This window comes from Somniosus microcephalus, chromosome 11, assembly GCF_052327205.1.
Source record: "Somniosus microcephalus isolate GS21.2 chromosome 11, FLI_Smic_1.0, whole genome shotgun sequence".
Lineage (NCBI taxonomy): Eukaryota > Metazoa > Chordata > Chondrichthyes > Squaliformes > Somniosidae > Somniosus > Somniosus microcephalus.
The window spans coordinates 181,999,645-182,143,823 of NC_140997.1; positions in this window are offsets into that span (position 1 = coordinate 181,999,645).

Below are 144,179 nucleotides of genomic sequence, written 5' to 3' on the forward strand. Positions count from 1 at the left end.
AGTATCCCATATGCCTTTTTTACCACCTTATCCACCTGTTCCGCCGCCTTCAGGGATCTGTGTACTTGCACACCCAGATCCCTCTGACCCTCCGTCTTGCCTAGGGTCTTTCCATTCATTGTGTATTCCCTTGCCTTGTTAGTCCCCCCAAAGTGCATCACCTCGCACTTTTCCGGGTTAAATTCCATTTGCCATTGTTCCGCCCATCTGACCAACCCATCTATATCGTCCTGCAGACTGAGACTACCCTCCTCGCTATTTACCACCCTACCAATTTTTGTATCATCCGCGAACTTACTGATCATACCTTTTACATTCATATCCAAGTCATTAATGTAGACCACAAACAGCAAGGGACCCAGCACCGATCCCTGTGGTACCCCACTGGCCACAGGCTTCCAGTCACAAAAACAACCTTCGACCATCACCCTCTGCCTTCTGCCACTAAGCCAGTTTTGTATCCAATGTGCCAAGGCACCCTGGATTCCATGGGCTCTTACCTTCTTGACCAGTCTCCTGTGCGGGACTTTATCGAAGGCCTTACTGAAATCCATGTATACCACATCCACTGCGTTACCCTCATCCACACACCTAGTCACCCCCTCAAAAAATTCAATCAAATTAGTCAGACATGATCTTCCCTTGACAAAGCCATGTTGACTATCCCTGATTAATCCTTGCCTCTCCAAGTGGAGACAAATTTTGTCCCTCAGAATTTTTTCCAATAATTTTCCTACCACTGATGTTAGGCTCACTGGCCTGTAGTTCCCCGGTTTTTCCCTACTACCCTTCTTGAATAATGGTACTACGTTAGCGGTTCTCCAGTCCTCTGGCACATCCCCTGTGGCCAGAGAGGTCCTGAATATATGTGTTAGAGCCCCCGCAATCTCTTCCTTTGCCTCACACAGCAGCCTGGGATACATTTCATCCGGGCCTGGGGATTTATCCATTTTTAGGCCAGCTAAAACCGCCAATACCTCCTCCCTCTCGATGTTAATATGTTCGAGCATATCACAGTCCCTCCGCCCTATTTCTATGTCTACATCGTCCTTCTCCATAGTGAAAACAGATGCAAAAAATTCATTTAGAACCCCTCCTACATCTTCCGGCTCCACACACAGATTGCCACTTTTGTCCCTAATGGGCCCTATTTTTTCCCTAGTTATCCTCTTACCCTTAATATACTTATAAAACATCTTCGGATTTTCCTTTATTTTGCTTGCCAGTGTTATTTCATGGCCCCTCCTTGATCTCCTAATTTCTTTTTTAAGTATCCCCCTGCACTTTTTGTACTCCTCTAGGGCTTCCTCCGTCTTTAGCCTTTTGTATCTACCAAAAGCCCTCCTTTTTTTCCTAATCCATTCTCATATATCCCCTGACATCCAAGGTTCCCTGTGGTTTTTGGAACCACTCTTGACCTTTACGGGAACATGTTGCCATTGTATGATCTCAATCTCCCTTCTGAAAGCCTCCCATAGCTCCGATGCGGATTTTCCTACAAGTAGCTGATCCCAGTCCATTTTGGCCAGATCCTGCCTTATCCTATTAAAATCGGCCTTCCCCCAATTTAGAACCTTTATTTCCGGCCCATCCCTGTCCTTTTCCATGACCACCTTAAATCTTACCATATTATGGTCACTATCACCAAAGTGCTCACCTACTAGCACTTTTTCCACTTGGCCGGCCACATTCCCTAGAATTAGGTCCAGTACCGCCCCCTCTCTTGTAGGACTTTCTACATGCTGGCTCAAAAAGCTCTCCTGGATGCACTTTAAGAATTCTACACCCTCTGAGCCTTTCACACTCTGACTATCCCAGTTAATATTGGGGAAGTTGAAATCCCCCATTATTATTACCCTATTATTTGCACATTTCTCTGAGATTTGCCTACATATCTGTTCCTCTATCTCCCCCTGACTGTTTGGAGGCCAATAGTACACTCCCAACAAAGTGCTTGCCCCCTTTTTGTTTTTAAGCTCCACCCATATGGCCTCATTAGAGGAACCTGCTAATATATCATCCCTCCTTACTGCAGTAATTGACTCCTTAATTAATATTGCGACACCCCCTCCTCTTATACCTCCCCCTCTGTCTCGCCTGAAGATTCTGTACCCCGGAATATTGAGCTGCCAGTCTTGCCCCTCCCTCAACCATGTCTCCGTGATAGCAACAATATCATACTCCCATGTGTTTATCAACACCTTCAGTTCATCCACCTTATTTGCAAGACTCCTTGCATTAAAATAGATGCCATCCAGCCTTGCCCTTATATATTTGCCCTGTCTACCAAGCTGACTTGTTTTTTTCTCTATAATTGGCAGCACATCACCCCCTATTTCAGCTCCCCTCTGTATCCCATCCCCCTGCCAAGTTAGTTTAAACCCCCCCCAACAGTGCTAGCAAACCTCCCCGCAAGGATATTTGTCCCGCTCTGGTTCAGGTGCAACCCGTCCGACTTGTACAAGTCCCACCTTTCCCAGAAGCAGGCCCAGTGATCCAGGAAAGTAAAACCCTCCCCCCTACACCAACTTTTTAGCCACGCATTCATCTGCTCTATCCTCCCATTCCTATACTTACTAGCACGTGGCACTGGGAGTAATCCAGAGATTACAACCTTCGAGGTCCTGCTCTTTAATCTGTTACCTAGCTCCCTAAATTCTTGATGCAGGACCTCATCCCCCTTCCTTCCTATGTCGTTGGTCCCAATGTGGACCACGACCTCTGCCTGCTCACCCTCCCCCTTAAGAATGCCCTGTAGCCGCTCAGTGACATCCCAGACCCTGGCCCCAGGGAGGCAACAAACCATCCTGGAGTCACGTTTGCGGCCACAGAAACGCCTATCTGTTCCCCTTACGATAGAATCCCCTACCACTATTGCTCTCCCACTCTTTTTCCTCCCTTTCTGAGCAGCAGAAGCGTCCCTGGTGCCAGGAAGCTGGCTGCTGCTGCCTTCCCCTGGTGAGTCATCCCCCTCAACAGTATCCAACTTGGTATACTTGTTTGAAAGGGGGATGTCCGCAGGGGTTCCCTGCACTTCCTGCCTGCCTCTGTTGCTCCGCCTGATGGTCACCCCCTGTGCAGCTCTACCCTGAGGCGTGAACAACTCGCTAAACGTGCTATCCACGACCCTCTCAGCATCGCGCATGCTCCAAAATTCATCCACCGGCAGCTCGAGCGCTGCAATGCGGTCTACAAGTAGCTGCAGCTGGATGCATTTCCCGCACACATGGTGACGTCACACTCTGATTACTTTTTACCTCTCTCCTCTGCTGTTGATTTGGTAAGCCTCGCCTCTCTCCGGTATTTGTACCCGGCTCCTCCTCGCTGCTCCCGCTGCTCCGAGTGATCTCGAGCCTCGCCTCTCTCCGGTATTTGTACCCGGCTCCTCCTCGCTGCTCCCGCTGCTCCGAGTGGTCTCGGGCCTCGCCTCTCTCCGGTATTTGTACCCGGCTCCTCCTCGCTGCTCCCGCTGCTCCAAGTGGTCTCTGGCCTCGCCTCTCTCCAGTATTTGTACCCGGCTCCTCCTCGCTGCTCCCGCTGCTCCGAGTGGTCTCGGGCCTCGCCTCTCTCCGGTATTTGTACCCGGCTCCTCCTCGCTGCTCCCGCTGCTCCGAGTGGTCTCTGGCCTCGCCTCTCTCTGGTATTTGTACCCGGCTCCTCCTCGCTGCTCCCGCTGCTCCGAGTGGTCTCGGGCCTCGCCTCTCTCCGATATTTGTACCCGGCTCCTCCTCGCTGCTCCCGCTGCTCCGAGTGGTCTCGGGCCTCGCCTCTCTCCGGTATTTGTACCCGGCTCCTCCTCGCTGCTCCGAGTGGCCTCGGGCCTCGCCTCTCTCCGGTATTTGTACCCGGCTCCTCCTCGCTGCTCCCTCTGCTCCGAGTGGTCTCGGGCCTCGCCTCTCTCCGGTATTTGTACCCGGCTGCTCCCGCTGCTCCGAGTGGTCTCGGGCCTCGCCTCTCTCCGGTATTTGTACCCGGCTCCTCCTCGCTGCTCCCGCTGCTCCGAGTGGTCTCGGGCCTCGCCTCTCTCCGGTATTTGTACCCGGCTCCTCCTCGCTGCTCCCGCTGCTCCAGAAAACTCTCTGTTTTCTGTCTGTTAACCAATCCTCTATCCTTGTTAGTATATTATCCCCAACCCCATGAGCCCTTATCTTACGTAGCGACCTTTTATGTGGCACCTTATTGAATGCTTTGTGGAAATCCAAATATACTACATCCACACTGGTTCCCCTTTATCTATCCTGCTAGTTACATCTTCAAAAAACTCTAATAAATTTGTTAAACACGATTTCCCTTTCATAAAACCATGTTGACTCCAATTGACTCATTGGGGGTAATTTGAACCTAACCTGACTTCAATGGAGAGTAAAATCTGGCAGGGTGTAAAACTAGCATTGTACCCGATCCTGTTAGTTTCCTGATGGGTGGGTTAGATTAAAATTGCCCCCAAATTAACACTGACACCAATGGAGGAGGCAGCTATCTGCATCATTGGCAGAGAGGGCACGCAGCTTTAGAGATGACAAGCTGGAGGCCATGCATTTGAGCATCTTCACTTCCTTTTCTTTTTCCACTTAACTCTCTCACTCACACATTTAGCACGACACGCTAGTGCTGTATTGCACTTCCACTGTTCTGCTTACTCTTGCCATTATTTACTATCCCTCATCCTTTTTTTCCAGGTCCATCAGATGACTCAAGCCCTGTAGCCACACAAACTGAGGGGGGCGAGCCCTCCAGAAGATGTACCATCACTCAGTCTTACCCTTCCAAGCACTGGCGTAGAAACTGGCACACTGCATGGTATAGATGGTGCACAATAGAGGGCAGCACTGGGTGATTCATTGAAGACAAGTGAAGAGGAGCAGGTGCATTTTCTAGCTGTAAGTGGGCAATAGCAAGATGAAAACTGGCCATTGTGACTTTTCACTGTTCTATGTTGGTCCCCACATTCGGATGCATCACAAGTGCCCAGTGGTACATCAGTCAGCTTGAGTGCTTACAATTGCTGGAAATGTTTTGTTAACACATGCAACTCAATTAAGCTAATCAAAGAAACAAGACTTATTTTATTCTTGGTGACTACTTATTAGGCATGGTACTAAAAAGAAAAATATTTTAAAACTGGCAATTTTACATATAGCGCCAATGATAGGTTTGATTATTTAGTGATGTTTGTGCCATGGTACCCTGTTCATTGATCATTCATTACTTAATACTCCTATCTAAAGTTAGTGTATGCGCAGCTGGAATAGAAACAGAAAGTCCAGCTGCATTTATAATGAGAAAATCAGGTTAATATTTCAGGTGTAGACCGTTTGTCAGAACTGGAAACTGGAAGATAAACAAGGCCCTTAATATGACTAAAGCTGGAGGTAGGGAGAGGTAGAAAATGCTGCAAGATTCAAAGGCCTGCAATAGCTTAAATTGACAGGCATTGTGCATTATAAGATTGTGTTTTGAAACATATTTGCTAACACTACAGGAGGGTACAGAACAGAACATCAATTTCTCCAATGGAACCATCAAAATTCTGAGAGAGGACCTGAGCCACAAGAGAGGGCTGTCATCAGGTTGGAGCACTGCAGGCTCCAACAGAACAAATAGTGTGAATTCCATGAGCAATATACCACATACTTGGAAGCAATGCAAGAAAAAGTGCAATAACCTTACTAGGTCAGCCAACTTAAAATAAGATATTGTGGCGGAGCCACCAAAGGACTCAGAGCGGTTGTACATAATTCCTTTGACAGCAATGTAGTTACTGTCTGTGCCTGTACCTTTAATTACACTGTTTGACTGTACAATGCCTAATTACCTTTACAGCACGGTTTCAACATGATGACGTCATGCCGTTAGTCACGTGATGCCCCAATGGCGGGAAGAACGTGATGACGTCATGACGTCAGTCTCCGGACCAGAGGATCAGTCCTCGTGGAGCCCTCAAGGAGAGTAGACCTGTTATTGATGTGTTCTTGCAGTTTCCAGTTTAAACTCGTTTGGTTTCATTAAAGTTCATTAATTACCTGAGTCGAACTCAGTCTTTTTGATAGGAACCTCCATTCCTACATTGGTGACCCCGACTTCTACGAATGATTTTCGTGGAAGATTCGACATGGACATGAACGCCGTCACGCTGAAACTGCCACAGTTCTGGGAGCAACAACCAGACGCCTGGTTCATCCAGGCTGAAGCCCAGTTCGCCATTCGGAACATCATCGCGGATCAGACCCATTATTATTACGTGGTCTCCGCCCTCGACAGCGCAACTGCATCACGGATCATCAGCCTCATCGGTAGTCCTCCTACTGACAGCAAGTATGATGCAATTAAGGCGCGGTTGCTTCAGGTTTTCGGGCTATCAAAGTCGGAGCGCGCTCGCCAGCTCATCACGCTGCCCGGCCTCGGGGACTCCAAACCATCTGAGCTCATGAGCCAAATGCTCACGCTCTTGGGTGCTGAACCGGAATGTTTCATCTTCCGGGAGCTTTTCCTCTATCAACTGCCTGAACAGGTTCAGGCTGCCCTAGCCAGCTCCAACATTACTGACTGCGCCAAGCTTGCGGCCGAAGCCGATAAGATTTTCACGGTTACCCAGCAGTGCTGCGCAGCCACGAGGTGCCCACCCCCCACAGACGCGGTCCCGGTTTCTCCTACAGCGGGCTGGTGCTCCTACCACACCCGTTTTGGCGTGAAAGCACAATGCTGCCGTTCCCCCTGCAGTTTTTCGCCCCCCAAAAAAACCAAGAAGGCGCAGGCGGCGTCCCTGGCGACGGATGACTAAGTCTAACGGGCGTTCCGCGGTGGAGATGGCCGTCGGTTCTACGGGGAAACTCCTCTATATCACCGATTCCCTCTCGGGCCGCCATTTCCTTTGTGACACCGGGGCGCAGTGTAGTATTCTACCTGCGTCGAAGCTCGACATGCAGACTGGGAACCTCGGTTTTTCCCTCGTAGCGGCTAATGGCGCAGCTATTCGAACGTTCCGAAAGCGGCGGGTCGAAGTCTGTTTCGGTGGTCAGCACTTCTTTTGGGATTTCGTCACGGCTACAGTCTCACAGCCTATCCTAGGGGTAGATTTTCTGTGTGCCAACAACCTACTAGTCGACGTCCGGCACCGCGGCTGATCAACGCGGCCACCTTCCACTCGATTCCATGCTTCCACGGTACCTCCATGGCGCGCTCCATTGCCTGTGCTTTCCCTCCTCTAGATGACTTCACGCGGCTCCTCGGGGAGTTTCCAGAGCTGACAAGGCCCACCTTCTCCTCTTCGGCGACGAAACATGGTGTTGAACATCACATCACCACTACTGGCTCCCCGGTTTATGCGCGGGCTAGAAGGCTAGAACCAGGCAAGCTTGCAGCTGCGAAGGCGGAGTTCGCCACAATGGAGCGGCTCGGCATCATTAGGCGATCGAAGAGTCCCTGGTCTTCGCCTCTCCACATCGTGCCGAAACCAGGCAGCGGCTGGCGGCCATGCGGTGACTACCGATGCCTCAATGACGCCACCACTCCGGATCGGTACCCGATCCCGCATATCCAGGACTTCTCGGCCTACTTGGCGGGAAATTCTATCTTCTCTAAAGTTGACCTCGTCCGTGGATATCACCAGGTTCCAGTGCACCCACAAGACGTCCCGAAAACCGCAGTCATCACCCCTTTTGGCCTCTTTGAGTTCCTGCGGATGCCGTTTGGCTTAAAGAACGCAGCACAGGCGTTCCAGCATTTAATGGACTCCATTCTTCGAGACCTGCATTTCCTTTTCGTCTACCTTGACGACATAATCATCGCCAGTGCCAGCAAGGAGGAGCACATCTCCCATTTGCGTTCCCTCTTTACGCGCCTCGGCCGGGTTGATGATTAAACCGTGTTGGCTAAGTGCCAGTTTGGCCTGCAACAAATCGACTTCCTGGGACATCGCATAACATTGGACGGCGCCGTCCCTTTGGCGACGAAGGTTGAGGCGGTTACTTCTTTCCCGCGGCCGTCGACAGTCAAGGCCTTGCAGGAGTTCCTGGGGCTGGTCAACTTCTACCACCGTTTCGTCCCCAAGGCGGCTCAACTCATGCAACCCTTGTTCAGGGCCCTCAAGGGCAAATCTGGTAAAGACCCAATCAGCTGGACAGCTGAAATGATCCAGGCATTCGGCGACACCAAGAATGTTTTGGCCAACGCAACCATGCTGGCGCACCCCCTTCCAGGTGCTACTATTGCCCTTACCACCGACGCGTCGGACTACGCCATCGGTGCAGTGCAAGAACAGTGGGTCAACAGCACGTGGCAACCGCTGGCGTTTTTCAGCCGTCAATTGCGACAAAATGAAAAAAAGTACAGCACCTTCGATAGGGAACTACTGGCCCTTTTCCTCGTCATTCGCCATTTCCGGTTTTTATTGGAGGGGCGCCCCTTCACGGCTTTTGTCGACCACAAACCCCTTACGTTCGCCATGGCCAAGACCACCGAACCGTGGTCCGCTCGTCAACAATGTCACTTGACGTTCACTTCCGAATTTACCACGGACATTCAACATGTGTCTGGTAAGGACAACCTGGTGGCAGATTGCCTCTCCCATGCGACGGTCCACGCGGTGCACCTGGGAATCGACTACGCCCTCATGGCGGGAGATCAGGTTTCGGATTCGACGCTCCAATCATATAGAACCGTTCCCTCTAGCTTCCAAGTGACCGATGTCATCTTCCAGGCCGCAGGTGCCACGCTCCTTAGCGACGTTTCCATGGGAGTTCCTCGTCCCATCGTGCCAGTCGCATGGCGCCGGAGGGTTTTTGATGCCATACACGGGTTGTCGCACCCAGGGATGAAGGCTTCGCAGCGGCTTATGTCAGCCAAGTTCGTCTGGAAAGGTATGCACATCGATGTCCGTGACTGGGCTAACACCTGCGTCGTATGCCAGAAGGCCAAAGTCCAGCATCATGTCAAGGCTCCAGTAGCTGCGTTCACTGTTCCGGAGCGTCGTTTCGACCACATGCATGTGGACCTCGTGGGGCCGCTTCCGCTTTCTCAGGGTTATACTCATCTCCTCACCATAGTGGACCGCACCACTAGGTGGCCAGAGGCAATTCCTTTGGTTTCCACCACGTCGGCAGATGTCGCTAGAGCTTTCATCTCCTGTTGGGTTGCCCGTTTCGGGGTACCGGCGGACATCTCCTCTGACCGCGGGCCACAATTTTCCTCGGATCTTTGGAACGCTGTGGCTCAGTGGCTCGGTACCAAACTTCATCGCACCACCGCCTATCATCCGCAGGCAAACAGCCTTTGCGAGCGATTCCACAGGTCGCTTAAAGCCTCTCTTCAGGCCAGTCTTCAAGGCGCAGGATGGGTGGACAGACTCCCATGGGTCCTGTTGGGTCTTCGTACGGCGCCCAAAGATGATCTACAATCGTCTTCGGCTGAACTCGTCTATGGCCAGCCGCTCCGTGTACCAGGAGATTTCCTCCCTTCTCCCACAGAGCCATGGTCTGCCTCCCGGCAACTCGTTCGCCACCAAGAAGCGGACAGATTCTTTGCTCCGATACCTACGTCCAATCACGGTTTGCAAACCTCCTACGTGCCACCGGGACTGAAGAATGTGGAGTATGTCTTCATCCACCACGACGTTCACCGGGATCCGCTCAAGCCCCCTTACACTGGTCCTTTCTGCATCATCGAACCGGAAGACAAATCCTTTTTGGTCGACGTCGGAGGGAAACCAGATCACATCTCGGTGGACCGCCTGAAGCCGGCTCACCTGGACCATGTGGCCGACCGCCCGTGGCCGCCGCACCTGATCAACCAAAGCCGCCTGACAACTCGACCGCGCACACCGCGCCTGCTCAGCCGCCACCGACTGCCAACTCGACCACCGGTCGTCAACTTCCTCTACCAGGGTATCGAAGTCGATCGGACAGGCTCATCAGGCCTCCTCCTCGCCTCACCTTTTCTGTTAAAGACAATTCTGGGGGGGCGCATGTGGCGGAGCCACCAAAGGACTCAGAGCGGTTGTACATAATTCCTTTAACAGCAATGTAGTTACTGTCTGTGCCTATACCTTTTAATTACACTGTTTGACTGTACAATGCCTAGTTACCTTTACAGCACGGTTTCGACGTGATGACGTCATGCCATTAGTCACGTGATGCCCCAATGGCGGGAAGAACGTGATGACATCATGACGTCAGTCTCCGGACCAGAGGATCAGTCCTCGTGGAGCCCTCAAGGAGAGTAGATCTGTTATTGATGTGTTCTTGCAGTTTCCAGTTTAAACTCGTTTGGTTTCATTAAAGTTCATTAATTGAATTACCTGAGTCGAATTCAGCCTTTTTGATAGGAACCTCCGTTCCTACAATATAGGGATTGAGTTAGGGCTAGCTTTATCCAAGGTTCTGAATTAAAATAACTCAAAGCTATTAACACTAGTTGGGTGTACTTTCTTAAAACAACCAAACAAGGTTTAATTATAACAACCTTATAGGTATTTTCTTCCCTAACATGCTAAAACCCAGGTACAGACAATAATTACACAGACTCACCATCATCATACTTCATATGGGGGCAGGGACAGAGAGGGCTTCCAGCCCCAGTTAGAGGCTCACTCACTTCTGTGTGTACAGCTGAAGAAAAGGTCACCGAACATTTGTGGAAAGTGTTTTTATGCCCCTCTGTTCCACCTCTATAAGAGACGGATCAGCAAATACTACCCCACCGTCAGCCTGAGTCAATGGAACAATTCCACTGCCATCAACCCAGGAGCTGGTTACACCTGGAAGTAGTTCCTCCCATCCAGTGTAACAGTGTACAGAATACACCATTGTTTCAAAGCAATCTATCACATGAAGAAACATATTTGGGCAGTAATTCCTCCCCAAACGCGTGAGTACGGAAGGGGTACTCACGCGTCTGGCCGGAGGAAATGCCGGTTTTCAGCATGCACAGCGCATGCGCTGAAAACCGGCATTTCCTCTCCTCTAACCCAAGAGGTGAAGAGGCTTTGCGCATGTGTAAAGGCCTCCGGTCTTTACGCTTGTAAAAAGCACACGTAAGTATTTATTTTTACGGGTAAGTGGTGTTTTAGTGCAATTTAGACTTTTTTTCCACAGGTTTATTATTTTAAAGAATCTACAATAAGGTAAGTTTAGCTTTTGGCCCTTTTTATTAAAAATTTATTTTTTTCAACAAAAAAAAATTATTGTTTAAATTATTTTTTTTAACTTATTTATACTTAATTTAATGATTGGGATGTTTTTTTAAATTTTATTTAAAGTTTAAGTAGTGTTTTGGGGTGCAGTACTTCTCATGAGTTTGACAGTTCTTACTCTCAAACTTATGAATGAAGTTTCCCCCTCCCCTGATTGGCTGAACAGTGCTCACCTGATCCCAGCCGGCACATCGCACTAACTACGCCGTTGGGTCAGGTTAGCACAGCACGCCGACATCAGAACCGGGCCACTGACAGGAAATCCACTGCGGGCCAGGTTTCAGATGTCGGCGCGCCGGGTAAGTGCACATCGGGGGCTTGCACGCGTGGCAAGCCCCCGACACCAAGTTCTGGGCCATTGTTCCAGCCTTAACAGCTCTACATTAAAATATGAATACATTGCACTGCTAAACTGCAAACTGAAACATTCTAAACATAGTGAGATAAACTATATAGTAGACATTAATAAAGCAGGGTGTAATTAACTCTAATTTTCATAAGCATTTTTGCAATTATCCCCTCCCCCCACAGTATCTTAAACTACTTTTAGTGTTCGCCATGAATGCTCATTAAGTACAGGGTGCATGAGCCCTGAAGTATTCCATCATCATCATCCTTATATACATTCAGCTCAAAGTAATGATCGCATCTAATGTAGCTGCAAAGTATGTACATGTCATCATACCCACAACTGCATGCTTACACTTGAGTATTTCTGGATATCACCCCGATAATTGGAACCTCTCATTTGTACTCTGTTAGCAGAAGAAGACAGACCGTAGCAAAAACCTGCACAAGAGGGTGAACTCCTAACCTTCATCCACTAACCCTGTACAAAGAGGGGGCTCAAGAAGATAGACTCTAGCTCAGGGTTTGTGCTAACCAGTTTCTCCTGGGCTTTCTGCTCGTCCTATTCATTCATTCACTCTATATACTGAAGCAGTTAGCATGTTACTCTTTCTATTGGAAGTTATATAAGAAGGCTTGTTGTAAGGATACCATTGTAGTATCTCATTAAGGCTGAGCCAAGCCCTAATGACCTTGGGTCCACTAGCACTTTACATCCTGCACCATGACTCACTTTATCCCTTTGAAACACCAGGTCAGATACGTCTACACCGGAAGATTTAGATATGGATTGCACTGGGTGAGACACAAAGCACAAATGAGCAGGAGCAACTGGTATCAGTACAGCATTAACATATTAAAATGAAACTTTTCTTTCAGGCTGCAGCTTTCTAAGCTCATCAAATCCCCCACCAATGTGCACACGATGCACGAAATAGGCAGAAATCTGGCGTTACGGACTTCTGCCCATTTTTTTGATTTGTTATGCCTGCAAATCTAGGCTACTGTTCCTGAAGTTTGCATTGAACTTATTTGGATTAGGGTAGGAGGCCGAAGATGCAGAGGTCAGAGTGGGAATGGAAGAGGTGGTTGAACTGGTAAGCCACAGGGAGGTCAGGATTATGTTTGTAGACAGAATGCAACTGTTTGGCAAAGCAGTCACTCATCTCCATTTGGGCTACCCATTGACAACTTCCTTCCTGCCTTTTTCATTCACCCCCATTTTGAAGATGTTTTGCATATTTCAAAGCCAAGTCCCATGCCTTTTCACTAACTTATTTAGCTATTTTCAGGCTAGTTTGTTCTTTACATATCGTTTTATTGTCTCACTGAAGTGATTCAGGCTTGGCAGTTCCACTTGGAAAAGGTCCAGGACACCAGCTACGCTGGGTTCCGACCGTAATTTGGACACCTTACAAGGTCAGCCATGTCAGAAGGGGCAGGATTGGGAGTGGCAACTCTCTATGCTGGGAGGTCCCATTTATCTGACCCATAAGAGAACTGATCTAAATCTAGAGGCTGGTACACCCAATTAAATTTGGCAGACTGGACTCCAGAAAGGCTGAAGTGAGTCCTATCAGGCGGTCCAGCCAAGAGAAATGGCTTGGACCCCTGAAAATGGGCAAATTTTAAACAAAATATTAGTATCATGCCCTCTTACATGGGGCGCTGAGGGCAGACTGTAAGGGGTATCTCCATTGCCTCCGATAACAGCTAGGTGTCAGAATTTACCAGCAGCATGGATCAAGCTGGTACCCAAGATGTGTCCTAGTGGTGCGGGTGCCTGCTGACCCCATGGAAGTGAGGTGCCCTCCTTCTGACCCTGCACACTCCAGTGAGATCAACCCTGTAGAGCACCTCTGTGCCTGATCCAAGCATATCTCCCAGGATCACTGCCAATGGATTTTCAGGGTCGAGGCTTGTAATAATATCCACCAGTTTTCACCTTTATCCAGCTTTTCACTAATTAGTTTTGCTGGCCATTCAACCTGTAAGAGTCATGAAAGTTTAAGAAAGAAAATACTTTAAAATATTGGTTAAATAGTATAATACAGTTAATTTACCTGACTGACTTATTGTATTGAGAAACCCCCTATTTTCTTGTTCCAGTAGTATAGTCTGAGATACCCCCTTTATTCTTGCTACAATGGTACAGTCCTTAAGCTTGTCACATGGTATCCAGCCATTTTACAGTTCAAGCTCCACGAGGCTAGAGAGAAGGTAAAGGCTTTGAGGGCTGGAGCAATACAGTTTTTGACCGTGTTCATTTAAATGTGTTTTGCTTTGTAATTCTGTTTGTAAGGTGTTACAGTAAACAGTTTAAAGACAAAGTTACGTTTTGGAACGTTTTATTTCGACACGCGTCTACTCGTCGTTAAAAGCCTCAAAGCTCAGTGGCTGCATGTTTGGAAATTACGAAGCGCCACTACATTAGTCAAAAACTAGCTCCCTAATAAGGAAAGGACGGAATTGTCGGCGAACGTATACATGAATGGCCACGGAGCCAGACGACAATATAAGAAAGCGAAGGTACAGTGACTGTTACTTGCCTTGTTCATTCTATTGAGAAGCTAAATAAGAACCAGGGTAAAATGGCCGAGGCCTTACGGAGCCGTGAGGAGCTTCCCCCAGCCAGAAGGATTGTTGGCCAAAAGAGGGAAGTAAAGCTCACCCCAAAGGCAATGGAAGAGAAGTTACATAGAAGAATAGGTGCAAGGAGGGCGAAATTAGCTCAGATAACTGGAAAAATGAAGATAATTGATTGTCTCATGGAAGATAATGCTAATATTAAGAAAGCTGAAGACATAATGCATTATGATTTCTCCAAGTTGCATGAAGAATTTAATGTACTCAATGAAGATGTATTAGCACTTCTGTCTGAAGAAGAGGGAAACGCTGATCAGCACAACTGTTTTGATCTTAAATCATCCAGCATTAAGGACTATGTCAAGGCCACAGAACAGTGGATGTTAAAGATTCGTCAGGATGCTGATACAGCAGAGAAAGATAAAGATGACGATGAAGTCGGACCAGATGATAGCATTTCAGAGACTTCAGCCAGACTGAGCAAAAATCGAAAAGAAGGTAGCTCTGTTTCTGGACACAGGTCAGTCGCTTCTACCACATGCTCGTCACGACGCATGAGAGAGGAGGTTGAACGGGCAGCGTTGATGGCGCGTGCAGCATCTTTAGTGGAGAAGCAAGCTCTTGAATGGAAGAGGCCCAACTGCAGGCCCAACAGGCCCAACTGCAGGCCCAAGTGCAGGCAAAGAAAGAACAGCTGGAGATAAAAACAGCTATTGCGGCCTCAGATGCTATGTTGAGTGTGTATGAAGATTATGAAGGCTCACAGGATGGCATGAACGAATACTGCCAGTCAATGTTGTCACACAGAGTTGGATCCAGGGCACCTTCAAGAGTTAAGAGAATCTGAAGGCCATCTCCTGGCATTACAGCGTGGAAGAGAGGCCTCTCCACTAACAGGAGCACGTGATGCTACCCCAGACGTCAGACGGTCTAGACTAGACCCTGCTGATGACCACCAGAGGCCTGAAGACACAGAGAGAAGCCTATACCGAGTGATGCAACGTCAGAACGAAATTACAGAGATGCTTGTAAAACAACAGAATCTGTTTCGACTCCCTCAAAGAGACATACCAGTGTTCCAAGGCGACCCACTCAAGTATAAGCCCTTCATCAGATCCTTCGAACAAGCCATTGACTCCAAAACAGAGAGCAGCAGTGATAAGTTGTACTACCTGGGACAGTACACCAGTGGTAAACCACAAGACCTGGTCAGAAGCTGTGAACACATGAGACCGGACCGGTGATACATAGAAGCCAGGAAGTTGCTGCAGGAGCACTATGGTAACGAGCTGAAGATAGCCACTGCATATATTGAAAAGGCTATCAAGTGGCCACAGATCAGATCGGAGGACGGGGAGGCATTAAACACATATGTTTTTCTCATAGGATGTCACAACACCATGGAGGATGTTGAATTCATGGAAGAGATGGACAATCCTATGACTATGAGAATCATCATCTCTAAGCTTCCTTACAGGATGAGAGAACAATGGAGAAGAACAGCCTTTGAGATAATGGAGAGACGGAAAAGTAGAGCCAGGTTTGCAGACTTAGTGAATTTCATAGACAAACAGGCTAAAATTGCTAGGGACCCATTGTTTGGAAACATCCAGGATGTCAGCCCGACTACTGATGGAAGAGTGAAAGCCAAGCCTGCTGAATCAAAGACTCTCAGGAAAGGTGGTTCCAGGGGAAGCAGCTTTGCAACTATCGTCACTCAGGCTGGGGAAGAAAAGTCTCAGAACTCATCTCCCAAAAAGAGCAGCACAGTTTCGCCTGCTAATGCCTTTCAGAAGCCATGTTTATTCTGCCAGAAGAATCATACATTGGATTTCTGCAGTGACATCAAAGCACAGCCACATAAAGACAGAATCGAATTTCTGAAGTACAGTGGCCTATGTTTTGGATGTCTCTCTCAGGGGCACCTGAGTAGAAACTGTAAGCAAAGAACAACATGCAGAGAGTGCACTCGGAAACATCCCAGTCTGCTGCATATCCACAAAGAAGAACAAGTCTCTAAGAAGAGTGAAGAAAACAATACCGATGAGAAGGTTGTTTCAAGTGCTCTGGTGTCGCTAGAACCAGAGACTTGTGGATTCACTGGGGCCAGTGACAGTGATTGTATTCTTGCCATCGTACCTGTAAAGATCAAGTCTAAGAGGAGTGAGAAGTTTGTGGAGACTCACGCCTTCATGGATCCAGGTAGTTCAGCAACGTTCTGCACAGAATCACTCATGCGACATCTCTTAGAGGCAGAAGAACAGAAATCCTATTACGCACCATGGGTCATGAGAAGTCAATGCAAAGTTATATCCTGTCAGACTTAGAAGTGTGTGGACTTGAAGAGAAGGACTTCATAGACCTGCCTAATGTTTTCACAGAGGGAGATTCCTGTTAAAATAGGGAACTTAGCCCTGCAGAAGGATGTGGAGAGATGGCCTTACCTGGAAAAGGTGCATCTCCCATATATTGAAGCAGAAATTGCCCTATTAATTGGAACCAATGCCTACAAAACTATGGAGCCATGGCAGGTGATAAACAGCAAGGATGACGGACCCTACACAGTCGGGACAGCCCTTGGATGGGTAGTCAATGGACCGGTAAGGAGAGATGATGGCAACAAGTCGAACAAGGAGCAATGACAAATGTAACAGTTAATCGTATCTCTATCGCAAGCATTGAAGAGCTGTTGATACAGCAGTTCAACGCAGACTTTTCAGAATGCAGCTGTGAGGATAAGACAGAGATGTCATAAGAAGACCATCAGTTCATGGATTTGATGACAAGGTCTACACAGTTCATTGATGGCCACTATCACATTGGTTTGCCACTGAGAAGACAGACCGCGAAGATGCCGAACAATCGCTGCATAGCAGAGCAGCGCGCCATCAGTCGAAAGAGAAAGCTGAACAAGAACCCCGACTTTCACGAAGACTACAAAGGCTTCATGAGAAACATCATAGCAAAAGGCTATGCTGTAAAAGTGCCCGAGGAACAGTTAAACAGAGACGATGGAAGGGTCTGGTACATTCCTCATCACGGTGTGTATCACCCAAAGAAGAAAAAGATCCGTGTAGTGTTTGACTGCGCCACCTCATTCAGAGGAACTTCACTGAATGACCAGCTGCTTCAAGGTCCTGATCTTACTAATACCCTCATTGGCGTCTTGACGAGGTTTAGACAAGAGCTCGTTGCCATGATGGCAGACATAGAATCAATGTTCTACCAAGTCAGAATCCCTGATGAAGATGCTGATTTTCTGCGTTTCCTTTGGTGGCCAGATGGCGACGTTAGTCAAGCTATGGTGGAATGTAGAATGGCTGTACACTTGTTCGGAGCCACATCATCTCCCAGCTGTGCAAGCTACGCTCTCAGAAAAACTGCAGAAGATGGCAAAGGCAAAGCACCATCAGAGGCTGTGGAGACAATCTTCAGAAACTTTTACGTCGATGACTGTCTGAAGTCCGTGTCAACAGAAGACGATGCCATTGCACTGTCGAGAGACCTTAGAACTCTGTGTTCGAATGGAGGATTCCATCTGACTAAGTGGATAAGCAACAGCAGAGCAGTTCTAGCTTCTATCCCAGAAAAGGAAAGAGCCACTGAAGTCAAAGATCTGGACCTGAGCCACGATGTCCTTCCTATCGAGAGAGCTCTTGGTGTACAATGGTGCTTTGAGTCAGACACGTTCAACTTCAGAATAATGGTGAACGAAAGACCATCCACAAGACGAGGGATTCTCTCCGTGGTCAGTTCCATCTACGACCCTCTTGGATTCCTGGCACCACTCATTCTGCCGGTGAAGCTGATCCTACGAGAGCTGTGTAGAGACAAGAGAGGATGGGATGAAGATATCCCAGAAGGTCAAGCTCAGAGATGGCTCAGATGGTTGACAGATTTGCAACAACTTTCTAGCTTCAACGTCAGTAGATGCATCAAGCCTGTGAGTTTTGGAGTTACAAAGACAGCTCAACTACATCATTTCTCGGACGCCAGTGAGGACGGCTATGGCACGGCTACTTACCTCTTGCTGACAAATCAACAGGGCCAGAAACATTGTGCCTTCCTCATGGGGAAATCCAGGGTGGTTCCGCTGAAGCAGGTCACCATCCCGAGACTGGAGTTGACAGCAGCGGTTGTTGCAGTTAAAGTTGACCAGGTGATGCGGAAAGAGTTACAGCTCCCATTAGAAAAATCTGTCTTCTGGACGGATAGCACAACGGTGCTGAAGTATATAGAAAATGAGAAGATACGCTTCAAGACCTTCATAGCAAACAGAATCTCATCCATTAGAGAAGCTACACAACCATCTCAATGGAGGTATGTAAACACCTCATTAAACCCAGCAGATCAAGCCTCACGGGGATTGAAGGCTGAAAACTTCATGGGGAGTGAAACTTGGATACAAGGCCCAAGTTATCTGCTGGAAACAGAGATCATGGCCAGAAAGACCAGATATGCCAAGTCAGATTGCTGAAGACGACGTCGAAGTCAAGAGATCAGTCACAGCAAATCTCATAACTACGAAAGAGAACTTTGACACAGTGAACAAGCTTGTTAACCATTTCTCAGGATGGCACCAGTTGAGGAAAGCAGTTGCATGGTTTCTAAGGTTGAAAGAGTTGCTGCTACACCTGAGCGGTAAGAGAAAAGAGTATTGAGCCACTATCCATCAGTCTGAAAGTAACCCTGATAAGCAGAGAATGCTTCTACAGCAATATATGCACCAGCACAAGACCACATTGGGTAAGAATTCATTGACCGTGGAGGATTTGGCCAAGGCTGAGATGGAGATAGTTTGCTTCAGTCAAAGACAAAGATATCCAGAAGAAATCGAAGCTTTACAGCGAAATACTCCAATCAAGAAAGGTAGTCATATCTACAAGCTGGACCCTACACTGCAAGATGGAGTACTGAGGGTGGGAGGGTGACTAAACAAATCTGCTATGCCAGAGGAGGCCAAGCATCCTGCTATCCTTTCTAAGGACCTCCGGGTTGCTACTCTCATTCTTCAGCATATACACCAGAGTATTGGACACAGTGGGAGGAACCACATGCTTGCGAAGCTAAGACAAAGATACTGGATTCCAGGAGCTAATTCTGTAATAAGAAAAATACTCTCTGAATGCATTGTTTGCAGACGGTTACACGATCCTGGAAAGACTGATCACAAAGCTTTGCCTGCTACAAGAAGCAGCGTGAAAGGTTCCTGAACAAAAAAAGTGGACATTTATATTGTAAATATGTTGAACTCATTAGTTTATGACTTTTAATGTTTGAGTAATTGATATGCTTCATGTGCCTAGTCAATTAGGGGCCGGAATGTAAGAGTCATGAAAGTTTAAGAAAGAAAATACTTTAAAATATTGGTTAAATAGTATAATACAGTTAATTTACCTGACTGACTTATTGTATTGAGAAACCCCCTATTTTCTTGTTCCAGTAGTATAGTCTGAGATACCCCCTTTATTCTTGCTATAATGGTACAGTCCTTAAGCTTGTCACATGGTATCCAGCCATTTTACAGTTCAAGCTCCACGAGGCTAGAGAGAAGGTAAAGGTTTTGAGGGCTGGAGCAATACAGTTTTTGACCGTGTTCATTTAAACGTGTTTTGCTTTGTAATTCTGTTTGTAAGGTGTTACAGTAAACAGTTTAAAGACAAAGTTACGTTTTGGAACATTTTATTTCGACACGCGTCTACTCGTTGTCAAAAGCCTCAAAGCTCAGTGGCTGCATGTTTGGAAATTACGAAGCGCCACTACACAACCCATTAACTCTTCAAGACAGGAGTCAGCATCCTGTATTCTTGACATCTACTTGTTATTTCACTCAAAATGGTGTTGGTTCTAATTTGCATGTATTCTCCCTCATGTGCTTATCTAGCTTCTCCTTGAATGCATCTATGCTATTCACCTCAATTACTCCTTGCGATAGCGTGTTCTACAATTTAACCACACTCTGGGTAAAGAAGTTTCTTCTGAATTACCTATTGGATTTATTAGTGACTATCTTATATTTATTGCCCCTAGTACTGGTCTCGTCCACAAGTGGAAACATCGGCTGGAATTTTAATCTGGAGGCGGGTAGGGACCGGGGGGTGTGGGGGTACGGGTGTGGAGTGGGGGCGAAAAAGCAGTCAGGAAACTCGGAAGAACGGGTTTCTCACAGGCCCTGCGGAATTTAACGGCAGGGCCTAATTAACATTTCAAAGCTCTGTTTCCTGCCCGCAGCCAGCCAGATTGAGAGGCTGGCTGGCTGTCGGGTGTGTAGGCCTGCAGCACTAGGCCACAGAGAGGAGGGAGGGAGGGATGGATCGGGTCAGGGGTGAATCGGAGGCCGGAGGATGATCGGGTGGGGGGTGAATCGGGGGCTGGAGGATCATCAAGGGGAGGGGGCTGAATCAGGACCAGAGGATGATCGGTGTGGGGTGGTCGGTGGAGGCGGGGAAGGCAAATGAAGACCTTGCGGGGAGAGGTCCGGGGGAGATCAGAGGCCTTGTTAAGGGCAGATCGGAAGGGTCGGAGGGGGTGTCTGATCGTGGGGGGTGGGTGAGGCGGGGACGCTGGATCGAGCAGGTAAGTATAAAGGCTCTTGCCTCCTGGATCCAGCAGCACTTGCCTTACTATAGCTGGTGGGCTCCTCAAGGCCTGGGAAAACCGGCTAGCCAGAGTTAAATTTAAAATGGTGGATCACCATGAGGCACGAAACCTCATTATACTATTTAAATGGGCGAGCCACCTCCTGGGAGCGGGTTGACTGCCCACCTCCATCCCACCTCCGTTAAAACCAGAAGTGGGCGGGTTGGAGGCGGGATTCAGTTTATTAACGCTTTAACCTCCCATCCGAACCCAACCCACTCGTTTTTTGGGGTTAAAATTCCTTCCATCTTCTCTACAGCTACCCTATCAAAACCTTTCATAATCTTAAAGACCTCTATCAGGTCACCCTTCAGTCTTCTCTTTTCTAGAAAAAAGAGCCACAGCCTGTTCAATCTTTCCCAAGAAGTATAACCTCTCAGTTCTGGTATCATTCTAGTAAATCTATTTTGCACCGTCTCCATTTCCTCTCTGTCCTATTTATAATTTGGAGACCAGAACTCTACACAACACTCCAAGTATGGTCTAACCAAGGTTCTACACAAGTTTAACATAAATTCTATGCTTTTCAATTCACTTTCACCAGCTGGTGGCGGGTCCTGCGACGTCCGCCATTTTCTGAGGGCCAGTAGCACTGCCGGTAAAAGCAATGGCCGTGGAAATTCATAGAATCATAGAAAGTTACAGCACGGAAGGAGGCTATTTCGGCCCATCGTGTCCGCGCCGGCCAACAAAGAGCTATCCAGCCTAATCCCACTTCCCAGCTCTTGGTCCGTAGCCCTGCAGGTTAGAGCATCCCAAGTGCACATCCAAGTACTTTTTAAATGTGGTTCGGGTTCCTGCCTCTACCACCCTTTCAGGCAATGAGTTCCAGACCCCCACAACCCACTGGGTGAAGACATTTCCCCTCAAATCCCCTCTAAACCTTCCCCCAATTACTTTAAATCTGTGCCCCCTGGTTTTTGACCCCTCTGCTGAGGGAAATAGGTCCTTTCTATCCACTTTATCTATGCCCCTCATAATTTTAAACACCTCAATAAAGTCTCCCCTCAGCCTCCGCTGTTCCAAGGAAAACAGACCCAGCCTATCCAGTCTTTCCTCATAGCTAAGATTCTCTACTCCCGGCAACATCCTTGTAAATCTCCTCTGTACCCTCTCTAGTGCAATCACATCTTTCCTGTAATGTGGTGACCAGAACTGCACGCAGTACTCTAGCTGAGGCCTAACTAGTGTTTTATACAGTTGAAGCATAACCCCCCCTGCTCTTGTATTCTATGCCACGGCTAATAAAGACAAGCATTCAGTATGCCTTCTTAACCACCTTATCTACATAGCCTGCTACCTTCAGGGATTTTGTGGACATGCACTCCAAGGTCCCTTTGTTCCTCTACACTACTCAGTGTCCTACCATTTAATGAGTATTCCCTTTCCTGGTTAGCCCTCCCCAAATGCATTACCTCACACTTCTCCGGATTGAATTCCATTTGCCACTGTTCTGCCCACCTGACCAATTTATTGATACCTTTCTGCAGTCTACAGCTTCCTTCTTCAGTATCAACCACACAGCTGATTTTAGTATCATCTGCAAACTTCTTAATCATACCCCCTATATTCAAGTCAAGATCGCTGATATATACCACAAAAAGCAAGGAACCTAGTACTGAGCCCTGCGGAACCCCACTGGAAAAGCCTTCCAGTCACAAAAACACCCATCAACCATTACCCTCTGCTTCCTGTCCCCGAGCCAGTTCTGAATCCAACTTGACACTTTGCCCTGGATCCCATGTGCTTTTAACTTCGTGACCAGTCTGACATGTGGAACCTTATCAAAAGCCTTGCTAAAGTTCATATACACTACATCAAATGCACTACCCTCATCTACCCTCCTTATTACCTCCTCAAAATTCAATCAAGTTTGTCAGACACGACCTTCCCTTAACAAATCCGTGCTGACTATCCTTGATTAATCTGTGTCTTTCTAAATGAAGATTTATTCTGTCCTTCAGAATGCTTTTCAATAATTTTCCCACCACCAAGGTTAGGCTGACTGGCCTGTAATTACTCGGTCTATCCTTTTCTCCCTTTTTAAACAAGAGTACCACATTAGCAGTCCTCCAGTCCTCTGGCACCACACCTGAAGCCAGAGAGGATTGAAAAATGATGGTCAGGGCCTCTGCTATTTCCTCTTTTGCTTCGCTTAACAGCCTGGGATACATTTCATCCGGGCCTGGGGATTTATCCACTTTTAAAGCTACTAAACCCCTTAATACTTCCTCTCTCACTATGTTTATTTCATCTAATATTTCACACTCCTCCCCCACCCCCCGATAGCAATGTCTGCTTTGCCCCTCTCCTTTGTGAAAACAGACGCAAAGTATTCATTAAGAACCCTACTGACGTCTCCCACCTCCACACACAAATTACCCTCATGATCTCTAATAGGCCCTACCCTTTCTTTAGTTATCCTCTTACTCTTAATATATTTATAAAACATCTTTGGGTTTTCCTTGATTTTACTTGTCAAGAATTTTTCATGCTCTCTCTTTGCTTTCCTAATATCATTTTTAATTGCACCCCTGCACTTTCTGTACTCCTCTAAAGATTCTGGAGTATTTAGCCCTCGGTATCTGTCATACGCCTCCCTTTTTTCTTTATCCTACCCTGTATGTCTCTAGACATCCAGGGGCCTCTAGATTTGTTAGTCCCACCGTTTTTCTTTAAGGGCACATATTTGGTCTGAACCCTCCAGATTGATGTGCCTCAATAAATCCGAGACTCGATGTTAGCGAAACAAAACAAGGCTTTTATTGACTTAGAAGGTAACACACAGGAGAGAGGTATCTTCCATCCAGAGCTCTGCCATACTGGATGTGCTGCAGGCTGGGCCAGCTTACATAGGGGCCAGGTATGGGCGGAGCCCTACACATAGTACAGTACAATGGGCCAGGTATGGGCGGAGCCCTACACATAGTACAATACAATGGTGAGGAAATGGAACAGAGGTAAGGGAAGTGAAACTGAAACCAACCACAGTCACAGGCAGTGATGAATGGAATATTTCATCACATTCACCCCTTCTATAGATTTAGTCTGTTCGGGGGTTTGATAGTCCTCTGCGACCGACGTGGCTGTTCTGGTGCCGCGGGTGTCGGCTGGGTGTCCCCGGTGGCCTCCTGGGTCTCTGCCGGGGGTGCCGCCAGGGTTGTTGAAGGGGTAGTTGGTGGGGGTGCCGTTGGTCGATGTTCTTCCGGGGGTGATGAAAGAGTAGTGGGTGGGTAAGAGTTGCTGTGATCGTTGTTGCTGCTGTTGTCGTGGTTGTTGTCGTTACCGGCTGGGGCGACGTCTTTTATGGACACGGTGTCCTCCCTTCTGTCGGCGTGCCGGACATACGCGTATTGGGGGTTGGCGTGGAGTAGGTGCACTGGCTCCACGAGAGGGTCCGCCTTGTGGCCCCTCACATGCCTTCGCACGAATACCGGACCTGGGGTGGAGAGCCATGACGGCATGGATACGCCTGAGGTGGATTTCCGGGGAAAGACAAACATTCGTTCATGAGGCGTGGCATTAGTGGCAGTACACAATAGCGACCGTATCGAATGGAGCACATCTGGGAGGACTCCCTGCCAGCGGGAGATAGGGAGGCCCTTGGTCCTTAGAGCTAGAGTGACTGCTTTCCATACTGTCCCGTTCTCTCGCTCCACTTGACCGTTACCCCGGGGGTTGTAGCTGGTGGTACGGCTCGTGGCGATCCCCCTGGACAGCATGTACTGGCGTAGCTCTTCACTCATGAAGGACGCCCCCCTATCCGTATGGCTGTAGCTCGGCATACCGAACAGGCAGAACAGGCTGTTGAGGCATTTAATGACCGTGGCGCTGGTCATGTCTGGGCAGGGGAAGGCGAATGGGAACCGGGAGTATTCGTTCACAATGTTCAGGAAGTAAACATTGCGGTCGACGGACGGGAGGGGGCCCTTGAAATCTAAGCTGAGCCGCTCAAAGGGCCGTGTAGCTTTGATTAAGTGGGCTCTATCTGGGCGGTAGAACTGAGGCTTGCACTCAGCGCAAGTGCGGCAGTTCCTGGTCAGAGACCGAACTTCCTCAATCGAGTAGGGTAAGTTGCGGGACTTTATGAAGTGGAACAGCCGCGTGACCCCTGGGTGGCAGAGGTCGTTGTGGAGGGTCTGTAGCCGATCCCCGGTGGCGCTGGCACACATCCCTCGTGAGAGGGCGTCAGGGGATTCGTTAAGGGCCCCTGGCCGGTAAATGATGTCATACTCGAAGGTGGAGAGCTCGATCCGCCACCTAAGAATCTTATCATTTTTGATCTTCCCCCTCTGTTTATTATTGAACATAAACGCTACCGACCGCTGGTTGGTAAGTAGGGTGAAGCGTTTGCCGGCTAGGTAGTGGCGCCAGTGGCGCACTGCCTCCACGATGGCTTGGGCCTCCTTTTCCACGGAGGAGTGTCTGATCTCGGGCCCTTGGAGGGTCCTCGAGAAGAAAGCAACGGGCCGCCCCACCTGGTTGAGGGTGGCCGCCAAGGCAAAGTCAGACGCATCACTTTCCACTTGAAATGGAGTGTTCTCGTCCACTGCCTCTAGCGTGGCCCGCTCAATATCCTGCTTAATGCTTTTGAAGGCGGTGTGGGCCTCAGCAGAGAGCGGAAAAGAGGATGCTTTCAAGAGGGGGCGGGCTTTGTCGGAGTAGTTGGGGACCCATTGGGAATAATAAGAAAATAACCCCAGGCACCTTTTCAGGGCTTTGGGAGTGTTGGGCAGGGGCAGCTCCCGTAGGGGGCGCAATCGGTCGGGGTCTGGTCCGATTTCCCCATTCTCCACCACGCTGCCTAGTATGCAGAGGCGCGTGGTGTTGAAAACGCACTTGTCCTCGTTGTAGGTGAGGTTGAGTTTTTGTGCGGTTTTCAGGAACCTTTCGAGGTTCGAGTCGTGATCCTGCTGGTTGTGACCGCAGATGGTGACGTTGTCGAGGTAGGGGAAGGTTGCCTGCAAGTGGTGGTCATCGACCATGCGGTCCATCTCCCTCTGGAAGACCGAGACCCCGTTCGTCACCCCAAAGGGGACTCTGAGGAATTGGTAGAGGCATCCGTTCGCCTCGAAGGCGGTGTACGGGCGGTCCTCTGGTCTGATAGGGAGCTGGTGGTACGCTGACTTGAGGTCGATGGTGGAGAACACCCGGTATTGGGCGATTTGGTTCACCATTTCTGATATGCGGGGTAGCGGGTAGGCGTCTAGTTGGGTGTACCTGTTGATCGTTTGGCTATAGTCAATCACCATCCGTTTCTTCTCGCTACCCCTTACCACTACCACTTGGGCGCGCCACGGGCTGTTGCTGCGTTCAATAATGCGCTCTTTCAGGAGCCTGTCTACCTCGGTCGCGATAAACCGCCTGTCCTCCCCGCTGTACCTCCTGCTTTTGGTCGCTATTGGCCGGCAGTTAGGGGTAAGGTTCGCGAATAGCGAAGGCGGCTTTACCTTCAGGGTAGCCAGACCGCACACTGTGAGGGCCGGCTGGGACCCACCGTACTTGAGTGTGATGCTTTGGTGGTTGCACTGGAAATCCAGGCCCAAGATCACGCTCGCACGTAGATTCTTCATGATTAATACTTTAAAATTATCGTATACAGTTCCGTTAACGGACAATTGTACCATGCAGTAACCCATAATGGTCGATGTCTGGGTTTCATCAGCCATAGAGATGGTACCCCGAGTAGGGACCACCTTTAGGGAGAGTTGTTGTGCCAGTTCAGGGTGGATAAAACTCTCCGTGCTTCCACTGTCAATTAAACATTTAACCCCGCACCCGTTTACCTCGATGTCCACCATTGATTTGGATAGCGGGTGCGGCCTGGTCTGGTCCTCTGTGACCGATGCCACTGTAGGGCCCTGATCGAGACAAGATGGCGTCCACGCTGTCTGCTCATAAGATGGCGGACCCCACGAGGTCGGGCAAGATGGCGTCCAAGATGGCCACTCCCACGGCGCACACGCGGCGGTGGCGGGTTTTCCGGCGGGGTTCCCTCTGCACACCTTCCCGAAGTGCCCCTTCTTACCGCCCTTAAAGCAGGTGGTGCCTTTCGCCGGGCACAGGTTTCTGGTGTGCTTCGGCTGCCCGCAGAAGTAGCAGTTGGGTCCCCGACGCGTCGCGGCTGTCGTAGGGCTTCTGGGGGGAAAGCGGGGCCCCGACGGTGTCGGGCTGCCGGGCGGGGAAGATGCCTTCCAAGATGGCGGCGCCCTTGGTGCGCACGTGGCGGCGTGGACGGCGCGGGCTGAAGAGTAGGCGTCCGAGTTTCTCTGGGCCACATCCAGGGATCGCGCTGTGTCCGCAGCCTGCTTCAGGTCCAATCCCATTTTTTCCAGCAGTCTCTGCCAGATGTAAGTGGAGCTGAGGCCTGTGATAAAGGCATCGCGAACAAGCTCATCAGTGTATACTGCGGCTTTTACATCTTGGCACTTGCAGCCTTTGCCAAGCGTTTTCAGGGTGCCTAGGAACTCCTCCACCGATTCCCCAGGTCGCTGTGCGCGAGTAGCGAGCAGATGCCTAGCATACACCTCATTCGTAGGCTGCTGGTAATGCGCCTTTAAGATGTCGCAGGCGGCCGGGTACGTGTCGGCGTCTTGGATGAGGGGGTAAACCCGGTGGCTTACCCAATTCCGCAGAATTCCGAGTTTCATACTCGCAGCGTCCGTAGCGCCTTTGACGGCTGCGGAATTGTCCAGGAAGAATTCCATACACATAAACCAGTGTCCGAAGCGTGCCGATGCGTCCGAAGCATGCTGGTCCAAATCCAAACGTTCGGGTTTCAAGAGTTGATCCATTGTGTTGAAAATTAAGTCAATAAAATTGATGTGCCTCAATAAATCCGAGACTCGATGTTAGCGAAACAAAACAAGGCTTTTATTGACTTAGATGGTAACACACAGGAGAGAGGTACCTTCCATCCAGAGCTCTGCCGTACTGGATGTGCTGCAGGCTGGGCCAGCTTACATAGGGGCCAGGTATGGGCGGAGCCCTACACATAGTACAATACAATGGGCCAGGTATGGGCGGAGCCCTACACATAGTACAATACAATGGTGAGGAAACGGAACAGAGGTAAGGGAAGTGAAACTGAAACCAACCACAGTCACAGGCAGTGATGAATGGAATATTTCATCACACAGATCTCCTCCTTGAATGCCTCCCACGGCTCTGACACTGATTTACCTTCAAGTAGCTGTTTCCAGTCCACTATGACTAAATCCCCTCTGAGCGTAGCAAAATTTGCTTTTCCCCAATTTAGAATTTTTATTCCTGGTCTATCCTTGTCCTTTTCCATAACTACCTTAAATCTAACAGAATTATGGTCACTAGCACCAAAATGCTCCCCCACTGATGCGCCTTCTACCTGCCCAGCTTCATTCCCTAAAACTAAGTCCAGAACTGCCCCCTCCCTTGTTGGGCTTGCTACATAATGGCCCAGAAATTCGGGTTTCCACGGGTGAGTATGCACGGGGTACTCACCCGTAGGCCCAATGGAAGTGCCGGTTTCCTGCATGCACTGCGCATGTGTGGGAAACCGGCACTTCCGTTCCCCTGAATGAAGGGGTTCAGAGTTCGAACGCGTGCGCATCGAACTTAGTTTTTTTTTACAGGTTTTCCCGGGAGGGTAAGTCTGCAGAATTTACACATAAAAAGCAGGCGTAAGGCCTGCTTTTTACAAGGTAAGTGGTGAATTAATTAAAATTAAAACATTTTTTCCACAGGTTTATTATTTGTAAATACTTTAAAGCAAGGTAAGTTTACTTTTAGCCCCCTTAGAAAATAAAATTATTTTTTTCAAAAATTTAAATTATTGGCCCAGAAATTCGGGTCCCAACGCGTGAGTACGGACGGAGTACTCACGCATGGACCCGATGGAAGTGCCGGAGTCTTGCATGCACTACGCATGCGCGGGAAACCGGCACTTCCGATCCTCTGAACCAAGGGGTTCAGAGGTCGAACGCATGCGCGCGGGAGTCTGCGCGTGCGCGTTGAACTTTTCTTTTACAGGTTTTAATGTGCAGGTAAGTCTGTACATTTTAGAAATGTAAAAAGCAGCCGTAAGGACTTCATTTTCAAAGGTAAGTGGTCAATTATTTAAAATTAAAACATTTTTTCCACAGTTTTTTTACTTTTAAATACTTTAAAGCAAGGTAAGTTTATTTTTAGCCCCGTCTTTTTTGAAAAAATTTTTTTTGAAAAATTTAAATTTATGTTTAAAATAGTTATTTAATGTCATTTATAGTTCATTTACAAAGTGTGATGTTTTTTAAAATTTATTTGAAGGTAAAGTACAGTTTTACAGCCTCAGCATTTATACGTTTTGACAGGTCTATCTGTCAAGACTTATGAATTCCCTGCTCCGATTGGCTGCCTGTTGCTCACGTGATCCCAGGGGACACATCGCACTAACTACGCCCCTGGGACATGCCAGCATAGCGCGCCGGCCTCTGGGACAGGCCTCGGAGAGGAATTCCACGCAGGCCAAGAGGTCAACTGCCGGCGCGCTAGGTCCCCGACCCGAATTTCTGGGCCAATGGCTAAAAAAGTTCTCCTGGATACATTTTAGGAATTCCGCACCTTCTATACCCTTCACACTAATTTTATCCCAGTTAATATTGGGGTAGTTGAAATCCCCTACAATTACTGCCCTATAGTTTTTGCACTTCTCAGAAATTTGTCTACGTATTTGTTCTTCTATCTCCCTCACACTGTTTGGGAGTCTGTAGTACACTCCCAGCAGTGTGATCGCCCCTTTTTTGTTTTTCAATTCGACCCAGATGGCCTCATTGATGATCTCTCCAACATATCATCCCTCCTCACAGCTGTAATCGTTTCTTAAATCAGTAACCCCCTCCCACCCTTTTTACCTCCCTCTCTATCCCGTCTGAAAATCCTGTAACCAGGAATGTGGAGCTGCCATACCTGCCCCTCTTTCAGCCATGTCTCTGAAATAGCTATAATATCATAGTCCCAAGTACCTACCTGTGCCCTCAGCTCATCTGCCTTGTTCACTATACTCCTTGCATTGAAGTATATACCATTTAGTACAGGCAAACCTCCTTGTTGACTACTATCTAGCCCTTGATTCCTCTGTCCTTCCAATTTACTTTTTACGTTTTTGTTTTTCAATTCCAGTTTTTCTTCCCTCCCTATTGACTCTATACTTAGGTTTCCATCCCCCTGCCAAGCTAGTTTAAACCCTCCCCAACAGCACTAGCAAACCCTCCCGCGAGGATATTGGTCCCATTCCCGTTGAGGAGCAACCCGTCTGGCTTGTAGAGGTCCCACCTCCCCCAGAAACGGTTCCAATTCCTCAGGAATCTAAAGCCCTCCCTCCTACACCATCTCTCCAGCCACGTATTCATCTGCTCTATCTTCCTATTTCTGAACTCACTAGCACGTGGCACTGGTAGTAAGATATTGCTACCTTTTGAGGTCCTGCTTTTTAACCTCTTTCCTAGCTCCCTAAACTCTGCCTGCATGACCTCATTCCTCTTCCTACCTATGTCGTTGGTACCGATATGGACCACGACCTCTGGCTGTTCACCCTCCCCCCTCAGAAAGTCCTGCCGCCGTTCAGTGGCATCCTTGACCCTGGAACCAGGGACGCAACATACCATCCTGGAGTCACGTCTGCGGCCGAATAAATGCCTGTCTGCTCCCCTAACTGTTGAATCCCCTATCACTATTGCTCTCCCTCTCCTCTTTCCCCCCACCCCCCCGCCTGTGCAGCTGAGCCTTCCATGGTGCTGTGGACTTGGCTCTGGCTGCACTCCCCAGAGGAACCATCTCCTTCACAAGTACTCAGTACCGAATACTGGTTGATGAGCAAGATGGCTCAGGGGACTCCTGTGCTACCTGCCTGGTCCTCCTCTTCTGTCTGGCAGTCACCCATTCCCTCTCTGCCTGCACACTCTTAAGCTGCGGGGTGACCACCTCCTGAAACGTGCTATCCACGTAGCTCTCAGCCTCGCGGATGCACAGCAGTGACTGCAGCCACCGCTCAAGCTCCGTAACCCGGTGCTCGAGCTGCTGTAGCTGTTGACACTTCCCGCACATGTGGTCGTTCAGACCACGGGAGGTGTCCAGGACTTCCCACAGGGCACAGGATGTGCATTCCACGGATGTGAGCTGCCCTGCCATACCTCTAATTAACCTCTAATTTACTAAACTAGCTGGAGTAAACTTAAAGGGGGAGAAATTCGGTTGTTAGCACCAGCGATTAGCGCCTAAAGAGGCCGAGAATTGGGGCGTTACCCAATTTTCGGGTGGGCGCAGTGAACCCAGCGCCTCTTGCCATATTGAGTGGGCTTTTAGCGCCGGCGCTAAATCTTAGCGCCTGCTCGCGCAGGCAGATCATGACGTCATTTCAGTGTGCAACGCCTTTTTGGTGCCCCACACCGGAAATTCAGTGGTGTTCCCCTCTGTTCCGACCGGCGCTAATAAGGACAGCTTCCTGGAACGTTCCCCAGTGGCTCTCAGGCTTAGGGGGGCGCTCTTTAAAGGGGACTGCACTGGTATAAAAGCGGCAGCCATTTTGGGAGCACAACTTATTTGAGATTTACAGAGTTGCAAAGTTGAACTCTGAGCCATTTCACTAGTGACCCAGCACTGCCAGAGGATCTTCAGCCTTCATACCATCACCCTGCTGCTGGTGAGCGTTTACACCCTATTTAATTTCTGCTGACCTATTATTATGGGGGCTGCTTTGGAGGGGAACGTCCTGCTGCTCGACCATCTGGAAAGGTCACAGGGATGGAGGGAGAGAGGGCCAGGAATGGCCAGACGGAGGAGGGCCAACAGACGTCGCCACACCAGACCTTACGCTGCCAGGGTATTCAGGCAGCAGTTCTCTTACCTCAACATGTCGGAGAAGCAGTGTGTTCGGAGGCTGCAATTCCGAAAGGAGGTGGTGACTGAGCTGTGCCACCTGCTTCAGGAAGATCTGCAGCTGCAGATAAGGTGCAGGACCTCTCTGTCGGTGGCTGTGAAGATAACAGTGGCATTGAATTTCTATGCGACGGGCTCCTTCCAGTCAGCAACTGGGGACATTGCCAACATATCCCAGTTTGCAGTGCATAGCTGCATCCAGCAGGTTACAGATGCCCTGTTTAAAAGGCGGCGTCAGTACATATCCTTCAATGTGACACCGGAGAAGCAGCGGGAGCGCGCAGAGGGCTTCGCGGCAATAGCGGACTTCCCCATGGTGCAGGGCGCCATTGACTGCACGCACGTGGCTTTGCGGGCGCCTGTACAGAATCCTGAGGAGTTCCGCAACCGCAAGGGGTTCCACTGCTTGAATGTGCAGCTGGTCTGTGACCACCGGCAGCTGATCCTGGCGTCAATGCACAGTTCCCAGGCAGCAGCCACGACGCTTTCATCCTGTGCCAGACTTCAATCGCTGACCTTTTCGAGGCCCCAGCTCACCCAGAAGGCTGGCTTCTCGGCGACGAGGGCTATCCACTGTGCCCATGGCTGGTGACCCCGCTTCGGACGCCCAGCACCCCTGCAGAAGAGCACTATAACGTCAGCCATCAGGCGACGAGGAACATTGTGGAGCACACAATCGGCATGCTGAAGCAGTGGTTCCGCTGTTTGGACCATTCGGGAGGAGCCTTGCAGTACTCACCAGAGCGAGTCTCCCACTTCATCGTTGTCTGCTGCATGCTCCATAACCTCGCCACCCTGCACACCCAGCCAATGCCAGCAGACATTGAAGGACCAGCAGAGGAGGAGGAGGAGGAGGAGGGGGAGGAAGACCAAGACGGGAAGGTCCGAGAAACTGGAAGGGCCGTCCGTCTGAGGCTGATAAGGAGTCGGTTCTAGGCCCCTCTCTCGGACTGCTTGGTGCCATTCGAAGACCAGGAATGGAACCATTCAGATAACCAAAAGCCTATGAAGGCCACAATGATTGTAAATAGCAGACATGGCCAATGACATTAAAAATTTTTGTTTATTTTGAAAACTGTGCTTCCTTCCAACATGACAAAGCAATGGTAACAGAAAGCTTAACTAACAAACTAACACATAAGTGGCTCGCACACCCGGGAGACTATCCAAAACATGACTAACATTCAGAACAACATCCACGGCCTTGATTTCTAGAAATAGGACGTTTCAGCAGCACCTTCTACTCTTTCCCCTTTGATGGTGATCTACTTCTCTTGCGAGAACGGCCCCTTCCCTCCCTGCAGCTCCTCCGTAATGGGACCCCAGTGGCTGCATGAAGGCTGGGGGATGCCTGCTGACTGTCTGAAAGCGCAGATGCCCCTGAGGGACAGCCTGGACAGACTCTGGGCTTGGAGGGGCCGGATGCTGACTGCTCCAAATGGGCATGGGTGGAAGCAGTCTGTCCTGCAGGTGATGGCAGCTGCAGTGGAGACGTGCCAGCGTTGGCATCAGGAATGCTGACATCCTGAGAGCGGACACCTGCTCCGTGGTCGGCCGACACACTGGCACTCGGCTGGTCCACAGATTGCTGGCCTGCTGTGGTGCTGCAAGGGCCCCGGGTAATCTTGCCTGATCCATCGAGGGTGGCAGCAGTCAATGCTTGTGTGGCCTTAATCTGCCTCTGCATGAGGTCAGCGAGGGACTGCGTGGCAGCACTCAGCACTTGCGTGGCAGGTGCCAGTGGTTTGGTGAAGCCCTGGACAGTCCTTTCCAGTGATGTCGCGACGCCCTGGACAGTCCTTTCCAGTGATGTCGCGACGTCCTGGACAGTCCTTTCCAGCGATGTGCCGACGCCCTGGGCAGTCTTTTCCAGGGCTGCCCCGAAGTCTTGCACAATCCTTTCCTGTGCTGCCCCGAAGTCTTGCACACTCCTTGCCAGTGTCTCGATGGATTCAGGCATCCTTGCAACTGCAGCCATCAGCTCAGTGTGCCTGAGTCGAGCCTGGGCGCTCATTTCTGCGAGGGAACGCACCTCTTCTGCGCTCTGTGCAGCAGTCATCGTGGCCTGACACGCCTTCCAGGGAGATGGCTCCCAAACTTCCCTACCCCACTTGCGCTGCTGGAGGCCGCTGGTTCCTGCAACTGGTTCCTCCTCAGAGCCATCCCCCCCGCTCCCTTCCAGGGAAGCACTATCCCCAGTCTGCAGATGGGCTGGCTCGCCTGAGGGTGGGACGGATGGTCCGGCTTCCTCCTGCTCATCGCCTCCGGAGTCCGTGTCCCTGGCAGCTTGATGGCCCGGCTCCCGAGCTGGTGATGCAGCATCTGAAAGCAGGGAGGTTGAAGAGTGGCTTTAGCGAAAGGACAGGGTGGCAGCAAGGGATGCAAGAGTGCTGCAATGCTCTGACATGGGTCCAGACTGAAAAAGCATGCTGGTGGGGGGAACAAGTGGAAGGAGAGAGTTCAAAAAGGTGATGACCTTACCATCGCTGTGCACAATGGGGTCGGCAGCTCCAGTGGTGACAGGACCACTCATCCGGCCTCCAACAATCTGGTGGACTCTTTCCTCCAGGTCCGTGAGTTCCTGCAGCTGAGGAGGGCCCCCTCCAGTATGATTCTGTTCTCTCCGGTTCCTGGCCAGCTTGCCCTGCAGGAGAAAGGACGGGAAGTTCTGAAACATGCTGCCCTGAGTTGTCATCTCATGCCCCCCCATGGTGGATCAGCCCTTACATTATGTCCTGAGTTGTCATCTCATGCCCCCCATGGTGGAACAGCCCTTACATTATGCCCTGAGTTGAATGTGCGTGTGCGTTCCCAGAAAGGGTCATGGGGGCTGGCTGACAGATGGCCATTGGGGCATCGCGCACCCTCTGGCCATAAAGTCAGGTGCAGATGGAGGGATGAAGAAGATTGCCAACAAGCCACTCACCCTAACGACCCGAGTGAGATCGTTGAACTTCTTCCTGCATTGCAAAGGAGTCCTGGGCGCCACGCTGCTGGAGTTGACTCTTTGACAAACTTCCCTCCAAGCTCTGCGGTACTCGTTCTGATGAGGCCTCCTGCCATTGTCAGGATACAGCACTGCTCGCCGGCGCTCCACTGCGTCAACCAAAGCATCCAATGCCCTTTCGGAAAACCGCTCCGCTCTCTGCCTCACCCTCTCCATCTGGTCAAAGTTTGTAACGCCTCAGATTGCACAGCGTCGCTTTTGAGGCCTACAGGGCGATGAGTCTGGCTGCTGAACCTAAATGACCCACCCCTTTAAGAGCTGGCCGGCGCCAGCATGTCTCGTGGTCATCGATTATTGACAGCACCTGCGCTGCGCCCAGCCGCCCAGATATTGAGTAGCGCCGCCAGGTTAGCGCCTTAGGAGTCCCGTGCAGCACCTGATTTAACGCCGCAATCACCTTCAGGGGCGCAGCAACCCAATATCGCTGGAGGTGGCGATAAGTTGCGCCTGGCGATAAAATTTGCGCATCGCCAATTCTAGCGCCCTGAGCGGGGCTATACCCAATTTCTCCCCCAAAAACTTTAAGAAAGCCAAGTAAGAACACTTACCAGATACTCACCAATCAGCTCCCTCCCCTTGTGCCGACGCCACTTTTGACTTCTGACGTCTCTCGTTGAAAATTCTGCCGGTGCTGAGTTGGTACTGCCGCTGCCGCCTCGCCGCTCCTCCTAGGTCCGCTCTGCCGCCGCTGCTGCGGGGCCTCCTGCGCCTCAGGCTCTCTTTATACCGCCGCTGCCGCCTTGCTGCTCCTCCCAGGTCTGCTCTGCCGCCGCTGCTGCGGGGCCTCCTGCACCTCATTAGGGAGAGGGTGACATCAGTCGGCATACAAAGCTGACTTAATGTCATCTCGGCGAACTTGGACCTTCATGCTGGGTCCTAAGCTCACCATGAAAACCCAGTGTTCAGCAGACTCAGAGGCGCTGTCAGCACCTCTTAAAGGGACACACAAATCTTTCAGGTAAGTTTGCATTTAAACTTTTGGATTGAATTTTTTTTATTTTGAAGCAGTGGCTTGCTGCAATACATGCTAAAAGTTTGCAGTAAGTGCTGCTGGACACTTGCAAGGCCTCTGGGAAAACAGAAAATGCTGCAAATACTCAGCAGGTCAGGCAACATCCATTCAGAGAGGAAACAGAGTTCACGGGCCTGAGTTTACCAGCCCTGAGGAGGCAGGGTTGGAGGCGTAACTGCTGGGAAAATCAAAAAGAATGGGAGCGGGTCCCGAACCTACTCCCAACCCGCCTCCAACCAATCTTCCCGGGAGTCAGATCCCTGATTTGCGCAGGGACCTGACTCCTAGCGGCGGGAAGAGGACTATAGCCACTTAATTGCCTGCTAACAGGTAGTTAACAGGCAGTTAAGAGGCTTTTTCCCATTTTGCGACTTATGCTGCAGGCTTCCTGACATTGGGGAACCCCGCCAAGGTAAGTGAGGTGTGCTGTGGGTCTGTTGTAATGTTTGTGTATAGATGACAGCTTCAGGAGTGGTGTGATGGATGCAATGGGACACTGGTGAGTATCAGAGGTAAGGAAAAGTTGGGTAAGTCATTTTTAGTGTGTTTAGATTTTTCTGTAGGTGACAAGCTTTGAAGTGTTTGTGTGGCCTCACCTCATTGGGAGAAGTGACAGATCGCTTCTGTGCACTCACCTGCAGCTGCCATCTGTTATATCCTAAGGAGAGAGTCATTGGAGAGCCTGGGTGCAAGGGCTCACCTTTGTACAGTGATTGTCAATGTTTGACAGCACCTCAATGCTGTCAAACACTCTCAAATCATCTGTCAAAAAGAAATGTTTCATGTCCCTTTAAGAAAAACGGCAGATGAAGCGTCATCAACTGACATCATCTGACACCGGCTTTCCCTTAATTGGCCGGCAGGCATGCAGGGCCAATCAGGGGAAAATAGCATCTGTGCGTCAGATGTCGCTGGGGCAGGACTAGAACCCGGAAGGCAGCAGTTCCGCCCCCAACTCGTCTCAGTAAGTAAAATCCAGCCCCACATCTCAGATCAAGATGCTGCCTGACCTGCTGAGTATTTTCAACATTTTATGCTTTTATTTCAGATTTACAGCATCCACTCGCAGAGAGAAGAGAAAGACACAGAGGAAGAAGAAGCAGAAAGAAGGATGCAACCCAGATAGTCCCTTTATGGCCAGGATACCCGGGATGGAATCATCCGCCTGCGGTACCAGTGACCACAACCCCAATTCCCCTTTCAACATCAGTCCCAGTGGCTACAGCATGGCTAATGGAAGGCTGCTGACTTTCACTGGGGGACACAGCAAATGGCCTTGCTGGAGCTGATGGCTGGGAGTGTCGAATTGAGTGACATTGTTTCTTCTTCTTGTTCTTTTTCACTCTCCTTTCCCTCTGCTTGGTCAACCACTGGCTGGGCAGGCTGCATTTCTTCGGTGGTGAAATGAGGAAAGCACAAGGGTGGAATTGTGATGAGGGGAGGGCAGGAAAGCAAGGGGTGCATGCGAGAAGGAGGATATCGTATGAGGAAACCAGCATCTTGTATCCTTTCAGCCCCGCCGCGGGCCAAGGGCTCAGCCAAACCCCTGCCAAGAATGGCCAGCACCGTCTCCTCAAAGGGGGTGAGGTGAAGCTAGGAATGGGAGGTGTGCCTCGTGATTGGTATAGATTGTTGGTAGGTGAGTGATTGTGGCGGGGGGGTTGTGGGGAGTCGTGTATTGAGAAGTGTGTGAGGCTAGTGAAGCAGGTGGTAGGAGATGGCTTTTAAAGATGCATTCACTGACCTTGACCACTGGTCTGAGGTCATGAAGCTTCTGCGCCACCACTTTCGGCGGCCGTTAACCCGTTATTTTCTTAGAGTATGTGGCCTCATTATTCTTCCTACACTTATCTATATTGAAGTTCATTTGCCAATTACACGCCCATTCTGCAAGTTTATTACTATCTTCCTATATTTTGTCGCAGTCATCCTCTGTATTAACTATACCCCCCAATTTGGTGTCATTACTGTGAATTACTTACTAACATTTTTCTATTAAGTAACATGGTTGTATTTACTATTGCAATGGTTTTGCCAAGAAACCCCAATGGCCTGGAGTTTCCGCTCGATTGCACTGGTTTTGTTGGCGCAATTCGCCCAATATCAGCGTAACCGACGCAAAAGATTGCAGAATTTTAAGCGCAAAATGTGTTCAGCACAAATTAAGTTTCCACTATCTTTTGCATTAGTTTTAAAAACATAGCGCTAGAAGCAGTCCCTGTCCACAAAACTGGCCATGCCCCCAGGGTGAATTAATCACCATTGGGAGTTTCCGTTAATTGCGCTCGTTTGCGGGCCTTTGAGGAGGCTCCAAAAATTCAGCTGAATTTTTTGGGCACAAGGACACTAATAGCTATGTTTTGTAAGGTTTTGAATTAAAAATTTACTAAGGAACTGACTACTGTACCCCAATCTAACTAGAAAATAGTTTTGTATATTTTTTTTAAAGTAATTTTTAGTAATTTAAAATCTGGTTACTAACAGGTGGTGGATTGAATCTTTGGGCTGGATTTTGCCAGTGGAGGCGGGTTCGCATCAGGTTGGCTGTTCGGCGGGTTCCGGTCCCACTGCCAGTTTCAACTATACTGAGATAAGGATTTTGAGTTAACTGGGCTTATTAAGCCCACTGTGAGTGTTACCCGGCCCAATCAGAGGGTTCGGGTCTGCTGCTCGCCTCTGCTGACGTCTTCCATTCAGCTGCATTTAAGAGGCCCATGCAGCCTTTGGGTTTTATTCACTTTCTGATGCTGCTCAGTGGTATTGCTAACGAGATGACTGCTAAAGAACTAAGGTTTCTCCCCGCTTTGATGATGACTCCCTCCATGCTCTGGTGGAGGGATTGAGAGGGCACAAGGAGGTTCTGTTTCCCTCCAATAGACGGAGGAAGCCTCCTCAGCAAACCAAGGCAGCCTGGCTGCAAATGGCTGAGGAGTTGAGCTCCAGGTCTTTGTGTGGTCGCACCTGGGTTCAGTGCAGGAAAAGGTTCTTTGACCTGCTACGCTCAGCAAAAGTGAGTATAACATCACACTTACCTTCAATCTGCTCCCCATCTCCTCTCATCACCAGCACTCTGCATTATCAACTTACTCCTGCACATCCCAACTTATTCTTACATCCGTTGCACCCTTAGCCATCCCTCTCTCTCTATATATACAGACTCACTTCACCATTCTACTATACACCTCTCACACTCGCTATCACTGTTATGCAATGACAACAACTAACAACACACAGGGAGGGCCCTTGGGAATAACACCTCACTCCATCTTTGTCTCCCTCTAAGCATCTATGCTATGGAATCTCTACACTCACTCCAACATTCTCACTCAAGCTCCACTTGTGTCCCTCATTGCAGGAAAAGAGCCCACAATAAGAGGGAGAGGACAGGAGGAGGCCCACCTTCCATGGAGCATTTAACCAACGTTGAGGAGGCTGCTATTGAGATCGTCGGAGGTGCTGAGGAGCTGGAAGTGGGAGACTGAGAGATGGGCACAGTAGAGCAAGCTGGTGACAGAAAAGATTTTCAACCCTCTCATTTAGACTCCATGAGTGACTGATATGGCATCTGATGTTCATACAGATTGAGTTTTGATCATCTGCACAATGGGATGTGTCTGCTATGTAAGTATCACATGTCTAACTCATGCCTTTACTCTCCCACAGGACCATTGAGATCCCCCCTCCCCACTGTCCAGGATGAAGAACCAGACAACTCCTCAGAGGAAGCTGCGGCCTCTGAGGGAGCAGCGTCAGCAGAATTGAGTGCACCCAGCACCAGCGCAGAGACGCACACCTCGGTGGGTCCTTTGCGAGATAGATTAGTGTTGTTAACTGGTGTGTCACAGCTCACAAGTGAGCATGAGCAGATGGTGGAGACAGGGACAGCAGTGGAGAGTCCTCGTCGGAGGCCGCAGGATGCTCCTAGCTCTGCTCAGCTGCATGTGGACACTGAGCCTCGGGCCATCCAGAAAGAGAGCAGCTGCAACTTCAGCAACAAGTGTAGGAGCCTCTGACAGGGTTTGCAACCATGGTAACTGTGAGTGTGCAGAGAATGGAGGAGTCGATGTCAAACATGAGCAATGCCGTAGTGCACGCAATTGCAAATGTAGGTGCTGCCATGGAAAGGATGGCAACCTCCATGGAGGACATAAATCACCAGACTCAGGAGAACATGGTAACACTTCTAAATAGATGGTCAACTATGGAGGATAGATGGGCATCTATTGAGGAGAGGCACCAGAGGTGCATGGACGTCCCCGTTATGAGGACTGTCAGTACAGAGAAGGGTCCTCATGGCCCCACTGATGTGCAGCAAAGTGCTCTCCAGCTGCTTGCCAGCAGTGAAGTGCGGGCGACCCATGAGAGGGATGTTGGTGGTCGACAACAAGGAAGTGTGGGCTCCTCTCCAAGCACGCTCACTCCCATGCCCCTGCGAAGCCCTCGGTCAGAGCCCCAGACTCCTCACCCAACTGAGATGGCTGTCTCAGCCCCTGCACAGCTGCAGGAGAAGCAGACTGTTGCCGAGCCCGCCCAGGCTCCCAAACCCAGGGGGCAATCGCCAAAGGCGTCTAAGCAGGCGCAGCAGAGAAGTGAGCAAGGTGCCTCAATATCTGCTGAAACCACAGGGGAAGCACAACATAGAAGCACGCGTAAGAGAAAGTTAACACAAATAGTCACGGGGTAGTCACTTGGGTGTTTTGATATAATACAAAATTACCTTTCTCATTGTTTTTTCAATTGTATTGAAGAAATGCGATGTCAAAGATTGAAAGAGTTGGCCTTTGTGTGCTTAGAAATAGAAGTTGCACAGTGAGGGGTCAGGGCGCCTTTCATCTGTAATGATGGTGGGGAGAGTGATAGGAATGCACAGTTTATTGGACAGATGCTTTATGATGTGTGATGAAGGTCCTGCAAACACTCATATCCATGTGCCAGTCACATGTGCTTGCTACGTTAATTTACGCGAATCTGGCATGGATTAGTCCATCCCTTGCCTCACGGCCAGCAATGTGCTCGTGTGCTGGTGGCACTGGGACAGCTGCCTCCGCAAGATCTTCCTCATCTGCCGCCTCATTCGGCTCCTCCTCCTCTGAGGAGGAGGAGGAGGAGGAGGCTGTGCGCTGTGCCACTTGTTCCTCAGGCAGCGGTAAGCCACGCTGCAGTGCGATGTTGTGCAGGGCACAGCAGACTACGATGATTCTGGACACCCTGTCTGGTGCGTACTGTAGGGCTCCACCAGATCTGTCGAGGCATCTGAATTGCATTTTGAGCAAGCCAATGGTTTGCTCTATGATGCTTCTGGTGGAAATGTGGCTCACATTGTAGTGCTCCTCAGCTTCATTGGTGTCATTAGTCACGTCTTCAGGGGATGTAGGGAATATAGGGAGTTAGGAGGTAAAATTTTTTTTAAAAGGACCTCAAAGGTAGTAATCTCAGGATTGCTACCAGTGCCACGTGCTAGTCAGAGTAGAAATAGAAGGATATTTCAGATGAATACATGGCTAGAGGAATGATGCAAGGGGGAGGGATTCAAATTCCTGGGACATTGGAACCGGTTCTGGGGGAGGTGGGACCAGTACAAAATCGACGGTTTGCAGCTGGGCAGGGCCAGGACCGATGTCCTAGGGGGAGTGTTTGCTAGTGCTCTGGGGGAGGGTTTAAACTAAAATGGCAGGGGGTTGGGAACCTGAGCGGGGAGACAGAGGAAAGGGAAACAAGGATAAAAGCAAAAGACAGGAAGGGGAAAAACAAAAGTGGCAGACAGAGAAATCAAGGGTTTAAATCAAACATGGCCACAGTAAATAATAATTCTAAAAGATCTAAGAGAGTTTAAAAAAAACAAGCCCTGCAGGCTTTGTGTCTTAATGCGAGGAACATTCGTAATAAGGTGGATGAATTAGCTGCGCAAATAGAGGTAAACGAATATGATATGATTGGGATTACGGAAACATGGCTCCAGGGTGGCCAAGGCTGGGAACTCAACATCCAGGGGTATTCAATATTCAGGAAAGATAGGCTATCAACATCCTGGGGGTTACCATTGATCAGAAACTGAACTGGACCAGCCATATAAATACTGTGGCTACAAGAGCAGGCCAGAGGCTGGGAATTCTGCGGCGAGTGTCTCACCTCCTGACTCCCCAAAGCCTTTCCACCATCTACAAGGGACAAGTCAGGAGTGTGATGGAATACTCTCCACTTGCCTGGATGAGTGCAGCTCCAATAACACTCAAGAAGCTTGACACCATTCAGGATAAAGCAGCCCGCTTGATTGGCACTCCATCCACCACCTTCAACATTCACTCACTCCACCACCGGCCCACTGTGGCTGCAGTGTGTACCATCTACAAGATGCACTGCAGCAACTCGCCAAAGCTCCTTCAACAGCACCTTCCAAACCCGTGACCTCTACCACTTAGAAGGACAAGGGCAGCAGATGCATGGGAACATCACCACCTACAAGTTCCCCTCCAAGCCACACACCATCCTGACTTGGACCTGTATCGCCGTTCCTTCACTGTCGCTGGGCCAAAATCCTGGAACTCCCTTCCTAACAGCATTGTGGGTGTACCTACACCATATGGACTGCAGCGGTTCAAGAAGGTGGCTCACCACCATCTTCTCAAGGGCAATTAGGGATGGGCACTAAATGCAGGCCTAGCCAGCCAGCGACGTCCACATCCCGTCAATGAATAAAAGGAAAAGGAGGTGGGGTAGCATTGCTGGTTAAAGAGGGGATTAACACAATTGTAAGGAAGGATATTAGCTCTGATGATATGGAATCTGTATGGGTAGAACTGAGAAATACCAAGGGGCAGAAAACGTTAGTGGGAGTGGTATATAGACCTCCAAACAGTAATGCGGAGGTCAGGGATGGCATTAAAAGGGAAATTAGAGAAGCGTGCAATAAGGGCACGGCAGTTATCATGGGTGACTTTAATCTACATATAGATTGGGCTAACCAAATTAGTAACAATACTGTGGAGGGGGAATTCCTGGAGTATATATGTGATGGTTTCCTGGACCAATATGTCGAGGAACCAACTAGAGATCAGGCCATCTTAGACTGGGTATTATGTAATGAGAAAGGATTAATTAGCAATCTTGTTGTGCGAGGCCCCTTGGGTCGGAGCGATCATAATATGATAGAATTCTTCATTAAGATGGAGAGTGAAGTAGTTGACTCAGAGACTAGGGTCCTGAATTTAAATAAAGGAAACTACGATGGTATGAGGCACAAGCTGGGTAGGATTGATTGGGGAATGTCACTCAAAGCGCTGACGGTGGATAGGCAATGGCAAACATTCAAAGATCGCATGGATGAACTACAGAATTTGTTCATCCCAGTTTGACATAAAAATAAAACAAAAAAGGTGACTCAACCGTGGCTAACAAGGGAATTAGAGCTGAGGCACAGTAGACTGCCGCAGGATGAAGGAGTCATGGTAACTGCCAGGGGACTTGGCGCAAACATGCATAATGTTCTTCCTGTGGTTACACACCAGCTGGACGTTAAGGGAGTGGAAGCCCTTGCGATTCACAAATACAGCTGGGTTGTGATGGGGTGCCCTAATGGCCACATGTGTGCACTCTAGAACATTAGAACATAAGAAATAGGAGCAGGAGTAGGCCATTCGGCCCTTCGAGCCTGCTCCGCCATTCAATGAGATCATGGCTGATCTTCTGCCTCAACACCATTCACCAGCCCCATCGCCATATCCCTTGATGCCCTTACTAGTCAGAAATCTATCGACTTCTGTTTTGAATATACCCAATGACTGAGCCTCCACAGCCCTCTGGGGTAGAGAAATCCAAAGATTCACCACCCTCTGTGTGAAGAAATTTCTTCTCATCTCAGTCCTGAATGGCCTACCCTTTATCCTGAGGCTGTGGCCCCTGGTTCTAGACTCCCCAGACAAGGGAAACATTCTCCCAGCATCTACCCTATCAAGCCCTGTAATAATTTTGTATGCTTCAATGAGATCCCCTCTCATTCTCCTGATTTCAAGAGAATACAGGCCTAGTTTACTCAATCTCTTCTCATACGACAGTCCCGCCATCCCAGGAGTCAATCTACGATGCCTTGCACCCTTGGGAAGCCTGCCATATTTGCAAAGTCAACCGCACGCGCGGTAACACTTGCTTCATCCATGGAGAAGTGGATGTAATTGTGCGACTTGGCAAAGAGGGCATCAGTAACCTGCGTGATGCAACTGTGTGCGGCCGACTGGGAGATGCCGCTGATGTCTGCTGCTGATTCCTGGAAGGACCCTGAAGCAAAGAAGTTGAGTGTGGTGGTGACTTTGACAGCCACTGGTAAGGAGTGTCCACCCGCTCCTCTGGGCTCCAGGTGTTGGTGCAACATTGTGCAGATGTCAGCGATTACCTCTCGCGAAAGTCTCAGCCTCCTTTGGCACTGCTGCTCACTCATGTTGAGGAAGCTCATCCTCGGCCTGTAAACCCTGTGTTGGGGGTATCTCGTGCGGGGCAGTGCAGCCCTGCGCTGACGCACTCTGCCCTGTGCAGCATCAGGTGGGTGAGGAGGCGATTGGCACTCCTGTTGTTGGTGCTGCTGTTGTGCCTGGTTCTGCTGCTGCTGCAGCTGCTCTTCCTCCGATTCTGAGGACCAGGATGAGAGGGTATAAATGATTCCCATTCTGCTGGTATATACCTCAGTTGAGGAAGAAATGTTATAAGCGCTCAGTCAATGTGGGGAAAGGGGCTTCCGAGGAGATCACAGTGCATATGGATCTCAGATGAAACACTTACAACCTCAACACACCTGCAAAATGCGTTCCAAAACCTCGAAACAGAAAGTTCTGTCATCAGAAAGTGAACTCATATTGCAGGTCAGTTTTTATGCTGCAGTTGCTGCTGTCAACTATTCAGCTAGTTGCTGAACCTGGCACAATCAGCTGGCGGGTTTGTCGCACGACGTGCAAGACGCTGAAAATGTTGCAAAATGGGAAGAGCCTCTTAAAATAGGATTAAGCAGGTAGTTAACAAGCTGTTAACTGCCTTAAGCGGCTCTCCCGCCGCTTGGTGTCGAGTCTGATCGGAACTCGCAGACCCGACACTCTGTAAAGTTGTGTGGAGGTGGGATGGCGGCGGGTTCACAACCCACCATCAAACATTTTAATTTTAACTCCAAACCCACCTTCTGAGTGCTGGCAAAATCGCGGCCTATGATTTTAAATATTTATTTTTTGTGATAAACCCATTTTCAGCTGTATTAATCAAACTTTACCAAGTTACTACTCTTAAATATATCATGGAATATTTTTTAAAGCACAATTTTTTTTTAATTACATTGCCCAATTGCGCTGGTTAATGCCAGATTTTGCGTTCGCCTGTATGCAAATGAGTTTGAGCAGAAACTTGAGGGGGAAAAAACTTCTCAATTTGCGTCGGAATCGCTGATTGCGACCAAAGCAGAAACTCTATCCCAACAAATGTTAAATGTTCTGTTCTGGTTCCTTTGCCCGGTTCACTAGTGTATTCTCAGCAATTATCCACAATCATTGTGTTGAGTAATTATTATAACACTTTTGCTTAATGCTTATTTTACATTGATCTCTTTCAGACTTCACTGTTGTTTTGGTTTCTTTTAATGACTGTCGAACTCGACTTTTTTCCCCTTGTTATGTCAATCCCACCCTATTTTTCTTTACCTCCCCTTTTCACTCTCAGTTTCTCAGCAAGTCACTATGCACAGAACAGCTGAAATGGTTTATAACTGCCATATAGATAAAACAAAGCAAAGTTCAAAGGTTTCACAAGAATTAATCATTTCATTCATTAATTCATTTTAATCCATCTTGCCAGCTAAATTCTCATTATGGTAACAAACGTATCTTAAAATTTCACAAAAAAGTCAAACTAATTAGAAATGTTTGCACATCCTTTGAAGAAGTTGCCAGAGTCAAATGTGTTTGTTGGTTTGAAGGTTGTTTCATGAAAGGAGACTGAGTCTTTGTTAGCTAGTGGCTTTTCTTACATTTATATAATGCTCCTTTTTTTAAGCAATGGTAGAGAATCTAAAATAGACAGGTGACGAGCGTGTGAAAGTTTGAGTGCAAAATGTTTCACTTAGTTTAATAATAGACAAACTTTTTCAGTCAGACACAACATGAAGAAAATACGGTCTTAAAATACAAGAGTGGTGGAATTTGTTTCTAAGCATCTTTGTTTGACCAACACAAATGTCCTTTGAAGGGTAACTGAACAGCTGTGAGGCCCACAGTGTCCAAAGGACAATAAAGGTCTGCTGGTTACTATGGCAATAATACAACCTACAGAAACATGCTAATTCCAAACAATAATTTTACTGACTAACTGCAATAAAACTGACTAGATACAATAAAGGCAGTTTTCTGTTAATATGAAATGATTAATGCATCCAGTAGCACTTCAAACAAAATGTAAAAAAAACACTTTTTTTCATTGCTCTCATTACATCATATAACAACATTTAAAACTTAGCCTTTCATCTTTCTATAAAAGAGTATAGAAACATGAAAGGCTAGGCTTTAAAATGTTATATGGTTAGAGCAGATTATCAGTCTCTTGTATTCTTCGTTAAACAGTCAAGCAGTACTTTTAAAACAATGCACCATAGAGATGTGCCATCTGTTTTAAAGGGGATTGTCACAATTATTCAGAACCAACTTTCTCACCCTCAGCTACAAGCCAGAATCAAGTTATCCGGAGGACACAAAGAGAAACAATCAACCAAAAAAATATGCTATCCTCAGTTTACAACCAGAACATGTCTCTCCTAATCTTTGCCATGTCCCTGTGACCTGAATTCCCTTTGTGTTCTTGTGCATTTTGCCTGCCGCTCCAGACTCAAACCCATTACCTCTATATTCCCTTTCTTCCATTCTTCTCTTGGCCCTTCTGTCGCCTCCCCATCCTGTCACCCAATTAAGTCACCTTTCATTTCTCCTCTCTCAAGTACTTTGCTCCTGCCACCACCCCTACCACAACCCATCACTGTTCCTCTGCCACAACCACAAAAGCAAAATACTGCGGATGCTGGAAATCTGAAATAAAGACAGAAAATGCTGGAAATACACAGCAGGCCAGGCAGCATCTGTGGAGCAAGAAACAAAGTTAACGTTTCAAGTCGATGACTTTTCATCAGAACTGAAAAAAGTTAGAGATATAACAGGTTTTAAGCAAGTGCAGAGGCAGGAGAAGGGGGCGGGGAGGAAAGAACAAAAGGGAAGGTCTGTGATAGGGTGGAAGGCAGGAGAGATTAAAAGACAAAAGGGATGATGGTGCAAGGCAAAAGGAGATGGTAATGGGACAAGTTAAGGAACAAAAGATGGGTCTAGTAAAAGTATAAATGGGAATAGCAAAATCATCAGTTTTTATTACTATTCCTTTGCCTTTGTGCTGTCCTGCTGCCGTCCCAGCCTTGAATTCACCTTGGATAAGCCCACAGCGACTAACTGTGCTTCTCTCAGCATTCTCCAAATGGGAAAATCCAACTGTCCCATTTTCCTCCCTCACCGACCTTTCCACCCAGCATGCCCACTGGGGGTTAATCTCGCCAACTTATTTCCTATCCCACTCACGTCACCTACTTCTGACCCCTTGGACTCTGCCAGTGGATAAACAATCACTGCCCCTCTCAATATTTCCCTCCAGAATGTCTGTTCACTTGCAAACATGGTCCTTGCCATCCATGACCATGTGGTGGATGATTGTATTGATATCATGGCAACTTGTCTCATGGGTGACAACACCTTGACCCATACTGAGGTCTCCCCGCTTGTCAATACTTTCCACTATCTGCCCTGCCCAAACCACCGCAGTGGCGGTGTGGCTCTTATCACCAAATTGCACCTTGGTCTCTCTCCCCACTCCTCTGGTACTTTTTCCTCCTTTGAGCACCTCACCTTGTTCCTGTCCTCCCTCCCCCGATCAGCGAGCTACCTGTCAACACTTGTCAAACGCTTGAAGCTCACTGAATAAATTTCAATGAAGCCCGACCATGAAAGTGGTTTCAGCTTCTCACTAGTGCCATCGGGCGGGCAGTGAAATTGAAAATCGGCCCCAATGTCTCATCTTCACAGTGAGGACACCCTCAATCGTGTTGTGTGCACTACCATTGTGCTAAGTAAAGTACCCTAAGGACAGATCTAACAACCCAAAACTAGACATCCAAGCAGATCTGTGGTCCATCAGCAACAGCTTAATTTTATGCTGTCACAGTCTGTAACCTCATGGCCTGGCACATCCCTTACTTCTCCAAGGATGTGCCAGAAGCAACATGAGATATACCTTAGAATGAGACACCATTGCAGTGAAGTTACAATAAGTGCTATCCACCAAAAAAAGTAGCAGGTTGTAGACAGAACTAAGTAGTCTGACAGCCAATAGATCAGAGAAAAGCTCTTTAGTCTCACTACATCCAGTTGAGAATTATGGTGGACAATCAAATAACTAACATCATCATCAATCATCAACAACAACTTGTATTTATATAGCACCTTTAATATAAAAAAGAGTCCCAGGCTGCGTCACAGAGGTGTATGGAAAAATGGATGTTGACCCATCCATGGCAGAGCCCAGCATGAGTGAAAGATACGAGGCTGAAGTGCTTGTAAGTATCTTCAGTCAAAAGTGTCAAGTATGTCCTATCCACAAAAAGCAGGGCAAATCTAACCTGGCCAATTACCACCCTATCTACCTCCACCCAATTATCAGTAAAGTGATTGAAGGAGTCATCAATAGTGCCATCAAGCTCAGTTCGGGTTCCGTCAGAACCACTTAGTTCCTGACCTAATCACAGCCTATATCAGCCTAAGGCGGAGGTGTGAGTATCTGCTCTCGATATCAAGGCAGCATTCAGCTGAGTTTAGTACCAAGGAGCCCTAGCAAAAACGAGGTCAATACGGATCAACGGGAAAACCCTCCAGTAGCTGGAGACATAACACACACAGGAAGATAGTCATGGTTGTCAGAAGCTAATCATCATAGCCCAAGAACATCACAGGGCAACGTTCCACAATTTCCAAAGATGTACCGGGAATATCAGATCATGGAATCATCCTTAAATGATTTTGAGAGTCCTTCGGTCTGTCTTGATTGTGGAGAGCATATTGATATTGTCTACGGTCATTTTGAACCATCTTCCTTCTTATCGGGGTTTAAGCCATGTTTTACACCAAGCAGCTTTTTTTCTGCTTCAGGGACTATTCAATGAGGAGATCTAGATTTCATTTGATTTATCCTGAATTATTTCCTCTACACAATCTGAGCTATTTTCCATCCAGCAGGAGCAATCGGGATCGCAAAATGGTGTTGTGATTTTTATAGCGTATTTGACTCAAGTACTGAGTTTTAAATGTACAAATCACTTCCCCATTTATTCCTTTTGTGTAGAGTTCCTATACCCAGACATAATATTTGCATGTATAATCTTTATCAAGGGAAAATATTTCTTCAAACTTGTAATTTCAGTCCTATGCCCATTCAGTGCCATGAATCTAATGTCACCTGAAGTGCAGTATGTGTTTGAATTATACATTTGTACATTAGTACCTTATTATAAATGATGATTTGGTTAATATTTTACTAAATTAAAAAGTTAATTTGGTTTACAGGGTGAACAAGTGAATAGGCTCGACATAACTGTGTCTGTAGCAAAAGCTCAAAGGTACTTATTTACTCAGTGCATTATTCCCTTGTAAGAGTAGTATTTTGTGACAATCTAATCTGTAAATAAATATATATCCATGTTGATCATCTGCATTAAATGAGATCCCTAAGAAAATGGAAAACAGGTGCCATGGCACAGTCTATTTACTGCACCTCCATTTTTAAACATTACATCAAAAATACATATTAGCAATGTTTGACTAGATATAGTTCTTGTTTTGCAAAGGCAGCTAGAGCTGGTAATAAGCAGTATGTATTTTGCACATATTGCATTCTATTGTAAAGGAAAGTCATTTCAATGTCACTGACTTTCAATATTTGAACTGAGGCTTCTCATAGCAACTGACAAAAGGGAGTTTGGAGATAAATTAAAAAACAGGACCTCAAAGGTAGTAATCTCAGGATTGCTACCAGTGCCACGTGCTAGTCAGAGTAGAAATAGAAGGATACTTCAGATGAATACGTGGCTAGAGGAATGGTGCCAGGGGGAGGGATTCAATTTCCTGGGACATTGGAACCGGTTCTGGGGGAGGTGGGACCAGTTCAAACCAGACGGTTTGCACCTGGGCAGGGCTGGAACCAATGTCCTAGGGGGAGTGTTTGCTAGTGGTGTGGGGGAGGGTTTAAACTAAAATGGCAGGGGGTTGGGAACCTGAGCAGGGAGACAGAGGAAAGGGAAACAAGGATAAAAGCAAAAGATAGGAAGGAGAAAAACAAAAGTGGCAGTCAGAGAAATCAACGGTTTAAATCAAACATGGCCACAGTAAATAATAATTCTAATAGGTCTAAGAGCGTTAAAAAAAACAAGCCTGAAGGCTTTGTGTCTTAATGCGAGGAGCATTTGTAATAAGGTGGGTGAATTGGCTGTGCAAATAGAAGTAAACAAATACGATTTGGTTGGGATTACGGAAACGTGGCTCAAGGAAGGCCAGGACTGGGAACTCAACATCCAGGGGTATTCGATATTCAGGAAAGATAGGCAAAAAGGAAAGGGAGGTAGGGTAGCATTACTGGTTAAAGAAGGGATTAACACAATTGTAATGAAGGATATTAGCTCTGATGAGGTGGAATCTGTATGGGTAGAATTGAGAAATACTAAGGGGAAAAAAACGTTAGTGGGAGTGGTTTATAGACCTCCAAACAGTAAGGCGGAGGTTGGGGATGGCATTAAAAGAGAAATTAAAGAAGCGTGCAATAAGGGCACAGCAGTCATCATGGGTGACTTTAATCTACATATAGATTGGGCCAACCCAATGAGTAACAATACTGTGGAGGAGGAATTCCTGGAGTGTTTACGGGATGGTTTCCTGGACCAATATGTCGAGGAACCAACCAGAGATCAGGCCATCTTAGACTGGGTATTATGTAACGAGAAAGGATTAATTAGCGATCTTGTTGTAAGAGGCCCCTTGGGTCGGAGCGATCATAATATGATCGAATTCTTCATTAAGATGGAGAATGAAGTAGTTGACTCGGAGACTAGGGTCCTCAATTTAAATAAAGGAAACTATGATGGTCTGAGGAGCGAGTTGGGTAGGATTGATTGGGGAATGGCACTCAAAGGGTTGACGGTGGATAGGCAATGGCAAACATTCAAAGACCGAATGGATGAACTACAGAATTTGTTCATCCCAGTTTGGCATAAAAATAAAACAAAAAAGGTGACCCAACCGTGGCTAACAAGGGAAATTAAGGATAGCATAAGGTCCAAGGAGAGGGCATATAAATTGGACAGCAAAAGCAATAATCCTGAGGATTGGGAGCAGTTTAGGATTCAACAAAGGAGGACAAAGGGATTAATTAAGAAAGGGAAAATAGAATATGAGAGTAAGCTTGCAGAGAACATAAAAACTGACTGTAAAAGCTTTTATAGATATGTGAAGAGAAAAAGATTGGTGAAGTCAAGCGTAGGTCCCTTGCAGTCAGAATTGGGGGAATTTATAATGGGGAACAAAGAAATGGCAGACCAACTAAATATATATTTTGGTTCTGTCTTCAGAAAGGAGGACACAAATAACCTCCCAGAGATGCTGGGGAACATAGGGTCTGATGAAAGGGTGTAACTGAAAGAAATCAATATATGTAGGGAAATGGTGTTAGGAAAATTGATGGGACTGAAGGCCGATAAATCCCCAGGGCCTGATAATCTACATCCCAGGGTACTTAAGCAAGTGGCCCTAGAAATAGTAGATGCATTGCTGGTCATCTTCCAGAACTCGATAGACTCTGGAACAGTACCCATGGATTGGCGGGTAGCTAATGTTACCCCACTATTCAAAAAAGGTGGTAGAGAAAAGGCGGGGAATATGCTTGACTAATCTACTGGAATTTTTTGAGGATGTAACTGGTAAAATAGATAAGGGAGAACCAATGGATGTGTATTTGGACTTTCAGAAGGCTTTCGATAAGGTCCCGCATAAGAGATTAGCGTGCAAAATTAAGGCACATGGGATTGGGGGCAAGGTATTGACTTGGATAGAGAACTGGTTGGCGGACAGAAAGCAAAGAGTTGGAATAAACGGGTCGTTTTCCAAGTGGCAGGCAGTGACTAGTGGGGTACCGCAAGGATCGGTCCTAGGACCCCAGCTGTTCACAATATATATTAATGATCTGGACGAGGGAATTGGATGTAATATCTCCAAATTTGCAGACGACACAAAGCTGGGTGGGAGGGTATGCTGTGAGGAGGATGTCGTGAAACTCCAGCACGATTTGGACAGGTTGGGTGATCGGGCAGAAACATGGCAAATGCACTATAATGTGGATAAATGTGAGGTTATCCACTTTGGTAGCAAAAACAGGAAGGCAGATTATTATTTGAATGCTAATAGATTGGGAGAAGGGGAAGTGCAAAGAGACCTGGGTGTTCTTGTACACCAGTTGCTGAAGGTAAGCATGCAGGTGCAGCAGGCGGTTAAGAAGGCAAATGGTATGTTGGCCTTCGTAGCAAGAGGGTTCGAGTACAAGAACAAGGATGTCTTGCTGCAGTTGTACAGGGCCTTGGTGAGACCGCACCTTGAGTATTGTGTGCAGTTTTGGTCACCTTACCTGAGGAAGGACGTTCTTGCCATGGAGGGAGTGCAGCGAAGATTCACCAGGCTGATACCTGGGATGGCAGGAATGACGTATGAGGAGAGATTGTGTCGATTGGGCTTATACTCACTGGAGTTTAGAAGATTGAGAGGGGATCTCATCGAAACCTATAAAATTCTGTCAGGCCTGGACAGACTAGATGCAGGAAGGATGTTTCTGATGGCCGGGGAGTCCAGAACCAGGGGTCATAGTCTAAGGATAAGGGGTAAGACATTTAGGACTGAAATGAGGAGGAACTCCTTCACCCAGAGAGTGGTGAACCTGTGGAATTCTCTGCCACAGAAGGCGGTGGAGGCCAGTTCATTAAGTATATTCAAGAAAGAGTTGGATATATTTCTTAAGGCTAAAGGGATCAAGGGATATGGGGAGAAGGCAGGGACCGGGTACTGAATTTGGATGATCAGCCATGATCTCATTGAAAGGCGGAGCAGGCTCGAGGGGCCGAATGGCCTACTCCTGCTCCTATCCTCTATGTTTCTATGAGCCATTTTATGGGGATTTGAGTCTGACTGTTTCATAACCAGGAATGTTCACGAAAAGTATTTTAACTGCTGATATGTAAACCGTAGTTTGCCGCTATATACCATGTACATATAGGGCTAACTTTTCAGCTGTCCCATTTTCTGAAAGATGTGGCCTGTAACCCAACGCTGCTGTTGCTGTGCGTACATTCCTCAACTCATCAAAGCACATATGCCTCTCTCGCAATGCATGTTACAAATCACCAGAAACGTAACTTTCTCTCTGGTGTATGTAAGGGCTCTTGTGCTGTAATTCCTGGGGTGGGAGAGGGCGAGGCTCAGGTGGGTCGTCAGCCGCGGGAGGAATTTGTGATCTGTCGTGTTTATGCCCCTTTTTACACTGCTTTTCAAATTCCAATGAGGAAGCGAGTGGGTGAGTCTTCCTCCTCCCAAGTTTCCCTTGTGAATTCCATTGTGGTCCTAGTAAAGGCCCGCATATTGTAAGGAGTGAAAGGTAATCGATCCCTTCCAAGTGCAGCACATTTGATCCCCAAGGAGAAAATTTTAAAAATGGTGGAAATTACCACTTTACCCAAAAGGGCCACATACTCCTTTGGAGGAGTTCCCTGCCGCTCTGATATTCTGGCACCTCACTGGGGTGGGTGCTCTTGTGGCACCTTTTGAGGGGTGAGCTGCCCACCTCGGTTAATAAAATGGCTCCATCCTGGGATTTGGGACAGGATCGGCAGCTGGCAGCCCCTCCCTGCCACACTTCCAGCGGCATCGCAAGGGCCAAGGAATTTCAGACCCTCCCTGTGAGAGTCTGCATTTTGTCTTATTTTCTAACAATAAAAGCTATATCCAGGAAACTCCAGAAAGCTGGCATCACAAATAAAGGAACCAGTGTGCTCACAGAGCATGTGTTGGAAAGTGAAACAGTTCTTTATAATCTTGGGAAACAAATAACTTCTTTGGGCACAAAGAACATATAGAACTGCTGTGTATCAAAATCAATTTAGTCTTGCCTGCCCTACAAGAAACTCAATTCAAACCAAAATGGTGATTCAATGCTGATCAAAAGCACAGTATCAGTAAATTTAGCCAGAAGACCTCCTATTCCATTCTCTGTGATGCAGTGTTCGTAGGCCGAGACTATGATGCATGCGTATCCGTTTTTCATTTCTCTGTGTGTTTTAAAGCTTTGTTGAATTTAGAAGAAAGAACTTGCATTTATATAATGCCTTCCACACACAAAGAACTTTATATCTAATAAATTGCTTTTGAAGTACAGTCACGGTTGTCTTGTTGGCAAATGCAGCTGCCAATTTGCCCACAGCAAGATCCCAAATACAATAATGAAATAAATTACAATTTAAATAGGTGTTGGTAGTGTCAATTGAGGGATAAATGCTGGCCAAGATAATCCCTTATTCATCTAGTGACATTGGAACTGTAATGTGCATCTGAGCAGGCAGATGAGATCTTGGTTTACTGTCTCAGCTGACAATGGAGTGTTCCCCTGAAGTGTCAGCCTCAATTATGCGCTCAAGTCCTGGAGTGGGGCTTGAACCCAAAGACTTCTGGCTCCGAGGCAGTACTCAAAGGCAATAATGATACCAATGTGCCAAACTGAAACTTGGAACTCATACAATGTTATTCATTCAGTGATTTATTTTACCCAAGTTTCTCATATTCCAGATTATGTGCATGTGTGTTAGCTGTGGCTCAGTGGTAGCACTCTCACCCCTGAGTCAGAATGTTGTGGGTTCAGGTCCCACTCCTGAGACTTCAACACATAATCCAGGCTGACATTCCAGTGCAGTACTGTTGGAGGTGCCATCTTTTGGATGAGATGTTAAACTGAGGCTCCGTCTGCCCTCTCAAGTGGACATAAAAGATCCCACGGCATTATTTTAAAGAAGAACAGGAGAGTTCTCTCCAGTGTCTTGGACAATATTTAACCCCCAACCCACATCAATAAAATAAATTATCTGGTCATTTATCTTATTGCTGTTTGTGGGACTTTGCTGTGCACAAATTGTACTTCAAAAAGTACTTAATTGGCTGTAAAGTGCTTTGGGACGTCCTGAGCTCATGAAAGGCGCTATATAAATGCAAGTGTTTCTTTTTATGCGTATGTTTGTGCATACTCTTTACAACTTCCAATGCCCAAGGTAGTCCAGGGTATTCAAAATCATCAGCAAGGTTATTACACCCAGAGATGAATGCTCTATCCAACATAATCACAAGTTAAGCAATGCAGCCACAAACCAGGTGAAAACTGGGCGCAGATCACTTCAAAATCATATTACTCATATTTGGATCAGAAATATTTAATACTAATATTTCTACAAATTTTCCTTTCCTTCAGCCTACTTGTGAAAGTGCTGACTCTGACTGGGCTTTGGTTCTATGGGTGTTGGGAGCATCCAGTACCATCACAGCCAAACCCAATCTTGTTCTCAAATAACAACAGAAAATGCTGGAAAAACTCAGCAGGCCAGGCAACATCCGTGGAGAGAAAATAGAGTCAACGTTTCGGGTGAAAACCCTTTGTCAAGACTAAAGAAGCACAGGAAATGAAATAGATTAAGAGGCCAGGCTGGGAGAGAACAAAAGAGAAGAGACATTAAGAGGTATTCAAAATGAGACGAGATGGTGATAGGACTAGTGGAGACAAAAGACAGCTCTGGCAGAATGGGAGACAGCTGGCATGTGGGAGAGAGAAAGATGAGAAAGAAAGTGGGGGGGAAAGGCCAAAACAAAGGTGTGGATAAAAAATAAGTAAAAATGTAATAGGGGCCGAGGTTATGATCTGAAATTGTTGAACTCGATATTGAGTCCGGAAGGCTGTAAAGTGCCTAATCGGAAGATGAAGTGCTGTTCCTCGAGTTTACGGTGAGCTTCCGTGGAACAATGCAAGAGGCCGAGGACGGTGAGGTCCGAGTGGGAATGGGACGGTGAATTAAAATGACAGGCGACTGGAAGCTCGGGGTCACCCTTACGGACTGAACGGAAGTGTTCCGCAAAGCGGTCACCCAATCTGCGTTTGGTCTCCCCAGTGTTGTTCTCACCTGATATTCACACATGCACACTTTTCAGCAGGGAGTAAGTTAGCCATCAGGAGTGGGAAACCTGACTGATTTTCCCCACTTTCAAGTGAGGTCAGTTTTAGCACTCCTGCGGTTGCCTGGGCTGACACCAGCTAGCAGCATAGACTGGTAATCAAACCTTGTAACACGAAACTGTCCAGACTAGAAAGTACATCAGGTGTCTGAAACATTTCTATTTGTTTATCCCATGTGCAAACTGTGGGCATATGTTAAGTAGGTGCCTATATAAAGTTGTAAAAAATAGGTAGGGCGGAGGAGCCACAAGAGACTCAGTGTACTTTAGTATAATCCCCTTAATTGTATTGTAGTGCAGCCGGGGACTGCACCTTTAAACTGATTGTTACCTTTACAGTGTGTGTTTGCCTTTATCCTGCGTGGTGATGTCATGACGCCGATCACGTGACCGCCAGTGGCACGAAGAACATGGGGACGTCATGACGTCAGCTTAGAGAACTTTCCAGCAGTCTTCGACTACCTGGCATCTTGAACGAACGTGTTTTGATTTCCTCCTTGTAACATCCAGCAAACTTCGTTGTTATTAAATTCCAGTCTTTTAATCCATCGAGTTGAGCTGAATTATTTAGTTAGGAACCTCCGTTCCTACAGTAGTGCAATTAGCAGTTAACACATTTCCTATTAATGGGAACACCATCTAAAGAAAACATTTATTCAGACACCATTTCAATTTCACACACATGGGTTGCCACTTTCTAGCCCCCAAAAGCACCAACAGTTTCTAAGAACAGAGTGGGTTTCTAATGATATGCAATTTTTTTAAGTCAGCACTCCAACTTCTTATTGAATTATATGTTAAAAAAATGCATATGCAATTGTTCTACTATTGGGGAGCGTTGTGACAGTGTTGATTACGACTTTAATAAACAATTTGATAACAAGGAAGCATAAACCCAGGATTAACACTAGAAGATTGAATGGGAAATTAAAAGAAACCTTTTCACAAAGAAGGCTATTAGGGCATGGAATAATTTAGCACAAATGGCTTTTGAGACTTTAGAATGGAATTGGATATTTGAAAAGGAAGAATATAAAAGGATAAGGGAAAAGGGAAGTGAAATTGGATTAAAGTTGATATCTCCAAGAAAGAGCCTGAACTGACACAGGCACGATGGACGAAGAAGGGTTCGACCCGAAACGTCAACTCAAATTTCTCTCCATGGATGTTGCCCTGACCTGCTGAGTTTTTCCAGCATTTTCTGTTGTTATTATGGACCAAATAGCCCCTTTGTGTGCTATAATTTATATGATTCAATGTATAACTAACATGATTGAGCAGATTCTATACAACCTACTGCTTGGCCAGGCTCAGTTACTGAATTAGATCATTTTACACCTTATTACTATATAATGTGAACCTGCTCCTGAAATGTGTTCTTTGGTAATAGTACATTCTGTAACTAATTATCCAGGTCAGTGTATATACTGAATAATGTGCACTGTATAAGAATATTTAGATAAAATGTCTACTTTGCTTGGCACAATGATTTTCTATTGATAGGTTCCAACTATACTTTAATTAGCCTGCCTAAATATTCTAATAGAACAAACATTTTATTTGGAAGACTATTTATTTACATACAGCTGTGTCTAATTTGAGAAACATCATGTGGAAAATACAATTCATCAATTGCAATTTGCACTTTTCCCAATGATTAATAACTGACATGGAGATAAAAGTAATATGTTGCTAAAAAAAATTAAGGGAGACTTTTTTGAGGCCTCCCAGCCGGCAGCAACTGGGTGGTAAGTGTCCCAAAAATGGTGGGGGAATGACTCACCACCTCGTTCCCACCGATGCTGTGGCCATCCCTATCTTCCCCAGGGCCTACCGCTGGATGGGCAGAGTGCTGAACCTGAGCCAGGCGGTAGGCCCTTTTCATTTGCAAATCAGGATCGTATGACATATATAGGACTCCAATTTCCATTTTAGGACAATACTGGGAGGAGTATAGAACATAGACATAGAAGATAGGAGCAGGAGTAGGCCATTCGGCCCTTCGAGCCTGCTCCGCCATTCAACGAGATCATGGCTGATCATCCAAACCCTAGCACCCGGTCCCTACACCGACAGCCATCCCACCCAAGCCCTATCCCCGTAACCCCGTAACCCCACGTATTTAATCCCCCCTAACACTAAGGGTCAATTTTTATCATGGCCAATCAACCTAACCCGCACATCTTTGGACTGTGGGAGGAAACCGGAGCACCCGGAGAAAACCCACGCAAACACGGGGAGAATGTGCAAACTCCACACAGACAGTCACCCGAGGCCAGATTTGAACCCGGGTCCCTGGCGCTGTGAGGCAACAGTGCTAACCACTATGCCACCATGCTGCCACTGGACTGTGTGGACTGTGCACACACCTCCCAGCATCAGCAGACCATCCAGCCAAAGAGGAGCCTAGCGGGTATGTTGTAATTTATTTTTGTGGGGCTATGGGAGCAATGATGTATCTCCAGGGCTGCTGCCACGCCAGGACACTCCCCCCCACCCCCCGCCCCCCTTGCACTTACCTTCTCCCGGCCCACACGATACTGCGGCTGCCCTGAGGGGTGCTCATTTTCCACCAGTAGTCCACCAGTGCTATGTTAACAAGGCCCAGCCCCCTTAATGTCACAGGCCTCCTGTTTGGACTATCGGGCAGCTGGCAGAAGGGGTACCCTGGCCGGCCATCCTAAACCCGCCTGCAGTCAAAATCTGCCCCATAGAATCTTTATAGATGATAACATTACGGTACCAAAGAAATGATTTGGATATAGGAAAAATTATTTTATGAGATAATTTTCCAGTCCAGGTTTACAAAATGAATAATCTGACCTAGGCCTAGTTTCAAGATAATAACTATTGTATGTAGATATATCTGTAGATTCATGGGCATGTGACAAATCTAAAAAAACACTTATATAAAGGCTGCAGTACTAGTCAGGGAAATGGCTGTTAAGTTGTGGTCTATGAGCTATGCATTCTCATCTTTGATATGCTATGGGAAACCAGTTTGTGGAGCTGAACTGTTGACATCAGTGGAAGGCAACAGTTATTCATCTCTATTGCAGGCGCTCAGCACATCCCTGAATATAAATAACTTTATCATTCCTTATTTCAAAGTACAACCCAGATGTCTGGCCAGATGGTGCTTTATTTATAGGTATAAATCAACCTCACAACAACTAGTTTTAACATTGTATGGTACCAAACCTATTATTATCTTTATTAATCACTAGAGTATCATTTTAAAACAGCCTACACCTCAATTAGAACATTCTGCATCTGAACGCAGTATAAAAGTTTCCAGTAATTGCAATGTTATGACTTAAAATTGCTCCATATGTTCAGTTAGATGTGAAAATAATAGGTCTTTGTAAAATTCTCTGCTACAACTAATTGGTCATTATCTGTATCATTTTCAGCTAAATAATATCTAAAGAGTGGCAGGTGATTATATTATTTATAAAAAAGCCATTAACCAGTTTTTGTCGCTACATTAAACCATTGTATTTCTGAAGTGTGTGCAGTGGTGACGGTGTCAGAAAAGATCTATCAATGACAACATTACAGTTAAGTGAAGTAATTGCTAAGGATGGCTTAAGCTATATCCTGTTGGGATTAGATGATGTGTGAGGCTACAGCCAGTTTGGCACCACACCAAAATATATTACTCACAGAGGCTGTTTAATGAATTTCATAGCAATTAATCTGGACGAGGGTCGGGGGAAGAGTGTGACACCTGATATGCTGACCCTGAAGGTGGAAAGTGGGGTCCCACAATGAACAGTGCTGGGACCACAATTTTTATTAACGATTTCAACTTTGGAATCAAAATCACAATTTCTAAATTTGCGGATGATACCAAATTGGGAGGAGGGATAGTCAATACTGAGGAGGACAGCAACAAATTACAAGACAGCATTAATAAACTTGCAGAATGGGCATATAATTGGCAAATAAATTTCAACAAGTGTGAGGTATTACACAAGAAAAATAAGGAGGTCACATATTACTTGGAAAATAGTACAAATACACAAATCACTAAAAGTAGCAACACAGTTTAATAAGGCCATTTAAAAAAAAGCTAACCAAGCATTAAGATTTATTTCTAGAGGGATTGAATTGAAAAGTAGAGAAGTTATGGTAAACTTGTATCGAACCTTGGTTAGACCACACTTGGAGTACCTGTGTACAGTTCTGAGCATCATATTATTAAAAGGATATAGGGGCACTGGAAATGGTGCAAAAAAAATTTGCAAGGATGATACCAGAAATGCGAGGTTATACCTATCAGGAAAGGCTGAACAGGCTAGGTCTCTTCTTTTGAAAAGAGAAGGCTGAGGGGCAACCTAATAGAGGTCTTTAAAATTATGAAAGGTTTTGATAGAGCAGACACGAAAGAGTGTTTCCACTTGTTGGGAAGAGCAAAACTGAGGCCATCAATATAAGATAGTCACCAAGAAATCAAATAGTGAATTCAGAAGAAACTTCTTTAGCCAGAGAATGTGGAACTCACTACCACAGGGAGTGGTTGAGGAAAATAGTATAGATGCATTTAAGGGGAGGCTAGATAAGCATATGAGGGAGAAGGGAATAGAGGGTTATGCTAATAGAGTTAGATGAGGAAGGATGGGACAAGGCTCGAATGGAGCATAAATAACGGCATGGACTGGTTGGGCCAAATGGCCTGTTTCTGTGCTGTATATTGTATGTATGTATTGTGGTAAACCACTGTTATACTTCTCTGTCTGTATGTGTATTCCAATAGGTACAGGTCTGGACATGCCTCGGCTGACTCCTCCCACTATTCCAGGTATATAAGTGACTACCTCCCAGTCCCTTAGTATTCTGGACGGGTCGACCACTCGAGACAAGACCTTCATTCTTTAGTTAATAAAAGCCTGATTGTTACTCGCTCAACCTCAGTCTTTTGAGTAATTGATGGCGCATCAATTTTATTAACTAAATTTTTTATAATGGAGAAGATCCTCACACCAGCATGCCTGGACCTGGACAGTCGGGAAGCGGACGCTTCCACCAAGTTTGCTCACTGGCTCACCTGCTTCGAGACATTCCTGACTGCCTCCACTGTGGTCGAAACGGATGCGGACAAACTGTCTGTCCTGATCTCCAAAGTGAACCACCGAGTGTACTCAGTCATCCGGGACGCGACCTCATACACAGCCACCCTCCAGCTCCTCAAGACCCAGTACACGCGCCCTGTGAACGAAGTATACGCTAGGCACCTTCTGGGGAGTCGCAAGCAACAACCTGGGGAATCGACTGAGGAATACCTCCAAGCACTGTCCGTGCTTGGCCGGGCCTGTGGGTGTAAGGCGGTAATGCCCACTAAGTACACGGAGGAACTGATCCGGGATGCCTTCGTAGCGGGCCACAGGTCCAACTACACCCGACAGCGACTGCTGGAGCAGAGTGACCTCACCCTCGACAAAGCCTCCGAAATCGCAATAACGCTGGACGCAGCCTTCCGGGGCATGGATGCCTACTCCTCTGCACCGTGGACGCCGCGGGGAACGACAACCTGGGACACGGTAGGACAGCCCCATAGCACCGTGCCACCCCAGCCACAGCCCAACAATGGCCCAACTACCGCAGCAGTGTCCCAAAGCCAGACAGCAGTATCCCAAGGCCAGAAATGCTACTTCTGTGGCCAGGCCAAACACCCCAGAGCGCGCTGCCCGGCGAAGAATGCAACCTGCTCGGGCTGCGGGAAAAAGGGACACTACGCCAGCGTCTGCAAGGCCAAAGCCACCCCGAACGCCAGCAGCGCCGCGTGTGGGCCGTGCGAGCCACCATCTTGGGCCCCCAACAGCGCCGCGTGGGGGCCGTGCGGGCCGCCATCTTGGGCCTCCCCAGCCATGTGCGAACCAACGCAGCAGCAGCCATCTTGGACGACTCCAGCCACATGGGAATCATGGACGCCACCATCTTGGACACCAGCCGGGACGCAGCAGACCGCCAACCCCCCCCCCATCTGATACCCGCAGCGACACACCGACCCCTACGCTGGCCTCTGTGACGCTGGACCAAACGAGACCGCACCAACTAGCCCGGTCCAAAATGGACGTTAAGGTAAACGGCCATGCAATAAACTGCCTTTTTGACTCCGGGAGCACAGAGAGCTTCATCCACCCCGACACGGTGCGGCGTTGCTCTCTCCCAGTCCTGCCTGCGCACCAGTGGATTTCTATGGCCTCCGAGTCCCAGTCAGCGGACATTGGCGGCTACTGCATGGTGACACTAGTAGTAGACGGGACTGTGTTCAATAATTTTAAACTCCTGGTCCTGCCCGACCTCTGCGCTGCCGTTCTACTGGGGTTGGATTTCCAGTGCCACCTCAAAAGCGTTACGATGGCGTACGGTGGCCCCCTCCCCCCACTCACAGTCCGCAGCCAGCAGCACCCAAATTGCCCGCCGCGCACCAGATGCAACCTCTCCACACTCAGAGTCCGACCCCCCTCACTGTTTGCTAACCTCACCCCCGACTGTAAGCCCATCGCCACAAAGAGCAGGCGATACAGTGCCGGGGACAGGGTTTTCATCAAAACCGAAGTGGAACGGCTCCTGAAGGAGGGGATTATTGAGGGCAGCTCCAGCCCCTGGCGAGCCCAGGTTGTGGTCGTTAAGACCGGCGAGAAACAACGCCTGGTCATCGACTACAGCCAAACAATAAACCGCTACACCCTGCTGGACGCCTACCCACTCCCCCGCATAGCCAACATGGTCAACCAAATCGCGCAGTACCGCGTCTTTTCGACCATTGACCTGAAATCAGCATACCACCAGCTCCCCATCAGCCCTGAAGACCGCCAGTATACTGCTTTTGAGGCAAACGGCCGCCTCTATCACTTCCTTAGGGTTCCCTTCGGCGTTACCAACGGGGTCTCCGTCTTCCAAAGGGAGATGGACCGGATGGTCGATCAAAACGAGCTGCAGGCCACTTTCCCTTACCTAGATAATGTGACCATCTGCGGCCATGACTTGCAGGACCATGACGCAAACCTCGAGAAATTCCTCCGCACCGCCCAACCCCTGAACCTGACATATAACAAGGAGAAGTGCATATTCCGCACAGACCGCCTCGCCATCCTTGGCTGTGTTGTGGAACACGGGGTCATCGGTCCCGACCCGGACCGGATGCGTCCCCTTATGGAACTCCCACTGCCCCACTGCCTAAAAGCCCTGAAGAGGTGCCTAGGGTTTTTTTCCTACTACGCTCAGTGGGTCCCCTACTATGCAGACAAAGCCCGTCTGCTGATCAAGCCCACCTCTTTTCCCGTGACGGCAGAGGCCCGCTTAGCCTTCCACCGTATCAAGGAAGACATTGCCAAAGCCACCATGCACGCAGTGGACGAATCCATCCCCTTCCAGGTGGAAAGCGATGCGTCCGACTTCGCTCTGGCCGCCACCCTTAATCAGGCGGGGAGACCTGTGGCATTCTTCTCACGAACCCTCCAGGGCCCGGAGACCAGACACTCCGCGGTCGAGAAGGAGGCCCAGGCTATCGTGGAGGCTGTGCGTCATTGGAGGCACTACCTGGCCGGAAAACGATTTACCCTGCTCACTGACCAGCGTTCAGTTGCTTTTATGTTCAACAACAAGCAGAGGGGCAAAATCAAAAATGACAAGATCTTGAGGTGGAGAATCGAACTTTCCACCTACAATTACGAGATCTTGTACCGGCCTGGGAAGCTCAATGAACCCCCAGATGCCCTATCGCGTGGCACCTGTGCCAGCGCGCAGATCGATAGGCTGAGGGCCCTCCACAATGACCTCTGCCACCCGGGGGTCACCAGGTTCTTCCACTTCATCAAGGCCCGCATCCTGCCTTACTCCATCGAGGAGGTCAGGACCATGACCAAGAACTGCCAAGTCTGCGCTGAGTGCAAACCGCACTTTTATAGACCAGACAGAGCCCACCTGATAAAAGCCACTCGCCCTTTCGAACGCCTGAGCATCGATTTCAAAGGGCCTCTCCCCTCCTCCGACCGCAATGTGTACTTCCTCAATATCATTGACGAGTACTCCCGGTTCCCGTTCGCTATCCCCTGCCCGGACATGACCAGAGCCACAGTCATTAAATCTCTGAACAGCCTCTTCACCCTGTTCGGTTTCCCCAGCTATATCCATAGCGACCGGGGCTCATGGTTTATGAGCGATGAACTCCGCCAGTACCTGCTCGCTAGGGGTATAGCCACAAGCAGGACCACCAGTTACAACCCCCGGGGGAACGGACAGGTGGAAAGAGAGAATGCAACAGTTTGGAAGGCCGCCCTACTAGCCTTAAAGTCTAGGGGCCTTCCGACCTCCCGCTGGCAGGAGGTGCTCCCCGATGCGCTCCACTCGATTCAGTCACTGCTCTGCACTGCCACCAATGCCACCCCTCACGAGAAAATGTTTGTCTTCCCAAGGAAGTCCACATCGGGGACATCGTTACCGCCATGGCTGACGTCCCCAGGGCCGGTACTACTGAGAAGACACGTGAGGGCAAATAAAACAGACCCCCTGGTCGAGAGGGTCGACCTCCTCCACGCCAACCCCCAGTACGCTTACATTGCGTACCCGGACGGGCGGGAGGACACAGTCTCCATACGAGACCTCGCACCCTCGGGGACCGCTGTAACCCACTATGACACAGTCTCCATACGAGACCTCGCACCCTCGGGTACCGCTGTAACCCACTACCCATTACCACCTCCCCCCATGACCCGATATCCAACCCCAGCAACCGGCTCGCCTTGGACCGTCACCCACGAGGACTACACTCCAGGGCCCCAGCCTACACGGGACGCGATGCCAGAAGCTCCACCACCCCTGCCATCGCCACGTCGATCACAGCGGCAGACAAGACCTCCGGAGAGACTCCAATACACGAACTTTTAAATACACTTCACCCCGCCGGACTCATTTTTAAACAAGGGGTGAATGTGGTAAACCACTGTTATACTTCTCTGTGTCTGTATGTGTATTCCAATAGGTACAGGTCTGGACATGCCTCGGCTGACTCCTCCCACTATTCCAGGTATATAAGTGACTACCTCCCAGTCCCTTAGTATTCTGGACGGGTCAACCACTCGAGACAAGACCTTCATTCTTTAGTTAATAAAAGCCTGATTGTTACTCGCTCAACCTCAGTCTTTTGAGTAATTTAATGGCGCATCATGTATGTAATATAGGTTTGATCATGCTCAATCAGCTCCGATGGATGGGTCACATTGTACGCATGCCTGATACGAAACTCCCAAAACAAGTGCTCTACTTGGAGTTCCGGCACGGCAAGAGAGCCCCAGGTGGGCAGAGGAAACGCTTCAAGGACACCCTCAAAGCCTCCTTGAAAAAGTGTAACATTCCCACCGACACCTGGGAATCCCTGGCCCAAGACCGCACAAAGTGGAGGAGAAGCACCCGGGAAGGTGCTGAACACCTCGAGTCTCTTCACCAGGAGCAAGCGGAAGCCAAGCACAGGCAGTGCAAGGAGCGCACGTCAACCCAAGCACCCCACCCACCCGCCCCTTCAACCACCATCTGCCCCACCTATGACAGAGACTGTAGGTCCTGCATTAGACTCACCAGTCACCTGCGAACTCATTTTTAATGTGGAATCAAGTCATTCTTGGTTCCGAGGGACTGCCTAAGAATATAGGTTGGCATATCATAAAGCCAAGGTTTTCCTCATGATGTTCAGAAGCATTATGTGGATACATGCAGCATATTACAAAATCTGGAATCAAGAGCAGGGGAATTATGCTTCAACTGTATAAAACGCTAGTTAGGCCTCAGCTAGAGTACTGCATGCAGTTCTGGTCACCACTTTACAGGAAAGATGTGATTGCACTAGAGAGGGTACAGAGGAGATTTACAAGGATGTTGCCAGGAGGAGAGAATCTTAGCTATGAGGAAAGACTGGGTAGCCTGGGTCTCCTTGGAACAGAGGAGGCCAAGGGGAGACCTTATTGAGGTGTATAAAATTATGAGGGGCATAGATAAAGTGGATAGAAAGGACCTGTTTCCCTCAGCAGAGCAGTCAAAAACCAGTGGGCACAGATTTAAAGTAATTGGGGGAAGGTTTAGAGGGGATTTGAGGGGAAATGTCTTCACCCAGTGGGTTGTGGGGGTCTGGAACTCACTACCTGAAAGGGTGGTAGAGGCAGGAACCCTAACCACATTTAAAAAGTACTTGGATGTGCACTTGGGATGCTCTAACCTGCAGGGCTACGGATCAAGAGCTGGGAAGTGGGATTAGGCTGGATAGCTCTTTGTTGGCCGGCGCGGACATGATGGGGCGAAATGGCCTCCTTCCATGCTGTAACTTTCTATGATTCTATGATTCAATGTGAATGGGGGGGATGAAGGTTACATTTTACAGACTATTTCTCATGCGCCAAGGACATCTAAAATACATCCAATGCCATTTTGGCTCAGGCGATTATCAGGCTGCCATAAACCAGGGCCTAACACCTGTTTAAGGGCACCTCTCAGAAATTGGTCATGCTCTGCTGGGCATGCTCCATTCAGATTTTCCTGTTCTTGTTGTGGCCTCCAGCGATCCCCTTAAGGAAGAAGAGCAGGCAAATTCTCCTGGTATTCTGCCTAACATTTATCAGTCAACCAGTGTCACTTATTGCTGTTTCTAAATTGTCAGACTGCTTGTCCGACATCCAGTTTTGGATGAGCAGAAATTTTCTCAAATTAAATATTGGGAAAACTGAAGCCATTGTTTCCAGTCCCCGCCACAAACTCCGTACCCAAGCCACTGACTCCATCCCTCTCCCTAACATCTGCCTGAGGCTGAACCAGACTGTTCGCAACCTTGGTCTCATATTTGACCCTGAAATGAGCTTCCGACCACATATCTGCAATATAACGAAGACTGCCTATTTCCACCTCTGTAACATCGCCCGTCTCTGCCCTTGCCTCAGCTCATCTGCTGCTGAAACCCTCATCCATGCCTTTGTTACCTCTGAACTTGACTATTCCAACGCACTCGTGGCTGGCCTCCTACATTCTACTTGAGGTGATCTAAATCTCGGCTGTCCGTGTCCTAACTCGCGCCAAGTCCTGTTCACCCATCACCCCTGTGCTCGCTGATTGGCTCCTGGTTAAGCAATGCCTCGATTTCAGAATTCTCATCCTTGTTTTCAAATCTCTCCATGGCCTTGCTCCTCCCTAGCTCTGTAATCTCCTTCAGCCCCACAACCCGCCACCCCCGAGATATCTACGCTCCTCTAACTCTGACCTCTTGAGCTTGAGCATCCCTGATTATAATCGCTCAACCATTGGCAGTCGTGCCTTCAGCTGCCTAGGCCCTGAGCTCTGGAATTGCCTGCCTAAACCTCTCCACCTCTACCTCTCCCTCCCCCTTTAAGACACTCCTTAAAACCTACCTCTTTGACCAAACTTTTGGTCACCTGCCCTAATTTCACCTTATGTGGCTCGGTGTCCATTTTTTTTTGGTCTTACAATACTCCTGTGAAGCACCTTGGGACGTTTCACTACGTTAAAGGCAGTATATAAATACAAGTTGTTGTTGTTTGTGGGTCCTTGCTGTATGTAAATTGACTGTCACATATACCTACATTACAACAGTGACTACACTTCAAAAGTACTTCATTGGCTATGAAGTGCTTTGGGAGGTTGTGAAAGGTGCTAGCTAATTGCAAATTCTTTGTTTCATAGAACAAGGGGACACAGGTTCAAACTAGGTAATTTAAGAACAAATATCACAACATTTGTCTTCACACAACGAATAATAAACATGCAAAATAAATTTCCAGATAGAATAGTGGGGACAAAAAAAAATCAAAAATTGTGTAATGAACATTTGGTTGCTACAATGGCTGGGAGGGGGTGGGGTAGAAATATTCTGGATCGATGAATCAAGATGGCTCAAATGGCCTTCCTCATCCATAATTATCTGATGGTCTCTGTAAAAAGTCAGATAGCCAGGTGGTGAAGGATAGAATACTAGAGCCTTTCTTTATAGAGACACACATTACATTACATACCATACACCCCCACCCCCCAACAAATAAGCTTCTCCCACTTTCTGAGCCTGCTCCTATATAAATGTACACAAGAAAGTCCCCAGTTAATACCCACCACCTGAATACAATTAACACCCAATTGATATACTGCACCTGAATACAATTAACAATCTTAACTGCATCTTGTGGGCGTGTTCAATCTGCTGGCTGATTTAAGAGCCTAGATTTTCCAGTACAGGTGCAGTTTAGGCATAAACAGCTCCAAATGATCAAAAAGCCCTCCTCAAGTGTGTGGTGATTGCATAAAATTTCCTATGGCCAACTCTATTATAATTACTTATAGCTTCAGGTGAGACTATTGATGAATGCAAAAAGGTAGCAGTGAGACTGGAACATTGAGTCATATTTAATAGGATGCAGACATTTAAAGGAAAGTGACAGAACTGGGGTCAAGAATTCTTATAGCTCAAAATGGAAAGGGCTCAAAAGGTATTTCAAACTGTAGATAACCTTTGCCTCTTTGGAAGAGACAAGTGACGAGCAAAGCATCAGTGAAAAGAAGGCAATGTGATGGAGGCATGAAACAATCTGCAAGCACGTGATGGAGCAGCGTAACACTGGTTGGATTGGAAACTCCACATGCACCAATCCTCTGATAAAGCAAGATATGCACATCTCTGTCTGTAGATGCAGATGGGAGGGTACCGGAAGATGGGCACAGAATAGTTCTGGTGTAGACCGACCTGTTTCACATTCCTGGTTTGGTCTTCTTGCCCTGAAAAGCTCAGATATAGGGGGATACACAATTAAAAACCCATTATGGATGCAGGGAAGAAAAAGGCAGCAACAGAACAGTTGCCATAAAAAATTCCTGAAGAAAGTAAATGGCAGCAGAAAAAAATGCAAAAAAACGAGAGTGGTGCAGAAAGGTCTGAAAATTGATCATTTCTCAAGCTGTTGTGTATGTACCTTTAAGGGAATAACTGGTCTCAGACTGCAGTACCGGCAGTGACCACCCCTGTATAAAAGGCCCTAGCAGGCTTCTGTAGTTTCAGTTTCCAGGTTGTCTCCATTCAGTAAAGACTTGTTATAATCAACTCCTGCAGTCCGTGTCTCAATTATACACGGACATAATACTGGCAACGAGCAGATACGAACTTACCTACAATCTGCACCACCTCATGGGGATCCATCCCTGAAGCGAAGTTATCAGAGGTCGAGGCCAGAAGGAAGAAAGAAGCAGTAGAAACGGGCGTCAACTGTGGGCATCCGCCTCTGAGTCAGCGGAGTTGAAGATTTGCAGGAGAGGCTGTCGAGAGCGGGGCTTGGTTATCCTGTCGATGGTGCTTCAGCTAATCGGGCTGGTGGCAGGTAGTACACTGATCCTTCCTGGGCTGCGGCGGTCTAGAGTTCGAGCGGGTGGCTTGCAACGGGGCCGAGCAGCGTTATCGGGAAGAGGAGAGAGAGAGAGGGTGGAGCACGCTGGGCGCGGCCGGTGCTACGAAGCCGGGCAGTATACAGACCCGAGAAGAGGGAGGCAAGAGTCCCGAAGGGTTGTTCCGACGACGGGGAAATAAAAAAAATAAAAAAAATTAAACGCGCAGAAAGCCGCGAGGAGCTGCAGTTTGCCATGGAAACCGCGGAGAGCGGCGTTAGCAGCAGCGCGGGGGGAAGTGCGCGAAGACCATAGGGCGTCGCCATCAAGGCATAAAATGCCAGCAACAGCGCTAGCAACAGCAGAGAAGACAGATGCGTGGGAGGCGCCATCTTAATCCAGCGGGGAAGAAGGCAAAGCGCGGGAGGTGCCATTTTGTTAAATCGGGGAAGAAGGCAAAGCGCGGGAGGCACCATCTTAGATTTTCAAGATGCCAAAGACTGGCTATATCACTGCCTTCGATAATGCAATAGAAGACTGGACCACGTATGTGGAAAGAGTCGAGGTATATTGCGAGGCAAACAAAATAGCCGATGAGAAAAAGGCATCGGTATTGCTAAATTTAATGGGCGCAAGAGCGTACGGCCTATTGCGGTACCTGATTACTCCAGCCAAACCGAAGGCGAAGAGTTTTAACGAAATTGTTGCTACCCTACAGGAACACCTAAATCCTACACTGCTGCTGATAGCAGAAAGATTTAAATTCCACAGGAGAAATCAGCATAAAGATGAGAGCAATGCTGATTACCTTACGGAACTACGCAAGCTATCAAAGCACTGCCAGTTCGGAGCAGGACTGGCAGATACCTTACGGGACAAATTTGTCTGTGGACTCTTGAGTGAAGGAACCCAGAAGAGGTTACTCTCAGAGAAAGAGCTGACGCTAGATAAGGCTTTCAGCGTGGCAGTATCGTACGAAGCAGCAGCAAGGGGAGCTGCGGAAATACAACAAAAGCCACAGGAATACGGCACCCACGAAATGACACGGGGATTTGCAAAATGTTATCGCTGCGGCAGAACAAACCATGACCAGAAGGACTGCTGGTCCAAGGACAAAATATGCAGGCAATGCGGAAAGATGGGACACATTGCACGAGTTTGCAGGTCTGGGAAGAAGACCAATGACAACAAAAAGGCTACTAAGGAACCGTACAGGAAAGTACAAAAGATGACGGACAGTAGTTCCGAAGACCAGATGAGCGATAGTGAATCCGGGAACAAGAGACTAAGCTGTCTCAAACTTCACAACGTAATCACAAAAGAGGATCACCGAACCATTTGGGTCACCCTCGCGATAGCAGGGTCCCAGGTCAAAATGGAATTGGATACAGGATCAGCTCTAACCATCATGAATCGACGAGACTATGAGCGGCTATTCTCACACATACCCTTGAGAGAGACATCCATTGTCTTGAGGACGTATACGGGGCAAAAAGTATATTCCAGAGGAAAATAAGGGTGCCTGTCGAATACAACGGCAAGAAAATACGGAAATTGTATCTCTACATACTGCAAGATGGTGGACCACCGTTATTGGGACGTGAATGGATCAGAAAGATAAGTTTAGACTGGCACTCCATTCAGGCACTGATGGTGGCTGGTAAAAAGGATGACGACGTCACTCCTGGACGATTGTCAACAATCTTAGCTGACGCCAAAGAGGTATTTCAACAAGAACTGGGCACTCTTAAAGGCGTAACCGCCTCGATAAAAATAGAGGAGAATGCAATTCCCAAGTTTTTCAAAGCAAGACCAGTACCATATGCAATTCGCCCAGACGTCGAGGCAGAGCTGGAGAATCTGGAGAATGCAGGCGTGTTATCTAAGGTAGACTGGAGCGAGTGGGCGACACCCATCATTCCTGTCATGAAGAAAACATTAAACAATAAGTCTGAGGAGCCAAGGAAGGTTCGCATCTGTGGGGACTTCAAGGTGACGGTGAACCCAGTCCTTCACACAGTACAATATCCTCTTCCAAGGATAGAAGATATCTTCGTCTCACTATCTGGAGGGAAGCGTTTTACAAAAATTGACCTAGCACAAGCATATATGCAGATGGAGGTTGAAGAATCCTCTAGGAAGTATCTCACGATAAACACTCACAAAGGTCTTTACCAGTATAATCGACTGGTATTCGGAGTAGCATCAGCTCCGGCGATATGGCAAAGAGCGATGGAACAAGTCCTGCAAGGGATTCCGGGGACTCAGTGTTACTTGGACGACATCCTAGTGACAGGTAAAGATGAGAGTGAACACCTTGCCAACCTAGAGCAGGTGCTCACTAGACTACGTGAACATGGGCTACGAGCCAATCGCCCCAAGTGTGAGTTTTTTAAGAAACAGATATCGTATTTTGGCCACGTGATTGATGAAGAGGGGTTGCATAAGTCCCCTGACAAAATTGAAGCGGTAGTTAAGGCTCCAGCGCCTGAAAATGTGTCGCAACTGAGGTCATTCCTCGGATTGATGAATTACTACCATAAGTTTTTGCTGAATTTGTCCACAATTCTGCACCCACTGAATGCCCTACTACGAACGGGAGTAGCATGGAAATGGAGCGATGAATGTAAGCAGGCCTTTCAGAAGATTAAGGACCTAATCACTTCAAGAGAAGTATTGGCTCACTACAACCCATCACTACCGATAAGACTGGCGTGTGATGCGTCTCCCTACGGCATTGGGGCAGTACTGTCACATAAATTCCTTGATGGCTCAGAGAGGCCGATAGCTTTTGCGTCACGCTCGTTAATTTCAGCCGAGCGTAACTATGCCCAGATTGACAGAGAGGCCCTCAGCCTGGTGTGGGGGGTGAAGAAGTTCAATCACTACCTGCATGGTCAGAAATTTACTCTACTACCTGATCATCAACCTCTTGTCTCCATTTTCAACCCTCATAACGGCGTACCGATAATGACAGCACAACGGCTACAGAGATGGTCCCTTTTCCTAGGGGCACACCAATATGACATCGAGTACAAAGGAACTAAACAGCATGGGAATGCTGATGGATTGTCGCGCCTACCGTTGCCGACAGTGGAAGAAGAACTTGCAGTGGATCCAGTGGAGATATTCCACTCCACCATAGTCAAATGTCTCCCTGTGACGAATGCAAACATAGAAAAGGAAACACGAAATGACCCGACACTCTCCTGGGTCTATGATTTAACGGTGAAGGGATGGCCAGCACATGGCGAACCACTGCTGCCAGCATTCTCGCCGAGAAGAGAACAGCTGTCAGTGTGCAGAGGAACCTTGATGTGTGGATCCAGAGTAGTAATTCCACCCAAATTGAAGGATAGAGTGCTCAATGAGCTTCATGAGGGTCATCTGGGAGGGGTAAAAATGAAGAACTTAGCCAGAGCGTTTGTGTGGTGGCTGGGAATCGATAGAGAAATCGAAGAGATGACCAAGAGCTGTACAGGATGCCAGAAGGTCCAAAACGCCCCACCACAAGCCCCTCTACATCCATGGGAGTGGCCCTCATCTCCATGGCAAAGGGTGCACATTGATTTTGCTGGTCCCTTTATGGACTCGATGTTTTTAATTGCGGTGGATGCACATTCAAAGTGGCCAGAGGTAATAAAAATGTCCTCAACCACCACAGAAAAAACTATCACAGTCTTACGAACCATATTCACCAGGAATGGGCTGCCTGAACAGATTTGCTCTGACAATGGACCACAGTTTGTGCCTGAAGAGTTCCGGAGGTTCTTAAAGAACAATGGTGTTAAGCATTACACATCCGCCCCATATCATCCAGCCACTAATGGATTGGCCGAGAGGTTTGTTCAAACATTCAAGAAGGCTATCAAGGCAATGTGTAATGAAGATATACCCCTACAACACAAGGTGGACAACTTCTTGTTTGCCTACCGGAATGCGACACATGCGGTTACCAACCAAACTCCAGCCATGATGTTCTTCAATCGAAGACTACGATGCCGCTTGGATTTGGTTAAGCCAAACGTCAGAAGAGATGTAGAGAACAGGCAGTTTCAGAATGTGAATGAAAGGCCGACCAGGAGTTTTAAGATAGGTCAACCAGTTTTGGCCCGGGACTACCGCACAGAGAAATGGCAGCCAGGAACGATTTGTACACGGCAAGGACCTCTCATGTATACCGTGGACGTTGGAGAGAGCATTGTAAGACACCATGCTGACCAGATTCTAGAGTCACTAGAAAACGTCAACTCCACACCACGATCTGATACACCTGGCGATGAAACCGAAGTACCAATTGCATCTACCGCAGAATCGGTGATATTGGAAGCAGACGGACCAAACAACGACATTGATCCCGACTCAACCTTGCCAGAAGAACCTGATACCCCAAAGAGGCGTTATCCAGACAGAATCAGGAAGCCTCCTCAAAGACTGAACTTATAATTGCTTAACTTCAACCAATGTATCTAGCAACCGTAATTGTAATTGTAATTAGTTACTATTTAGTTGTTAAATGAATGTTATGTACTGTTTATCTAAAAGGGGAGGCATTGTTGTGTATGTACCTTTAAGGGAATAACTGGTCTCAGACTGCAGTACCAGCAGTGACCACCCCTGTATAAAAGGCCCTAGCAGGCTTCTGTAGTTTCAGTTTCCAGGTTGTCTCCATTCAGTAAAGACTTGTTATAATCAACTCCTGCAGTCCGTGTCTCAATTATACACGGACATAATACAAGCCATTTACTTATTTCTGTATACAACTCATTCCTGAGCGACTCTCGACGCCCATGATATATGGATCACTCAGCATAATGTACAATGGAAAATGGGTGGATCGCGAAATGTCAGCCTACCTTCATTGAAATATTCCAATGGAGCTCCTGCCTGCACGATGCACTAAGTAAGCAGAAGTTCAGTGGTACAGATCTCCACCCAATCTCAACCAATTTATGCCTATTTGTCTGGTGAACCTGATCAGCTAGCATATCCTAAGAGGTGTTGAGCTTGGTCCTGTAACCCACTGACATGATGGAAACTTGGATATAAATGGATTACTGTAATAACAGGAGAAATAAATGGACCAAAATATCAATGGAATGGAAACAAAAACATATAGCCTGTATTTTCCGATCCCTATGGGTGTGTACGAGGTGTGTACACACCTGTAGGGACCTTGCAAGTGCCGGTTTCAGGCATACGAAGCGCATGCACTGAAAACCGACACTTCCGATCTGTCAAGAATGCTCTTGACAGATCGGATGCCTGCCCTGGAGAAGGGCCTCTGCGGGTGGAGAGTTCCACTTTCTGCAGAACCTCCGCCCACTGAAAACCCTTAGAAATCTTACGCCTGGTAAAAGCAGACATAAGGCCTGCTTTTACCAGCATAAGAATTTTAAAAAGTTAAAAAAATTATAATTTAAAAATACTTTTAAAAAAAGCTAAGTTTATTTTTAGCCCTGTAAAAAACTTTAATTTTTTTTTCAAAAATTAAATTTTTGTTTAAAATATTTAATTTAATGTAATTTTAACTAATTTTAAAAAGGTGATTTAAAAAAAATGTATTTAATGTTTTGATGTGTTTTTTCAGTGATTCCCCATTCATACTGTCAAAAGTATGAAGGGGGATTTCCTTCTTTCATTGGTTCTCCATGGCCCACGTGATCCCAGGGACGCTTGCGAACCTCATGCACCCCTGGGATACCTGGGCCCTGCGCATTTCATAGAGCAGAGGCCCAGGAGCGGAAGAGTCCGGACCTCCAGAGCCTTCAGGTAAGGGCGTAGATTTTTTCTAGATCAGAGGCCTCTGCATGCAGGAAGCCTCCGATCGGAAATTACGGGCCATAGACAGTTTCCAATTTTGAAAAAAGATAAATGAACTCTATCTGTATATTTATACAATAGGTTTATGGCCCTTCACCTACACAGAGAATTAGCACCGGTCAATTATTTTCCTACCGAAGTTTGAAATGTGGCGTTATGTGAACTCAGGTCACCTATGGTCATGAACATTACAATAGCCATTAATTAATTCTTTCCTAAATGGCACTGAGGCAGACGATATGAGCTGGAAAAGCAACATAAGAGCACCAAGTTACAGAAAAATAAATCTGCTCATGACATGAGACCCACACTGGCATCATTTTTCATCTATAGAGTTTTTTTAAGGTAAGTAATTGTCTATTTGATTTGAACTAAATAGAAACATACTTTTCACACCACAAGGAAAATCTACATCATGTCTATGTAATGTTGAAATTCCTAGCACATCCTATTTACACATTTCCTTTCTGAGACACAGATCTAGTGTGAAATTTCATTGCAAACTGACAACTTCCCTCCACATCTGGTTCTCTTCCTGTTTCATTCGACTTGGCTATAGTTCTTATGCCCAGTATAATATTCTAGGCATTTCAATAAATGTTCTTATAAATCATACACTTACTCATTCTACTGCAATGTTTTCTTGAGGAAGTCTGTGCCTAATTTTACTGAGCATGTGAAAACAGTACAGTCAATAAAATTGAATTCGCCAAATCATGTCAAATGACTTGCAGACATGGAAAAAAAGAATCTTAGAATTTCCCCTAGTCTTGAAATTCTTTTGCAGATTTCATAATACTGTATCTGTATTATCAGGCCACAGACACATAAAATATTGTCATTACACATTTCTAAATAATGTGCAGAAGAATTATAGAAATGGGCATAATTGTATTACAGTTTATTTGAAGCATTTTCTAAGGCAAAGGAACATCACACTTTCAATTGGAGACTAAGCCTGAAATTCTGACCATAAGTTGACCATACAATGAATTCCTCGCTCTGACTCACCCCTCACTTCAGGTGAGCCCACTCTGGAGACAGAACTTACTAAATCCTCCAACTTTCCTCTTTTGCATACCAGCTCTATATGACAGACCATCCATTCTACCCACTATATATATTTACAATAATAATTACAGACAGATGTATACCTGATACATGAATAGATATAAATTAGAATTACACCGATGGAACTAGCTTGCTGAGAGTCAGCATGGCAGCTGCCCTCAATGCTTCATGTACATTACTCAGACTCAACGCATTAGTTTAACCCTATATTCCTTAATGGATTCTGATTATATTTGAATTACGTTAATCTAAAAATATTGTAACTTGTTTTAAAATACAAGAGCATTGCTAAGAGATTTTTTAATGTATTTCTATTATGAACCAATATAGATACAGATAGGAAACCAAAACAAACAATATTTTTACTGCTGACTTGCAGCAGGTGGTCCGTAGATGTCATTCTAATTTATATCAATGCATCTAAAGGTACGTGGGTCAGATGTGTAATGACAAATAAATGCATTTCATTAATTTCCCTCCTCAAAGTCTTCCATATTGTAACTATCAATTTATATCAGAAAGCATTCCGTGTTAATATGGTTCTCAATAAAAAGCTGATTCAGGATTGTGAGAAACTAAACTACAGGGAGATAATTTTCCAATATGCACTCTCGAGGACGAGGTACCCCACTAGGAGTGCAAAGTTGGAAAATTGTCCTGATAAATTTAAGTATGACAAGTCAATTTCTCATGGCAAGTAAAGACTAAATGCAGTATTCAGGTCAGGCATGGTTGGAGGACCGGAGGTTAATTTGATCAAGGTGGTGGAAATGGGAGGGGGAGGGGGAAGGGGAAGGGGAGAAGGAAGATAGGAGATGAAAGAGAGAGGGACAAGATGGGAGAGGGGGGAGAGAGGGAGGGGAGAGGAGGCAAGAGGGAGAGGAAGGGAGTAGGCAAGAGGCAGAGATGGGGAAAATGTAGAGACGAGGGATGGCAGTCAGGCTGAGGGAGACAGGATGGAGGACCAGGAGGGGGAGAAGGGAGGAGAATTGTGTACAGGAGGAGAAGAGAGGGACAGGGGAAGGGAATGGAAAACAGGGACCAGGGAGACTGCCTCAGGGCGGGTGTCCGGATAAACAATCCCATGTGATGGGGAGGGAACACTGTAAACAATCTCTGCGGGGGTAGGGAAAGCGGGAAAACAAGCTCAGTTGGGAAGCGGGGGAGCACTGGCAATCATCTTAGCAGAGTGGCAGTGCGGGAACTGTGAGGGAAGTCGAGAAAGACTGTCACTGATGGGATGGCTGAGAATCTCTAAGTGGGGGAATGGGTAAATAGTCCCAAGGGAAGTAGGGGTGATGGGGCCGACGTTAATTTTGTTCGACTCAAAACTGAAGAGTTGTTCCCAAACTTTAAGTGAAATAACACCTTGCATGCCTTACATATTAGAAGTCTATCTGGTGAGTAAAACACAATCATGCCCCCCAGCAGATTTTCAAGGCCAGGTGTACACAGTCACCGGGGTAGGGGGTCTTGAAAATCTGCTGGAGGGCACGATCGTGATTTACTTACAAGATAGACTTCTAATATGTAAGGCATGCAAGGTGATATTTCACTTAAAGTTTGAGAACAGTTTTGAGTGGACCAAAATAATAATACAGTGCGTCAGTAGGGTGGGATGCAAGGAATCTGAGACTTCAATGAAGATTCATTGATAACTCAAACACTTTGGCAACAAAGAGGTTGTGTTCTTGTAACAAATGCTCAAATTTAGTCTTTACTTCAGAATACAGAATCTAATTGCTAATGTACATATTTTCCATGGTCTAAATTAAAAGTCTATGTAAATTTGCTTTTTAATTTATTAGCTTTTTTTGGACTGCAGTAGAATTTCTGCATCACACAAGAATTCCTGTATCCCATGCATTTCTGGGCTGCAGGTGTTTCATGTTTCCTCTGCCTTGTTTTCATTTTCCTTTTCTGATTATTCACTGAAAATTTGTACAGTAGATTTCCTTTATACATGCTTCAGTCCTCAAAGGTTCACCAATTCTTAAATTTCTTCTCACAGTTTTTTGGGTGAAAGGACAATGTGTGCTGACATCATGTCATAATTATCCAACCTTAATTGAGAATTAGGTTGTAACTTTCTGCCTGTAATTTTAATAGATTTTACAATGTATTTGAATCTCTGCAGTCAGGTTTCCATCCCTGTATAGCCCCAAAACGGCCCTAAACAAAGTCTTAAATAAGATCCTCTGTGACTGTGACCATGGTGTAATATCCTTCCTGATCCTTCTTGACCTCTCTGCAGCCTTTGACACGGTCAGCCACACCATCCTCCTCCAATGCCTATGCTGTGTTGTTCAGCTCAGTATGATTGCCCTCACTTGGTTCTCTTCCCACCCCCCACATTGTAACCTCTGGAATCTCCCAAGGATCTATTAATGGCCCTCTCCTCTTCCTCATCTACGTGCTGCCCCTCTGCGACATCATCCATAGACATGGGGTCAGTTTCCACATGTCCACTGATGGCACCCAGCACTACCTCCACCATCTCTCTCGACCTCTCCACTGTTGTTCAAATACTTGTCTAATATCCAGTCTTGGCAGAGCCGCAATCTCCTCCAGTTAAATAATCGGGAAGACTGAGCCATCATAAAGAAAGAAATAAAGACTTGCATTTCTAGAGCGCCTTTCACAACCTCAAGACTACCCAAAGCATTTTACAGCCAATTAAGTACTTTTTGAAATGTAGTCACTGTTTTAAGTAGGAATTGCAGCAGACAATTTGTGGACAAGTGGTACCTTGGAATCTTTTATGTCCACCTGAGAGGACAGATGGAGCCTCGGTTTAACGTCTCATCCAAAAGATGGCTTTTCCGACAGTGTAGCACTTGCTCAATACTGAATTGGAGTGTCAAACTGGAATTTGTGCTCAAGTCTCCGGAGTGGGACTTCAACCCACAACCTTCCGACTCAGAGATGAGAGTGCTACCAACTGAGTCATGGTTGACATCATCTTCGACCCTCGTCACAAACTCCGTACTCTTGCCACTGATTTCATTGCCCTTTCCAGCCATTGTCTCAGGCTGAATCAGATTGTTCATAATCTCGGCATCTTATTTGACCCTGAGCTGAGATTCTGACCTCCATATCCTCTCCATTACATAGACTACCCATTTCACCCAGCTCTGCCCCAGCCCCAGCCTTTGCCACTTTCAGGCTCAACTATTCCAATGTTTTCCTGGCTGGCCTCCCATCCTCCACCTTTCATAAACTTGATCATCCAAAACTCTGCTGCCTGTATCCTATTCTGCCCCACATCCCACACATCTATCACTCCTGTCATTGTCGACATTGGCTCCCAGTCCCCCAACACCTCCAATTTAAAATTCTCATTCACGTGTTTAAATCCCTTCATGGCCTTGCCTCTCCCTATCTCTGTAGAAGCCTCCAGACCTACAAGGCCCCCCCCCCCCACCCCCAACTCCCTGTTCCTCTGACTCTGGCCTTTGGAGCATCCTCCTTCTGTTTGCCCACCATTGCCAGCTGTGCCTTGAGCTGCGAAGGCCCCACGCTCTGGAATCTTTAAGCCCCTCTGCCTTTCCACCTTCCTCTCCTCTTTTAAGACCTTCCTTAAAAGCCCACCTTTTTGATGAAACTTTTGGCTAACCCTCCTAATGACTCCTTTTATGTCTTGGCATCCAAAATTGTCTGATTACACCGCTGTGAAGTGCCTTGCGATGTTTTTCTACGTTTAAGACGTTATATAAATGCAAATTGTCATTGCTGAGTTTAACTCATTCACCAGTTGGAAAATTACTGCTCATGCTAGTGGTACTTTGTATTGATGCAGTATGTGAATAGCATTCACTGTATTAATATGTATTAACATTTAGAATGCACTTTTTTCAATTCATTGTACAGACTGAGTTGATAAAGGGTCAACACTACTTTAGTGCAACAAAGAGATATATAAAAATATTTTACAATATACATGAAACCTAAGATGAAAAGCAGAGACCAGACTTTTAATCCCAATAAATTTAAAATACCCCATATAATACTCCTATAATTTTCACAACAGTTACAGCTGTCCTGAACAAGCAGTCTGTGATCATTTTCTGTGTCTAAAAGCAGCCACACATGGTTTCAATGATTTCTTTGTTGTCAGATCAAGCTTCAACTTTGATTTGCAATTTTAATCAGACACCTGGACTGCAAATGATCACTACCCCAAAGGATTAACAAAAAAAATCATCCTTATCTGTGAAATTTAAGCTGCTGATATATCTGGTTTCTGAAACCCAGATTATGTTTTCAGATGGTAGAGGGAAGAAAGAGGCTCTTTATCCCAGATATCTGACAGCGATCCTCTCAGATGGTGAAGAAATCAAGTGTATGGATTTGCCATTACTGCAGGTTGAATTTTGAGTGCACACTAGGGACCAGTGACCGGCCTGTGATCTCCCTCTGAGCTTCAGAGGCCACACTATAGCTGTAATCTTTCCAGTGAACAATATATTCTGGGCAGTGACCATCATCCCCTGCTATCTCTTCACCAATATAGCCTCTTGGGAACATAAAGAAAAAGATCCTGATGCTGCCTTCTTGTTCCTTCTGCTAGATCTATCAGAATCAAGATCTGGCCTGCTTGTTTGATGCAAGGTTTTCAACTTGTCAAAATAGAAAACTAGATCTTCCTTTCCATTGAGAGAAGAAGCCATATGAGAAGCAGCTTGAGCTCATATTCTTCCATTACTCAAATTCAAGAGAAAGACATTGGCCTGGAAATTGCGGTCGGAGGCTTGCCGCCCGCGTACCCCTCCGAACTGCAAGAAAAATACATGCTTACCTTGTGTCTCCGGAGCTAAGGACTCTTGCGCTCCTGGGCCTGCAGGCGTACGCCTGCGTAAAGGCCCACGGATCCCAGGGGCGCGTGCAGTTCGCAAGCATCCCTGGGATCACGTGGGCCAGGCCAACCAGTGACAAAGGGGGATTCCTATTATGCTTATGGGGATTCCATTTACGTACGGAATCCCCAGGAGCAGAATAGAAATCACCTCATAAATAATATTTCACAACACTGAAATAAAAATAAATGATCACAGGTTCAAAATGAATGAAAATACCCTTTCATTAAACATTTAAAATAAAAATGTAAACATTTTGAAACGGGACAAAAATAACGTAAAGTAATTTTAAATGTAAGTGAATGTTTAAATCATTTAAAAAATGTTATTTCAACATTTATTTAAACCCTTACGCTTGCTTTTACCGGGCCTAAGGATTTTGTGGGTATTCGTTGGGCAAATAGCCCAACTCTGCGCCAGCGAAAGTGAATTTACAGCAGATGCATACGATCCGTCAAGCAGAAACTTGACAGATCGCAAGTTCTGGGTTTTCACGCATGTGCATCGCACGCGGAAACCCGGAACTTGCGGGGCCTCTCGCAGCACTTACCACTGCATACGCTGTGCAGACGGCGTCATAGGCCTCATAAATTCCGGGCGAAATTCTTCTTTCAGATCCTAATGTTAATGAGATATTAGAATATGACCAAGAAAATACTTTTGTTCCTGTCTGTAACAATGAAACCATTACGCAGCAACTGTGGGATGGTCCGTGACCTAAAATGAGTTGGGTTCTACTTAACGAAGTCCTGCAGTCCACACCTCATTACTATCAACCAAAACAATGTTTACAGAACTGGGAAAAAACCTTTTATCCCATCAAAGTCAAAACAGATTTGTCACAGTCAATAAGATGGACAAATGATATAGACTCAAGTAAAGGAGTTTGAGAGTAACACAATTATAGCCCCATTTACACAGTGAAGTGTTTTCCCTCCCACACCACATGCCTCGTTTGATTTCTCTTTTTCACAAATTTACAGCCCTATCTACACTATGACTGTAAATTTGAACTGGTTACTGATTTACAGCAAATTCAAATTAAAATGCACAATGCGCCTGCAAACTGATTAACATCGAACATAAGAACTTAACCATTGAAGCATCAGATTGAGGGAAATCAAAGTATAGCTTCCAAGAAATCATCATTTCACACTCCCAACACTAATTTAACACTATGTGACCCACAGTCCTGGTTTGGTGTAAACCATGAGGTAATAATTGAATTCAGTTTGCATCTCTTAGAAAGGGATCTGGAGGACTTAATTTAACTCGGGACGGGAATCGGACAGGCAGGGGCTGAGGCGGGCAGTAAACCTTCTTGATCTCATCAGCATGAGGCCCAGGAGATCCCAGGCCTCATCTGCATGCCCCCCTGCTCAAAACCAGCAGGAAGCAGCAGCTGGCTGGCGAACGGGAGTGCAATGTCCGGTGGCAGGATACCACCACCAGGGACCAAAGGAATAGTCCCCAGCAATCAGGTAAGTCGTGGGGAGGGGATTTCCCAGAATCCCAGAATCCCCACAGTGCAGATAGAGGCCATTTCGGCCCATCGAGCCTGCACCGACACATATCCCACCCTATCCCCGTAACCCCATGTATTTAATCCCCTAACACTAAGGGTCAATTTATCATAGCCAAATCAACCTAACCCGCACATCTTTGGACTTTCCTTGTGGGGCCCAGAGGAATACTTTTGCTCCTTCTAGCCCCACAGAGAAAGCAAAAAAATGTTTTTTTTTTACCTATTTGGGCCTCTTCTGACCCCGGCACCTCTTCCTGCTAGCTGGACCTGGTGGAAAAGTCACAATGGTTTCCCTGCTCAGGCCTGTGGCTAAAATAGCAGTCAGACCCCAATGATGTCATCGGGGCCCAATCTGCAAATTTAAAGAAAGATCCCACCTCTCTCCACTGGGAGCACTAGATGATGGAAGCACTCCTCTTATGCCAAAGTCATTTATAAAGCTAATAAAATGTTGGAATATATAACCAGGCAGTAAAGTACCCATTTACAGATGATATGTTATGATTTTACAATGGTTAGATTATATTTGGAGTACTGTAGGAATCTACGGATTCCTATCTAAATCACTGAGGTCGAGTCAGTTCAGTAAATTAACCGAATTTAATTAAACTGATGAACAAAAAATATGCAGGAGAAATCACAAACAGGTCTGTACAGTAGCTAGTTCCACGAGGACTCAACTTAGAACCGCCCACCTCTGACATCATGACGTCGTCACGTTTCCCGCCACTCGGGGCACCACGTGACCAACGTGATGATGTCATCGCGTTATTTCAGGGTTTTTACAGAAAGCTTGTTTACTCTAGCAAACGGACCTAGGTGCTGTAACATTGCTTTAAAGACAGTTATTCACTTGTACAGGAGTTCCTTGGTGGGTTTACCACATGCGCCCCCCCAGAAGTGTCTTTAATCATCAAAGTCAATCGCAGAGGAGGTCGGACAATCCTGTCGGAATGACTCCGATATTCCCGGAACCACCAACTGTCATTGTGGAGGCGAAACCGACCTCGGGGCTGCCCTTCCGGTCTCGCAATCGCTGTTGCTGCTTTCGCGGTGCCAATGGCACGAATTTACACGGTGGCCGGCAGCATCTAGCTTTCTGACCGAAACGGGCGTGGTAGTAGCAAAAGCCGGTCTGTGGAGGTGCCGAGGCGGGGTTCTTGGAGGCGGGGTGCACCGAGGTGGCACAATGCTGTTGTATCACCGCGTAAATGGTGTCGGCTTCGGCCGCGAGCGCCACACCGTCCGTAGTCGTCGACCTGGCCAGGGCCGCTTGTACCTGCGCAGGGAGCTGACTCAGAAACAGTTCGCGAAATATAAAACACTGCGGTTCAGAACTGAGGAGGGTGAGCATGTGGCTCATCAACTCAGAAGGCTTAGAACATCGCCTAACCCGAGGAGTGCGAGCAAACAACGTGCGCGTTCCGCCTTTGTGAGACCAAATACTTGCATGAGGCACGCCTTGAGCGTTTCGTACTTGTTTTCCATGGGCGGGGTCTCCAGCAGGCTGATAATGCGGGAAGCCGTCGAGCTGTCCAGTGCGGAGACCACATAAAGGTAACGGGTCCGATCCAGCACTATGTTTCACAGTTGGAACTGAGCCTCCACTTGAATGAACCAGGAGGCTGCCTGTTGTTCCCAAAATTGAGGGAGCTTCAAACTCGCTGCATTTACATCCATCGTGTTCTTGAGCTTGCCTCCGCGAAAATCGTCCGCGAAGCTTCGGGGTCACCAATGTAGGAATCTACGGATTCCTATCTAAATCACTGAGGTCGAGTCAGTTCAGTAAATTAACCGAATTTAATTAAACTGATGAACAAAACAAAATATGCAGGAGAAATCACAAACAGGTCTGTACAGTAGCTAGTTCCATGAGGACTCAACTTAGAACTGCCCACCTCTGACGTCATGACGTCGTCACGTTTCCCGCCACTCGGGGCACCACGTGACCAACGTGATGACGTCATCGCGTTATTTCAGGGTTTTTACAGAAAGCTTGTTTACTCTAGCAAACGGACCTAGGTGCTGTAACATTGCTTTAAAGACAGTTATTCACTTGTACAGGAGTTCCTTGGTGGTTTTACCACAGTACTGTGTTTAGTTCTGTGCAGACATTGGAAAGGTTACAGCGAAAGGCAACAAGAATGATCCCACCTGTAAAAGTGTGGGTTGGAGCTTTGAGGAAAGACTTGAGAAGATAAAGGGTTAGGGTTAGAGTTTCCACTTTGGGCACAATCGGCGATCCGGGTGCAAATTGCGCTTGTTTTGAGAACAGTTTTTTTCACAAGTTTCCGCTCAAACTCGTTTGCATATCGCCAAACGCAAAATCTGCCATGAACCAGCGCAATCGGGTCCCATTTTAGAACGTAATCTAAGATAAAAATGTGTTTTTAAAATATTCCCTGATATATTTAAGAGTGATAACTTGGTGCAGCTTTATTGACACAGCTGAAAATGGATTTATCACAAAAAATAAGCATTTAAATCACAGAGTTTAGTCCACCACCTGATTTTAAATAACTGAAAATGACTTAAAAAAATCTACAGAACCATTTGCTGGTTATATTGGGGTACAGTAGTCAGTTTCTTAGTTAATTAACAGAAAATTATATTCAAAAGCTTTTAAAACGTGCCTCTTCGTGTCCTTGCGCCCAATTGAACAAACTTAATTTTATGAGTCTCCTCGAAAGCCCACAAATGTGCACAATTAGCGGAAACTCCCAATGGTGATTAATACGATCTGGGGGCATGGCTGGTTTTGTGGGCATGGCCAGCTTCTAGCACGATATTTTTTAAACCAGCGCAAAAGACAGCGGAAACTCGATTTTGCGCTGAATGTAATTTGCGCTTGAAATTCCGCAACATTTTCCACTGGTTTGGCCAATTTCGGGTGAATTGCGCTGAAAGAAACAGAACAATCGAGCGGAAACTCCAGGCCCTGTAGTCTAAATTGAAGACATTTAAGGGAGGATCCCATCAACATATATGAAAAATTATATGGCATTGATAAACTTCTTTAATCAAGGAGGAATAAATATTTGGAATAATCTATCAGGCAGGATAATAGAGACAAAACGCAAAGGTTGTTCAAAATGCAATTCAATTCAATACTGAGCAGTGAAAGTAAAAGGGATGAATTTTGATGGATTCAAATCCTTTACTCATCCTTGACTTTTTGATGTTTTTATAATCTTCATTTAACTGACTCTCCTCCCATGAAAACCAAATATTAACATAGAAACATAGAAGATAGGAGCAGGAGTAGGCCATTCGGCCCCTCGAGCCTGCTCCGCCTTTCAATGCGATCATGGCTGATCATCCAAATTCAGTACCCGGTCCCTGCTTTCTCCCCATACCCCTTGATCCCTTTAGCTTTAAGAAATATATCCAACTCCTTCTTGAATATATTTAATGAACTGGCCTCCACCGCCTTCTGTGGTAGAGAGTTCCACAGGTTCACCACTCTCTGGGTGAAGAAATTCTTCCTCATTTCAGTCCTAAATGGCCTACCCTTTATCATTAGACTGTGTCCCCTGGTTCTGGACTCCCCGACCATCGGGAACATCCTTCCTGCATCTAGTCTGTCCAGTCCTGTCAGAATTTTATAAGTTTCAATGAGATCACTTCTCATTCTTCTAAACTCCAGCGAGTACAACTCCAATCGACCCAATCTCTCCTCATATGTCATTCCTGCCATCCCAGGTATCAGCCTGGTGAATCTTCGCTGAACTCCTTCCATGGCAAGAACATCCTTCCTCAGATAAGGCGACCAAAACTGCACACAATACTCAAGATGTAGTCTCACCAAGGCCCTGTACAACTGCAGCAAGACATACTTGTTCCTGTACTCAAACCCTCTCGCTACGAAGGCCAACATACCATTTGCCTTCTTAACCGCCTGCTGCACCTGCATGCTTACCTTCAGTGACTGGTGCACAAGGACACCCAGGTCTCGTTGCACTTCCCCTTCTCCCAATCTATTGCCATTTAGATAATAATCTGCCTTCCTGTTTTTGCCACCAAAGTGGATAACCTCACATTTATCCACGTTATATTGCATCTGCCATGTTTCTGCCCAATCACCCAACATGTCCAATTCATCCTGGAGTTTCTCGACATCCTCCTCACAGCACACACGCCCACTCAGCTTTGTGTCATCTGCAAATTTGGAGATATTACATCTAGTTCCCTTGCCCAGATCATTTATATATATTGTGAATAGCTGGGGTCCAAGGACCGATCCCTGCGGTACCCCACTAGTCACTGCCTGCCATTCGGAAAAAGACCCGTTTATTCCAACTCTTTGCTTTCTGTCTGCCAACCAGTTCTCTATCCAAGTCAATACCTTGCCCCCAATCCCATGTGCCTTAACTTTACACGCTAATCTCTTATGCGGGACCTTATCGAAGGCCTTCTGAAAGTCCAGATACACCACATCCACTGGTTCTCCCTTATCTATTTTATCAGTTACATCCTCAAAACATTCCAGTAGATTAGTCAAGCATGATTTACCTTTTGTGAATCCATGTTGACTTTGTCCGATCCTGTCACTGTTTTCCAAGTGCTCTGCTATTACATCTTTTATAATGGACTCTAGCATTTTCCCCACTACCGATGTCAGGCTTACTGGTCTGTAATTCCCCATTTTCTCTCTACCACCTTTTTTGAATAGTGGGGTAACATTAGCTACCCTCCAATCCATGGGTACTGTTCCAGATTCCATCGAATGTTGGAAGATGATCAGCAATGCATCTACTATTTCTAGGGCCACTTCCTTAAGTACCCTAGGATGTAGATTATCAGGCCCTAGGGATTTATCGGCCTTCAGCCCCATCAATTTCCCTAACACCATTTCCCTACAAATACTGATTTCTTTCAGTTCCACCCTTTCATCAGACCCTATGTTCCCCGGCATCTCTGGGAGGTTATTTGTGTCCTCCTTTGTGAAGACAGAACCAAAATATGTATTTAGTTGGTCTGCCACTTCATTGTTCCCCATTATAAATTCCCCTGATTCTGACTGCAAGGGACCTATGCTTGACTTCACCAATCTTTTTCTCTTCACAATATCTATAAAAGCTTTTGCAGTCAGTTTTTATGTTCCCTGAAAGCTTACTCTCATATTCTATTTTCCCCTTCTTAATTAATCCCTTTATCCTCCTTTGTTGAATCCTAAACTGCTCCCAGTCCTCAGGATTATTGCTTTTTCTGGCCAATTTATATATCCTCTCCTTGGACCTTATGCTATCCCTAATTTCCCTTGTTAGCCACGGTTGAGTCACCTTTTTTGTTTTATTTTTATGCCAAACTGGGATGAACAATATTCTGCAATTCTCAGAGCCAAAGACATGAGGCAAGAGAAGGCACTGATGTTACTCCAGAGGGGGACTCCAGGCTGCCGGCAGAACCATATCCCTAGTGTCAACGGTCACTGTCAAATCTGCTCCAGCTCTGGTGAGCTTTTCTCTGGACTATGTCTCCCTTCATATTTCACGGACAGCCACAATTAGGACTGGAAATGGTGGAAAGAAAAATAAATCAGCTGATCCATCTCCGTTTGTGATGATAAATATTGGCGTTAAAGTGGTGCTGCAGATCGCCTGCCCATCAGAGTCCGCTAAATGTTCATCCCATTGAAGTCAATGGAAACTAAATGGGTTGGGTTCTATAACGGGCAGTTGATCCACTCCGCCAGTTTACTGCCCAGCCATCAAGTTGAAAATCTACCCCATTGTGAATTAAATAAATTAACCGTGCCAAATAAGATTGGTTCTCTTTCATTCAGAATCCTATCACCACTGGAATTCTATACCCCAAAGGTCTGTGAATGCTGAGTCTTTGGGCTAGATTTTGTCAATGGGGACGTGATGGAGGCGGGACTCCCATTTTTTGGGTTGTAGTCCCGCCTCCATTGATTTATGGCCAACCCACGCGATTTTCCCTTGATTGACCTTGTTGAGCCCACCCAGTGGGCTCAGCAGGCCAATTAAGGGACATTCGGTTACAGGTGACATCAGGGATTAACATTTCATCTGTCAAGAGCTTTTGACAGATGAAATATCAGCGTTTGACAGCTCTGTGAGGCTGTCAACCACTGACAATCTGACTTCTAACTTGAGTCCTTCTCCACAGACTCAGTTAGAAATCTCTCCAGAACAGAAAGCCGAATGCTGCAACTTTTGACAGCCCGCGGCCACTCTGCTTTCTGTGCCGGTGAGATGAGGGACTTCCGAGACCTGAAGGAAGGAAGCCTGCATTACTAAGTAAAGGTAAGTAAAACTTATTTAAACACTTTACACACACCAAACACACTTACCTCTGCACTCATGCACCCATCACTCACCTGAACACCGGACATCTTGAACCCTCCAAGCCCTTCAGCCCGACGGTCTGCCTCGCTAACTTGGCGTGGTTTGGAGCCGTCAGGCAGCCCACACTTCAGGGCTAAAAATAGGGATTAGGCCAAAAACTGCCTGTTAACTACCAACTGGAGTATACTTGAAGAGACCAATATCTACAGCATCACTACGCTCATCATGCAGCATCAACTCTGATGGATTGGACATGTCATTCGCATGTCAGACTCACGTCTCCCAAAACAGGTTCTGTACTCCCAGTTGAAGGAAGGGCAGAGGTCTCCTGGTGGTCAAAAGAAGCGTTACAAAGATAACATCAAATTAATCCTTAAAAAGTTCCATATCGATATTAATAACTGGGAGGAAATCGCACTGGACAGAGACAATTGGAGAAAATGCATCCACAACGGTGCCGCACTACATGAAAAGAATCTCCAGCGTGCCGCTGAGGATAAACGCCAGCGCCGTAAGGAGAGACAACAACTTAAGAAGACCCAATAGTCTTACATGCCCACACTGTAGTAGAGTCTGTGGATCTCGGATTGGCCTGCACAGCCACCTGAAGACCCACAAGTAGATGACTGATGAAGGACATACCATACTCGAATTCGAGTGGTCGCCGATGATGATGAATTGGTACTAATCCCCTTCCCACCTCGGGGAGGCGGCTCCCAGCACAGGTCGGGTACCCGCCTCCTGGGAAATGAGCATGGAGGCGGGTTGGGGCTGGAAGGGTTCGTGCATCCCGATTCTGCAATTTTCCCCCCACTCCCGCCTCCAAACCCGCCTCCACGGGGCTTGGAAATTCGAGCCCTTTGAGTATATTCAAGGCTGAGATCGATAGATTTTTGGATTCTAGGGGACTCAAGGGATACGGGGATTGGGCGGGAAAGTGGAGTTGAGTTTGAAGATCAGCCATGAACTTATTGAATGATGGAGCAGACTCGAAGGGCCGTATAGCCTACTCCTGCTCCTAATTCTTATATTCCTATGTAGATTCCCATTGATGCAATAAAATCCCTGCCACCATGACCAGTTCCTGCACATCCTGTGACTGTTTTCCTACCTTCAGCCATGCCTGCCCTCCTGAGCAAAGAGTTTTGGGCGTGCCTGCACCATGGGCCAGCTCAACCTAGCCACATTTTTTCATACATAATCTCGAATTCATGGAATCAAGTAATGGTTTCCCAGCCTCTACTCGAAGACACTTTTCATTTTCCAATATTATTTAGAATTTTCTGATTCATTTTATTTTTGTTTTGCCTGCACATTGAGGTTGTTGATAATACAGTCCCCACCACTTATAGCTGGCGCGCTCGTGCAAACGCAATTTGCCTGTTATACATGATGGCCGGTATAACGTGATGGCACTCTATAGATATATGTCATCATCGTTCATCAGCAGCTGCAGCTCCTGAACTGCTACCTGAATGAACCTCCTTACTGCCGGACCTTAGACCTGACCAAGGACTTGGACTTATTTCAGTCCTTTCCAGCTTTGGAGTTGTCGTTCTCCTGGGCCCAGCTCTGTAATTCCCCTAAACTAAATTGGACCAAGACTGCCTTTTCACTATTAATTTGTTGTCTCACTTGAGAAGCATAGCTCAATGCTAAACAGCGATGAATACTAAATACCGATACTTCATTCTCTGGATAGCGACAGGCAGTTGCTACACCATGGCGTCTGATTAGAAACCACAGCTTCAGTAGATAGTGCTTATTTTTTTTTGCACTATTTAATTTTCCAGCATGTTACACATACATTACTGTGCAGGGATTACATTGTTTACCCTCTGTGTAGTTCCCTGACTGTTTTATATATACACTAGCTGGAGTGCCTGGCGGTGCTGAGGGTTTTTTGAGGGCATGTTGTTGTTGGAAGAGAGAGAGAGAGTTGGAAGAGAGAGAGGGAGAGAGACTGGGGGGAGTAGAGAGAGACGGGGGGGCAGAGAGAGAGAGAGAGACTGGGGGGGAGAGAGAGAGAGACGGGGGGGAGAGAGAGAGACTGGGGGGGAGAGAGAGAGACGGGGGGGCGGAGAGAGAGAGAGAGACTGGGGGGGAGAGAGAGAGAGACGAGGGGGGGAGAGAGAGAGAGACTGGGGGGGGAGAGAGAGAGACTGGGGGGGAGAGAGAGAGAGACAGAGAGAGGGAGAGAGAGACAGAGAGAGAGAGGGAGAGGGAGACAGAAACAGAGGGAAGGAGAGAGAGAGACAGAGAGGGAAGGAGAGAGGGAAGGAGAGAAAGGGGAAAGGGGTGGGGGAAAGGGGTGGGGGGAAAGGGGTGGGGGGAAAGGGGTAGGGGGAAAGGTGGGGGGAAGGGGTGGGGGGAAAGGGGTGGAGGGGTGGGGGGAAGGGTGGGGGGGAGGGGGTGGCGGAAAGGGGTGGGGTGGAGGAGGGAAAGGGATGGGGTGGAGGGGGAAAGGGGTGGGGGGAAGGGGGGAAGGGGGGTGGGGGGAGAAGGGGGAGGGAGAAAGTGGTGGGGGGAAGGAGGGGGGTGGGGGAAAGGGGTGGAGGGGAAGGGGTGGGTGGGGGGAAGGGGGAGGTGTGGGTGGGAGGGGGGAATGGGGGGGAATATGGGGGAAAGGGGAAGAGGAGGAAGGGGGAAGGGGGGAGGGAGATGAAGGGGGTGTGTGGGAGGGGGGAAGGGGGGGTGGGAAGGGGGTGTGGGGGGGATGGGGGGAAGGGGGTGTGTGGGGGGGGAAGGGGGGTGGGAAGGGGGTGTGGGAGGAAAGGGGAAGGAGGGGGGAAAGGGAGGGGGGGAGCCAGCAAACCCTCTCCCCTCTGCCAGTGTTGAGAGTTGCGCTGCCGGTGCCGGTTGGAGAAGGCTAGGCCCCGGGGCCTCGGGCACCCGCACTGACATGGCCCAGCCAAGCCCAGCACCCCGGGCAGCCCGAGCTCCGCAGCCGCCGTTCGGCCGCAGGCCACAAAGCACCCGAGCCCAGCGCTGGCGATGGCTCCGTGGAGCTCCGTACCACCCCGCCAGCCTTTACAAAGATGGCAGCGGTGGCTACGCTCGGCTCAGGCCCGCCCCGCCAGCCTTTACAAAGATGGCGGCGATCGCGGGCCGCTTGTCGAGCGGGACGGGAGGTGCCTAGCTCGGGCATGGCTGGGGAGGAGAGGCCAAGGCTTCGAGGCCTGCAGGTGGGGTAACCCTGGAAGGTTGCGGTGCCCGGCGGAGGTAGCGAGTCAAGAGGGAAAAAAAAGGGTGAAAGGTAGGAAAATTAACGAGGTTAGAGAAAATATTTACAAATTCATTAACTTTTTTGAAAAACAATTTAATTGTGTTTTAAAATCTAGATTTGAAAATAAACATGCAGAAAGTGGGAAAAAGAAATGAATAGTTAGGAATCAAGGTGGCGGCCACTCACCTCAGCTCAGAAGGATTAGGCCCGCCCACACACGCAATGAAACACCCCCATGATGCACCGATTGGTCAACCATCAGGTTAATCCCCTGTACGATTGGTCAACCATCACGTCACTCAACGCTAATGAGTGGAATGTTGCCGTTTTTTGAAACTTTTTTGTATACTGTCGAAACAATTTTTGTCTGACCAAAAAGTAAATATGCCTATTAGAGTCCTTTAATGATAAGCTTTCTTTTGATATAACATATGTGTAGGTACGCTCTATAACTTTTGATTGTATAGCCGGACAGACAGACGGAAAGACAGATGGACCGTTTTATAAATATATAGACTAGCTGGAGTGCCCGGCGGTGCTGAGGGAACTCAAGAACCCTGGTGAAGGAGAGAGAGAGGGGGGGAAGGAGAGAGAGAGGGGGGAAGGAGAGAGAGATGGCAGGAAGGAGAGAGAGAGAGAGAGAGAGGGAAGGAGCGAGAGAGGGAAGGAGCGAGAGAGGGAAGGAGAGTGAGAGAGAGGGAAGGAGAGAGAGAGGGAAGGAGAGAGAGACAGAGAATGAAGGAGAGAGAGAGGGAAGGAGAGAGAGACAGAGAGAGAGGGAATGAGAGAGAGGGAGAGAGAGACAGAGAGAGAGAGGGAGGGAGAGACAGAGACAGAGGGAAGGAGAGAGAGAGACAGAGAGGGAAGGAGAGAGAGAGGGAAGGAGAGAAAGGGGTGGGGGAAAGGGGTGGGGGGGAAAGGGGTGGGGGGGAAGGGATGGGGGAAAGGGGTGGGGGGAAAGGGGTGGGGGGAAAGGGGTGGGGGGGAAGGGGGGAAAGGGGTGGGGGGAAGGGGGAAAGGGAAGGGGGAAGGGGGTGGGGGAAGGGGGAGGGAAAGGGGGGAAGGGGGTGGGGGGAAGGGGAGGGAAAGGGGGGAAGGGAAGGGGGGAAGGGGGAAGGGAAGGGGGGAAGGGAGGGGGGAGGGGAAGGGGAAGGAAGGGGAAGGGGGGAAGGGAGGGGGATGAAGGGGGGAGGGGGGAAGGGGGTGTATTGGGGGGGAAGGGGGTGTGGGAGGGGGTGTGGGGGGGAAGGGGGTGTGTGGGAGGGGGGAAAGGGGGGTGGGAAGGGTGTGAGGGGTGTGTGTGGGAGGGAGGGGAAAGAGGGGTGGGAAGGGGGTGTGGGGGGGAAAGGGGGGTGGGAAGGGGGTGTGGGGGAAGGAGGGGGGAAGGGGGGGAAAGGGAAGGGAGGGGAAAGGGAGGGGGGAGCCAGCAGACCCTCTCCCCTCTGCCAGTGTTGAGAGTTGCGCTGCCGGCGGTTGGAGAAGGCTAGGCCCCGGGGCCTCGGGCACCCGCACTGACATGGCCCAGCGCCCCGGGCAGCCCGAGCTCCGCAGCCGCCGTTCGGCCGCAGGCCACAAAGCACCTGAGCCAAGAGGGGAAAAAAAGGGTGAAAGGTAGGAAAATTAATGAGGTTAGAGAAAATATTTACAAATTAATTAACTTTTTTTTAAAACAATTTAATTGTGTTTTAAAATCTAGATTTGAAAATAAACACGCAGAAAGGAGGAAAAAGAAATGAATAGTTAGGAATCAAGATGGTGGCCACGCACCTCAGCTCAGAAGGATTAGGCCCGCCCACACACGCAATGAAACGCCCCCCCGTGATGCACCGATTGGTCAACCATCAGATTAATCCCCTGTACGATTGGTCAACCATCACGTCACTCAACGCTAATGAGCGGAATGTTGCCATTTTTTGAAACTTTTTTGTATACTGTCGGAACAATTTTTGTCTGACCAAAAAGTAAATACACCTATTAGAGTCCCCTAATGATAAGCTTTCTTTCGATATAACATACGTGTAGGTACGCTCTATAACTTTTGATTGTATAGCCGGACAGACAGAAAGACAGAGAGACAGACAGAGAGACAGACAGAGAGACAGACAGAGAGACAGGCAGAGAGACATACCGGTTTATATATATAGATAGATATGTTAAAATAATAGAGAAAATTGATACATATATTTTCATGTGCGCTACATTCATACAATATGAAAGTAAGCACGGCTGTTACTGCTCAAAATATATGAAGCACTTAAGATGCTATAACCGGCAACTTTGAAATTGACAATCCAAATGACTAATGGTTTGCGCTTTTTGGCCGATATAAGCGACTGCCTGTTTTAAACGTGGAGGTTATAAGTGGTGGGTCTGTGTTAGTATCTAAATGCTTAACATATCTTCAGCAGAGGCATTATCCCATTTTAAATAAATAGGTTAATGTCTGTGTTAAAATACTGGACAAAGACATGTCACATGAAACAACAACAACAACTTGTATTTATATAGCACCTTTTAACATAGTAAAACGTCCCAAGGTGCTTCACAGGAGTGTTATAAGACAAAATATTTTACACTGAGCCAGATAAGGAGAAAATAGGGCAGATGGTCAAAGAGGTAGGTTTTAAGGAGTGTCTTAAAGGAGGAGAGAGAGGTAGAGAGGCGGAGAGGTTTAGGGAGGTAATTCCAGAGCTTAGGGCCTAGTCAACAGAAGGCATGGCCACCAATGATTGAGCGGTTATAATCAGGGATGCTTAAGAGGGCAGAATTAGAGGAGCGCAGATATCTCAGAGGGTTGTGGGGCTGGAGGAAATTACAGAGATAGGGAGGGGAGGCCATGGAAGAATTTGAAAACAAGGATGAGAATTTTGAAAACGAGGCATTGCTTAACCGGGAGCCAATGTAGGGCAGCAAACAGAAGATGATGGGTGAACGGGATTTGGTGCGAGTTAGGACATGGGCAGCCGAGTTTTACATAGGGTAGAACGTGGGAGGCCAGCCAGGAGTGCTTTGCAATAGTCAAGTCTAGAGGTAATACAAAAGCATGGATGAGGGTTTCAGCAGCGGATGAGCTGAGGCAAGGGCGGAGTTGGACGAAGTTTTGGAGGTGGAAATAGGTGGTCTTTATTATGCCGTGCATATGTGGTCGGAAGCTCATTTCAGGGGCAAATGTGACACCAAGGTTGCAAACAGTGTGGTTCAGCCTCAGACAGATGTTAGGGAGAGGGATGGAGTCAGTGGCTCAGGAACGGAGTTTGTGGCAGGGGCCAAAAACAATGGCTTCGGTCTTCCTAATATTTAAGAGTTAAACATTTGTCTGAGGATTATGAGCTTTATGCTTATAAAGTTATGCAGAATATATCTAATATTTCATCATGAGTAACATACATTAATTGAATCTGCTCATTAGACCCAATATATGCAAGGTAAGGGGATCAGCTACAATAGCAAAATACTGTCGATGCTGGAAATCCCAAATAACAACAGAAAATGCTGGAAAAACTCAGCAGGCCAGGCAACATCCGTGGAGAGAAATTAGAGTCGACGTAAACTCTAATTTCTCTCCATGGATGTTGCCTGGCCTGCTGAGTTTTTCCAGCATTTTCTGTTGTTATAAGGGGATCAGCTAATTCACTTTGCCCTAAAACTCAAAATCTGCAAGCTCTAACCTTGCATAACTGATCCATCATTGGAACATAACAAAGAGAAATCTAGCATGGAAAGATTGTGAAAATATTTCAATCCTGTGTGAATATTAGCTCGAACTCAACACTTTACTCTGGAAAACAGAAAGAATCTTTTTAATTACCTGTTACATAGACAGAACCCATTCCTATGTTTTATTCACCTCATTTAGTTCTGTTTTATATTTCTAAAAACAAATTCCCATTTACTCCTTTAAGTTACTGTTCCAATGCTCTACAATAGAAGCAGTAGGCAACAGAAGCAAGTGCACAAAACAATGCAGATACCTTATATCAATCTATGAATTGAATACAACCAGGATATGGAACCTGTGGAATTCTCTACCACAGAAGGCAGTAGAGGCCAATACATTAAATATATTCAAGAAGGAGTTGGATATATTTCTTAAGGCTAAAGAGATCAAGGGGTATGGGGAGAAAGCAGGGAGCGGGTACTGAATTTGGATGATCAGCCATGATCGCATTGAATGGTGGAGCAGGCTCGAGGGGCCGAATGGCCTACTCCTGCTCCTATCTTCTATGTTTCTATAAATCAAACCAGAGCACTGCCTGGTATTATTTAAGGAGCTCCAGTATTATGATTACAGTGGGTTGATGTGTAGTCCCAGTTGGATTGTGATATGTATTTCAAGTCGGATCTCCTTGTGAGATGCCAGTTCCTTGTGTGATGCCACATACAGTTGGCACTAAGGGGGGAATTTTAATCCCCAAGGATGGGTGGGCTAGGGGCTGGTGGGAAGGTAAAAATTATAAAATTCTCAAACCCAACCCCAATGTGTCAACTTCCGGATTTAAACGGTACACCCTCAGAAGGAATGAGGTCCTCTGAGAAATCATCCTCGTGCACAGGATTTCCCCCCTTTGCTTTGAGTGTGCCAATATTTTAACCAAAACAAGAGAGGCCTCTAAATAATGGTGGCCTACAACATCCTGTGGCTTGCATAGCAGCCCAAGTACCCTGTGGTATAGGTTGCATATCCTATGTGATATTCACTGTAGGGTTAGGGTTAGGGTCCCCTCTACAAGGCTCGTTGACACAATGCCAGTATAGGTCCAAGTCAGGAGTGGAAAAATCACAACATAAATGTTGTTAGGGTTGCCAACTCTGGTTGGATGTGTTCCTGGAGGTTTCATGACGTGACCTCCAGCCGCCCCACCCCCACGCTTCTGCCATTGGTCCATCTGCACCATCTTCCCACCAATTGGAAAGCAAACAGACTTTTCATTACCCGATTGGATGTCGGTCAAACAGACGTTTTTCCCATCTCCGATATTTTTATAACTAATAAACAGAAGTGTTCATAGAAAATGAAAGAAACGCCCACCTTTTTTTAATGCCCCTAAGATTTTTCTCCCGGGTTGATCGCAGCAGTGTCCAGGAGATTCATCTTTCAGTTCCTGGATTCCAGGATAATCCTGGAGGGTTGGCAACCCTCCATGTAGTCCCTTAATCCGGTTATTTATTATTGACTGAGTGCAGAACTAGAAGGCACAGGCAGAAATTAATTAGCCTGAGGTGAGACTACGGGCTAGATTTTCGGGGAGCCGTCAGGTGGGGTTTCAGGCGTGTGGGGGGGGGGGGAAATTCTGACTTTGGGGGTCCCGACACCATCCCGCCCAAAACCCCGCCCCACGTAAGTTTCAGGGGCGGCGGGTACCTGCCCCGCACTGGGACCCGCCGAAACCAGGCGGGAAGGGATTAGTGCCAATTAACTGCCTGTTAAGAGGTAGTTAACAGGCAGTTTTTAGCCTAATCCCCATTTTGAGGGGTTTCGTGTGGGTTTCCCGACGGCTCCAAACCACGCCAGGTTAGAGCAGCGGGCCGTCGGGTTGAATGAGTTGGAGGGGTCGCGATGTCGGCGCTCAGGTGAGTGATGGGTGCATGAGTGTAAAGGTAAGTATGTTTGGTGTGTCTAAAGTGTGTAAAGAACTTTTACTTACCTTAACAGCCTTTCTTCCTGTAGCTGTCGAGAGCGCAGCACTCAGCCGGAACTGAAAGCTGAACGGCTGCAATCTGTCAAAAGTGACAGCCTTCAACTTTTAGTGCTGCTGAGATTTCTCAATGAGTCTGCGCAGAAGGACTCATCTTAGAAATCAGACTGTCAGTGTTTGACAGCTTCAAACAGCTGTAAAACACTGATATTTCATCTGTCAGAAATCTTGACAGATGAAATTTCAGTCTGTGATGTCACCTGTTGCCAGGTGGCCCTTAATTGGCCTGCTGAGCCCACTGGGCAGGCTCAACAAGGTCAATCAAGGGAAAATCGCGCGTATTGGCTGGATGTTGAAGTAGGCGGGTCAGAAACCCGAAAGGGGAAGTCCCGCCTTCTTCCTGACAGGTTCGACAAAATCGACCCCTACAGGTTAGAACTTTTGCCTGCAAAATAATGAATATGTGGAACAGACCCTAAGCAAAAGTAACTAGTGCTGTGTCAGTTTAACTCCTTCCTAAAAGAAGTGCTAAAGCTAGATATAGGTGTTGGGGGAGTGATCCATAAGCTTGTAGACTATACAAAGCTATGTGTGAGTGTTGGGACTGAAGAGGATGATAAACTATTACAAGCAGATCACAACATGTTGGGGCAATGGGCCCATGTTTGGCAAATGATGCTTAACTTAGTGCATTGCAGTGTTATCCATGTGAGCAGATCTACTGCTGAATAAACATACACCCTATAGGGAACAGAATTAAAGCTAGTGGTAGAAGAAAACGACCTGGGAGTTATAGTGTATCACTCTAAAGGTTCACGACTATTGCTGTGAAGCTGTTAATAAAGCAAACAGAACTAGGTTGCATTCATTGGACAATTCACCACAAAACAAAGAAATCCATTTTGTTCTTGTAAAAGACCTTGGTTAGGCCTAATTTAGAATACTGCCTAATTTTTGTCCTCTCACATGGTGGGGAAATATTGAGGCTTTGGAAAAGGTACAGAGGAGGGCCACAAGATTGATTCCCAACACCCAGATAAGCTTAAAGAGCTGGGTCTGTATATTTTAGAGATGCCTAGGCTCAGGAGCGATATGATCAAGGTTTATAAAATAATGCAGAGACTAAGTTGTGTTTACATGGACAAAAAAATTCAACTAGATGAGTTAACGAGGACCAGGGGTCACACTTACAAGTTATGTGAGAGTAAAACTAGGTTGGATGTTAGGCGGTTCTTCTTTTCCCAGAGAATAGCAGACCTGTGGAACAGGCTGCTGGCTTGTGTGGTGAATGCTGAAATCCAACAGGGAATTCAGAAGAAACTTCTTTACCCAGAGAGTGGTGAGAATGTGGAACTCGCTACCACAGGGCGTGGTTGAAGTGAATAGTATAGATGCATTTAAAGGGAGGCTAGATAAGCATATGAGAGAGAAGGGAATAGAGGGTTATGCTGATAAAGTTAGATGAGGAAAGGCGGGAGGAGGCTCGAGTGGAGCATAAACGCTGGCATGGACTGGTTGGGACAAATGGCCTGTTTCAGTGCCGTATATCCGATGTAATCCTGTGTCTAGAGACTCTTGCTGTGGCATGAAGGCCCTGGAAGACAAAAGAAAGGAATATGATTTAGTCATGGAAAAGTAACAATCTTGACAATCACCATATTCAGGCTTCTCATAGTTGAGTCATTGATGAAATAAGGTCAGCATGTGTGTCAAAGATATTTTTAATTCTGTCACCAAGCATCTGTGAGTTCCCAGTCTCTCCATTTCCAATTGGGAGAGACACAGATGTGCCACTTATCTCCATGGCCTTCTCCTCTGCATCTGTTAGCTGTACTATTTGTGGCGGGCCATCTCCAGTCCTCATTTTCCACTCTCTTCTCCTACAAGGGGCGAAAGAACAGATTGACTGATGGTCATGTCACCTGATGGATGCAGGGAGGTTGACTATGAGACACATGCAACACATTGCATAAGGGTTGGGGTGAGTGGCAACAGTGGATGGATAAATGAGGAGGTGATGAAGTGCATAGAAAGTGAAAGAAGGGTGCTGCTGAAATTTAAGCGGGTGTGAGGAGTGATGAGATGGAGTACACTTGGCAAGACAGAGTGGTATAGTTGTACACCACAGGATGTAGGTGAATCAGCAACTGTACTCACTTTTCCTGACCTAGTTAGGTCATTAAACTGCTTCCACCACTGCATCCAAGATTGGGGCACAATGCTGCTGCTCACTTCCTCAGCCACCTCCAACCATGCCTTCTTGGTACTAGCAACAGGTTTCTTCCTCCCACTGCTGTGGAAAATTATTTTGCTCCCGCTCATGACTGCACCCAGCAGTAATTCAAGGGAAGCATCATTAAATCTGGGTGCTGGTCTTCCTTGTCGTAAATCTATGTTACATACCTCTCACCATCTCCTTCCAAAACTTCCTAGCTCCTCTAAATTCCATTTTTGTATTGGCCCGTTAAATAGTCAACTTGAGATTGCATTATGCGGGTGCGCAACATGCCTGCTGCACAGCTTGGAGACATGAAATCTGGAAGGGAATATGTAATGAGGCAATCAACTTGAATTCGGAGAATCTGACCCGCTACGTTTTCTTCCGTGTTTCGAGCGGGTAATTCGCGTACCAAGTATGAGAGCTGAATATAGGAACTACTCAGCAAATAATCAACTTCTTTCAGAACTTCATGATGTCATAGTACAAGGGAGTGCTTCAGAAAATGCCTGCCTGTAATCAGCGATGCTAAAGGATAAAATAGGGCAATCAGGAGAAAGGAGGGGTAGCGCTGAATGTACAAATATCTCCAATTATAAAGTTTAGGGATCAGTGAAAAGTTTTATAGAACTCACTTTAATATTTTATGCATGTGATTTTGCCACTTGTGAATTAGCAGTTTTTCCTTAGTGGTGGAACAAATTAAATGTTACACACTTCCCCATTGAGTATTCTTTACTTAACTTAAGCATCTCTACTTAACTTGACCATTCAACTGTCTGAAATGTCTTACAGGAAATACTCTTATCCTCCCCACCTATCTCCTAGCAGAAGGATAAATGCATATGTGCCCTGTTCCCACTCACTTTCTTCAATATGACAGGCCTTTATTCTTTGCGCCAACCACCATTTGATGTTGTCTGGAACACATATGCAACACATCAGCCAAATATCCCTTCTACAGGAGAGTACTGTGGGTTATAAAACATCTCTGTATGTTTTGTACAGTTCATGTCAAGAATACAACAAAAATTCTCATCTATACTGTCAAACTGTCCAACCTGCCAGACTAATATTATTTACAGAGATCTGGTTTAAAGTTTATCTTAGATATCACTAGAAACTGCAAGTCTAACAAAACATTTAAAATCCTAACCAGATATATAGCTTTCACTGCATTTTAACACTTAATTCAAAAAGCCTAATATAATTTCACATTCAGGAACTATCAGCTTATGTTTATACTTTAGACTATTACGTTGAATTATACTTTTAAGTTCTATACATTGAAGAAGTTCTTAGAGTTACTTCAAATCAGAATTTTAACACTAATGCTGAATGACCAAAGAGATTACTAAGATAAAAACTTGAGCAGATTTTTTTAGAGCAACAATGGCAACATTTTGTACTGATTTTGGAAGCTAGGGAATCTCTGGATCTTGTAAGATGCTCTTTTGTAAGGCATTTACATGAGGTTACAGTCCAGTTAAAATTAGAAGCTTCATTGCCATCTGGTCCACACAGGATACAACGGCTGTTTGTGGATATAAGGCAAAAATCTGGAAAGGAAAACTTTGAGACTAAGCCACATCTGCAAAAGGCTTCAGTGTTTCCATGGAAACAGCATGAAGGCCACTGACAGCCTGTGGCCTGTGCTTGTCAGTCTGATGCTGTGATTAATGGAAGCACAGTGCAAAGCAAGGTCCAGGATCTCAGATGAGGCCTTACTGGCATTTAGGCCCTGCCCCAGGGTCAACAATGGATCATATATGAACTTTATTTGAGCAGTATGGGTGGAATGTAGGGTGTCAAGGGAATTAGAATGGGAATCACAGGTGCTGGTGTTTTCGCCTCACAAGCTTATTGCGTCAAAATCTGTCCTATTGGTTTGGCTGCATTTGCTCTATTAAATCATTTATTTTCTCCTCGTTATTTAAACAGCTTTTGTTTGGTTGCTGCTAAGAAAACAGCAATAGTACTGGCCTGGGACAGCTTAAAAAGGGTCATTGGTAAAGAGTGAAAATGGCTTAACAAAGCTTTCCAGATGGATTGATCGGAGGGAAATTAGGACACGGGGAGTTCAAAGATCATGTATGTTATTTTAAAAAGCATGAAGATGAGGATAGCATCTGTTCATGTCTTTTCACTAAATACATTCAGCCCCTGATAAGATATACTTAGGTTTTATCTGAAAAAAATCTGAACAATAAGCCTCTTATAAAAACTATCGGTCATTTCAGAAGGTGCTTGGTCCTAATAGCTAGTGTCTCAATTACTTTAGTATGTGTTCTTATCCCGCTTCTGAAGGCAGCAACTTTGGGGTACAGTTCCATCCATACTGGTTGTTCCCTGATAGCTCGTCCTGATGGTCTTTCTTCATGTGTCAGCCTGAACTATGAGTGCCAGAGAGCTGTTCGACTATGCAGACCACAACAGCTATGTCCTCATCTGGCATCCACAAGTGCATATTTGTAACAGGGGTCACTGGGTCATTGTCAGGAATGACAACCCTGGCTTATTTTCCCCTCTCTAGATCAGGGAGGCTGAAGTTAACCGTTGCAGCAGTACTGGTAGTGAGAACAGGAAATGGGCCAGTCACGGGGAGACCTAAAGAGTGGAAAGGGGGGAAAAAATGCAAAAATAACTTGGAACAAAATGAGCATTAAATGTTACTTAACAAGTAAGAAACAAATAGTCAGACTTGGTTTCCATAACAAATCATATCACATCACTCAGCTGTATCTACCCAGAGAGAAAACAAACTTCAAACTTCAGTTATACTCAAAAATTAAATGTTACTCATTTTCTGCACAATGCTAGAAATAATATCAATGCCCCTTGTAGCTTATTCATAAGCTATTAATATCAGGGGCGTTCAACCAGTTCAAATGTCTGGCTAACACCCCTACCACTACATCGTAAGTGGGAACAATAGCAAAAAAAATAAAAATGTGGGAAAGATCAATGATGTGTTGGCAGCGGGCGGAGGGGCGGGGCGGCAGGGGGTGGAGGGTGAAGAAACTTGGCAAGAGTTTGTTCTTTTCTTTTTGTAATGTAATTATTTCCTGCTTCCTGCTGCCATGCTTCCTTTTCCTGGAGGGTAGAATAATCAATCACAACACTCATTAATGTTGCTTCATGAGAATCAAAGAAGAGGTAAGCGGGAAGGGCTGGTCCCAACAGTTTCTTTAATCACCCATGAGATTGTGCTGTGCTCCATATAGAAAGCCTGACTAAAACTGAATCCTCCCTCCCCCCTTGAAGGAGGACAGAGAAGTTGAATAAACAAGTGAGGCTCAGATTCAAATCATTTTGCACCTACACAGAATTTATTTTTGTCAAAGTACAAAATATAACTGGTTAAGCAAGCATAACTCCCCCCCGCCGGCAAGGCATGTAATTCATGATACATAAACAGTATCTTGTTCAACCTACATACTTATTACTAAGCCCATTATTCTCATCACTGAGTAGCAATTTGTCTCTATAAAGCAGCAAAGTGCTCCCTCAAGACCCCAAGTAGCTCATGTCAGCATTAGTGTAATGGGAAAATAAGCACTTCTGTGGGCATACGGCTGGAATTTAGAGCTCCACAAGTGAAACTCTCAAGTGTCTAAAACCTTGGAGGGAGGTGTTCGTCCACTGCCTTTCAGCTGAGTGCATGTTAATTCAGTCATAAATTTCAACTGGAGATAAGATCAGTGCTAAAGGGTGAGAAATACTGGTAGCACTGTGCTGCCACCAACACCTAGATGACCTCTACATCATCAATCACATTCTGTGGAGCCATTTGGAGGCAGTTGAATTTGCTCCTTACTTGTTTGATACACCAAACTACAATCTGACAGGACTCACTTTTTCAGATTAATGGATCAAAGATTATTTAGAGTACAGATTTAACCCTGATACTCAAGACAGGAATTATACTGAGAAACTGTCGGATTTTTTTTTAAATGTTAGTAAATATAGGACACAAAGCAAAAGCTGCAAAGTCCAATAAATAAATAGAGAAATATTTACCCATACCTCCCTCCCCACACACACACAAAAATGCTTCTCTCACTGACAAAGCTTGATGGTCATAAATTCTTTTCGACAGGTGATCAGGTTGTTCCTACAAGAATGACCTTGAATTCCACATTTAAGGTCAAATAACATGACTGGATTCGAAATGCAGTTTTGAATAATAGTCATATTTAATTTTTTGTTTTTACAGTTACTGATTTATTTTTTCTGGTTGGGTGCCTGTAATGTTCCTAACAAAATGTGTGAGGCAAAAAAAAAATCGATATTTGTTTAATTACAATATGCTTTTGGAAATTACTATTTTTGACAGCTGCAGCAGCCTGAATTCAAAATCTAAAAAGAGTACAATTTAGTTTATTTGAGATGCTTTCAGCACAGGATCTTTAATTCTAATTATAAAAGTCATTAGAATGTTAAATAAAACAGGCATTTATGTAATAAAGGATGTGCATAGAAGAGAGACTCCATTCACTTGCCTTTGATCTGTGTTATTTGTAGACTGACATGATGCTGTGGCTTACTTAAGTCCCAGTGTACAAAAGGGAACAAAGGGGGTGATTTTGCCAATGGGGACATGATGGAGGCGGGACTGCTGCTTGTCAGGTTTTAGTCCCGCCTCCATCAACGTCCGGCCAACCCACACTATTTTCCCTTGATTGACCTTGTTAAGCCCGCCCAGCGGGTTTAGCAGGCCAATTAAGGGAAAGCCGGTGACAGAGAACGTCAGCGTATGATGTTTCATCTGTCAATTTGACAGCTTTGAGAAGCTGCCAAACACTGGCATTCTCTGTTGTTTGGTGAGTTCTTGTGCTCAAGGCTCATCAAACCTATTTCCTGAGCAGAAAGCAGATGGCTGTTGCATCGGTGAATACAGCAGCCATTCTGTCATCTCTGCCGTGGAGATGCTGGAGCCAACGATTGAAGCCTGCAGGAAGAAACAAAGTTAAGTAAACTTTTTCTAACACATTTCACTCACCTCACATACTTACCTCTCCACACTTGCACCCATCACTTACCTCCACAGCGCACTTTTCAACCCCTCCGACCCCCACAGACTACTGCTTGCCTCGCTGACCCTGGCAGGATTTCCCGACGTCGGGAAGCCCGCACTTCTGTTGGAAAAATAGGGATAATCCTCTTAACTGCCTGTTAACTACCTCGAGGAGACGGGACCCAGCACGGGTCAGGAACCTGCCTCCTGGCAAGATGGCATGGAGGCAGGTTGGGGGCGGGATGGGTACCCGCTCCCAGTTTCTGCCATTTTCCCAGCAGTCCCGCCTCCCCAGGGCTGACAAAATCGCCCCAAATGTGTCAGAAAAAAAAGGTGCTATTCTCAAAAGATATAATTGCCCAGAATTTCCTGGAAAGTTTTGGTATAGCTACAGCTACAGCGTAAGAGCGACATTGATTCACGCCGGTTTTATGCTGAAACATCAATATGCACGAACTGCCTCGATAATTTACATGGCTCCCTCCTCCAAGCAAAAAACCAGCTCACACAAGTTTCCTGGACTTACGCCAGTAATGTGCTGGTGCAGAATTACGCCCACAACATTTAGGTGCAACAGGACCCAAAGTCACCTGATATCAAGGTAATGGAGATTTCTGGAGTTTGATAATGATTTTCTGCATGATTTCATTTTAAATTCTTACTGAGACCTGCACTATGCTTAACCAAAGTACTGTCATTCTCAGTGCACCTGAAATTTTTCGGACCTTTATTCACCCAACCCTACATGTTCAGAAGGACTAAACGGCTGGATTGGCCTTCCCAATGGACATACCCCTATTCAGTATAATAATGAAAGAGGAAGAGGTGCAGTAGAGTCAGGAGGCTCTGGCAGAAGGCACAGTGAAATCACTAGCGCAGCAACACAGTATCAAAAATTAAATTTTAATTCCGGCCAGTTTTAGGCGTCCAGGGTATTTTAAGTCGTGGGCCTCGCTTAAATCCTACTAGTCAACTTCCAACTCATTCCGAGTTGGAAGTCAGTAGAAAGCAGCAGAAAATCAGCAAGACCAGGTAAGTGACCAGAACGGCTGCCAGAACCAACCTGCAAGGGTCTAGCTGTTGGGAAGGAGGGTGTGTGTCCTTTGCAGGGGAGATCTAAGATTTCCTTGTAGGGCCTGGAGGAGCATTCCTGCTCCTTCTGGTCCCACAAGGAAAGTAAATAAAATTTGGGCATCTTCTGGCCCCGATCCACTTCCTCACTAGGATGGCCTGGTGGGAAACTCACTGCAGCTTCCAGCTCAGGCCGTGATATTAAAATTGCAGTCGGGTCCCAATGATGACATCGTGACCCGATATGCATTGGTTAAAATGGACCTTGCCAGCTTTGGGCGGATGTCCTTGCCACCTGCTGATTTGAGCAGATGAAAATCACAACCAGTCAGCTCCCAGTATCTCCAGGGTGGGTAAGTAACCTGGATGATTTTAACTACCCAGTGTCAGCTTTGGCTCCATGGTAGCACTCTTGCCTCTAAGTCACAAGGTTGTGCGTTCAAGTCCCACTACAGAGATTTGAGCATATAATCTAGGCTGACACATCAGTGCAGTACTGAGGGAGCCCTGCTCTGTCAGATTGAGACATTAAACCAAGGCGCCATGTGCCCTCTCAGGTGGACATAAAAGATCTCATGGCATTATTTGTTGAAGAAGACCAGGGGAATTCTCCCCAGTGTCCTGGCCAATATTTATCCCTCAACCAACATCACTAAAAGAGATTATCTGATAATTATCTCATTGTGGTTTGTGGGACCTTCCTGTGCTGAAATTGGTTGCCATGTTTCCTACATTACAACAGTGACTACACTTAAAAAGTACTTCATTGGCTGCCAAGTGCTTTGAGGCATCCTGAGATCATGGAAGGTGCTATATGTATGCAGATTAATTCTTCCTTTTCTTTCTTGACTACCCGCCTGGTTTTAGTTGGGTGGGTAAGGTTAAAATGCCTCACTACATCTGATAGGGAGGCTAACATCAGAAGGTAATTCTGAATAATTGAAAATTTAACACTGTTAACGGTGGCTTTTTGAGGCTAGTGTAGGATGTTGCCCTAATTGACACCAGGGTGAAGATGTGCAAATTAATCTTTGTTACTGGACATAACAATGGAGTTGCTGCCTCTTCAGGAAGAAGTGAAGGGATAATTACTAGTCCTAGCCCCTTTAGGGCTACCCCGGATCAGGCATATTCCCCAGACGTTCGCCTTCAACTAAAGTTAAAGATAGCCGAATCCTATAAGATGCTTAATTGGGTCTAAAGGTCCAAACTATCTCTCCCTAAAGGAAAGGAATGACTTGAAGATGTTACTGTCCTCCAGATAGCACTTTTAATAAGTTTAACTAGACTGTAACCTTCCAGATATTATGAGGGTCCAGAATACTCCCCCAGAATTCTGTAACTCCTCACCAAAGAGTGTACAGAAATTGAGTTTGCGAGTCTGATACTGAAATACTCTGTGAGACAATTCTAAAAAAATATAGATTTATTAAAGAACCAACATGTATTTAACAGCTGGTGATTTCAGTCGCAACATTAACAGTTCTAAAAACAAATAGCTTACAATTCTTATTCTCAAATCTTAACTTCGTTATATTTTTACATTTCTTACTCATTTCTAATCCAGGATATCCATCAAAATCAAATAAAAGTACATTTTGATCCCCGAGACTCAGAGTTAAAAACGTACAGAGCCTGCCTCTGAAGAGTGAAGAGAATTGCTTGCCCCTTTCAGTGACTTCTGGCTTCCTATCTGAAAGTTCCATATTTTATACCCTTTCTCAGTGGTATAGCCTTTGAAGTTTTCTGCTGATGTAAGCTAATTATCTCTAGTCATTTCTGTTGACTTTTTTTCTATTCTTACTGTCAATTCAGCTGTGAGCTTGCAGAATTATGTCTGCTATGTAGGTGTTCAAAGTTTATCATAAAAAATGGTTATGACAGATGTATCTATTTGATGCCATTCTTACGAAGTGCTTCCATTCAATTCTCAAATCACCTCAGCTGGTTATAAGCAGACATCGTGTCTCCTAACTGTTCCATTTTCAACACAAAAACCATTTGATTGCTTGGTGCATCTATTGATTTCATATCTACAAAGTCTTCTGTTTGTACCTTTTACAATATGTAAATCAAAAACACTTCAACTAGGGTGTTCTATGCATTTCTTAGCTACTTCAATTGGTTGTATTAAGAATTATATCTCCTGTCTTTCATTTGATATGATATTTATGAAAGCATATGGTTCTTTAATGTTCTGAGTTTCTGTTCCAAGTGTTAGTTTTTAACACTTTAAACTGGGTAATGATATTATGTTTCTCCCAAACTGCAGACTTCTTGGAAACTCCAACCCTTTCCTTCAATAGAGCCATTGTTTTAGTATAAACAACCAATTCCCATTTCAAAAGCTTATATGGTGTTTACAGCTTTGTGTTAACACTTCATCTTATCTCAGAAGCCTGTATTTCTGTTTACAGCCTGTGTCATTGAGGCTTTTAGATTTTTAAACCCAGTTTTCATGTTTTAATAAAGTCAGAATTCTGTTCATAGGATGGTGTATCTCTTGGAATATGGCTATTTCCTTTACAGAAGAGGCTAAACCAGAAATAAATTCCTTTCCAATGAGCTTGGTGGCAAAATGTCAGGGATCTCAAGAGGACAAATATGAGTTCAAATCCAGATTTAACTGAGATTCACACTGCCTTTCCCTCATTAAACAAGTCTCAGTGGTTCTTGCCAGACCATTAAATGATGCAGCATTGCCGCTGTGAAGCATCAAAGTGCAAGTTTCCTGATTTTTACAAAACAAATTCCCTGCTATGGACACACGCAGTCATTATTTTCTGAAGGGAGTACACTTTTTTTTAATAGCTTATGAAGTAGTTGTAACAAAAAGGGGAAGAATTTGGTTGTGCTACATTTGTGCTTGTTTTATGCCATTTTTACATTCCAGGGTCGACAAATGAGCTCTTCAGGAAATTTTGGCATGAGTTCCCGTCAGCAAGATTAATGCAGAAAGTGGCGTAAATTTCCACTGATATTTCTGTTTAAGCGCAATCCAGGAAATTCAGAGCTTCAGCAAAAATAGTTCAAATTCCAAGCTCTAAAAATTAACTGAAGATGGAAATGTTTCTCTGCTCCCTGTCAAAAGTCCCAAATTGCCAGCCTAATGGTCCTTGTTGAAATGCAGGTTAGTACTGGATGAGCTATTGGCTAAGTAGAAACTCCTGCTGAAGTTTATTACCACTAAAGGAAAAGTCAGACTTCTGGCATCCAGCAAGGCAGGAACAACCTGCCCTGAAGGACATGTTCCAAACCAATAGTTTATGAGCACACAACTGGTCTAGAATAGACAAGAGGATCTGCTACACATTCTTACCTTTAAATATAGAATGTCACTTACCCCTTGCAACCTACTGTAAGGGCTTTTCACAATAATGCAGATCAAACGAGTTTTGAAAATGTGCCTATGTACAGTAACTATAATTAGATAATATTCTAGTTAGAAATAATACCACACAATTGCATACAGGTTGAATTGAATGTAATAGATTTAAATAGGCATTAATTTGGGTTCTGCAGATGCATATATAAGGTACATAATATATACGGCACAGAAACAGGCCATTCGGCCCAACCAGTCCAAGCCGGCGTTTATGCTGCACACGAGCCTCATCCCATCTTTCCTCATCTAAATCTATCAGCATAACCATCTATTTCCTTTTCCCTCATATGCTTGTCTAGCCTCCCCTTAAATGCATCTATACTATTCGCTTCAACCACTCTCTGTGATAGCGAGTTCCACATTCTCACCACTCTTTGGGTAAAGAAGTTTCTTCTGAATTCCCTATTGGATTTCTTGGTGACTATCTTATATTGATGGCCTCTAGTTATGCTCTTCCCCACAAGTGGAATCTGTATCCACTCTATCAAAATTTTTCACAATTTTAAAGACCTCTATTAGGTCACCCCTCAGCGTTGATTTTTTCAAGAGAAAAAAGACCCAGCCTGTTCATCATTTCCTGATATGTATACCCTCGCATTTCTGGTATCATCCTTGTAAATCTTCTCTACACCCTCTCCAGTGTCTCTATATCCTTTTTATAATATGACGACCAGAACTGTACGCGGTACTCTAAGTGTGGTCTAACCAAGGTTCGATACAGGTTTAGCAAAACTTCCCTACTTTTCAATTCTATACCTCTAGAAATAAACCCTAATGCTTGGTTTGCTTTTTTTATGGCCTTGCTAACCTGTGTCACAACTTTTAGTGATTTGTGTACTTGTACTCCGAGATCCCTTTGTTCCTCTACCCCACCTAGACTCGCACCCTCCAAGTGATAAGTGACCTCCCTATTCTTCCTACCAAAATGCAATACCTCACATTTATCTGTGTTGAACTTCATTTGCCAATTATATGCCCATTCTGCAAGTTTATTAATGTCCTCCTGCACTTTGTTGCAGTCCTCCTCAATATTGACTATCCCCAATTTGGTGTCAACCGCTAATTTAGAAATTGTGTTTTTGATTCCAAAGTCTAAATCGTTAATGTAAATTGTGAACAGCAGTGGTCCCAGCACTGATCCTTGTCGAACACCACTACCCACCTTCTGCCACTGTGAATAGCTACCCTTTACTCCTACTCTCTACTTTCTATCCTGAAGCCAGCCAGCAATCCATTCTGCTACTGGCCCCCTGACTCCGCATTCTCTGACCTTGTTCATCAGTCTATTATGGGGTACCTTATCGAAGGCCTTTTGAAAATCTAGATAAATTACATCTACTGCATTACAATTGTCTACTCTCTCTGTTACCTCTTCAAAAAATTCATTAAGGTTGGTCAAGCAAGACTTTCCCTTTTGAAATCCATGCTGACTATTCATTATTGTATTTTTGGTTTCTAGATGTTCTTCTAGTTTCTCCTTTAGTAGGGATTCCATTATTTTTCCTACCACCGATGTTAAGCTGACTGGTCTATAATTTCCTGGACATGTTCTATCCCCCTTTTTTAAATATCGGTATTATGTTAGCTATCCGCCAGTCCTCTGGCACTACACCTTTTTCTAATGAATTATTAAATGTGCTGTAATGCCTCTGCTATCTCTTCCCTAGATTCTTTTAAAATACGTGGATGCAATCCATCCGGACCAAGGGTTTTATCCTCTTTGAGTTTGATTAGTTTATTTAATATATCCACCCTTTTTATTTTAAACGCACTTATCTCATTACTAATCTCATCATCCAATGCCATGTCCATCTGTTCTATCTCTCTGGTAAATACTGAAGCAAAATAATTATTTAATATTTCTGCCATCTCTCTATCGTTACCTGTGATATTATCCTGTCTATCACTTAATGGCCCTATTCCCATCCCAACCTTTCTTTTTTTATTGATGTGCCTATAAAATATTTTACTATTTTGTTTTATGTTCCTTGATAATTTAATTTCATAGTTCTTCTTTGCCTCACTAATTGTTTTTTTTTTACTTTCTCTCCTAATCTTTTCATATTCTCCCTTATCATGCATTCCCCTGCTATTTATGTACTTAATGTATGCCTCTTTCCTTACCCTCAGTTGTTCCCTTATGGCTTTATTCATCCATGGAGTCTCATTATTGTTTAGTTTGTTCTTTTCTTTTAGCAGAATATATTTTTCCTGCTGTCTATTGAACACTTTTTTAAATGTTTCCCATTGCTGTGGTACATCGTTGTTTGCCAATATTGTTGCCCATTTTTTTTTCTAAGTTCTATTCTCAGCCCCTCAAAATCAGCTTTTCCCCAATCTATTAACCAGGTTTTCTTCATACTTATGTCCTTCTCAATTATCATCTTAAAGCGTATTATATTATGGTCACTATTGCCTATATGTTCCCCTACTTCTCTTATCTGCTCTGGTTCATTCCCCATTATTAGATCCAATAGTGAATCCTCCCTTGAATAAAGGAGACTATGAAGGTATGAGAGCGGAATTGAGTAGAGTGGATTGGGAAAATAGATTAAAGGGTAAGACATGATCAGTGGTGTACATTTAAGGAGTTATTTTACAACTTCCAAAAAATATATATTCCACTGAGAAGAAAAGGGTGTAAAAGAAAAGACAGCCATCCGTGGCTAAGTAAAGAAATTAAGGATAGTATTCGACTAAAAACAAGGGCATATAAGGTAGCCAAATCTAGTGGGAGGATAAGAGGATTGGGAAAACTTTAAAAGACAGCAAAAAATAACAAAAAGATTGATTAAGAAAGGGAAGATAGATTATGAAAGTAAATTAGCAAAAAATATAAAAACAGATAGTAAGAGTTTTTATAGTTATATAAAAAGAAAAAGGGTGGCTAAAGTAAATGTTGGTCCCTTAGAGGATGAGACCGGGAAATTAATGGTGGGAAATATGGAGATGGCAAAAACACTGAATGAATATTTTATATCAGTCTTTACAGTAGAAGACACTAAGAATATCCCAACACTGGACAAACAGGGGGCTAAAGGGGAGGAGGAGCTAAACACGGTCAAAATCACTAAGGAAGTGGTACTCGGTAAAATAATGGGACTCAAGGCGGATAAATCACCTGGACCTGATGGCTTACATCCTAGGGTCTTGAGGGAAGTGGCGGTAGGGATTGTGGATGCATTGGTAATAATTTTCCAAAACTCCCTGGACTCAGCAAAGGTCCCGGCAGACTGGAAAACTGCTAATGTAACACCCTTATTTAAAAAGGGCAGTAGACAGAAGGCTGGAAACTATAGACCGGTTAGCCTAACATCTGTGGTAGGTAAAATTTTGGAGTCCATTATTAAGGAGACAGTAACAGGACATTTGGATAATCATAATTTAATAGGACAAAGTCAGCATGGTTTTATGAAGGGGAAGTCATGTTTGACAAATTTGCTGGAGTTCTTTGAGGAAGTAACATATAGGGTGGATAAAGGGGAACCAGTGGACGTAGTGTATTTAGACTTCCAAAAAGGCATTTGACAAGGTGCCACACAAAAGATTATTGCTTAAGATAAAAAATCACGGGATTAGGGGTAATATTCTGGCATGGATAGAGGATTGGCTATCTAACAGAAGGCAGAGAGTTGGGATAAATGGTTCATTCTCAGACTGGCAATCAGTAACTAGTGGCGTTCCGCAGGGGTCAGTGCTGGGTCCCCAACTCTTTACAATCTATATTAACGATTTGGAGGCGGGGACCGAGTGTAACATATCAAAGTTTGCAGATGATACTAAGATGGGAGGGAAAGTAGTGAGTGAGGAGGACATAAAAAACCTGCAAGGGGACATAGACAGGCTAAGTAAGTGGGCAGAGATTTGGCAGATGGAATACAATACTGGAAAGTGTGAGGTTATGCACTTTGGCAGGAAAAATCGTAGAGCAAGTTATTATCTTAATGGCAAGAAACTGGAAAGTACTGAAGTACAAAGGGATCTGGGGGTCCTGGTGCACAAAACTCAAAAGGTTAGTATGCAGGTGCAGCAAGTGATTAAGAAGGCCAATGGAATGTTGGCTTTCATTGCTAGGGGGATAGAATATAAAAATAGGGAGGTATTGCTTCAGTTGTACAAGGTATTGGTGAGACCGCACCTGGAATACTGCGTACAGCTTTGGTGTCCATACTTAAGAAAGGACATACTTGCTCTCGAGTCAGTACAAAGAAGGTTCACTCGGTTAATCCCGGGGATGAGGGGATGGACATATGAGGAGAGGTTGAGTAGATTGGGACTCTACTCATTGGAGTTCAGAAGAATGAGAGGCGATCTTATTGAAACATATAAGATTGTGAAGGGTTTGGATCGGGTGGATGCGGGGAGGATGTTCCCGATGATGGGTGAAACTAGAACTAGGGGGCATAGTCTTAGAATAAGGGGCTGCTCTTTCAAAACTGAGATGAGGAGGAACTACTTCACTCAGAGGGTGGTAGGTCCATGGAATATGCTGCCCCAAAAAGCTGTAGAAGCTACATCATTACATAAATTTAAAACAGAAATAGACAGTTTCCTAGAAGTAAAGGGAATTAAGGGTTATGGGGAGCGGGCAGGAATTTGGACATGAGTCTAGGTTCGGATCGGTCATGGCCCTGTGGGTAGCGGAGCAGGCCCAGGGGCCGTGTAGCCTGATCCTGCTCCTATTTCATGTGTCTAATTCTGTTAGATTCAGGAGATGGTTCTGTGATAGTGGATTGGCGGTTAGGATCAGATCAGCCATGATCTTATTGAATGGCGGAGCAGGCTCGAGGGGCCGATTGTCCTACTCCTGCTCCTATTTCTTATGTTCTTATGTTGTTGGAATTTTTACATATTGGATTAGAAAGGAGTCCTGTACACATTGTAGGAACTCCATTCCCTTATCCCCTTTACCTACCTCTGTCCAATTAATATCAGGGTAGTTGAAATCCCCCCATGATTATTATTCTATGTTTTTTACTCATTTCCCTAATTTGTCTGCATGTTTCTTCCTCTACCTCCCTTCCACTATTAGGTGGTCTGTAGCCTAAGCCTATTAGTGTGATTGATCCTTTATTATCTTTTATCTCTATCCATATGGCTTCTATTTTTGTCTTGCTGATATCTGCGTCACTTATTTCAACTGCCATTATGTTATCCCTAATAAGTACAGCTACTCCACCTCCCCTTTTTCCCTCCCTATCTTTTCTAAATATGTTATACCCTGCAATGTTTAATTACCAGTTCTGATTTTTCTGTAACCATGTCTCAGTAATCCCTACTATGTCTGGTTCCTCGCAACGCATGATTGCCTCCAGCTCCCCTGTTTTATTACGGACACTGTGCATTGCTGTACAGACAGTTCAGCTCATTTTTAATAGGATTTCCTTTCACTTTATGTTTAACCATCTTTTTAAACTCCTGTTCTATAACTCTATTTATTCCCTTGCCATCAATGTCCTCCCTTACTCTATTCTTTCCTATGCTCTCTTTTCCTGTTTTGTTTATATTTAGGCTGGTTACATTTCTTGTACATCTCTCCCCCCCACTTACTAGTTTAAAGCACTTTGCCACCTCCCTATTTACCCTTTCTGCTAGGACACGGGTCCCATCCCAGTTCAGGTGGAGCCCTTCCCATCGGTACAGCTCCTTCCTGTCTCAGAACTGGTGCGAATGTCCCATGAAAAGGAACCCCTCTTTCCCACACCAGCCCTTTAGCCACATGTTAATTCACCTGATCTGTCTGCTTCTATGCCAATTTGCACGTGGCTCGGGCAATAATCCAGAAATTATTACCCTTGAGGTCCTGCTTTTTAATTTAGATCCTAACTCCAGATGCTCTTTCAGCAGGACCTCCTCCCTGTTTCTACCTATGTCATTTGTTCCAACATGGACCATGACAACTGGATTTACCCCCTCCCTTTCCAAGTTCCTCTCCAGCCACCATGAGATTGCCCTTACCCTGGCAGCGGGTAGGCAGCACACCCATCAGGATTCTCGTTCTTGGCTGCAGAGGACGCTCTGTGTCCCCCTAATTATAGAGTCCCCTATCACTACCACATTTCTATTCTGCTGTTTCCCCACTTGGACAGCCTTCTGAGCCACGGTGCCTTGGTCTGCATTGTGGCTGTCCTCCCTGCAGTCTTTCTCCTTGTCTTCACAGGTAGCGAGTACATCGTACCTGTTGGATAGGACCAGTGTCTGCGGGACCTCCTTCTCAACCTCTCATGAATTCCCGTTACCCGGCGCCCTAAGAGTCACATCCTCCCATCCCTAAACCTATGCTTTCCTCTGGGGTGTGACTGTATTGTGGATAAAACTGTCCAGAAATTCCTCCCCCTCCCTTATGTGTCGGAGAGTCTCCAACTCGTACTCCAGCTCAATGACTCTGCGCCGGAAAGATTCGAGATGGAGACATCTCCTACAGATGTGCTCACTCGTGACAGTCTCGCTGTCCACAAACTCTCACATACTGCAGTCCAGACACAAAACCTGCCCTGTCATACCTTAGTCTAACCTTATTTTATTTATTTAATTAGTTAAAGTCTTTATTCAATGATTATTTATAGTTATATTAATTATTTAACTAGTTAAGCTATAAATTTAATACAGTATGTTACAGTTTCCCACTCCTAGTTTAAACCACTGTCTTAGTTTAGAGAGGAAAAAAACCTTAATACTCACCAACCAATCACCTACCTGCTGTCCTGTGACATCACACCTTGTATTTTTTGGAAATTGGGGAAGGTCTGGCCGCCGCCTCCGATTGACTGCGCTGTTCCTCCGCTCTCTCCTCTATGTCCCGCTGCCGCCTCCGATTGTGTCCGCGCTGTTCCTCCGCTCTCTCTTCTATGTCCCGCCGCCGCCTCCGATTGCGCCCGCGCTGTTCCTCCGCTCTCTCCTCTATGTCCCGCCGCCGCCTCCGATTGCGCCCGCGCTGTTCATCCGCTCTCTCCTCTATGTCCCGCCGCCGCCTCCGATTGCGCCCGCGCTGTTCCTCCGCTCTCTCCTCTATGTCCCGCCGCCGTCTCTGATTGTGTCTGCACTGTTCCTCCGCTCTCTCCTCTATGTCCTGCCGCCGCCTCCGATTGCGCCTGCGCTGTTCCTCCGCTCTCTCCTTTATGTCCCGCCACCACCTCCAATTGGGCCCGCGCTGTTCCTCTGCTCTCTCCTCTATGTCCCGCCGCCGCCTCCGATTGTGTCTGCGCTGTTCCTCCGCTCTCTCCTTTATGTCCCGCCACCACCTCCAATTGGGCCCGCGCTGTTCCTCCGCTATCTCCTCTATGTCCCGCTGCCTCCGATTGGGTCCACGCTGTTCCTCCGCTCTCTCCTCTATGTCCCGCTGCCTCCGAATGGGTCCGCGCTGTTCCTCCGCTCTCTCCTCTATATCCTGCTGCCTCCGAATGGGTCCATGCTGTTCCTCCGCTCGCTCCTTTATGTCCCGCCGCCTCCAATTGGGCCTATGCTGTTCCTCCACTCTCTGCTTTATGTCCCGCTGCCTCCGATTGGGTCCGCGCTGTTCCTCTATGTCTCGCTGCCTCCGATTGGGCCCATGCTGTTCCTCCGCTCTCTCCTTTATGTCCTGCCGCCTCCGATTGGGTCCGCGCTGTTCGTCCGCTCTCTCCTCTATGTCCCGCTGCCTCTGATTGGACCCACGCTGTTCCTCTGCTCTCTCCTCTATGTCCCGTCACCTCCGATTAGGCCCATGCTGTTCCTCCGCTCACTCCTCTATGTCCCGCTGCCTCCGATTGGGTCCGCACTGTTCCTCCGCTCTCCTATGTCCCGCTGCCTCTGATTGGGCCCACGCTGTTCCTCTGCTCTCTCCTTTATGTCCCGCCGCCTCCGATTTGGCCCGTGCTGTTCCTCCGCTCTCTGCTTTATGTCCCGCCGCCGCCGCCTCCGATTAGGTACATAGAAACAAAATTGGCACAACTGTGCAGGTTCCTTGGTCCCATCACTGTAACAGAGAGATCGTTGCCACCCCTAAACACAACAAACACCACTACCAGTGCACGTGCCTGACCTCATCCAAGTTCATGAGATCAGGTCAACTAAATCATTAAAATTTCATTATGGGCTGCTGGAAAAATTTTAAGGGATGTGAGCAATTGAAGGTACATGGCGGCTGCTTGAAGTGGCCACAGGGGGGGAACATTCGGCGTTTGTAATTGTTGAAGCAAATTTGCAGTCTTAGGTAAGAATCTTAGCTCCTGGGTGGGAAAGCGGCCTCATGAGTGACCGGTCCGTCCGCGACCACGTTTAATGGCCAGACCTCATTAATATGCCGCCGGCTGACTCCACACCCAGAACGGGGGGTGGAGAACAGGCATTCAGAGGTGGTCAGTGGTTTGTGAATTGGGGGTGTGTGTGGGGCGAGGCATGGGTGAAGAGTCCGGAGCAGGGGGCAGGTGGGGGGGGGCCGCACTTTCTTTTTGTTGCCCCCACGGAAAGGTTTTTCCTGTCTTCAAGTTGTTGCTGCCTGAACAGCAGCTGTGGGTGCCCACTCCCTTCCTGGTTAAGTTGGCATTGAGGTCCTTCTTATTGATGTAAGAGGATCCCGATTTGCATAAATGTATGAGACTCATGCGTGACTCAGACGGGCACCTCATACACATTTAAAGATCAGGCATTTTTAAACCGGAATGGGGTGGGTACGGAGTGGGTATTTCAACCATTCCATTTTAACTTTTTGGCTGACGGGCAGATTTAAAATGCCCCTCTTAATATTTGTCAGTCTTTCCAAACTCCATACTGGGTAGAGCAAAAAAGTGGCAAGCCAAAAGCGAATAAAGGTATGACATGGAATCGCTGAGCAAGTGGCACATATCCTGACCCCCTGTTTATTGACTGGCTATCTGGATGTCTGATGCATGAGGTGGATCCAAGGAGGGTTTACCCTGTTTAGCACTCCATAGCACTCTCCTTTCAAGAGGGCAGTACACCATGCCTGGAAGTGACAGCCAGGCCCAACATGGTGATAAGTCTCAATGTATGCAGGAGAGACAACAAGGTAAGACTACCTAACAATGCCATGTACCAAGAAGATGGCCCAATATTGCATGCAACAAAACTTTGCATGCCTATCTGTTCCACATTTACCACAAGAAGGTTAAAGTGTTGGCAATGGCTCATTAGCTGGCTCTCTGCTGATTTGGTAAGGTAAGTTGAGCTAGTTGCTCTCAGTCATTGATAGGTAACACAGCACTTTGAACCACTGAGGATTTTTATTACAAGAAACTTACGGAAGAGGAAGGTCATTCATCCCATCTTAATTGATCCATCCAGAATAATTCCACAGTCCAGATGTCTCTTAAATAATTCCAGTACTTGCACCTCAGCCAGTCTGTCCAGAGGTCCATTCCAAGGGGGGAATTTTAACCTAAAATAATGAGTGGGTTTGGAGGGTGGGGGTTGTTGAGTCTGTGTTTTCAAATGTAGTTATGCTGAATAACAGGACACAGACAACAGAAGTAATTAAACAGGTCTTTAGTGATTGAGGGTCCTCTTTTTGTTTGAACCCAAAAAACCCAATTGGACTGTAAATAAACAAAAGTTCAATTAAATCTTAACAAATCAAATTAAAATTTGGTTTTCCGAATTGATGATGCACTCCAGTCCCCGCGGCGCCCAGCGGTCGTGGAAATACTCAAGCGCACCGGCGGACACCGCGTGCTCCATCTCCAGGGCCACCCGGGCGCGAACATGGCCACGGAAGAGAGGCAGGCAATCCGGCTGGATGACCCCCTCGACCGCCCGCTGCCTGGACCAATTGATTGCTCTTTTAGCCAGGCCCAGGAGCAGGCCCACAAGGAGGTCCTCCAGCCTGTCCGCTCCCCTCCGCACTGGGTGACCGTAGATCAAGAGCGTGGGACTGAAGTGCAACCAAAAATCGAGGAGCAGCCCCTTCAAGTAGTGAAAGAGGGGCTGCAACCTCTCACACTCCATATAAACGTGAAACACGGACTCCTCCAGGCCGCAAAAAATACAGGCGGCCTGGGAGTCCGTGAACCTACTTAAAACCTTATTGCACGGGACCGCTCCATGCAACACCCTCCAGGCCAAGACCCCGATGGAACAAGGGAGGACTCCCGTGTAGAGAGCCCTCCATTGGGGACCTCCGCCACCGCCAGTTGGCAAGATGCCACGCCAAGGCGTGTCCGGACGGTAGACGAAGATGGCAAAGTGGAGAGTGTGCAGGAGCAGCCCGTACAGGAAACCCCTCCGCGCAGAATGGAAAGGCACGGAGGGTATTTCCTCGAGACGGCTCAAGTTGTGAGGCGCAGGCTCCCGAGGGGAGTTTCGGGGCCGGGCGCCGATGAGGAATTCCGTCCGAACGGGGGTAAGCTCGGACGGGATCGCCCCACGTGCTTGAGCCTCCTCGATACACCTAGTGGAGTCAGGGCCCAGTGCCGCTTTCACCGATTTGATGGCTTCGGCCGCGAGCCGGATGTTGGCCCAGGACAGGCGCCACGCCAGCTCCTCCGGCGCCATCCAGCCCACTCCTCCGACATCGAGCAGGTCCCCGACTCTGGTCACCCCGCCAGGCACAGCCCTGCCCTCCGCCAGCCGCCCGAACCCGCGTTCGTGGAGGTGCGGATTCCTGAGCAGCGGCTCCCGAAGGAGAGCCGCCGCTCCTGACGGGGGAGAGCTCCGCCTGGAAGCAACGTAGTTCCAAACCCATAGTAGTTCCTGGTAGAAGACAGGCAGCTCCCGCAGGTCGGCACGCCTGCCGCCCACTTTCACAAACAGGCGCTGCGTGTCGTAATTGAGGCCGTGCAGCTGGCGGAAGAAAAACGTCGCCAGCGCACACCATCTCGGAGGATTCTCGACGTACAGGTATCTCTGCAGCGTCTGAAGACGGAAAGTCGCAGCCTGGGTGCGAAGGCACACCAGCGCCTGACCGCCCTCCCTAAGCGGGAGACACAGAACTGCGGCAGAGACCCAGTGCTTCCTTTCGTCCCAGAAGAAGTCGATGAGCTTCTTCTGCATCGTGGCGACAAACGCAGGGGGAGGGATCAAAGTGACCAACCGGTACCACAACATGGCGGCCACCAGCTGGTTTATGACCAGCGCTCGACCCCTGTAGGACAACACTCGGAGCAGTCCTGTCCAGCGTCCTAGGCGAGTGGTGACTTTGGCCTCCAGCTCTTGCCAGTTCGCCGGCCAGGCGTCCTCGGCAGGGCTAAGGTAGACTCCCAAATAGAGGAGGTGCGTGGTGCTCCAGGTGAAAGGCCTGAACTCCTCCGGCAGGGAGTCCACCCGCCACTGACCCACCAAGAGTCCGGAACATTTCTCCCAGTTGATCTTGGCGGAGGATGCGTCCGAGTAAATCTGCTGGCATTCCCGCATCCTCCGCAAGTCAGCGGGATCTGTGACCGTGAGGAGCACGTCATCGGCGTAAGCCGAGAGGACCACCTCCACGCCCGGCCCTTGCAGAGCCAGTCCCGTCAACCTCTTCCGCAAGAGGCGCAGGAATGGCTCCACGCAAATGGCGTATAACTGACCGGACATGGGGCATCCCTGACGCACCCCTCTCCCGAAGCGAAGGGGCGCCATCAAGGACCCGTTAACTTTAATCAGACACTCTGCGGCGGCGTACAGAAGTCGGATCCGGGCGACGAAATGCGTCCCGAACCCGAATGTGCGCAGATTCCCGAAGAGATACTCGTGATCCACCCTGTCGAACGCCTTCTCCTGATCCAGGGAGAGGAAGGCGACCGACAGACCAGCCCTCTGGGAGTGGTGGACCAGGTCCCGGACCAGATGGATGTTATCGTGGATGGTTCGGCCCGGGACCATGTAGGACTGGTCGGGGTGGATCATGTGGGCCAGCACGGTGCCAAGGCGAGCAGACATGGCCCTGGCAAAGATTTTATAGTCCGTGCTGAGGAGGGAGACCGGACGCCAGTTCTTAAGGAGGCGGAGATCGCCCTTCTTAGGCAGCAGGACAATGACCGCCCTGCGCCAAGAGAGGGGCATCTCCCCGGTCGCCAAACTTTCCCCCAGGACCCGCGCGTAGTCGCCCCCCAAGACGTCCCAGAACATCCTGTGGAACTCCACGGTCAGCCCGTCCAGCCCCGGGGACTTTCCCCTAGAGAGCTGGCGGAGGGCGCCGGTCAGCTCCGCCAAGCTTAGCGGAGCGTCCAATTTTTCGGCGTCCTCCGGACTGACCTTCGGCAGTTCCTCCCACAAAACTCTGCGCGTATCCTCGCTGGACGGAGCCGGAGAGAACAGAGCCCTGTAGTAGGTGCGGGTCTCCGCGCTGATTCCCTCCGGATCCGAGACCAGAGATCCGTCGTCGGCCAGCAGCCCTAAGAGCTGCTTACGGACCCCCCGTCTTTTTTCCAGCGAGTAGAAGAAGGGGGAGCCGCGGTCCAGGTCCCGCAGGAGCTGGATCCGTGACCTCACGTACGCGCCTCGGGACCCGACGAGCTGCAGGTCCTTCAGCGTGCCCTTCTTCTCTTCGTACACCTTCCGCAGGGCCGGGTCCCCGACGACTTGACCGAGACGGGACTCCAGGTCGAGCACCTCCTTCTCCAACCGCCCGACCCGGGCCTCCCGCCTCTTGGTCGACCCCTTCGCGTACTCCTGACAGAAGAGACGGACGTGAGCCTTGCCCACGTCCCACCACAGCCTCAAGGAGGGGAAGCCCCCCTGCTTCCTTCTCCAGTCGGCCCAGAACCGACGAAATGAATCCCGGAACCGCGCGTCCTCCAGCAGCAGGTTGTTAAAGTGCCAGTACGCGGACCCCCCCCCGCGTGCGCAGCGGAACGAGCTCCGCCCACACCAGGTGGTGGTCCGTGCACGGCACCGGCCGCATGGAAGCCGCCGGAACACAGGAGACGTACGCCCGGGAAATGTAGAGGCGGTCGATTCTGGACCCTCCTCCTCCAGACCTCACGCTAGTGAAGGCGCTGGAGTCGGGATGAAGATTTCGCTAGACGTCCACCAAGTCGAAGGACCCGACCAGGTCCCTCAACTTCTCCATCGCCGCCGGGCATCGCGGGTGACCCGGACGGTCCCTCGCCTCGAGGGTGCAGTTAAAATCCCCCCCCCCGAGGATGACGCACTCGCCCACGTCGATGGAGCCCAGAAGAGCGGACACTTCTTGAAAGAAGCGCACTTGCTGCGCACCGACCTGAGGGACGTACACGTTCACTAGATGGAGCGGCACACCCCCCAGACGAACAGTGACCTGGAGCAAGCGGCCCGGCACGTGCTCCTTGACCCCCAAGATCTCCGGCTGAAAATGCGGGGCCAGCAAGATAGCCACCCCGCTGGAATTGTTGGAGAGGTGACTCATGCTGACCCCTCCTTGCCACTCCAGGAGCCACGTGGCTTCGTCTCCCAGAACGGTGTGGGTTTCTTGCAGGAAGCACACCGCATACTTCCCGTCCCGAAGGACCGAGAAGTTATTGAATCTGCGGCGCGCCTCCCTGCTGCCGTTGATGTTGAGGCTGGCTATGGTTATCTTCATGTCAGAAGCATAGTGCAACCTCTACCTACACCTAACGGGGGGAGGAAGCGCAGCCGCTGGTCAGCCGCCACTTCCTCAGCAGCCCAGTGAGAAACGTTCTGAGCCACCGCAGCTCGAGCGGGTTCACACTCTCGTCCGCGCCCATGATCTTAACGGCGGTGCGGACGGATACGATGAGCAGCGCCAGCTCCGACCACCTGTCGAGGGCAAGCCGGACCTTATTGCGCCGACCCAGGCACGTGGCCATAAAATCCCGGAGTTCCCTTACGGGAATGAGGGGAGACTCGGCAAGGGGCACGAGGTCATCCATCGCCTCGTGGGCACTGGAGTCCGAATCGTCCTCCGTGCCCATCACCGAGTCCCCATCCTCCTCCAGGGGGTCGTCACCAGCGGCCGACCCGTCCGCCGCGCAGTGCGCAGTGAACGGCTCGGCCGCACCAGCCAGCCCCGCCTCCGCCCGGATCCCACCCCCAGGATCGGCGGCAGAGGATTCCTCCCTCGGCTCCTCTAGGGGTGCTGGGCCAGAAGACGGCTGCGGTTCAGAGCTCCCCTCCGCCCCAGACGCCGGAACGACCAGAGAAACCGGGCAGAGAACAATTCCCAGCCCCTCCAGTACGTCCGGCACCAGAGACGCAGCCAGGGGGCCATCCTCCTCCCCGCCACCAACCTCCGGCCCAGCGGATGGGGTGTTTTGAATAAATACCTCTACCAGGTCGAGCAGCCCCTGGGAAATGTCCGGGTCGCATTGGGCGAGCTCATTATCCTCGAGCTCGCCCGACCCAGACCCCAGGCCGCCCGACCCGGCGAGGGGTAACGGCACCGATAGAATGTCAATTTCATTTTCTGCCACGGGTTGTTCCGCGACCCCCCCCACGGGCAAGGTCTCATCCCCATTCCCGGGAGGCACGCGCCGGACAGACACATCTGCCACAGCCTCCCGAGGGACAGGCGACCCCTGCCGATCGCTGGTGATGACGACAGCGGGGGGGGGGGGCGCAGTACCCGCGGTGGGCGACAACTCCCCCTGCTCGGAGGGACCTTCCTCCTCCCGGTCCTCCTCCTCTTCCAGGGGGTCGTGCCTTCTTTTTAGCACGGAGGGAGCGAGGGAGACCCCCATGTCTGCAAAGGCCTCCTCCTCAGCTCCCTCCGGCGGAGCAGGTTTGTCGGGTTCCTCGGGCCCGAGCCCGGCCGCAGGTATCGGCGTTACCGCTGCGGCGGTTGCGGCCACAGGCTCGGGCACGAGGCCCCTCCCGCTCGCGTCTGCCCCGATTAACTCCGCGAGGAGCGCGGGTGTAAGGGGCTCAAGGGGCAAGGGCTGGCCATCCATGGGGGGACCTGCCCTAAGGTGTTTATTTTTTCCCCGCGCCTTCTTTCCGGCCGGACGCGCTCCCTCCCCCCCGCCGGAGGCCTTGCTGGCATCGGCCCCCGACGTCAACCGTGCATCAGATGTTCTCGACGCGCGGGCAGATCCGGGGGCAGGAGCGGCGGCGGCGCCAGCCTCAGCCGCACGAGATGATTCGGCGGCCTTGGAGGCGGGGCAGTTTTTCCTGATGTGCCCCACCTCCTTGCAGGCGTGGCACCGCACACCGTCCGACGTCCAAAAGACGCGATAGGCAGTCCCCTCGTGGAGGACGACGAATGCCCCATCGGTGTCCTCCTCCCGCGCCAGCTGGATAAACAGCTGGCGCCGGAAGGAGAAGACGTGGTGAAGGCTGGCCTCCCGGAAGCCGAGTGGGATGGGTGTGATCCCCGACCTCACCTCCCCAAGCTGACGTAAATGGGGAAGGAGGAGCTCACCAGGAACATAGGGCGGGACGTTGGAAATGACGATCCTCTGCGCGGTGGCCTCGAGAGGATCCACCGGCAGGAAGGTCCCGCCCACGGTGAGCCCCTTGGTGACGGCCAGGGACACCGCCCGCTCCGACCCCAGGAAGAACACAGCCTTCCCATACATTTTTGAGGCCGCGACGATGGCTGAGGGGCCGACAACCCCAGCCATGGCTTTAACGCAGGCCTCAATGGTCATAGTGGGGTGAGTGTAGCTCTTCACCCCAAGCTTTTTTGTTATTAATCTGAATGGTGACGGGGCAGCAGAAGCAGCGGGAGCAGCTGTGGCTGTGGCTGCCACTCCCGCATAAGTCCTGGCTGGCCCCGCCACCGGCGAAGATGCAGTCGCCATTATGGGGTGCTTTTATAAGGGCTACACTCACCCCAAGTCACAGGCCTGAAGGTTTTAATGGCCTCAGGTATTTTTTTTGTCCTCTATTGAGCAGAGGGAGCTGATTAAAATGAAGACACACCTCTCCCCTTATTGATTGAAATTGGGAGTGGGGCCTTCTCCCCTCTGCTCAATAGTCAATTAATAAAAAGAGATGAAAAATGAGGTGCCTCAGAGAAATAGGCAGAGAGAGACAAAGAGAGAGAGAGAGGGGGGGGTGGGAAGGAGGGAGGCCGCAAGGGCAGTGTTGCCACTCAGGATGGTGGGTGGGTGTTGGCAGGGGTGCACTCTCCGATGGGATTTAAAAGTCTTTGGTGGTGGTGGTCTTCTGGCAGGGGGAGAAGATGTCTTCACCTGGGAAAGCTGGAGATGCCCAGGCTCAGTCCTGCAGCAGGTCTTAACAATGCAATTAATGAAATTAAAGACTTCACCTAGGCAGCTCCAGCTGTCCCAAGCCAGGCAATAGAAGGGGTGCTTATTAGTGGTGTGCGTGGCCTAGCTTTTAACAAGAGCCACACACACACACACTACACCCCTTGATGATCCGGCCTTGTTTCTTCTTTTCTCCCCCCACCTAAAATACAAAGTCTTTGGGAGAGTGCCCCAAATAACACCCACCTGTAGATGTTCAGAAGAGATGATTTTGTTCCTCCCTCCTTCCAAACAGTTGGTGGTTGTTGGTTGTTTCTCTCCCCTCTCTCCCTCTCCTGAAGTGGAGGCCAATTTGGGGAGGCAGTAATGGAAAGGCCTCTCCCCTGGTTGGTGTTGTTGCTGGCATCCTTTCTCCTTCTCCTCCTCTGTCCTATCTCTCCAGGCACCTCAGTTGCTGTGATGATGGTGGAGGAGGTGGAGGTGGTGGTCTATCGTTCTCCTCCTCTTCCTGGTCAGGAGACCACCACTTTCCACTCTCCACTCTCTTGGTCTGGCTGCTCCTTCTCCTCCTGCTGACTGAGGCAGCTGCACAGCCAGAAATGCACTGAATACTCTTAGTGAGTGAGGGTCAGGGCTGAACTGGGATACACTTTGCTCCGCAGGGTTTATATACCGGTGTGGTCACCACCGGTACTACAATGTACAGGAGCCATCAAAAAGTAGTCCATCACCTTAAGGTATCCTCTTAAGGTGGTACAGGTTACATACACTACAATTCCTCCCCTTGTAGCTTAGCAGTGTACACCCCAATTTAAACATTACATGGATAACATATATACAATTTTCACACAAAACTGTTCAAAGATTCAGTCTCTGAGGAGGCCTCCTGATCCGGCCCGGATAATGCCTTTCAGGGGTCTCTGGTTCTCGTTGCTGGGGTGACTCATCCATTTGATCTCCTATGGATTGAACATCATCATGTACGTTCGAGTCTGAGGTAGATGCTACAGGCTCAATAACTTCTTCAACTGGTGTCTCTGCCGTAGACATGGGGTCGACCCTTGTTCTCGATTCCATAAGTTGGTCAGCATGACGTCGTATTACGTTCTCTCCAACGTCTACCATGTACATCAAGGGTCCTTGTCGGGCACAAATTGTTCCGGATTGCCATTTATCATCCCTATAGTCCCTGGCCAACACCGGTTGTCCTATTTCGAAACAACGAGTGGCCTTGTTATTTATGTGCTGGAATTGCTTGTTTTCGACTTCCCTTCGCACATTGGGTTTTAACATATCCAACCGGGACCGCAACCTCCTGTTATAGAACATTATGGCAGGGCTTTGATTTGTCACTGCATGCGTGGCGTTTCGATATACCATCAGGAAATTGTCCACCTTGTGTTGTAGTGGAATATGGTCTTCGCTCATGGCCTTTATCGCCTTTTTGAATGTTTGTACAAATCTCTCGGCCAACCCATTTGTAGCCGGATGATATGGGGCAGATGTATAGTGTTTCACCCCATTCTTTTTCATGAATTTCTAGAATTCTTCTGACACGAACTGTGGTCCGTTGTCTGAACATATTTGTTCCGGCAACCCATTCCTTGCAAATATGGTTCTTAGAACTGCGATCATCTTCTCAGAGGTAGTGGTCGACATCTTAATCACTTCTGGCCATTTAGAATGTGCGTCTACTGCTATCAAAAACATGGAATCCATGAATGGACCTGCAAAGTCGATATGCACACGTTGCCATGGGGTTGAAGGCCATTCCCACGGATGCAGCGGTGCAATTGGAGGTGCATTTTGAACTTTTTGGCACCCTGAGCAGCTTTTAGTCAGATCCTCTATTTGTTTGTCGATACCTGGCCACCACACATAAGCCCTAGCAAGGCTTTTCATCTTGACTCCCCCCAGATGACCTTCATGCAATTCCTTCAGAACTCTCTCCCTTAATTTAGGAGGAATAATCACCCTTGTTCCATACATCAATGTTCCTTGACATACGGACAGCTGTTCTCGTCTGGCTGAGAATGCTGGTAACAGTGGGTCGCCATGTGCTGGCCATCCCTTCACTGTCAAGTCGTAGACCCGAGACCGTGTCGGGTCGTTTCGGGTCTCTCTCTCAATACCCGCATTGGTGACTGGTAAGCATTCGATGATGGTCGAGTGAAATATCTCGACAGGGTCAACTGCCGGTGCCTCTTCCGCTGTAGGTAGTGGCAGGCGCGACAGCCCATCAGCATTACCATGTTGCTTTGTACCTTTGAATTCGATATCATATTGATGTGCCCCTAGGAAAAGGGACCATCTCTGAAGCCTCTGCGCCGTCATTACCGGAACACCCTTCTTAGGGTTGAAAATGGAAACCAACGGCTGGTGATCTGTCAGCAGCGTAAACTTTTGGCCTTGCAGGTAATGGTTAAATTTCTTAACTCCCCACACGAGGCTGAGAGCCTCCCTATCTATCTGAGCATAATTGCGCTCTGCGGAGGTCAATGATCTGGATGCGAACGCGACTGGCCTTTCCGAGCCATTTGGAAATTTATGTGAGAGCACTGCCCTGATACCATATGGAGAAGCATCACAAGCTAAGCGAATAGGCAGCGTTGGGTTAAAGTGAGCCAACACTTCCTTAGAGGTGATCAGTGCCTTGCTCTTTTGAAAAGCCCGCTTACAATCATCGCTCCACTTCCATGGTATTCCCATTTGCAAAAGAGTGTTCAGCGGGTGTAACACCGTGGATAAATTTGGAAGAAACTTGTGGTAATAGTTAACCAACCCAAGGAACGGCCTCAACTGGGATACATTTTCCGGAGCAGGAGCTTTCACAACAGCTTCGATCTTGTCAGGTGACTTATGGAGCCCCTCCTGGTCAATGATGTGGCCGCAGTACGAGATTCGCTTTTGAAAGAACTCACATTTCTGGCGATTAACTCTGAGCCCATATTCTTTCAATCTGGTGAGCACCTGCTCCAAATTCGCGAGGTGATCCTTATCATCATCTCCTGTAATCAGGATGTCATCCAGGTAGCATTGTGTGCCTGGAATTCCCTGCAATACCTGCTCCATGGCCCTTTGCCAAATCGCTGGAGCCAATGCCACTCCAAAAACCAGTCTATTATACCGATATAAGCCCTTATGTGTGTTGATTGTGAGATACTGGCGTGACGCTTCATCAACTTCCATCTGTAGGTACGCCTGCGCCAGGTCTATCTTGGTGAAGTGTTTCCCGCCAGACAGCGAAGCGAAGGTATCTTCAATCCGCGGAAGCGGATATTGCACAATGTGAAGAACCGGATTAACAGTGATCTTGAAATCACCACGGATGCAAACCTTCCCAGGTTCCCCCAGCTTGTTGCTCAACGAACGCTTCATGACAGGAACAATGGGTGTGGCCCATTCGCTCCAGTCCACCTTGGACAGTACTCCTGAACGTTCTAGCCCTTCCAGCTCTGCTTCCACAGCAGGTCGTATCGCATAAGATACCGGTCTGTCTTTGAAAAATTTTGGGTTTGCATGTTCTTCAACCTTGATGTTTGCCGTAATTCCTTTCAGTGTTCCCAGTCCCTGTTGGAACACCTCCTTAGCATCGTCCAATATTTTGGACAGTCGTTTAGGTTTGACGTCATCCTCTTTACAGGCATCTACAGTCAGTGCTTGTATGGAATGCCAGTCCACATTTATTCTCCGGATCCATTCCCGTCCCAGTAGTGGCGGACCTCCATCAGGTAACACATACAAGTCCATTTTCTGACTTTCTTTACCATTGTAGACCACATTTACTTTTATCTTTCCTTTGGGGTATACTATTTGCCCCGTGTATGTTTTCAATACAATCTCCGTATCCCTCAGGGGAATGTGCGAGAATAACCTTTTGTAATCTTGCTTATTCATGACCGTTAATGCCGATCCAGTGTCCAATTCCATCTTCACTTGGACTCCTGCTATCCGAAGCATGACCCAGATAGTTTGGTGGTCTGCTGTGTTACCCACATTATGTATTTTTAGACAACCCAGTTCCTTACTGCTGGAGTCTGAATCCATCTTCTGTTCATCCGAACTGTTCTCTGTCACCTTGTGTACTTTTTTGTACTTCTCCTGCGGTGACTTTTTGCTGCTGGTCTTCTTTCCTGACCGGCATACTCTCGCTGTGTGACCAAGTTTGCCACATTGCCTGCATTCTTTGTCTTTGAACCAGCACTGGTTCTGGTCATGCGTTGTCCTTCCGCAACGATAGCACTTTACTGCGCCCAATGCCATTTCATTGGTGCTGAATTCCAATGGCCTTTGCTGTATCTCTGCTGCGCCTCGTGCTGCTGCCTCGTGCGATGCTGCAATGCTGAAAGCTTTGTCCAGCGTAAGATCCTTTTCCTCTAGCAGTCGCTTCTGGGTTCCTTCCCTTAGGAGCCCACACACAAACTTATCTCTCAGTGCGTCTGCTAGTCCTGTACCGAACTGACAGTACTTTGATAACTTGTGCAGTTCGGTTAAGAATTCAGCGTTGCTTTCTTCTTTAAGTTGAATTCTTTTGTAGAATTTATATCGTTCCGCTATCAGCAGCGGCGTGGGGTTTAAATGCTCTTGCAGGATCGTAACAATATCCGCGGAACTCTTTCCTACCGGTTTATCTGGTGTTACAAGGTTCCTTAATAACCCGTACGTCTTCGCACCCATCGAGTTTAATAGGGTTAGTGCTTTCTTATCCTCCGGTACCTCATTCGTTGTACAGTAAACTTCAATGCGTTCCACATAAGTGGCCCAATCTTCCACATCGCTATCAAAAGCAGTGATGTTACCTGTTTTTGGCATCCTTGTTGAGTTTCCTTTCCTTCGGATATGATTATTATTTTTTTTTTTTTCAAAATGGCGGCTTCCCGCGCTTGGCGGCTTTTCCCGCGCTTGGCGGCTTTTCCCGTGCTTGTCTTCTTCCCCCGCTGACTCAAAATGGTGATTACCGCGCTGTTGCCGTTCTCGCCTCCCAGCGGTCCTTTATTTTCCCCTACGCTGCTGCTCTTGTTCCCCGCCGCTCCCGCGCTCCTTGTGGTCATAAACGCTTTTCTGGCTGCTGCGCGTCTCTGCCCCGATTGCAGTCCGGCCCCTGACACCGGCTGCGGTCGTGTTCTCCGCCCTTTTCGTCGTTTCCCTCCCCTTCTCTTACTGACAACTCGGCCGACTTCCCCCCCGTGCCGCTCGATCGGGCTTACCCGCCGCTGTCGTCGAAGGGATGTTCACTGATGTTTGACTTCGTGGCCAGAAACCAACCTGGGTTCCCGATGGCCTCCCGTGCTATGCAGTGCCCAGCAGGATGTTGAGGGTGGATGTCCTTGTTCGACACCCGTTTCAGAGGCGAAGCTTCCTTTGATGCAACTGCCGCTAGGTAAGATCAGACTCGTCGCTACTGTTGAGCCTGTGTTTTCAAATGTAGTTATGCTGAATAACAGGACACAGACTACAGAAGTAATTAAACAGGTCTTTAGTGATTGAGGGTCAGGGCTGAACTGGGATACACTTTGCTCCGCAGGGTTTATATACCGGTGTGGTCACCACCGGTACTACAATGTACAGGAGCCATCAAAAAGTAGTCCATCACCTTAAGGTATCCTCTTAAGGTGGTACAGGTTACATACACTACAAGGGTAGTTAAAAATGCGATTCTTGACCTGAACCCGCCTTCAACCCGCCTACTTCTGGTATTAACAGAGGCGGGATGGGGGCATGCTACCAACCCACTCCCAGGAGGCGGGATGTCAATTTAAATGTTATAATGAGGCTGGAAGCCTCGTTTTTCACCTCTATTTTGTTTTTAACTGCACATGGACAGGTGTTACACAATTAGGCGGGGACTGCTGGATCCAGGAGGTAAGTGCCTTTATACCTACCTCCTGGATCCAGGGTCCCTGTCGAACCCAACCCCCCACAATTGGAGACCCCCCTCACAAGGCCTCTGACCGCCCCCCAAGGCCTCCCCCTCACCCACCCACCTCGCCCCCCACCGATGATGCTGAGGCTGGCCACAATCCTCCGGTGGCCAACCACGGTCATCCGATCATCCGGCACCCCCCCCCCGCCGATCGCTGCCCAACCCCCAGCCACCTGATCCTTTTAACGGCATGGCCTGATCTCTGATCCCCGATGCCTGGCCGAACAACCCCCACCCACCAATCCTTTTACCGGCCCGATCCCTGATCCCTGGCTGACAACACCACAATCCTTTTATTGGCATGGCTCAATCCACGACCCTCGCTGCTTGGATGAGGGAAATTTCTGAGGTAAAATGAAGGTCTCATGGGGGTAAAATGGAAGATTTCTCATAAAACACTCAAAAAACGGATGCACTACACTTGTGAAAAGGTTTGCCCAAGAGCCAAGAGTCAAAACATTATTCACACAACTGGATAAGTCACATCTCCAGCATTTATAAAACATCATAAGCTGTGAGAAGTTGCAGCAGTAGAATGGAAAATTCCAGGAGTTAGAATGGAAAACTCATATGAAGTAAGCCAATGATCCCCATGAGAGAGAATGTAATGGAAACCACACATAGCCACCTGGGAGAAGCCCTCATGAGATTATATTTTTAATCAGATAACATTCTTAAGGTCCTGTGAAAATAGCCATAACATAATGAGGTCATTAACTAATTGAATTTCATGTGTAAAGGCTACATTTCCCAACACATTTTTTGGTGTTAAAAATAACTACTAACATTTGGGAAAAGCTGCTATTATTGAAATTGCCACATAAATGCAGCATTCCCAAAAACACAGCTGAAAAACATTGTGTAAGATTATTCGAATCAATATTTAACTTGTTCCCCGGCTGAAAATTACTGCCATAGCCATTGAATCCCATCCACGTGGGTCACAGAAGAAACTTAGAATATGGCACAGTTTAAAAGAAGAAAATGGATGTTTGCTGAAATGCCCTCGGCGTGCAGCCATCCCTGTGATCTCTGAGGATTTACTGGGAGAATTTTTTCTTTAATTTTTAAAGCAGCTCCCCTACAAAGGCAGCACGAGCGGCAAGGGGGTTGGGGGGAGAATATCCAACACCCCCTTTCAGTGCTGCAGTGTGCGGTCTATTTGGGACCCAAGATTGGCCCAAGCATCCACCACTGGAATTCAAAGTAAGGAAATTTCCTCTGACCCTGGAAAGCCTGCCAGTGTCAGGCATGTACCTGATGGGCTTATCCCAGCAGTCATACAAGGATGCAGCCCCACCCAAGTGGGCTCTTGGCCTCGCTGTATCCATTGTAAAGCGTCATGTTGAAACATAGAATAAGCATCCTTGTTTTTGATTTTGTGCTGTTGTTTCATTCTTCTAATTCTTCTTTTGTACGCCTTTTAAAACTGCCTGAGTTAATAGAGATCATTGGTTGGATATTTCCAAATTTATGAAGTTGGCCTAAAACCGGATTGCCCGCTCATTCTGACTGGCCTGTAAGAAGTTTTTGCTAGGTCTCTCTCTCTGGTGAGACCTCTCTCTCTTTTGCACAGTAATTTACTGAGTGGTTCGACCCACTCACCCCTTAGGTTCTGTACACTGGACTTTGAGGCAGGAACTACAATGCAGAGAATACTCTGTAGACCAAGTTTAATGAAATGAAGTGAAATTTTATTGCATAAAGAAAAAAATTGAATGTAAGCCAATAAGGTACATGGGAGGGAAAAACAAATCATAATACCATACTAACCAATATATCCACAGGCATATTATACTTTACAAGGTTCACCATGAAATAGGGAAACACACGGAACATCGAGGGACAACTCATTGTTAATTATCCCCTAAAATGCCCACCCCCTAAACCTAGCTAGATTAGATAATGAGGGGCCATAAACATGCTCACCAGTCCCAATTAGAAAATAGAGGTTTTGAAGTCTGCGTTTTGGTCCTCTCAGGCGTCCTGTCTCCACATGGTCAGCGGAACACAGCGGGCTGTGACACACTCTTTTCTCCCTCGAGATAATGGACACGGACAGGCTGGATGTTAGCAGGCCTGGGCGTCAGCGTGGAGAGAGCCCATCTGTTTGACCATGTTCATACGGTTTCCTCTTGGAGGGTCGTCGTCTTCTCGTCTCGTCAATGGACAGGGGTTTGTCGATGATCTCCCGATAGCTACCCCGGGTCTGGACGCTGACTCAACCTGAACCACCAATGGCTACTCTGAGTCTTCAAAACGTCTCCGATCCCAATCGTATACTGAATCATCGTCTTCTTCCGAGTCTGAGCGGCCTCTCTACCGAACCCGAACTCCTAACCGAACTGCACCTTCTTCGAACCCCCGAACAATCTCTCGAAAATGATCTCTACAATGCTCTTCTTGCTCTTCCGCACTGCTCTCTCTCCGAACTCCTAATGGCTACCCCAGGTCTCCAGTTATACTTCTCATGGAGGCACTTATCTCCCGCCATATCAAGGTTAGTCTTTGTTTAAATTTTGGCGGGCTTGTAGCACAGAGGGGTAGTCATTCTGTTTAAAGTACTTTCGGGATGGCCAGTAACTGCCATCTCTGGTCTGGAATGACCTTGTATTGTCTTTAATGGGTCTTGATGTCCTCCTTTGAACTTGAGGCTGTTTCCCTTTGTCTGGGTAAACATTTTGATGGCCTTTATCTACAGGCCGATCTGATTGGATCTGCATCCAATCCATATGTATGGGGTTCTGTTTTTCCTTAGCCAGGGCCATTCTTAGGTCTTCTACCGCCTTCTGGCGGGGGCCGTGGTCTGCGCTTTCAAACCCCTGCTCGATGGCCAGCCTGTAAGCTGCCTTAACCTCCACTACTTTCTCCTCCTGCGCTCTTAGCTGTTGTGCGAGGCGGGCGCTTTTCTCCCGTACTCTCGCTTCATGAATCTTTGCCACAGTAACCTGGCATTCCAGGTACTCTACTTTAGCCTGATGTTGGCTGCCTACAGTTTGGCATTCCTGATTCAGTGCGTGAAGCGCTGCGATCAGCTTTTCCCCACCCATGGCCTTTTCCTCTATTTCTGATGCCTGGGTTTTGATCTTGGCTGCCTGCGCTGCAACGACTCTGTCCAAAATCTGGACTTGTCTTTTGTAGCACATCAGCCACACTGCCTTCTCTACTGACCTTTTATGTTCTTTGCTCTCTGTTCACCTGATGGCTGCATCTACCGGACGCCCATCCAGTAAGAGATCGGAAATCCACTGCTTAGTGAGATTTACCTGACCAAAAACATAATCCGCTATCCTCTCATCCATAACATTTCGTCCATTTAAACCTGGGTCTAATACATTGCAATCCTGCTGCCAATGTCCTGCCGTGGTCGCCATTTTCTGTAGGGGGTTTTTGCTGGGTCTCTCTCTCTGGTGAGACCTCGCTCTCTTTTGCACAGTAATTTACTGAGTGGTTTGACCCACTCACCCCTTAGGTTCTGTACACTGGACTTTGAGGCAGGAACTACAATGCAGAGAATACTCTGTAGACCAAGTTTAATGAAATGAAGTGAAATTTTATTGCATAAAGAAAAAAATTGAATGTAAGCCAATAAGGTACATGGGAGGGAAAACAAATCATAATACCGTACTAACCAATATATCCACAGGCATATTATACTTTACAAGGTTCACCATGAAATAGGGAAACACACAGAACATCGAGGGACAACAACTCATTGTTAATTTTCCCCTAAAATGCCCACCCCCTAAACCTAGCTAGATTAGATTATGAGGGGCCAGAAACATGCTCACCAGTATCAGTTAGAAAATAGAGGTTTTGAAGTCTGCGTTTTGGTCCTCTCAGGCGTCCTGTCTCCACGTGGTCAACGGAACGCAGCGGGCTGCGACACACTCTTTTCTCCCTCGAGGTAATGGACACGGACAGGATGGATGTTAGCAGGCCTGGACATCGGCGTGGAGAGAGCCCATCTGTTTGACCATGTTCATAAGGTTTCCTCTTGGAGGGTCGTCGTCTTCTCGTCTCGTCAATGGCCCGGGGTTTGTCGATGATCTCCCGATAGCTACCCCGGGTCTGGACGCTGACTCAACCTGAACCATCAATGGCTACTCTGAGTCTTCAAAACATCTCCGATCCCAATTGTCTACCGAATCGTCTTCTTCTTCCGAGTCTGAGCGGCCTCTCTACCGAACCCGAACTCCTAACCAAACTGCACCTTCTTCGGACCCCCGAACAATCTCTCGAAAATGATCTCTACAATGCTCTTCTTGCTCTTTCACACTGCTCTTTCTCTGAACTCCTAATGGCTACCCCAGGTCTCCAGTTATACTTCTCATGGAGGCCCTTATCTCCTGCCATATCAAGGTTAGTCTTTGTTTAAATTTTGGCGGGCTTGTAGCACAGAGGGGTAGTCATTTTGTTTAAAGTACTTTCGGGATGGCCGGTAACTGCCATCTCTGGTCTGGAATGACCTTGTATTGTCTTTAATGGGTCTTGATGTCCCCTTTGAACTTGAGACTGTTTCCCTTTGTCTGGGTAAACATTTTGATGGCCTTTATCTACGGGCCGATCTGATTGGATCTGCATCCAATCCATATGTATGGGGTTCTGTCTGGTTTCGCATTCTCCGAAATTGCATTCCAGAACTTACTGTGGGCTGAATCCACAAAAGCTGTCAGTGGACTGCAGGAACCATTTTAAAATGTCCCAAAGAGCTGGTCATGGGGTCTGGCAGCCATTTTGTTTGCCCACTTTTTCTGGGCTTCTTTTTAAACAGTCTTTAAAATTAAGGCTTTTTCTGCCACTAGACCCTTATAGGACAATGTTCAATTTTGCGAATCCTACAGGCCTCATCACAGGCGAAGCTGACATAATTGCCGGCCCTGGCAAACATGCCATCAGTGTCCTGCCTCAGGCAATTGTGTGCGGCCGACTGAGAGATCCTGGATGTGTCTCCGGCAGAGCCTTGGAAGGATCCAGAGACAAAAAAGTTGAGGGCGGTGGTCACTTTCAGAGCCACTGGTAATGCGTGACCACCAGCTCCAGCAGGGAACAGTTCTTCTAAGAGACTGCAGATGTCTGATGTGAGGATCTCAGCCTCCAGCAGCACTGCTTGTCCGAGAGGTCTAGGAAGCTGAGCATCTGCCTGTACACCCTGTTAGGCTGGTACTGCCTCCTGTGAGCTCGGCCCCTCTGCTGCCCCTCTGCAGGTCTCTGCACAGCAGGCTATTGCTGCTGCTGATGTTCATCTTGATCCTTATACAAGGTCCAATCTAAGGCAGCCAAGGTGCCACCATCTTGATCTGAGTCTCAAAACGTCCAGAGTATATAAACTAACTTCTCAGCACAAGTATTTTGAACAAACCCCTTCCCAGCGGTAGGTAACAAAGCAGATGTGAGCACTGAATATTTATTGCAATAATTGCCTGATTTTTAATGAGACCCATGATCATGCTTTGTGTTCTTGTCTTGGTTTCAATGGCGAGTTTCAGGAAGCCTGGGAAACCTATGGATGCACCGTTATCTCTGAAAGTATGTTGAAATATTGCTGCATTCCAGTGATTTGCATATTTAAATTGCTAACCCGCCTCTCGCGAGGAGGTTACAGGCAAACAGCCAAACGCACCCGAGTTAAATACGGAATTCGGCAGGTTGGAGCCGGCTTTCAGACACACTCACATTTTCCACAAGCTTAACCTTCCACCTGCACCTCAACCCAGGCCCTGCACCATGTTAAAAATGTCCCCGCTGGAACAACTTATCTAGCATCCTTAATGTAAAAAAAATACATCTCAAGGGGCTTCACAAGACACATAAGGTAAAAGAAATGCCAAGCCAAGGAAGGAAAGATGAGGATGGTCAAAGATTAGGGTTTGAAGGATGGTCTTAAAGGAGGAGAGGGAGATAGAGAGGCATAAGGATTTGAGGAGGGAATATGTATTTCACAGGACCTGAGATAGATTGAATGTTGCTCATACATCTGTCCATAAACAGAACGAGTTGTGTACCATTATTTAGTGAAATGTATATGTTAGCTGAGGAGATATTTTGTGCCAAAATTGGGAGAGCTGTCCCACAGACTAGTCAAGCAACAGCCTGACATAGTCATACTCACAGAATCATACCTTTCAGCCAATGTCCCAAACTCCTCCATCACCATCCCAGGGTATGTCCTGTCCCACCAGCAGGACAGACCCACCAGGGGTGGCAGCACAGTGGTATACAGTCGGGAAGAACTGGCCCTGGGAGTCCTCAACATTGACTCCGGACCCCATGAAGTCTCATGGCTTCAGGCCAAGCATGGGCAAGGAAACCTCCTGCTGATTACCACCTACTGCCCTCCCTCAGCTGATGAATCAGTACTCCTCCATGTTCAACACCACTTGGAAGAAGCACTGAGAGTAGCAAGGGCACAGAATGTACTGTGGGTGGGGGACTACAATGTCCTTCACCAAGAGGGGCTCGAAAGCACCACTACTGACCGAGCTGGCCTGAAGGACATAGCTGCCAGTCTGGGCCTGCGACAGGTGGTGAGAGAACCAACACGAGGGAAAAATCTACTTGACCTCGTCCTCACCAACCTACCTGTCGCAGATGCATCTGTCCATGACAGCATTGGTAGCAGTGACCACCGCACAGTCATTGTGGAGATGAAGTCCCGTCTTCACACTGAGGACACCCTCCATCGTGTTGTGTGGCACTACCACTGTGCTAAATAGGATAGATTCAGAACAGATCTAGCAGCTCAAAACTGGGCATCCATGAAGCGCTGTGGGCCATCAGTAGCAGCAGAATTCTATTCCACCACAATCTGTAACCTCATGGCCCGGCATATCCCTCACTCTACCATTCTCATCAAGCCAGGGGACCAACCCTGGTTCAATAAGGAGTGTAGAAGAGCATGCCAGGAGCAGCACCAGACATACCTAAAAATGAGGTGCCAACCTGGGCAAGCTGCAACATAGGACTACATGCATGCTAAAAAGCAGAAGCAGCATGCTATAGACAGGGCTAAGTGATTCCACAATCAATGGATCAGATCAAAGCTCTGCAGTCCTGCACATCCAGTCGTGAATGGTGGTGGACTATTAAACAACTAACGGGAGGAGGAGGCTCCATGAATATCCCCATCCTCAATGATGGTGGAGCCCAGCACGTGAGTGCAAAAGACAAGGCTGAAGCGTTTGCAACCATCTACAGCCAGAAGTGCCAAGTGGATGATCCATATCGGCCTCCTCTTGTGGTCCCCACCATCACAGAAGCCAGTCTTCAGCCAATTCGATTCACTCCACGTGATATCAAGAAACGGCTGAGTGCACTGGATACAGCAAAGGTTGTGGGTCACGACAACATCCCTGCTATCGTGCTGAAGACTTGTGCTCCAGAACTAGCCGTGCCTCTAGCCAAGCTGTTCCAGTACAGCTACAACACTGGCAGCTATCCGACAATGTGGAAAACTGCCCAGGTATGTCCTGTCCACAAAAAGCAGGACAAATCAAATCTGGCCAATTACCGCCCCATCAGTCTACTCTCAGTCATCAGCCAAATAATGGAAGGTGTCATCGACAGTGGTATCAAACAGCACTTACCAATAACCTGCTCACTGATGCCCAGTTTGGGTTCCGCCAAGACCACTCAGCTCTCGACCTCATTATAGCTTTGGTCCAAGCATGGACAAAGGAGCTGAATTCCAGAGGTGAGGTGAGAGTGACTGCCTTTGACATCAAGGCAGCAGTTGACCAAGTGTGGCATGAAGGAGCCCTAGTAAAACTGAAGTCAATGGGAATCGGGGGGAAAACTCTCCACTGGCTGGAGTCATACCTAGCACAAAGGAAGATGGTTGTGGTGGTTGAAGGTAAATCATCACAGCCCCAGGACATCGCTGCAAGAGTTCCTCAGGGCAGTGGCCTAGGCCCAACCATCTTCAGCTGCTTCATCAATGACCCCTCCAAAATAAGGTCAGAAATAGGGATGTTTGCTGATGACTGCACAGTGTTCAGCGCCATTCACAACTCCTCAGATAATGAAGCAGTCCATGCCCGCATGCAACAAGACCTGGACGACGTTCAAGCTTGGGCTGATAAGTGGCAGGTAACATTCACACCACACAAGTGCACAGGCAATGACTATCACCAACAAGCGAGAGTCTAAACACCGTCCCTTGACATTCAATGGCATTACCATCACCGAATCCACCACCATCAACATCCTTGGGGATCACCATTGACCTGAAACTTAACTGGACCAGCCACATAAATACTGTGGCACCGAGGTCAGAGGCTAGGTATTCTGTGGCGAGTGTCTCATCTCTTGACTCCCCAAAGCCTTTCTACCATCTACAAGGCACAAGTAAGGAGTGTGATGGAATGCTCTCCACTTGCCTGGATGAGTGCAGCTCCAACAACACTGAAGAAGCTCAACACCATCCAGGACAAAGCAGCCCGCTTGATTGGCACCCCCTCTACCACCTTAAACATCCACTCCCTCCACCACCGGCGTACAAGATGCACTGCAGCAACTCGCCAATGCTTTTTCGGCAGCACCTCCCAAACCCGCGACCTCTTCCACCTAGAAGGACAAGGGCAACAGATGCATGGGAACACCACCACCTCCAAGTTCCCCTCTAAGTCACACATCATCCTGATTTAGAAGTATATCGCCGATCCTTCATCGTCGCTGGGTCAAAATCCTGGAACTCCCTACCTAACAGTACTGTGGGAGTACCTTCACCACACGGACTGCAGCGGTTTAAGAAGGCGACTCACCATTACCTTCTCAAGGGCAATTTGGGATAGGCGATAAATGCTGGCCTTGCCAGCGATGCCCACCTCCCATAAAAACTAATTTTTAAATTTTTTTAAAATTATTAATTTGTTTAGAAATAAGGAATAATAGAGGTGCTATTACACTGCTGGGTGTATACTGTAAGCCACCAAATAGTGGGAAAGAGATTGAGTGGAAAATTTGCAGGCAAATTTCAGAAAAATGCAAGAACTATAGAGTAGTTATAATTGGGGACTTCAATTATCCTAATACATATAGGCTGGGAAAATAACAGTGTAAAGGGCAAAGAGAGGGAGGAATTCCTGAAATGTGTACAAGAGAACTTTTTTGATCCAAAAAAGTTCTCATGTTTCCAGCCCAACGAGGAAGGAAGCAATGAGCGATCTAGTTCTGCTTCAGTGAGGGAGCATTTGAGAAACAGTGATCACAATATCATTAGGTGTAGAGTAGTTACGTAAAAGGACAAGGAACAATCAAACGTGAAAATACTGAACTGGAGGAGGGCTAATTTCAGAGAGATGACAGGAGTTCTGGTCCAGGTGGATGGGAATCAAAAGTTGGCAGATAAAACAGTAAATGAACAATGGAAGACCTTCAAAGTGAAGATAGTTTGGTACAGGCTAGACATATTCCCATGAGGAGGAAAGGAAGGGAATCTAAAGCTAGAGCTCCCTGGATGGCTAAAGATACAGAGATTAAAATTAAATAGAAAAAAGAGGCTGATGATAAATGTCAGGCTCATAATACAGTAGAGAACCAAGCTGAATAGAGGAAGTACAGAGGAGAACTGAAAAAGGAAATAAGAGGGACAAAGAGAGTGTATGGGAATAGATTAATGGGTAACATAAAAAGGAACCCAAAAGTCTTTTGTAAACATATAAATAGTAAAAGGGTAGTCAAAGGAAGGGTGGGTCCAATTAGGGACCTAAAAGGAGATCTTCTTGTGGAGGCAGAGGACATGGCCGAGGTATTAAATGAGTACTTTGCATCTGTCTTCTAAAGAGGATGCAACTAATGTCACAATAAAGGAGGAGGTAGTAGAGAAGTTGGATAGGATAAAGATAGATAAAGAGGAGGTACATAAAATGTTGCCAGTGTTCAAAGTAGAAAAGTCACCCGGGCCTGATAGGATACATCTTCAGTTGCTAAGGGAAGTGAGGGTGGAGATAGCGGAGACTCTGGTCACAATCTTCCAGTCTTCCTTAGATATGGGAGTGGTGCCAGAGGACTGGAGGATTGCAAATGTTACACCCCTGTTCATAAAAGGGGAGAGGGGTAAATCCGACAACAACAGACCAGTCAACCTAACATCAGTGGTGGGGAAACTTTCAGAGAAAATCATCTGAGGCAAAATTAATTGTCACTTGAAAAAATATGGGTTAATAAATGAAAGTCAGCATGGATTTGTTAAAGGCAAATCGTGTTTGACTAACTTGATTGAGTTTTTTGATGAAATAATGGAGCTGGTTGATGAAGGTAGTGTGGTTGATGTTGTGTATATGGACTTTCAAAAGACGTTTGATAAAATACCATATAATAGACTTGTTAGCAAAATTAATGCCCATGGGATTAAAGGGGCAGTGGCAGCATGGATATGAAATTGGCTAAGGGATGGAAAGCAGAGATTAGTGGTGGATGGTTTTTTTTCAGACTGGAGGGAGGTATACAGAGGGGTCAGTATTAAGATCACTGCTCTTTTTAATATACATTAATGACCTGGACTTGGGTATAATTTCAAAGTTTGCAGATGCAACAAAACTCAGAAATATAATGAATAATGAGAAGGATAGTAAGAGACTTCAGGAGGACATAGGCAGTCTGGTGAAATGGGCAGACACATGGCAGATGAAATTTATCACAGAGAAGTATGAAGTGATACATTTTGGCAGAAAGAATGAGGAGAGGCAATATAAACTAAATGGTACAATTTTAAAGGGGGTACAGGAACAGAGAGACCTGGGAGAGCACATACATAAATCTTTGAAGGTGGCAGGACAAGTAGAGAGAGATATAGGGCGAGAAATTCATTATAGCCAAGGAATGGGCAGCGTCAGTAGAAAAGTTGGAGAATTAGCAGCAGGCACTAATGCCTTAGACTGCATGCAAAATTCATGCTCACTGCTCAAAAAAATGATTGGAATCCTAAGTCAAGTCTTAAAGCCCAAGCTCATTGGCATTACAATCAAAGGGTGGACCAATATCAGGTGCGGTCTAATCGCAATTCATGATTGCCACAGGCTTTTTTCACTACTTAAAGGGGAGGTTCATTGATGCTGCAGCACCTCATTCTCAGCATTGCTGGCTGTGCAGCTGCCTCAGCAAGCAGAAGCAGGACAAGGAAAAGGAGCTGCAAGACTGAACCACGTGTACTCATGGCAGGTCCACACCCCAGGGAGAGAGCCAGCAGATTCTGCGGTGAAGCATTGGAGGCATTGATTTTCACTGGGGAGAGACGGAGAGCGGTGCTGTACCCGACAAGTGGCAGGAGGCCCTGGCCACAAGTCTTCCGCACCATGTGGAGGGAGGTAGCCCAGCAGGTCTCAGGTAGCACTGTGGTGCCAGGACCCATACACAGTGCAGGAAGAAATTTAACGACCTCACTCGGGTAGTCAGTGAATGCTTCAACAAACGCTACATACCACCATCTGAGCCACAACCTTCACACACTGCCCAAAGCACCACACCCCCAGCACTCACCCACCAACAATCTCTACCTACCAACACTCACACCCACATCTCACACCTTGCACACAATGACAGCTATTCAACTATAGCAGGCACATCACCCAAACACATTGCTCCACACTCACTCACACACTTTCCTTTCTCATGCAGGCCAAGGTCACTCACAACAGGAGGGAGCAGAAGCGCACAGGCGGGGGACAAGCCAACACCGAACCATTGTCTGTGCTGGAAAATAGAGTGCTGCAGATCATTGGGAGCCAGGTGGTGGGGACAACAACAGTATGTTCATCCCGACTCTTGCTTCTCACATCCCACTTTCCCCTCACCCCACAAGCGTTTTGCACTTTCCAGCTAATCATGCTGTATGCATGCATTTCGCCCTTTCTGCCTCCCTCCCCTCACCTTAACCTGACTCTTTATGCTTTCGGATAATCAGCAAGCACCTGAGCAGCCTGTCACTGAGGGCACCACAGAGAGCGAGGCAGGAGAAGAGGAGGAGGAAGAACACACTGCATAACTGCATGTCTCACCTGCAGACACCAGCACAGATACTGGCACTACGCATTCTTAAGAGGCTATTATAGTAGCGGAATCTGCACAGGGTGAGGCACCGGGGATAAGTGGGCTGCAGCAAATGCAGGGGGAAAGGGTAGCTCGGGGGCCAGCTCCCCAGAGGGCGTGTTCTGCTGCACAGGACTCAGATGAGGACCTCGATAGGGAGGCCTTTAGAAGGAGGGTAATGGGCATACACTCGGAGATGATAGGTGCAATGGCAAGGGTGCCCAAGAGCCTCTCAGCAATGGTAAGGAGCATGGAGGAGTCCACCTGCAACATTGCACAAGGCTCTGCGCACACCATGGAGCCCATCATTTCCAGTCTGCAAAAGATGGTAGACTCCCAGAGAGAGCAATGGTTACCCAGACCTGATGTCGTGTGTGATGGGCGATCTGGCCGCTTCCATTGTCGCACAGGCAGAAGCGATGCAACGTCTTAGTGCTGTAATGCAGTCTATGGTTGCTGCCATTCAATCTCAAACTGCTCTCATGCAGTCTCAGCTTGATGCCACGCAAGCTGTGACTGCTGCCATCATGGTTGGGTCTACCACCATCGACCAGGGCTTTCACAGTGTCGCAGCAGACCTGCAATCTGTGCTCCAACAGATTGCTAGGGATGCTAAGGTGCTGTCCTGGGGGAG